Genomic DNA, 142,908 nt, shown 5'->3' on the forward strand with positions numbered 1-142,908 from the left:
TTTACCGCGCGAAAAATTCGCGAAAATTCGCGAAAAATTTTTTACGTATGCATCGGTAACGCGCGTCGACCTCGGTGGAGGATAACTTACCGACCAACACCGGCAGTGGTCGGTAACGCTAGGGGGGTATAAGCTGCCGAGTTAAAAATGAAACCCGAATTTCGGCGCTTCCACGGTTCAGGGATGAAAAGGGCCCGAAAGAAAATAACTGATTCAAACGTTCGAATTTAACGCCAACTTCTCGATGCTGACTTCGCATCGGTGGCGAGTGCCGCTACAGTCGCCGCATTTACTCTCCCCTGATAGTTGAGCGAATCGACTTGTAACTTCGAGGTTACGAATCTGATTCTACGTTTAGGTTAACACTTTCCATTAATTTTAAAGGGAGGGGGGTGGGGGGTGGTTGGCGATGACAGACCAATCGCACGCCTCTCCGCCACCATCGTCGCTACAGACAACCTCGACCTCGAGCCGAGCCGAGCCCAGCCGGGCCGGGCCGAAGGCCCGACGGGCTCCCGGATAATTCGGAAAGGCGATATACCTTTAGTTCCCAGTTGGCCGTAACTTTTTCGGTGACGTCAAATTAGTGAAATTTTGCGATTTCTTTGTCGCCGTATAGCTCTAGAACGGGTCGACGGGTGCGGGCGAGAGTAAGCTCGTCGGACGGAGGACGCGGAGACGAAAGTTTACCGCGCGAAAAATTCGCGAAAATTCGCGAGAAATTTTTTACGTGTGCATCGGTAACGCGCGTCGACCTCGGTGGAGGATAACTTACCGACCACCACCGGCAGTGGTCGGTAACGCTAGGGGGGTATAAGCTGCCGCGTTAAAAATGAAACCCGAATTTCGGCGCTTCCACGGTTCAGGGATGAAAAGGGCCCGAAAGAAAATAACTGATTCAAACGTTCGAATTTAACGCCAACTTCGTGATGCTGACTTCGCATCGGTGGCGAGTGCCGCTACAGTCGCCGCATTTACTCTCCCCTGATAGTTGAGCGAATCGACTTGTAACTTCGCGGTTACGAATCCGATTCTACGTTTAGGTTTACACTTTCCATTAATTTTAAAGGGAGGGGGGTGGGGGGGTGGTTGGCGATGTCAGACCAATCGCGCGCCTCTCTTCGCCACCATCGTCGCTACAGACGACCTCGACCTCGAGCCGAGCCGAGCCCAGCCGGGCGGGGCCGAAGGCCCGATGGGCTCCCGGAAAATTCGGGAAGGCGATATACCTTTAATTCCCAGTTGGCCGTAACTTTTTCGGTGACGTTAAATTAGTGAAATTTTGCGATTTCTTTGTCGCCGTATAGCTCGAGAACGGGTCGACGGCTGCGGGCGAGAGTAGGCTCGTCGGACGGAGGACGCGGAGACGAAGGTTTACCGCGCGAAAAATTCGCGAAAAATTTTTTACGTGTGCATCGGTGACGCATCGACCTCGGCGGAGGATAAGTTACCGTCCACCATCGGCAGTGGTCGGTAACGCTCGGGGGGTATAAGCTGCCGCGTTAAAAATGAAATCCGAATCTCGGCGCTTCCACGGTTCAGGGCTGAAAAGGGCCCGATAGAAAATAACTGATTCAAACGTTCGAATTTAACGCCAATTTCGCGACGCTGACTTCGCATCGGTGGTGAGTGCCGCTACAGTCGCCGCATTCACTCTCCCCTGATAGTTGAGCGAATCGACTTGTAACTTCGAGGTTACGAATCCGATTCTACGTTTAGGCTTTCATGTTCCATTCATTTTAAAGGGAAGGGGGTTGGGGGGGGGGAGGATGACGATGACAGACCAATCGCGCGCCTCCCCGCCACAATCGTCGCTACCGACGACTTCGACCTCGAGCCGAGCCGAGCGGGGCCGAAGGCCCGATGGCCTCCCGGAATATTCGGGAAGGCGATATACCTTTAATTCCCAGTTGGCCGTAACTTTTTCGATGACGTCAAATTAGTGCAAAATCAAAGTTTCTTTGTCGCCGTATAGCTTGTAACCGTACCAATTACATATCGAGTGAGAGCGAGAGGGATTATCGCGAATCCCCGCCACAGCGTGTCGCGAGAAGATCTGCGATCCTTGTCAAAATAAAGGACCGCAGATCAGCACCGCTAATTAGGATGCGCGCGCACCGATCCCCACTCGATACAGATCGAAGGAGGTCGATGCGCGAAGTAAATTGATCACTCTACGTCTGGAAGCGGGTCTAATAACACGCGACTCTATTAGATCCGGCGAAAACCGGTACTCGTTCGAGAAGTCAAACCGACTTCGCATTTCTAGTCAAACCGCCTAGATTGCCTTCGTCTTGTACGCGCCTCAAACCGAGGAGTCACAAGTACAAACCGTACTGTGGCACAGCCGAGATTAATAACTATTATCATGTGTAACGATCGTGTCGGCGTAGAGTCAAGCGTAAAGGTAACGTACGAGAAGACGGCAATCTAATAGGAACTGTCGATAGATAGAGTCGTGTGATTATCATTAAAATCATAATTGAACGACAGCAGGATTTAGTACGACTCTTATTTGCGATTCTAGAACCGGAGTGGGATCAGGCTCGCTTAATAGCGCAGACGAATTCACTCTTTCGGTGAAGCCTAGTAAAAGGAGTTTTGTACGTGTCGGCATATATGTACTTCTCCGAGAAATCGGCAGAGTACGTATGTGATACGACGATCGTCATCTGTCGGAGTTTTACGTTCAAAGGACAAAAGTGATTATGTACTGTGTTGATTTACTATTCCAGAACCGGAGTGGAATCAGGCTCGCTTAATAGCGCAGAAGGATTCACTCTTTTGGTGTTGCATAGTAAAGAGGCGCTTTGTACGAGTTGGCATACAGCATACTTCTCCGAGCAATCGGCAGAGTATCTATGTGTTTCGGCGGTCATTTGTTGTCCGGATTATAAGCTGTAGAATTGATTAGCACAATACGAGTGACTAGACACTGAACCGGAATACAAACGGGCTCACCGCTTGGTGCAGAAAGGGTGTATTCTTTTGGTGAGGCAAAGGTGACGAGTACTGTGCGTGTGAGCAGGGGCGGTACCTCTCCGAGGAGTCGGCAGGGTACGCTCGTGTTATAACGATCGAGTCTAGCAGTCCGTGTACGTTTAACATCTAAATCCAGATCAATAACGATTGTTGAAACAATTCCAGACGTAGCGTCTCGTGGGTGTACTGGGAGCGTGGCTATAATTTGAAGTATCGCGTTTGGCGACCGCATTTGTAGTGGGAGTTTTCGGTAAAGAATATATTATCTTGCCCGCGTGCAAGTTTCTTTGATAGTCGCATTTAGCGAACGTCTTTTCAAGGTTTACAGTAATAAACTTTGACTGGGTTGGAAACCCAAATTGGAAGTATCGCGTTTGGCGACCGTATTTGTAGTGGGAGTTTTCGGTAAAGAATATAGTATCTTGCCTGCGTGCAAGTTTCTTTGATAATCGCATTTAGCGAACGTCTCTTCAAGGTTTACAGTAATAAACTTTGACTGGGTTGGAAACCCTAATTTGAAGTATCGCGTTTGGCGACCGTATTTGTAGTAGGAGTTTTCGGTTAAAAATATATTATCTTGCCCGTATGCAAGTTTCTTTGATTCGCGAGCGAAACCGTATCCGTCACGGTTTATACATTTTCATTATATGTTCCATAGAATGGTTCCTCGGAAAACCTTTGTATTTCGGAGAAGTAGGGTTACCTCACGGTATTGATTTACAATACTGAGTATATTAATTGTCGGCGAACAAATGTGCGACATACCAGCGTGTTGACGCCGAGAGTCTATAATCCTGACGGAAGATCTCTATATAGAAAAACCTGTATACAAAGCTTGGTACAATATACCCTACTTTTACCTCCTAACTGGTTCTCAACTTATTTATCAGATAATCCAAACCTCTCCGCTTCCAGTGCCTGGAGGCACGAACTAAATATCTTTTATCTCAGTCAATTATTATGTTTAATTATTGATAAAGTAAATTCTATTAAATTCAATCAATAGTAATTCAGGAAGTAACATTAATACGGTTACAAATTGGCGCCCAACGTGGGGCGGTGAGGTTGTGATTAGATAAACGGGTGAGATCAGATAAAAGGGTACAATGTCGACCGACAATCGTGTCAAGACTCGAAGAAATCAGAATAATCCTCCGGTAGTAGACAACCCAGTAATACCGGATATTCCTCCGTTTCGCCCAGGACCAAATTCGACGCCGGATAATCCGACGGTATCTAATACAGGAATATCACCAGATTTAGATCCGGATATCGCTGCAAACAATACAGAATTGCTCAACAAAATCAAAGCGCTAGAAGCCAAGATTACGTCACAGGAGGAGAAGATCCTTCAGTTGGAAATCAAACTGGCCGCATGTATGGGAATGCAGATCGATAATAATGAAGCTCAGAAGAACTTTTCCAAATTGCAACAAGATCTAGCTGCACGTCTAGATGTAGAGAGCCAAAGGTGTAAGGAAAGTCAGAAAAACCTTCGTGACGAGATCGAGAGCCAGCTGCCAATACAATCAGATGACAGCATTACCAACGAGGAATTATATGAAAGAATAACTGATCACAAACGTGAAATGAGAGATTGGAGACGCGAATTTGAATCACGTCTTGAGCGCCTTCTGCAAATGACTGCAGATAGGGGAATGCCTGAAGAGGTAAATCCAGTCGGTCCACTTGCGAACACGATCCGACATACAAGTGCTAATGAAACAGCAGGCGTCAGGCCACGCTCGAGAGATCAACGTATCGAGCCGAACGAAAATCGTACTCGGATCACGCAGAGATTGTCCATCAACCCTCGATGGCAGGACAACGAATCAACGAGACTCGATTCCTCAATGGCAATTATGACAAGACCATTCGCAGTAAAACCAAAACTCCCTATATTCGAGGGAAAGGTAACAGAAAAACCACCAAAGTTCATACGCGAAATGCGACAGTTCATTCAGGCTGCACGAGTTCCTGAGGATGAGGTAAAATTCATAATCACACAAGCTCTCAAAGGGGTAGCAAGCGAATGGTGGGACATAATATCTGACCAAGTGGAAAACTGGAACCAATTCTCACGAGCATTTCTGGACAGATTCTGGAGCTCAGCTATACATCGCAAAATAAGGGAAAACCTCGATACAGGAGTACACCGATCTGAATCAGGACAGACGCGTGTGGCATACGCAATGCGCTTGATTGGGAATGCGCGCGATTTAGTACCACGTCCATCTGACGAAGAAATCGTACTAATCCTCGCTCGACACTTTACACAAGCAGTCGACGACTGTGTACTTGGGCAAAACATAACGGAGATCAACGCCTTCCTAGCTCTGCTGGAGCGATTCGATAATGGCGGTACAGTCAATCGACAACGGACCAACGAAGCTCCCACGTACAACAAGGCATGGGTAAATCGGTCGAACCATGAACAAACATCAAGGGGCAACCCATATGCGGGAGGTACCGCTCGGGTGCAACCGAATGAGCAACAAGTTCGACAGCGGGAATACCAACGTCCTACAGCAGAATACCCGCGCGAATACTCACGGGAATATCCGAGGAAGGTACAGGACACACCGCGAAGGGACATATATCCAAACCAGGCGTACCAACACCCAGAACGTAGACAAGATAAAGGAGAAAAAGGCGACAAACGATGGTCGCCCCGCCCAAGTCACATAAGAACGACTCAGATACAGAAAGAGTTACCTGCAGAGGATGAGGAGGAGGAGGAGATATGCCCAGATGAAGCCATGTCGGAAAACGAATAAGGAGGAGCTCTGAAGAACGGCTGAGCTACTTCCCTGCTCAGGTGAGAGTCGCCTCCAGGCATAATCAAAAAGGGGAGGAAATCAGTCTGATGGTTGGAACAATTTTTGAAAATCCGCGACAGGACCTAATGGAGGAAGAAACCACAGTTCCCCGAATGAGCAATGATGCTAACCGCTGCCCAGAAATCCTCATAAAGGTTGAGGGAATTCCTGTAAGAGCACTGCTCGACACAGGTAGTGCGATAACAGCAGTCTCGGAAAATTGGTATCAACAATACCAGGACAAGCTATTAAAAAACCCCATGTTACCCGCTGTAGGGGCGTTCGTGATCGGAGCCACGGGACACAAATCAGCCCGAATAAAGAAGCAAATTTGGGTGACAATTGACCATGATGAATCTACGGTGGAGGCACCGGTGGTGATTGTTCCTGGCCTGATATGCGATTTTATTCTGGGTATCGACACGTTAAGACGTACGAAAGCAATCATCGATCTCGAAAAAGACATCCTTCAAATATCTACGGAACGCGGAAATACCTCCATCAACATGGTTCAAGAAGAATCGACAAAAGGTAAGATGAGAACAATCAAGAATACACGTCCTCGACGGTGTACAAAACAGGAAATGACCACCGAAATTCCACCAACATTGTTCCAATCAGACCATATAACGGACATACAAGAGAAACAACTACGAAAAGTAATTCTGGCATATCCCCGACTATGGAGAAAGAACGTCGGACGCCTAACATGTTACGAACACCATTTACATGTAAAGGCGGATACCCCGTACTTTCGACGAACCTATCCTACTCCACTTAAGTATCTGGATGCAGCTGATGCGGAAATAGAACGAATGTTAACGAATGACATCATACGACCAAGTAAAAGCCCATACATCAACCCGGTGGTACCGGTACTCAAAAAGAATGGATCACTTCGACTATGTTTGGATGCAAGAATGCTCAACCAAGCTCTCGTAGATGACCATGAAATGTCCGAGACGCCTGATGCGATTTTCCAACGCTTTAAAAAAGTAGAATTTCTCTCAAGCCTCGACTTAACAAGTAGCTTCTGGCAGGTTCCATTAACCAAAGAATCAAGAAAATACACTGCTTTCTCATACCGCGGTAAATGTTATGAATACGTGGTAACTCCATTCGGTCTCAAAACAAGTAGTGCAAGTCTGGTTAGAGCTCTGCGACAAGTGTTACACGGCATGGAAGGATTCGTTACCAACTTTATCGATGATATCCTATGCTTTTCAAACACGTTCGAAGAACACATACAACACTTACACGCATTGCTAGAAAGATTACAACAGCACAACTTAACGATCAATTTAGAAAAATGTCGTTTCATGAGGCGTTTCAATTGAAGTTCCTGGGACACGTGCTATCCACGGAAGGATTGAAACAAGATCCGGAAAAACTAACAGCAATCCGAGAGTTCCCTGCCCCACGCAACCTGAAGCAGCTGCGGGGATTCCTAGGCCTGATCAATTACTATAGTAAATTCACGGATAAACACGCCGAAGTAACAACACCTTTACTAACTCTGATGAAAAAGGGAACGCGCTGGACATGGAACGAAAAGCTACAAACAGCATTTGAGAATACAAAACAAACATTTTGTAAAGAAGTCGTGCTGCAATACCCAGACGCAACCAAGGAATTTTTCTTGGCCACCGATGCAAGCTTCGCGGCCATCGGAGCAGTAATCGAGCAAAAAGATGCGCAAGGAAAACTGCGTCCAATTGCATTCGCAAGTAGAACACTGAAGGGTCCAGAGCTGACGTACTTTACAACAGAGAAAGAGTTGTTAGCAGTCGTATGGGCACTAGGGAAATTTAGAACTTATCTATACGGAACAAGAACGATCCTGTTAACAGATCACAAGGCTATAACCTTCCTCGTGAATAGTAAATTGCTAAATCAGCGGTTGACTCGATGGATTCTGTCAATTCAAGATTATCGCGTTGAGATCCAATACCGACCGGGAAAGGAAAACATACCGGCGGATGTAATGAGCCGATCGTTCCACGAAGTGGGCAAAGATACCACGAACCGTGAAACACGGATTCCCATCCTCACAGCGATAGCGCGCACGATGTCAACAACGCTATTGAAAGCTCTAAAAAATTTGTCTGGATGGCAGCAAAAAGACGAGAAGACACGTACTGTGATCGAAAAATGTCAACGACAAGACGAAAAGACCAAGGGTAAATACTGCATTCAAGAAAACATACTATACAAAATAGATCAAAAGGGTAAAATAAGAGCGGTGATTCCCCCGCAATTACACGAGGAAATGATCAAAGAAGTACACGAGATGTACGCGCATCTTGGCAGCGATAAAACAAGTGCTCTGATCGCAGAAAGCTTCTATATCACGAAGCTGAACCGACATGCCCGTAAAATGATAGCCGCCTGCGATACGTGCCAGAGAGTCAAAGTGTCAACTCACGCACTCCACTTTGACCTGCAAACAATCTTACCAAAAGGCCCATTGGAAATTGTATCAATTGACTACTATGGCCCACTACCAACCTCAAGGGGGGGCGTGAAGCACATCCTGGTAATGGAAGATCTATTCACAAAATTCGTAAAATTATACCCGGTAAAGAATGTAACTACAGCGATAACCATAGGCCGAATATTCAAGAGCTATATCCCAGCATATGGAAAGCCCAGAAAATTGCTAACAGACCATGGGACACAATTCACATCAAAAAAATGGACACAAAAACTACAAGAGGAGGATATCCAGCACATCCTATCATCAGTCAGACACCCTCAGAGCAACCCAGTCGAGCGAGTGAATCGCGAAATCGGGAGAATATTCCGCACACTTGCAGCAAGTGCACATACATCATGGGCTACATGGATAGGAGTAGTAGAGACATGTTGTAACGAGGTGATGCATGAAAGCACGGGATTCACACCTATGGAACTGTTTCTTAAAAAGGCTCCGACACGACCGTGGACGAAGTGGCTCGACAAAAATATAAGGGACCAATCAGCAAGTAACCTTGACGACAGCGACAAGTTACAACTGGCTTTCCGCAACATGACACGCAAATCACAGAAAAGATGCGAAAGAGCTAATGCAGGAAAAACACACACACACTATAACATTGGTGAGAGGGTGTTACTTAGAACAAATCCCGTGTCAAATGCGGCAGAGCGAGAAATCGCCAAATTTTTCCATTTATACGAAGGTCCATACGAACTAATAGACAAAAAGGTCCAGCAACGTACGTATTACGAAGACCTCAGTCGAACGAAATCCGAGGTACATTTCACGCAACAAGCCTACGTCGCTACCATCAACAACAAGAGAACACCATGAAACGTAAATAAGACGCAGAAATGTAAGAAAATACGTAGTAGGACACTACAAAGAGGGGAAATTCGTAGAATACCCCACTTATCCCTGACGGCATAAGTACAAGGTACCTCGGACGAAATTCACAGTTTATCATGGAAAGCGAACTCAAAACCATGTCAACGAGACAGAATACGTGCGACAGGGCTACGCAAGCCTACGCGGCCTGGGCGATGATGTCGAAGGCAACGCAGACAGGAATGGACCTGCGGTACCATGAAATTCCAAACTATCTAGATAGGAAAAGAGGTTAAAGCGCTTACTTAACAATTTTGAATCAAACCACAGGTATCATCACTCCCCAGTCAAAGAGTTGCCAACAAGAACAGCGCGGCCATGGAGCTGCAACAGGTATCGGCGATTCCGGGCTGGCGTGGCAACACAAGCCACTTCAAAAAAGAGGAGCCAACACACACAAACTCCACAGAAGGGTCCAGCAGAAGATGGCGGCAAGAAGAGAAACAAGAGCACATACATCTCCGCGGGAGCGAAGCCACCCACAGCAGAGGAAGCGGACTTATCATGGGAAGTAATCCCAGAATTCATCGAGGCCGCGGACAGGAGGACGCGCGAGGACACGCCACCGCTCCTCCACAGACCATCGAAGGACGAGATGGAATGCTCATGGGAAGTCATACCCACAGAGCGCGATCCCCCCGTAGACGTTCCCTGCCTCAACCCGAGAGATCCGTTGGGCCTACTATTACTGACGGAAGAACTAATCAGTAATATACTGGAGGCGCCAGAACATCCACGGAATGGCGACGGAATACAATGAAGGACAACTGGAAGTGATACTCGCGCGTGAACAGCTAATTTCATAAATATATATTCGTTCTCGAGGCATAGGGATAAGCAAAGACAAGGTGAAATATTTTGTTGTGTTGTGTTATTAGAGCCGAGAGCAAGAATTCAGTTTATTGTATTTTGTGTTATCCGTTGCAACGCCAAATAGGTAGCACGGACAGTTCGAAACTCAAACGTTGATTTCTAATTTCTGGGAGAAGCCGTTATTTTCTTCTGAGCACAGGATCTTAAGTCACAATATATCTTCTTTCCGTTCGCTTCTCTCATTTCTTTTTTTTGCTCATTCTTAATAGTCACATGTATGAAGCCGAATAGTGGGCGTGTGTGTGCTAGACAGGCGCGTGTGTGTGATCTGTGCATTGCGTGTGTGTGTTTTCGTAATGCTAATACAGCGCAAGTTTACTGCGTACTTGCATCTCCATTAGCAATTCACAGTGGGGGGCATATGTAACCGTACCAATTACATATCGAGTGAGAGCGAGAGGGATTATCGCGAATCCCCGCCACAGCGTGTCGCGAGAAGATCTGCGATCCTTGTCAAAATAAAGGACCGCAGATCAGCACCGCTAATTAGGATGCGCGCGCACCGATCCCCACTCGATACAGATCGAAGGAGGTCGATGCGCGAAGCAAATTGATCACTCTACGTCTGGAAGCGGGTCTAATAACACGCGACTCTATTAGATCCGGCGAAAACCGGTACTCGTTCGAGAAGTCAAACCGACTTCGCATTTCTAGTCAAACCGCCTAGATTGCCTTCGTCTTGTACGCGCCTCAAACCGAGGAGTCACAAGTACAAACCGTACTGTGGCACAGCCGAGATTAATAACTATTATCATGTGTAACGATCGTGTCGGCGTAGAGTCAAGCGTAAAGGTAACGTACGAGAAGACGGCAATCTAATAGGAACTGTCGATAGATAGAGTCGTGTGATTATCATTAAAATCATAATTGAACGACAGCAGGATTTAGTACGACTCTTATTTGCGATTCTAGAACCGGAGTGGGATCAGGCTCGCTTAATAGCGCAGACGAATTCACTCTTTCGGTGAAGCCTAGTAAAAGGAGTTTTGTACGTGTCGGCATATATGTACTTCTCCGAGAAATCGGCAGAGTACGTATGTGATACGACGATCGTCATCTGTCGGAGTTTTACGTTCAAAGGACAAAAGTGATTATGTACTGTGTTGATTTACTATTCCAGAACCGGAGTGGAATCAGGCTCGCTTAATAGCGCAGAAGGATTCACTCTTTTGGTGTTGCATAGTAAAGAGGCGCTTTGTACGAGTTGGCATACAGCATACTTCTCCGAGCAATCGGCAGAGTATCTATGTGTTTCGGCGGTCATTTGTTGTCCGAATTATAAGCTGTAGAATTGATTAGCACAATACGAGTGACTAGACACTGAACCGGAATACAAACGGGCTCACCGCTTGGTGCAGAAAGGGTGTATTCTTTTGGTGAGGCAAAGGTGACGAGTACTGTGCGTGTGAGCAGGGGCGGCACCTCTCCGAGGAGTCGGCAGGGTACGCTCGTGTTATAACGATCGAGTCTAGCAGTCCGTGTACGTTTAACATCTAAATCCAGATCAATAACGATTGTTGAAACAATTCCAGACGTAGCGTCTCGTGGGTGTACTGGGAGCGTGGCTATAATTTGAAGTATCGCGTTTGGCGACCGTATTTGTAGTGGGAGTTTTCGGTAAAGAATATATTATCTTGCCCGCGTGCAAGTTTCTTTGATAGTCGCATTTAGCGAACGTCTTTTCAAGGTTTACAGTAATAAACTTTGACTGGGTTGGAAACCCAAATTGGAAGTATCGCGTTTGGCGACCGTATTTGTAGTAGGAGTTTTCGGTTAAAAATATATTATCTTGCCCGTATGCAAGTTTCTTTGATTCGCGAGCGAAACCGTATCCGTCACGGTTTATACATTTTCATTATATGTTCCATAGAATGGTTCCTCGGAAAACCTTTGTATTTCGGAGAAGTAGGGTTACCTCACGGTATTGATTTACAATACTGAGTATATTAATTGTCGGTGAACAAATGTGCGACATACCAGCGTGTTGACGCCGAGAGTCTATAATCCTGACGGAAGATCTCTATATAGAAAAACCTGTATACAAAGCTTGGTACAATATACCCTACTTTTACCTCCTAACTGGTTCTCAACTTATTTATCAGATAATCCAAACCTCTCCGCTTCCAGTGCCTGGAGGCACGAACTAAATATCTTTTATCTCAGTCAATTATTATGTTTAATTATTGATAAAGTAAATTCTATTAAATTCAATCAATAGTGATTCAGGAAGTAACATTAATACGGTTACAAGCTCGAGAACGGGTCGACGGGTGCGGGCGAGAGTAGGCTCGTCGGACGGAGGACGCGGAGACGAAGGTTTACCGCGCGAAAAATTCGCGAAAAATTTTTTACGTGTGCATCGGTGACGCGTCGACCTCGGCTGAGGATAAGTTACCGACCACCACCGGCAGTGGTCGGTAACGCTCGGGGGGTATAAGCTGCCGCGTTAAAAATGAAACCCGAATCTCGGCGCTTCCACGGTTCAGGGCTGAAAAGGGCCCGAAAGAAAATAACTGATTCAAACGTTCGAATTTAACGCCAATTTCGCAACGCTGACTTCGCATCGGTGGTGAGTGCCGCTACAGTCGCCGCATTCATTTTGAAGGGACGGGGGTTGGGGGGGAGGATGGCGATGACAGACCAATCGCGCGCCTCTCCGCCACCATCGTCACTACAGACGACCACGACCTCGAGCCGAGCCGAGCCCAGCCGGGCGGGGCCGAAGGCCCGACAGGCTCCCGGAAAATTCGGAAAGGCGATATACCTTTAGTTCCCAGTTGGCCGTAACTTTTTCGGTGACGTCAAATTAGTGAAATTTTGCGATTTCTTTGTCGCCGTATAGCTCTAGAACGGGTCGTCGGGTGCGGGCGAGAGTAAGCTCGTCGGACGGAGGACGCGGAGACGAAAGTTTGCCGCGCGAAAAATTCGCGACAATTCGCGAAAAATTTTTTACGTGTGCATCGGTGACGCGTCGACCTCGGCGGAAGATAAGTTACCGACCACCACCGGCAGTGGTCGGTAACGCTCGGGGGGTATAAGCTGCCGCGTTAAAAATGAAACCCGAATTTCGGCGCTTCCACGGTTCTGGGCTGAAAAGGGCCCGAAAGAAAATAACTGATTCAAACGTTCGAATTTAACGCCAACTTCGCGACGCCGATTCGCATCGGTGGCGAGTGCCGCCACAGTCGCCGCGTTTACTCTACCTTGATAGTTGAGCGAATCGACTTGTAACTTCGAGCTTACGAATCCGATTCTACGTTTAGGTTTACATGTTTCATTCATTTTAAAGGGAGGGGGGTTGTGGGGGGGAGGATGACGATGACAGACCAATCGCGCGCCTCCCCGCCACCATCGTCGCTACCGACGACCTCGACCTCGAGCCGAGCCGAGCCGAGCCGAGCGGGGCCGAAGGCCCGATGGGCTCCCGGAAAATTCGGAAAGGCGATATACCTTTAGTTCCCAGGTGGCCGTAACTTTTTCGGTGACGTCAAATCAGTTAAATTTTGCGATTTCTTTGTCGCCGTATAGCTCGAGAACGGGTTGACGGGTGCGGGCGAGAGTAGGCTCGTCGGACGGAGGACGCGGAGACGAAAGTTTACCGCGCGATAAAATTCGCGAAAATTCGCGAAAAATTTTTTACGTATGCATCGGTAACGCGCGTCGACCTCGGCGGAGGATAACTTACCGACCACCACCGGCAGTGGTCGGTAACGCTCGGGAGGTATAAGCTGCCGCGTTAAAAATGAAACCCGAATTTCGGCGCTTCCACGGTTCAGGGCTGAAAAGGGCCCGAAAGAATATAACTGATTCAAACATTCGAATTTAACGCCAACTGCGCGACGCTGACTTCGCATCGGTGGTGAGTGCCGCCACAGTCGCCGCGTTTACTCTACCTTGATAGTTGAGCGAATCGACTTGTAACTTCGAGCTTACGAATCCGATTCTACGTTTAGGCTTACATGTTCCATTCATTTTAAAGGGAGGGGGGTTGGGGGGGAGGATGACGATGACAGACCAATCGCGCGCCTCCCCGCCACCATCGTCGCTACCGACGACCTCGACCTCGAGCCGAGCCGAGCCGAGCCGAGCGGGGCCGAAGGCCCGATGGGCTCCCGGAAAATTCGGAAAGGCGATATACCTTTAGTTCCCAGGTGGCCGTAACTTTTTCGGTGACGTCAAATTAGTTAAATTTTGCGATTTCTTTGTCGCCGTATAGCTCGAGAACGGGTCGACGGGTGCCGGCGAGAGTAGGCTCGTCGGACGGAGAACGCGGAGACGAAGGTTTACCGCGCGAAAAATTCGCGAAAAATTTTTTACGTGTGCATCGGTGACGCGTCGACCTCGGCGGAGGATAAGTTACCGACCACCACCGGCAGTGGTCGGTAACGTTCGGGGGGTATAAGCTGCCGCGTTAAAAATGAAACCCGAATTTCGGCGCTTCCACGGTTGAGGGCTGAAAAGGGCCCGAAAGAAAATAACTGATTCAAACGTTCGAATTTAACGCCAATTTCGCGACGCTGACTTCGCATCGGTGGTGAGTGCCGCTACAGTCGCCGCATTTACTCTCCCCTGATAGTTGAGCGAATCGACTTGTAACTTCGAGGTTACGAATCCGATTCTACGTTTAGGTTTACATTTTCCATTCATTTTAAAGGGAGGGGGGTTGGGGGGGAGGATGGCGATGACAGACCAATCGCGCGCCTCTCCGCCACCATCGTCACTACAGACGACATCGACCTCGAGCCGAGCCGAGCCCAGCCGGGCGGGGCCGAAGGCCCGACAGGCTCCCGGAAAATTCGGAAAGGCGATATACCTTTAGTTCCCAGGTGGCCGTAACTTTTTCGGTGACGTCAAATTAGTTAAATTTTGCGATTTCTTTGTCGCCGTATAGCTCGAGAACGGGTCGACGGGTGCGGGCGAGAGTAGGCTCGTCGGACGGAGGACGCGGAGACGAAAGTTTACCTCGCGAAAAATTCGCGAAAATTCGCGAAAAATTTTTTACGTATGCATCGGTAACGCGCGTCGACCTCGGTGGAGGATAACTTACCGACCACCACCGGCAGTGGTCGGTAACGCTAGGGGGGTATAAGCTGCCGCGTTAAAAATGAAACCCGAATTTCGGCGCTTCCACGGTTCAGGGATGAAAAGGGCCCGAAAGAAAATAACTGATTCAAACGTTCGAATTTAACGCCAACTTCGCGATGCTGACTTCGCATCGGTGGCGAGTGCCGCTACAGTCGCCGCATTTACTCTCCCCTGATAGTTGAGCGAATCGACTTGTAACTTCGAGCTTACGAATCCGATTCTACGTTTAGGCTTACATGTTCCATTCATTTTAAAGGGAGGGGGGTGGGGGGGGAGGATGACGATGACAGACCAATCGCGCGCCTCCCCGCCACCATCGTCGCTACCGACGACCTCGACCTCGAGCCGAGCCGAGCGGGGCCGAAGGCCCGATGGCCTGAGAGGCCTTCAGTTGCGCACAATACGATTGCCCACATGCACATTGCGCACATATCTTTTGGACACAGCATGATTGGGCACAAGTACAATCAGACACATCTCGATTGCGCACAAGGAGCATCGGACACATCTCGATTGCGCACAAGAAGAATCGGGCACATCTCGATTGCGCACAAATAGAATTGGATTCATCTTTATTGGGCACAGATAAAATTGCACACACGCGAATCGTGCACAAATAGAATTGCTTACTGGTTAATGGTTAATGGTTTATTCTTTTCCCCGTGTAGGATACAGAGATGGCGTTGGAGAGCCGCAGCTCTATTTGCCCAAAGCAAGCTTGTCAATACATTTAATTCTTACAAAACGTTTTTCTTACTTCCTATGATTTACATGTTTTTAATATTTAACATGGTTCTTTTGATTATCTTAATTAAATCACATTACTTATGTTTACATTACATTGGTTTACAGCTTATTATTAGGGATACTATTGAGGCATAGTTATATTGCTTTATCTAATTGGATCAGGAAAATAGCTATTGATCTTAATATCGAATCATCTTTTTTACATAGTAGCTTTAGAACTTCCTCATTCTGGATAATATCTTTCCTGGCGAAAAATCTAAGAAGCTTCCCTCTTTTCTCCTCGTATAGCGGGCAGTTCCATATGATGTGATCTATATCCTCGTTCTCATGTCCACAATCGCATTGTGAGTAAGTGACGTAATTTTTCCTATAGAGAGAGGCTGCTAAATTGTAGTGATTGGCTCTAATTCTACTCAGTATGTTGATGGAGTGCCTTTCTATATTTTTTATCGATTCAAACCAAGGTCTTCTATTGCCAATGTTGTTGTCCAACGTTTCAAAATATTTTTTTCCCTTGTGAGTACCTTCCCTTACGTGTTTAAGGTCTGACTTTTGCCATTTTTTATCCTTGATATGATTAATTATGTCACTAATTGGGATTTTGATATCCTCGTCATGTTCGTACTCCGTTCTTTCCTTTGCTATCTGGTCCGCTCTTTCATTACCTTCAATTCCCATATGTGCAGGTATCCATGCAAATAAGACTCTTTTGAGACCATTCATGTTAAATTTGTTAGCTTGTTTGGCAATCTTTTTAATCCATGGGTTGATAGCCTTACCTGAAGAAATGTTTAATAGACCCGACAGGGCACTCTCTGAGTCTGTTAGTATAATTATTTTCTCATCGTCCTTTAGATATTTTTCCTCTGCTATTTTAATAGCTTCGCTAATTGCAATGCACTCGGTGGTATAGATAGTGGCAATTTTGTTAATGCTAAGTCCCTCCTCATCCCATAGGTTGTCCTTTTTTGTAACGATACCTGCTCCGTTTGATGAGCTATTATTTTTTTTTGAGCCATCCGTATACATAAGAATCGGATTATATTCGCCGATCCCAAGGTGTTCTTTAATCATATTTATGAGAACTGTGTCACTGATGTGGTGGTGTTTCCTTACATAGCCAGACTGCAGGTCGATCAGGTCTTTCCAGTTAATTTCTTTAAGAGCATTTAGTTCTTTTTCATCTACCAATGTGTCAGATTTCCATATGATATCTTCTATCAATTTTGATTCCAACCATGCTTTATTTAGGACAATGCCTTCCTCATGAGGTATGCCCGTTCCTTCATAATTGATTATTTGGTTATTAATATGGTCCATAACCTTGCTGGTGCTCTTCGCTCTCTGTTTTATCATATACTTCTCTGCTAGTAGGTTGACTCTTTCCTCAAAATTCATTAATCCGGCTTCAACTGCCATGACGTTGGTTGGGGTTGAGTTTCTGTAGCCCATAGCTATTCTGATTCCCTCATTCTGAATTTTCTGGAATCTTTCTACCGATTTGTTCGTTGGGCTGTAGTAGGTTATTACAGCATATTCTAAGACGGATCTTACAAGACTCTTATATAACTGTATCATAATACTTGGGGTAACTCCTTTTTTTATATGAGCTATGTATCTTAGCATGTTAAGTCTTTTCTTTGCCTTATTCTCTATCTCTTTGACTTGTAGGTTGAATTTTAGTTTATTATCTATAATTACGCCTAAAAATCTGGCATTGTCGGTTTCTTCGATGGTACTATTTCCCAGTTTCAACGAAAGCTTCTTATTTCGATTTGAGTGTTTACTAAAGTATAAAATTTGGGTCTTTTCTCTGGAGATCCCCAGATGTATCTCCTTCAATTTATCTGAAAGAGTGTGTATTACTTTCAAGGTTTTGTGTTCGGCTTCATATATATTGTTGCATGTGATTATCATGGCAATATCGTCTGCATATTGCAGAATTTCACACTCCTCTTCTTCTATATTCCGGCCTAGTTCACTTGTATAAATGTTATATAAAATGGGGCTAAGAATAGAGCCCTGTGGGAGACCAATCAGGCATTCCTTAACCACGTCAGGCTCGTATTCCCTATTGAATATGTTTATTCTGTTCTTTAGCCATTTCCTAATATAATTATATATTTTTATTGGGCAGTCTATCCTTTTTAGTATACTTAGGAGTGTTTTATGGTCAACATTGTCGTAAGCTGCTTTTACATCTATCAGAATCACCGCTGTTTCCTTATTTTCTCCCTTATTCCGCCTTATAATTGACATGATGGAAGCCAGGTTGTCCACCGTGCCTCTGCCTTTCCTGAAGCCGTTTTGAGACTCGTGTATCAGTTTTTGATTCTCTACCCAGTCAGTGAGCCTATTTGTCACAATTCTTTCACATATCTTCCCCACACAGCTGGTCATAGCTATTGGTCTAACTGAGTTTTTGCCTGTTTTATCTATAAACACGACTTTAGCCGTTTTCCACTGTTGGGGGATATCTTCATTGCTGGACCATATCTTATGAAAGATGTTTAGTAATTCCTGTTTGGCTTCAGCAGGTAGATTTTTGATTATATTATAATCCAGGTTGTCTATGCCAGGTGCCGACTTGCTATTAGATCCTAGAATACTATGCATCATCTCATTCTGTGTGATGTCACTATTCCATGTGTCAGGAACAACTCTGGTAGAGGGTTCGTGCAGTCTTGACGTTGTTTCGTTTTGCATACCGGGTACCTCGACATCATTGTCTGGACAACATTGCAGTTCTATGTTATCTGGCTTTTTAGAGAGCTCATTTATTGCTTTTTCTTCAAGCTGGTTTCTGATTTCCGGCGATTGTCTATTACCTTTCTGTTTAACGAAACCGTGTTGCAATCTTTTAATTTTACTCCATAGTTCACCTGTGGAAGATCTGTTATTTATTGATTCAGTAAATTCTATCCATTTATCGTATTTCTTGGCCTTGATTAGTATTTTTAGGTCAGTTTCCTCCTTTTTCAAAGTGTTCCAGTTGTCTAGAGATGGGTTTTTACAAAATTTATTAGCAGCCTTTCTCAAATTTTTCCTTTTTTCCCAGCAGGTCTTGTCCCACCAAGGAGGGCTCCTCTTGCTGTTGTTCACATAATTTGGGGGATTCCTTTTTGGGACCCGTTCGTTTAGGTTCTCTCTAGTACTCATGCGGAAATTGACACTGGATTTCTCGGTGTTGGGGTTATTCGTACTACTACTTTTGTCTTGAGCAATCATAATAGATTCCTTAACTATGGTTTCAAATCTGTTATATCTTTCCTGGATTGGGAGGAGGGCAATTTCCTCCTTGTTTTCAGTTTCATTGGTAAGGGAAGATCTCAATCTTGACTCCGTAATTCTCCTAAATTTTTCCCAGTCCATTGTTGTTTTATTATAAAGTTTTCTACCGGTTTTCTTTTTGTTACAGAGACTAATGTTTTCATACAGTGTCAGTTCCATGATGAAATGGTCAGAGCCCCATTGTTCGCCTGTATTTTTGTACTGACTTTTTGCTATTAAATTCATGGTTGCTATGAACAAGTCGATATTGGACGGGTTTGTCTTTTCGTCTCCGAGTCTGGATATAGTATCCACGTTGGCAATAAATAAGTCGGAGTCCATTAAGGCTTCCTGTAGAATCCGACCTTCCTTGTTTGTGTTATAGCAGTTCCACAGTGTGTTCTTAGCATTGTAGTCACCTAAGAATAAAGTGTCAGTATTCCTTCTTTTGCAGTTAAAAAAATTAGTCCAGTTTTGCTTGGTCCAACTAAGTCCTGGTTTTCTGTAGGATACAATGATGTCTATTTCCTTCTCGGAGCTGTGTATAGTGATGAAGATAGATTCTGTTTCCTTCAATTCCTGAGTTGATATGGTATTTAGCGAATGTTTAATATTATTCTTGATTATTACGCATACACCTCCTCCTTGGTGGTTATTCTCTCTGTCATTTCGAAAGATATTATATCCTTTAATCTTAAAGGAGTTAAATTTGTGTGTTAACCATGTTTCGGTTATGCACAGGATATCAAATTCCTCTGCAAGAATTTTGATGTCGTTGAATTTGTTTCTTATGCTTCTTGCATTCCATAAGCCTATTCTGATAGAGTTGATAGTCATTTGTGTCAAATGAATAGTATGTTAATTGTAAGTATATTAGAAACTTGATGTCAGTGCTGCAAGACCTGTTTAGGGTCTCGGTTTCTATTTCTTAAGTGGATACTATATCAAAGGACTTTATTTCAGGTTCTTTGTTTTGATTCCTTGTTATCCCTTTCTGGGAAGGACTGTCGTCTAGTATCATTGCATCATCTTCTTCTCCGGTAAAACTACTGTAGAAGTTTTGAATAGATGATGACGTGGAGGGCTGGTCCTCGCATCCTTCACCGTGGATATGCCTTTTTGCTTCTTCCAGTTTGTAGTTGTCTCTTACTCTTTTCCTAATCAGTTCTATTTCTCCCTCTTTGGAGATCTTCCTCTTAATTTTTTCAGGAACCACTGGGGTGCGGTCCTGACATTGTTTCCTGTTAGAGAACATTTCATTGGTTTCATACTTTCGTTGATACTTTGTTTGCTTCATCTTCTTTTCTAATTTCTCTTCAAGGTTTTGTTGTTGAATTATAAGTAGCAGTTGTTCTAAGAGTTCTTCCTCAGACATTGTTTTTATTAAATCTGATTCTACTCTAAGCTGATTCCTAGACCTAAATGTGCTTTGTGAGGGTTCTACATTGAAATGGTTGCTGCCTTTGCGGCTGTTACTGTGGTGATTCGCTGTTATGTTATTGGGGGTGGGATTCTTTCTTGAGAATGTCTGTTCCATATCGCCTAGACGGTGTTTTGTTTCATCAAACTTGTCATGGAGTATTTCAAAGCGGTTGCTACAACTATTCGACCATCGTTGGCCGTCGGTTTTTCCTCTATTAGAGTGGTTTCTTGCATTGTCATTGTCAGTGCTCCTAATGTTGCCAACCTGGGTGACTTTGTTTGGGCATAGTTTAGAGGCCACTGCAGCCCAGCTGTGTTTGTTTGGCCTCTGATTATCTCTTCTAAAATTGCTGATCTCTTTTTCTATTGGTCCCGTGACGGATTCCCAATAGTCCACTCTATTTTGGTGTATAAGAGTTGGAAGTTTAGGGTACCGGTGGGTTCGGTGGTTGGAAGGCCGTAGATCATGGGCGTAAAATTCCTCATCTCGTGCTCCATAGTTGTCATCACGTTGTTGTTGTTGTTGTGAAATACTGTCCTCCGAGTAGAGTGAATCATCTTGCCAGTAGGCAGAGGCCTTTTCTCTGGCTACTTTATAGGAAATGTTCTTATATGCCATGATTTTTTTAATAAATCTTTCTTTCTGTTTTATCTTACAGTCTTTGGATGTACTGATATGATCCTCACCGCAGTTCAGACATTTGGGATTTTTTACGCAGCTCCCGTGGGACTCTTCTGTGCAGATAAAGCACCTTCTTTTCTGGCTCTTGCATTTTGTTTGGGTATGACCAAACCTCAAGCATTTATAGCATTGCTTAACTGATTCTACGAAAGGTTCAATCCTAATCCAGACATGGCCGTAGCCTATCAGTAATTTAGTCGGTAACGAGTCGCCTTGGAATTTTATAAGTATCGACTTACTTTCTTCCCAAGTGGTTTCATTGTTTGTAGTCTTCCTTTTTTTCAATCTTTCTAAGGTGAATTTCCCCTGATTGGGGGCTAACTGTGTTAGTAGCTCATCAATTGACTCCTCCCACTCAGTGATGACTCCCTTTCTGTATCTAAGCCTATATGGGATTGAAGTATACATATTGCTTTCTTCTAGTAAACCCTTCCTTAGCATCTTGTTGGCGTCGTTTTTATTTCTTGTTGACATTTCCGCCCTGGAGAAGCCGGTCATCTTTATAGATTCCGGGTTTACTCCTTCGCTAGTTATATATCTATAAATTTTTATGAGATTGTATTTCTTAGTTTTGGTTATGGCATGGTTTTTTAATGAGATAGAGACAATGTAATTGCCACTGTTAGTATCATCATATAAATCTATCTTGTCTCTGTTATCGGCTATGTTGTTTACAACGTTGCCTGGAGTGTTTTTTGGATTATTAACTATAATAGAGTTATGTTTTACATCTAAATTTGTTTGATTAGGCGTATCACAGTTTACCTTTGTACTATCGTCAGTTTCCTTACTTGCTAAAGTTATATTGGCATCATTTTTCACCAATATATTATTAATTATTGCACATTTCTGTGTTGACTTGACCAATTCTGATACTTGCACTGTCTCCATTGCCTGAACTTCCATTGAACAATTTTGTACTTTGATAATTTGGTTGGTCTCTTTCCCAGGTGGATCCATCTTGAACGTTGCTATTGGGTCCTATGTATCTAGTTATTTTATATATCTATGAGTGTGAGTGCGCCCCGCCAGGTGGCGGGACGGTTTACCGCCTTTTTCGTGGATCAGGAGTATAGGTTATATCTTTTACTGACAATGAGAGATATCTCCTTACCTCCTACTGCTATCTTCGCACTTTATTGATTGGAAACACTGTCTCAATCCACCCCTCAGTGTGATATAAACAGTTCTTCGCAAATATCTTTCTCCACTTTGTGATAACTCCTAATATACCTACACACCGCACCCCACCACTGACGGTCATCCATCCAGCAGCAGCACTCAATTGCTTACTGTAATTTTGAACGCAGATGGAAATGCGGCCGATGGCAGATGGAAATGATGGAAGTGCAAATCTAGGTTTATGTATTCTTGTGAAGGATCTGCCAGATACACCTAGACGAATTAATTTTTGAAGTGTAGAAATTAATGGTTTTTGGTGTGTGCAATAAATTTTAGGTTATAATGTTTTTACTCGAAATATGGTTTCAATAGTGTCTGTATTAAGAGATAAAATTTGTGCAGTTAGTAGTAGATTATTCGATTTTTAATATTAATGTGATTGTGAATTAAAATATTGACAACGAAGAGCGAAGGACTGAAAAATTACACGAATGTATAGAATTGATTTCACAGCTCCCGAATAATTCTGTGTGAAAAAGATAATTTAGATAAGTATTTTTTGCCTATAAAATATTATCATTTTTCTGAGTAATGAATACGATACTTTGTGATTTTTTATATTTTTCTTTTACATGTGGTGTACGAAGCATATCTACTAGCTGAACTATTTTAATTGAAACGCATGGTCAGATCCTGATTATTGCAAGGATAATGTTCTCACGGTGAGTAATATGTAACTTGTGATCTTGAAAACCATTATATTCTTAGATAGAAAGCATTAATAATTGAAGTTTATACGCGACATATATGATCGTGCTTTATATAATCTGTTTTAAACCAGTTAATCAGCGTGTAAGGTCACAGCAGCGTTTAGAATGATAATTGTAAATGTATACTGAATTTCCCCAATCAGATGTACCTTCTTTGATATAGATACATAATCCCTTTTACTTGTCATTTTAACTACATAATATAATGTGAGAAGTAAACCTTGCGGTTGAGTTTTAATTCTTGTATTTTAAATTATCATAACCGCTCCGTAATTTGTGCGTGCCAATGTATGAAATAAGTAAAGGAAAGTAAGTAGATATAGAAAGTAAGAAAGCATGTATGTAATAATTAAAGGAAAGATTAAATAAGCAGTGCTGGGTAGAATTCAAATATATTTGTAGAATTATAATATGTAGATACGTACATAAGTTTCTATAACAATAAAAAATGGGAATATTGAAAACTCGACTCTTAACAGTTCTGTTTTTTTTTTCATTTATAAATACTTGTTTATAAAGTAAACAATCTGGTTCGTGGATTTCGAATGTGGTGTAAGCATTGGTCTTTGTAAGTTTGACATACGTGGAATTGCAACCAAGTTGTCATAATGTCGTGTTATCTGTGTTTGATCTGAAGTGCCAAATGTATATGTTTAGGAATTCTTGTGATGGGTCTGTCGCATGTACCGGGACCAATTAATGTTTGAAGTGTAGAAATGAATGGTTTTTGGAGTGTGCAATAAATTTTAGGTTATAATGTTTTTACTCGATATATGGTTTCGATAGTAAATTTGTGCAGGAAGAGTACATTAATTATATGTAGATATAACACGTGCCACGGAAAAATGAGTAGATTGTTCGATTTTTAATATTAATGTGATTGTGAATTAAAATATTGACAACGAAGAGCGAAGGACTGAAAAATTACACGAATGTATAGAATTGATTTCACAGCTCCCGAATAATTCTGTGTGAAAAAGATAATTTAGATAAGTATTTTTTGCCTATAAAATATTATCATTTTTCTGAGTAATGAATACGATACTTTGTGATTTTTTATATTTTTCTTTTACATGTGGTGTACGAAGCATATCTACTAGCTGAACTATTTTAATTGGAACGCACGGTCATATCCTGATTATTGCAAGGATAATGTTCTCACGGTGAGTAATATGTAGCTTGTGATCTTGAAAACCATTATATTCTTAGATAGAAAGCATTAATAATTGAAGTTTATACGCGACATATATGATCGTGCTTTATACAATCTTTTTTAAACCAGTTAATCAGCGTGTAATGTCACAGCAGCGTTTAGAATGATAACTGTAAATGTATACTGAATTTCCCCAATCAGATGTACCTTCTTTGATATAGATATATAATCCCTTTTACTTGTCATTTTAACTACATAATATAATGTGAGAAGTAAACCTTGCGGTTGAGTTTTAATTCTTGTATTTTAAATTATCATAAACGCTCCGTAATTTGTGCGTGCCAATGTATGAAATAAGTAAAGGAAAGTAAGTAGATATAGAAAGTAAGAAAGCATGTATGTAATAATTAAAGGAAAGATTAAATAAGCAGTGCTGGGTAGAATTCAAATGTATTTGTAGAATTATAATATGTAGATACGTACATAAGTTTCTATAACAATAAAAAATGGGAATATAGTAATCTCAACTCTAAACAGTTCTGTTAAAATATATAAGTTTATGAAAGAAGAGTACATCAATTAAATGTAAATATAAGACATGCAACGGAATTCGTAGATTATTAAATTTTTGAAATTAATGTGATTGCGAATTAAAATAGTGACAACGAAGAGCGAAGGACTGAAAAATTACACGAATATGTAGAATTGCTTTCACAGCTCCTGAATAATTCTGTGTGAAAAAGATAATTTAGATAAGTATTTTTTGCCTATAAAATATAATAATTTTTCTGAGTAATGAATACGATACTTTGTGATTTTTTATATTTTTCTTTTACATGTGGTGTACGAAACAGAATTACTAGCTGAACTATTTTAATTGGAACACACGGTCAGATCCTGATTATTGCAATGACAATGTTCTAACGGTAAAAAGCATTGATAATTTAACTTTCTATTCTTTGTATGATTTGAAATATTCATAATATGGAGAATAAATAATAATTATCAGTAGATAAGAAACATTTTTTAATAAATTTTAGTGCAAATTTCATCCCGATATCTCTGATGGTTCAAGAGTTATAGTAAAATGTCAGGATCCAACCTGCTGTGTTCGGTCGTCGTATGCTGTGTATCGCGCGGTGCAGCATTCAAACAAATTTTTAACAACATTCCTTGTTAGAACTAATTTTACGGAAAGTTTCTATCTATGTCAGCGATAATATCATCGACCATATTTTCATTTTTATGTTCTTCAGAATCATTTGTTTAGTCAGCGACCACCATTTGTTATTTCATCTGACGCACGCAACGCGTAGCTAACGAATATTACAATACAATATTGTTAGAATCAATTATATTCAAGGTAATGATCGTATTTTCATATTCATTCTATAAAATGTGTAATCGTAATTTTACCGTGTCGTCAATGTTTTACCAATTTTTTTACATATGTTGAATTATGGCTGTTTAAAATTCATTGTATTGCCGATAATATTTTGTTTCTCTCAAAGTAATCATACTGTTAATAGATGGAAAAAATCGCAGGTAAAGTGAAAGGTTCTTTTTTCTTTGTACACAATGATTACGTGTACAATAAAGATCATCGCAGTGAAAATATTTATCGTTGCAACACACGACGCACCACACGATGTTGTGGGGCTGTGATGGTTCTCAGCGATGGGACTATTACGCTATTAAAATCCCACAATCATTCTAAATTGTTTCATACAATCCAGCGGGAGAAAATGAAAAGTGATATGCTTCAACTATGTCGGGAGACATTGATCCCATTAAAAAAAATCTTCGATGACATCTGTAGACAGTAATTATTGTACCATATTTTTGAAAGAAACTTTGAACAATATGAAATAGATTTAAAAATTATCAGAAAACTAAATAAAATTCTTTTTTTGTGTAGGTATCCTATTGCTGCAAGCACATTATCATATAACAGTATAAAAGCTGTACTTTTCCGAGAAAGACAAAAAAGCTATCCACAAGTTGCGCCTAATTTAATCGCCATAAATGACTGCATTGAGACTCATTCTATCATGGATAACATTACTAAAATAGTAATAAAGGATGAAGAGGGTAAGAGAGTCTGAAAGACTCCTGGTGTTTGCCGAATTTGTTGAGAAGCTTATTGTAGTCTGAAGCTTGCGTGAATTCTTGCTTATGAGATATACCGGTTTACTGTGCAGTTTATGGACAGAGAGAGTTTGCTCTTTTTACAAAATCCGTTATATCTCGTAAACAAAGATAGATCAAGCATATGTTTATATGAATTTTTTTCATTGTTTTAGACGTACAATCAGTTTCTGAAGTGGGTCTCACATATTCTGTTACACCTTGTATAATATATGTGTATGTATAGACACATAAGACAAACACACAACATTATGTCAGTGTTTAAAGTGTGTATAGTGTATATTATTATTAATATATAAGGTATTTCTAGGATTTTGTCTACTCTAATATTGCTGTTGTTTTTGCAAATCCAAATGTTTATTACACTGAGAAGTAACTTGTAAAAGAATTAGCAAATTGTGCGATTCGTGTTTTTTCAACTTTTTGAAGTAATCGACGATTTTTCACTAATAAATGAGTATAAATGTGTTGATATTGGAATGCCTCTGTGCCGAAAATTCATGATAATTTGAATGAGGCTATCAAGAAATACACTTGATATGACCTCTATTACTCTCAAGACAAAGAAAATATTTCTATAGAGATTTACTTTATTAATTATGTTCCAAGTCAAATATTTTTCGAGCGACTGCTGACCAGATGTAGCATCCTTACTTCCAGCACGGTATTTCATTACCCTGAACTTACGCTACTTGGACAGGCAACGACCGCTTCTTGTAAGATAACAAAGATATTGGTCAGACAAGAAAATATTAAATTTATTAGTCCTTCAAATTATTATGAATTGTCTGGTCATTTCAAGATCAACATACGTGTTTAAAATCCATTTTTTTAAATCAGCTACACTAGTAAAAATGTGTCGCTGTTACAAAAAAAATCGTCGATAAACTTTAAAACTTGAAAAAAATTTTCTTGACGGAAAAAAACATGAAAATGAAAACAACTATTGTTTTGTATATTTTGTTATTTGTAAAAGTAATGAAGACATTAAAATGGATGAGATAAACGAAATACCTGGTATTCATATAATATGTAGTATAGACATAATACTGAATGTATATATGTATTATGTATCAACGAATTATATAATAGTTGGACTGTTTTTAATTTCTTAGAAGGAACAGAAAATGTTAAAAAATGTTCTTCCGAAAGTTGTTTCATATGAAGGGGGACATAATGTGATACAAATATTCTTTTAATACGAAATAATGGAAAAGATGTATATACATATATTATATTTTATTTCTATTCAATTCTATACAATTTGCATTTTATTTCTATTCAAGGTTTTACCTCCTAAACCACCAATTGCACAACTTTATATTATTCACATTGTATACATGGATACCGTAAGTATAATATACATTACCAAAGTATGTTATTTTAGTTTGTTATACTATAATTATATGATGTGTATAGGCAATGTTGGGCAAATTTTATTTTGATTATCGTACAAAGAATAATGTAAGAATTTATTCCTGAATCACGAGTAACGATATTATTTGGAGAAAAATTATTTATTAGTAACGAATAAATCTGTATCGTAATAAATAAATACCCCAGACAACCAGGGCTGCACCGGGCAGCAATGTCGCGTTTTGGATCCCTGCTGCCGCGAGGCTGCACGGAAAACGGTGGGGGATTTTGCCTCACCGTAAGAGGGCAACACAGTCGCGCCAAAGTTTCGAATGCCGTACGCAGCGCCATACAGGCACGTACAGGCCTTGTACTAGGGAGCAGGGGGTCTCTCGCCCCGGTAAGGTGATACAGACTTACAGAGCTGGTCGCGCTGATGTGGATCTTCCACATTAAGATGTCGGTAAAGTAAATGTCTATTGTACAAATGTGTAGCAGCAGCAGCAGCAGTCTTTCTTTTTACTGACAAAAATTAATATTTTTATTTAAATTACATACTACATACTATCAGGTCGTTCGGAAAGTAATTTTGTTTATCGTGTAGGGATGGCAATGCTTCCGTTTGTCATTACTAGACTGCGGATCTTTCTGCAAAATAAAAAATGTCAGCGTCGATTACAGGAAATAGAAACTAAATTGAATTGAATTATTTCTTCAGCAAAGGAGAAAACGAAATGACTTTCCGAACGACCTAATACATTAACATATTACAATAGGAGAGCTGCATAAAGTCTAAATAAAATCAATCTCATCATTTTCATACAAAGAAACATTTACCAGTTACTTTTAAGGTTCGGTAGGTGTAGAGGGTTGAAACGTCTTCGTGCAAAAAAAAATGTGTCGTAGAAGGGAAAAGAAACTTAATTTATAATTTTCGGCTCGAGCGCGTTTCCAGCTACCCGAGTGCATCGGGCTGCCCGGGAGTGTCTCGATCTCGTCGGGCGGGTTCGGAAAGAATCGGACAAGTTCGGGCGAGCGAGTTTCCGCGCTACTCGAGATTCAATTCTGCGTTCGCACCAGTTCGCACGAACTTGTCCGCTTCTGTCTGACGTCTGAACGCGCTCGACGAAGTCGAGCCACTCTCGGGCCACCAGGCCACCCGATGGTGTGTCACGGATAGTCTGCGGATCTTTCTGCAAAATAAAAATTTACTATATCGATTGCAAGAAATAGAAATCAAATTGAATTGAATTGTTTCTTCAGCAAAGGAGAAAACGAAATGACTTTCCGAACGAGCCAATACATTATAACATATTACAAGGAGAGCTGCATAAAGTCTAAATAAAATCAATCTCATCACTTTCATACAAAGAAACATTTACCAGTTACTTTTAAGGTTCGGTAGGTGTAGAGTGTTGAAATTTATAATTTTCGGCTCGAGCGCGTTTCAAGCTACCCGAGTGCATCGGTCTGCCAAGGGGTTTCGAGCTGCCCGGGAGTGTCTCGATCTCGTCGGGCGGGTTCGGAAAGAATCGGACAAGTTCGGGCGAGCGAGTTTTCGCGCTACTCGAGATTCAATTCTGCGTTCGCACGAACTTGTCCGCTTCTGTCTGACGTCTGAACGCGCTCGACGAAGTCGAGCCACTCTCGGGCCACCGGGCCACCCGATGGTGTGTCACGGATAGACTGCGGATCTTTCTGCAAAATAAAAATTTACTATATCGATTGCAAGAAATAGAAATCAAATTGAATTGAATTGTTTCTTCAACAAAGGAGAAAACGAAATGACTTTCCGAACGAGCTAATACATTAACATATTACAAGGAGAGCTGCATAAAGTCTAAATAAAATCAATCTCATCACTTTCATACAAAGAAACATTTACCAGTTACTTTTAAGGTTCGGTAGGTGTAGAGTGTTGAAATTTATAATTTTCGGCTCGAGCGCGTTTCAAGCTACCCGAGTGCATCGGTCTGCCAAGGGGTTTCGAGCTGCCCGGGAGTGTCTCGATCTCGTCGGGCGGGTTCGGAAAGAATCGGACAAGTTCGGGCGAGCGAGTTTTCGCGCTACTCGAGATTCAATTCTGCGTTCGCACGAACTTGTCCGCTTCTGTCTGACGTCTGAACGCGCTCGACGAAGTCGAGCCACTCTCGGGCCACCGGGCCACCCGATGGTGTGTCACGGATAGACTGCGGATCTTTCTGCAAAATAAAAATTTACTATATCGATTGCAAGAAATAGAAATCAAATTGAATTGAATTGTTTCTTCAACAAAGGAGAAAACGAAATGACTTTCCGAACGAGCTAATACATTAACATATTACAAGGAGAGCTGCATAAAGTCTAAATAAAATCAATCTCATCACTTTCATACAAAGAAACATTTACCAGTTACTTTTAAGGTTCGGTAGGTGTAGAGTGTTGACATTTATAATTTTCGGCTCGAGCGCGTTTCAAGCTACCCGAGTGCATCGGGCTGCCAAGGGGTTTCGAGCTGCCCGGGAGTGTCTCGATCTCGTCGGGCGGGTTCGGAAAGAATCGGACAAGTTCGGGCGAGCGAGTTTTCGCGCTACTCGAGATTCAATTCTGCGTTCGCACGAACTTGTCCGCTTCTGTCTGACGTCTGAACGCGCTCGACGAAGTCGAGCCACTCTCGGGCCACCGGGCCACCCGATGGTGTGTCACGGATAGACTGCGGATCTTTCTGCAAAATAAAAATTTACTATATCGATTGCAAGAAATAGAAATCAAATTGAATTGAATTGTTTCTTCAACAAAGGAGAAAACGAAATGACTTTCCGAACGAGCTAATACATTAACATATTACAAGGAGAGCTGCATAAAGTCTAAATAAAATCAATTTCATCACTTTCATACAAAGAAACATTTACCAGTTACTTTTAAGGTTCGGTAGGTGTAGAGTGTTGAAATTTATAATTTTCGGCTCGAGCGCGTTTCAAGCTACCCGAGTGCATCGGTCTGCCAAGGGGTTCCGAGCTGCCCGGGAGTGTCTCGATCTCGTCGGGCGGGTTCGGAAAGAATCGGACAAGTTCGGGCGAGCGAGTTTTCGCGCTACTCGAGATTCAATTCTGCGTTCGCACGAACTTGTCCGCTTCTGTCTGACGTCTGAACGCGCTCGACGAAGTCGAGCCACTCTCGGGCCACCGGGCCACCCGATGGTGTGTCACGGATAGACTGCGGATCTTTCTGCAAAATAAAAATTTACTATATCGATTGCAAGAAATAGAAATCAAATTGAATTGAATTGTTTCTTCAACAAAGGAGAAAACGAAATGACTTTCCGAACGAGCTAATACATTAACATATTACAAGGAGAGCTGCATAAAGTCTAAATAAAATCAATCTCATCACTTTCATACAAAGAAACATTTACCAGTTACTTTTAAGGTTCGGTAGGTGTAGAGTGTTGAAATTTATAATTTTCGGCTCGAGCGCGTTTCAAGCTACCCGAGTGCATCGGTCTGCCAAGGGGTTTCGAGCTGCCCGGGAGTGTCTCGATCTCGTCGGGCGGGTTCGGAAAGAATCGGACAAGTTCGGGCGAGCGAGTTTTCGCGGTACTCGAGATTCAATTCTGCGTTCGCACGAACTTGTCCGCTTCTGTCTGACGTCTGAACGCGCTCGACGAAGTCGAGCCACTCTCGGGCCACCGGGCCACCCGATGGTGTGTCACGGATAGACTGCGGATCTTTCTGCAAAATAAAAATTTACTATATCGATTGCAAGAAATAGAAATCAAATTGAATTGAATTGTTTCTTCAACAAAGGAGAAAACGAAATGACTTTCCGAACGAGCTAATACATTAACATATTACAAGGAGAGCTGCATAAAGTCTAAATAAAATCAATCTCATCACTTTCATACAAAGAAACATTTACCAGTTACTTTTAAGGTTCGGTAGGTGTAGAGTGTTGAAATTTATAATTTTCGGCTCGAGCGCGTTTCAAGCTACCCGAGTGCATCGGTCTGCCAAGGGGTTTCGAGCTGCCCGGGAGTGTCTCGATCTCGTCGGGCGGGTTCGGAAAGAATCGGACAAGTTCGGGCGAGCGAGTTTTCGCGCTACTCGAGATTCAATTCTGCGTTCGCACGAACTTGTCCGCTTCTGTCTGACGTCTGAACGCGCTCGACGAAGTCGAGCCACTCTCGGGCCACCGGGCCACCCGATGGTGTGTCACGGATAGACTGCGGATCTTTCTGCAAAATAAAAATTTACTATATCGATTGCAAGAAATAGAAATCAAATTGAATTGAATTGTTTCTTCAACAAAGGAGAAAACGAAATGACTTTCCGAACGAGCTAATACATTAACATATTACAAGGAGAGCTGCATAAAGTCTAAATAAAATCAATCTCATCACTTTCATACAAAGAAACATTTACCAGTTACTTTTAAGGTTCGGTAGGTGTAGAGTGTTGAAATTTATAATTTTCGGCTCGAGCGCGTTTCAAGCTACCCGAGTGCATCGGTCTGCCAAGGGGTTCCGAGCTGCCCGGGAGTGTCTCGATCTCGTCGGGCGGGTTCGGAAAGAATCGGACAAGTTCGGGCGAGCGAGTTTTCGCGCTACTCGAGATTCAATTCTGCGTTCGCACGAACTTGTCCGCTTCTGTCTGACGTCTGAACGCGCTCGACGAAGTCGAGCCACTCTCGGGCCACCGGGCCACCCGATGGTGTGTCACGGATAGACTGCGGATCTTTCTGCAAAATAAAAATTTACTATATCGATTGCAAGAAATAGAAATCAAATTGAATTGAATTGTTTCTTCAACAAAGGAGAAAACGAAATGACTTTCCGAACGAGCTAATACATTAACATATTACAAGGAGAGCTGCATAAAGTCTAAATAAAATCAATCTCATCACTTTCATACAAAGAAACATTTACCAGTTACTTTTAAGGTTCGGTAGGTGTAGAGTGTTGAAATTTATAATTTTCGGCTCGAGCGCGTTTCAAGCTACCCGAGTGCATCGGTCTGCCAAGGGGTTTCGAGCTGCCCGGGAGTGTCTCGATCTCGTCGGGCGGGTTCGGAAAGAATCGGACAAGTTCGGGCGAGCGAGTTTTCGCGCTACTCGAGATTCAATTCTGCGTTCGCACGAACTTGTCCGCTTCTGTCTGACGTCTGAACGCGCTCGACGAAGTCGAGCCACTCTCGGGCCACCGGGCCACCCGATGGTGTGTCACGGATAGACTGCGGATCTTTCTGCAAAATAAAAATTTACTATATCGATTGCAAGAAATAGAAATCAAATTGAATTGAATTGTTTCTTCAACAAAGGAGAAAACGAAATGACTTTCCGAACGAGCTAATACATTAACATATTACAAGGAGAGCTGCATAAAGTCTAAATAAAATCAATCTCATCACTTTCATACAAAGAAACATTTACCAGTTACTTTTAAGGTTCGGTAGGTGTAGAGTGTTGAAATTTATAATTTTCGGCTCGAGCGTGTTTCAAGCTACCCGAGTGCATCGGGCTGCCAAGGGGTTTCGAGCTGCCCGGGAGTGTCTCGATCTCGTCGGGCGGGTTCGGAAAGAATCGGACAAGTTCGGGCGAGCGAGTTTTCGCGCTACTCGAGATTCAATTCTGCGTTCGCACGAACTTGTCCGCTTCTGTCTGACGTCTGAACGCGCTCGACGAAGTCGAGCCACTCTCGGGCCACCGGGCCACCCGATGGTGTGTCACGGATAGACTGCGGATCTTTCTGCAAAATAAAAATTTACTATATCGATTGCAAGAAATAGAAATCAAATTGAATTGAATTGTTTCTTCAACAAAGGAGAAAACGAAATGACTTTCCGAACGAGCTAATACATTAACATATTACAAGGAGAGCTGCATAAAGTCTAAATAAAATCAATCTCATCACTTTCATACAAAGAAACATTTACCCGTTACTTTTAAGGTTCGGTAGGTGTAGAGTGTTGAAATTTATAATTTTCGGCTCGAGCGCGTTTCAAGCTACCCGAGTGCATCGGTCTGCCAAGGGGTTTCGAGCTGCCCGGGAGTGTCTCGATCTCGTCGGGCGGGTTCGGAAAGAATCGGACAAGTTCGGGCGAGCGAGTTTTCGCGGTACTCGAGATTCAATTCTGCGTTCGCACGAACTTGTCCGCTTCTGTCTGACGTCTGAACGCGCTCGACGAAGTCGAGCCACTCTCGGGCCACCGGGCCACCCGATGGTGTGTCACGGATAGACTGCGGATCTTTCTGCAAAATAAAAATTTACTATATCGATTGCAAGAAATAGAAATCAAATTGAATTGAATTGTTTCTTCAACAAAGGAGAAAACGAAATGACTTTCCGAACGAGCTAATACATTAACATATTACAAGGAGAGCTGCATAAAGTCTAAATAAAATCAATCTCATTACTTTCATACAAAGAAACATTTACCAGTTACTTTTAAGGTTCGGTAGGTGTAGAGTGTTGAAATTTATAATTTTCGGCTCGAGCGCGTTTCAAGCTACCCGAGTGCATCGGTCTGCCAAGGGGTTTCGAGCTGCCCGGGAGTGTCTCGATCTCGTCGGGCGGGTTCGGAAAGAATCGGACAAGTTCGGGCGAGCGAGTTTTCGCGCTACTCGAGATTCAATTCTGCGTTCGCACGAACTTGTCCGCTTCTGTCTGACGTCTGAACGCGCTCGACGAAGTCGAGCCACTCTCGGGCCACCGGGCCACCCGATGGTGTGTCACGGATAGACTGCGGATCTTTCTGCAAAATAAAAATTTACTATATCGATTGCAAGAAATAGAAATCAAATTGAATTGAATTGTTTCTTCAACAAAGGAGAAAACGAAATGACTTTCCGAACGAGCTAATACATTAACATATTACAAGGAGAGCTGCATAAAGTCTAAATAAAATCAATCTCATCACTTTCATACAAAGAAACATTTACCAGTTACTTTTAAGGTTCGGTAGGTGTAGAGTGTTGAAATTTATAATTTTCGGCTCGAGCGTGTTTCAAGCTACCCGAGTGCATCGGGCTGCCAAGGGGTTTCGAGCTGCCCGGGAGTGTCTCGATCTCGTCGGGCGGGTTCGGAAAGAATCGGACAAGTTCGGGCGAGCGAGTTTTCGCGCTACTCGAGATTCAATTCTGCGTTCGCACGAACTTGTCCGCTTCTGTCTGACGTCTGAACGCGCTCGACGAAGTCGAGCCACTCTCGGGCCACCGGGCCACCCGATGGTGTGTCACGGATAGACTGCGGATCTTTCTGCAAAATAAAAATTTACTATATCGATTGCAAGAAATAGAAATCAAATTGAATTGAATTGTTTCTTCAACAAAGGAGAAAACGAAATGACTTTCCGAACGAGGTAATACATTAACATATTACAAGGAGAGCTGCATAAAGTCTAAATAAAATCAATCTCATCACTTTCATACAAAGAAACATTTACCCGTTACTTTTAAGGTTCGGTAGGTGTAGAGTGTTGAAATTTATAATTTTCGGCTCGAGCGCGTTTCAAGCTACCCGAGTGCATCGGTCTGCCAAGGGGTTTCGAGCTGCCCGGGAGTGTCTCGATCTCGTCGGGCGGGTTCGGAAAGAATCGGATAAGTTCGGGCGAGCGAGTTTTCGCGCTACTCGAGATTCAATTCTGCGTTCGCACGAACTTGTCCGCTTCTGTCTGACGTCTGAACGCGCTCGACGAAGTCGAGCCACTCTCGGGCCACCGGGCCACCCGATGGTGTGTCACGGATAGACTGCGGATCTTTCTGCAAAATAAAAATTTACTATGTCGATTGCAAGAAATAGAAATCAAATTGAATTGAATTGTTTCTTCAACAAAGGAGAAAACGAAATGACTTTCCGAACGAGCTAATACATTAACATATTACAAGGAGAGCTGCATAAAGTCTAAATAAAATCAATCTCATCACTTTCATACAAAGAAACATTTACCAGTTACTTTTAAGGTTCGGTAGGTGTAGAGTGTTGAAATTTATAATTTTCGGCTCGAGCGCGTTTCAAGCTACCCGAGTGCATCGGTCTGCCAAGGGGTTTCGAGCTGCCCGGGAGTGTCTCGATCTCGTCGGGCGGGTTCGGAAAGAATCGGATAAGTTCGGGCGAGCGAGTTTTCGCGCTACTCGAGATTCAATTCTGCGTTCGCACGAACTTGTCCGCTTCTGTCTGACGTCTGAACGCGCTCGACGAAGTCGAGCCACTCTCGGGCCACCGGGCCACCCGATGGTGTGTCACGGATAGACTGCGGATCTTTCTGCAAAATAAAAATTTACTATATCGATTGCAAGAAATAGAAATCAAATTGAATTGAATTGTTTCTTCAACAAAGGAGAAAACGAAATGACTTTCCGAACGAGCTAATACATTAACATATTACAAGGAGAGCTGCATAAAGTCTAAATAAAATCAATCTCATCACTTTCATACAAAGAAACATTTACCAGTTACTTTTAAGGTTCGGTAGGTGTAGAGTGTTGAAATTTATAATTTTCGGCTCGAGCGCGTTTCAAGCTACCCGAGTGCATCGGTCTGCCAAGGGGTTTCGAGCTGCCCGGGAGTGTCTCGATCTCGTCGGGCGGGTTCGGAAAGAATCGGACAAGTTCGGGCGAGCGAGTTTTCGCGGTACTCGAGATTCAATTCTGCGTTCGCACGAACTTGTCCGCTTCTGTCTGACGTCTGAACGCGCTCGACGAAGTCGAGCCACTCTCGGGCCACCGGGCCACCCGATGGTGTGTCACGGATAGACTGCGGATCTTTCTGCAAAATAAAAATTTACTATATCGATTGCAAGAAATAGAAATCAAATTGAATTGAATTGTTTCTTCAACAAAGGAGAAAACGAAATGACTTTCCGAACGAGCTAATACATTAACATATTACAAGGAGAGCTGCATAAAGTCTAAATAAAATCAATCTCATCACTTTCATACAAAGAAACATTTACCAGTTACTTTTAAGGTTCGGTAGGTGTAGAGTGTTGAAATTTATAATTTTCGGCTCGAGCGCGTTTCAAGCTACCCGAGTGCATCGGTCTGCCAAGGGGTTCCGAGCTGCCCGGGAGTGTCTCGATCTCGTCGGGCGGGTTCGGAAAGAATCGGACAAGTTCGGGCGAGCGAGTTTTCGCGCTACTCGAGATTCAATTCTGCGTTCGCACGAACTTGTCCGCTTCTGTCTGACGTCTGAACGCGCTCGACGAAGTCGAGCCACTCTCGGGCCACCGGGCCACCCGATGGTGTGTCACGGATAGACTGCGGATCTTTCTGCAAAATAAAAATTTACTATATCGATTGCAAGAAATAGAAATCAAATTGAATTGAATTGTTTCTTCAACAAAGGAGAAAACGAAATGACTTTCCGAACGAGCTAATACATTAACATATTACAAGGAGAGCTGCATAAAGTCTAAATAAAATCAATCTCATCACTTTCATACAAAGAAACATTTACCAGTTACTTTTAAGGTTCGGTAGGTGTAGAGTGTTGAAATTTATAATTTTCGGCTCGAGCGCGTTTCAAGCTACCCGAGTGCATCGGGCTGCCAAGGGGTTTCGAGCTGCCCGGGAGTGTCTCGATCTCGTCGGGCGGGTTCGGAAAGAATCGGACAAGTTCGGGCGAGCGAGTTTTCGCGCTACTCGAGATTCAATTCTGCGTTCGCACGAACTTGTCCGCTTCTGTCTGACGTCTGAACGCGCTCGACGAAGTCGAGCCACTCTCGGGCCACCGGGCCACCCGATGGTGTGTCACGGATAGACTGCGGATCTTTCTGCAAAATAAAAATTTACTATATCGATTGCAAGAAATAGAAATCAAATTGAATTGAATTGTTTCTTCAACAAAGGAGAAAAAGAAATGACTTTCCGAACGAGCTAATACATTAACATATTACAAGGAGAGCTGCATAAAGTCTAAATAAAATCAATCTCATCACTTTCATACAAAGAAACATTTACCAGTTACTTTTAAGGTTCGGTAGGTGTAGAGTGTTGAAATTTATAATTTTCGGCTCGAGCGCGTTTCAAGCTACCCGAGTGCATCGGTCTGCCAAGGGGTTCCGAGCTGCCCGGGAGTGTCTCGATCTCGTCGGGCGGGTTCGGAAAGAATCGGACAAGTTCGGGCGAGCGAGTTTTCGCGCTACTCGAGATTCAATTCTGCGTTCGCACGAACTTGTCCGCTTCTGTCTGACGTCTGAACGCGCTCGACGAAGTCGAGCCACTCTCGGGCCACCGGGCCACCCGATGGTGTGTCACGGATAGACTACGGATCTTTCTGCAAAATAAAAATTTACTATGTCGATTGCAAGAAATAGAAATCAAATTGAATTGAATTGTTTCTTCAACAAAGGAGAAAACGAAATGACTTTCCGAACGAGCTAATACATTAACATATTACAAGGAGAGCTGCATAAAGTCTAAATAAAATCAATCTCATCACTTTCATACAAAGAAACATTTACCAGTTACTTTTAAGGTTCGGTAGGTGTAGAGTGTTGAAATTTATAATTTTCGGCTCGAGCGTGTTTCAAGCTACCCGAGTGCATCGGGCTGCCAAGGGGTTTCGAGCTGCCCGGGAGTGTCTCGATCTCGTCGGGCGGGTTCGGAAAGAATCGGATAAGTTCGGGCGAGCGAGTTTTCGCGCTACTCGAGATTCAATTCTGCGTTCGCACGAACTTGTCCGCTTCTGTCTGACGTCTGAACGCGCTCGACGAAGTCGAGCCTCTCTCGGGCCACCGGGCCACCCGATGGTGTGTCACGGATAGACTGCGGATCTTTCTGCAAAATAAAAATTTACTATATCGATTGCAAGAAATAGAAATCAAATTGAATTGAATTGTTTCTTCAACAAAGGAGAAAACGAAATGACTTTCCGAACGAGCTAATACATTAACATATTACAAGGAGAGCTGCATAAAGTCTAAATAAAATCAATCTCATCACTTTCATACAAAGAAACATTTACCAGTTACTTTTAAGGTTCGGTAGGTGTAGAGTGTTGAAATTTATAATTTTCGGCTCGAGCGCGTTTCAAGCTACCCGAGTGCATCGGTCTGCCAAGGGGTTTCGAGCTGCCCGGGAGTGTCTCGATCTCGTCGGGCGGGTTCGGAAAGAATCGGACAAGTTCGGGCGAGCGAGTTTTCGCGCTACTCGAGATTCAATTCTGCGTTCGCACGAACTTGTCCGCTTCTGTCTGACGTCTGAACGCGCTCGACGAAGTCGAGCCACTCTCGGGCCACCGGGCCACCCGATGGTGTGTCACGGATAGACTGCGGATCTTTCTGCAAAATAAAAATTTACTATATCGATTGCAAGAAATAGAAATCAAATTGAATTGAATTGTTTCTTCAACAAAGGAGAAAACGAAATGACTTTCCGAACGAGCTAATACATTAACATATTACAAGGAGAGCTGCATAAAGTCTAAATAAAATCAATCTCATCACTTTCATACAAAGAAACATTTATCAGTTACTTTTAAGGTTCGGTAGGTGTAGAGTGTTGAAATTTATAATTTTCGGCTCGAGCGCGTTTCAAGCTACCCGAGTGCATCGGGCTGCCAAGGGGTTTCGAGCTGCCCGGGAGTGTCTCGATCTCGTCGGGCGGGTTCGGAAAGAATCGGACAAGTTCGGGCGAGCGAGTTTTCGCGCTACTCGAGATTCAATTCTGCGTTCGCACGAACTTGTCCGCTTCTGTCTGACGTCTGAACGCGCTCGACGAAGTCGAGCCTCTCTCGGGCCACCGGGCCACCCGATGGTGTGTCACGGATAGACTGCGGATCTTTCTGCAAAATAAAAATTTACTATATCGATTGCAAGAAATAGAAATCAAATTGAATTGAATTGTTTCTTCAACAAAGGAGAAAACGAAATGACTTTCCGAACGAGCTAATACATTAACATATTACAAGGAGAGCAGCATAAAGTCTAAATAAAATCAATCTCATCACTTTCATACAAAGAAACATTTACCAGTTACTTTTAAGGTTCGGTAGGTGTAGAGTGTTGAAATTTATAATTTTCGGCTCGAGCGCGTTTCAAGCTACCCGAGTGCATCGGTCTGCCAAGGGGTTTCGAGCTGCCCGGGAGTGTCTCGATCTCGTCGGGCGGGTTCGGAAAGAATCGGACAAGTTCGGGCGAGCGAGTTTTCGCGCTACTCGAGATTCAATTCTGCGTTCGCACGAACTTGTCCGCTTCTGTCTGACGTCTGAACGCGCTCGACGAAGTCGAGCCACTCTCGGGCCACCGGGCCACCCGATGGTGTGTCACGGATAGACTGCGGATCTTTCTGCAAAATAAAAATTTACTATATCGATTGCAAGAAATAGAAATCAAATTGAATTGAATTGTTTCTTCAACAAAGGAGAAAACGAAATGACTTTCCGAACGAGCTAATACATTAACATATTACAAGGAGAGCTGCATAAAGTCTAAATAAAATCAATCTCATCACTTTCATACAAAGAAACATTTACCAGTTACTTTTAAGGTTCGGTAGGTGTAGAGTGTTGACATTTATAATTTTCGGCTCGAGCGCGTTTCAAGCTACCCGAGTGCATCGGGCTGCCAAGGGGTTTCGAGCTGCCCGGGAGTGTCTCGATCTCGTCGGGCGGGTTCGGAAAGAATCGGACAAGTTCGGGCGAGCGAGTTTTCGCGCTACTCGAGATTCAATTCTGCGTTCGCACGAACTTGTCCGCTTCTGTCTGACGTCTGAACGCGCTCGACGAAGTCGAGCCACTCTCGGGCCACCGGGCCACCCGATGGTGTGTCACGGATAGACTGCGGATCTTTCTGCAAAATAAAAATTTACTATATCGATTGCAAGAAATAGAAATCAAATTGAATTGAATTGTTTCTTCAACAAAGGAGAAAACGAAATGACTTTCCGAACGAGCTAATACATTAACATATTACAAGGAGAGCTGCATAAAGTCTAAATAAAATCAATCTCATCACTTTCATACAAAGAAACATTTACCAGTTACTTTTAATGTTCGGTAGGTGTAGAGTGTTGAAATTTATAATTTTCGGCTCGAGCGCGTTTCAAGCTACCCGAGTGCATCGGTCTGCCAAGGGGTTTCGAGCTGCCCGGGAGTGTCTCGATCTCGTCGGGCGGGTTCGGAAAGAATCGGACAAGTTCGGGCGAGCGAGTTTTCGCGGTACTCGAGATTCAATTCTGCGTTCGCACGAACTTGTCCGCTTCTGTCTGACGTCTGAACGCGCTCGACGAAGTCGAGCCACTCTCGGGCCACCGGGCCACCCGATGGTGTGTCACGGATAGACTGCGGATCTTTCTGCAAAATAAAAATTTACTATATCGATTGCAAGAAATAGAAATCAAATTGAATTGAATTGTTTCTTCAACAAAGGAGAAAACGAAATGACTTTCCGAACGAGCTAATACATTAACATATTACAAGGAGAGCTGCATAAAGTCTAAATAAAATCAATCTCATCACTTTCATACAAAGAAACATTTACCAGTTACTTTTAAGGTTCGGTAGGTGTAGAGTGTTGAAATTTATAATTTTCGGCTCGAGCGCGTTTCAAGCTACCCGAGTGCATCGGTCTGCCAAGGGGTTTCGAGCTGCCCGGGAGTGTCTCGATCTCGTCGGGCGGGTTCGGAAAGAATCGGACAAGTTCGGACGAGCGAGTTTTCGCGCTACTCGAGATTCAATTCTGCGTTCGCACGAACTTGTCCGCTTCTGTCTGACGTCTGAACGCGCTCGACGAAGTCGAGCCACTCTCGGGCCACCGGGCCACCCGATGGTGTGTCACGGATAGACTGCGGATCTTTCTGCAAAATAAAAATTTACTATATCGATTGCAAGAAATAGAAATCAAATTGAATTGAATTGTTTCTTCAACAAAGGAGAAAACGAAATGACTTTCCGAACGAGCTAATACATTAACATATTACAAGGAGAGCTGCATAAAGTCTAAATAAAATCAATCTCATCACTTTCATACAAAGAAACATTTACCAGTTACTTTTAAGGTTCGGTAGGTGTAGAGTGTTGACATTTATAATTTTCGGCTCGAGCGCGTTTCAAGCTACCCGAGTGCATCGGGCTGCCAAGGGGTTTCGAGCTGCCCGGGAGTGTCTCGATCTCGTCGGGCGGGTTCGGAAAGAATCGGACAAGTTCGGGCGAGCGAGTTTTCGCGCTACTCGAGATTCAATTCTGCGTTCGCACGAACTTGTCCGCTTCTGTCTGACGTCTGAACGCGCTCGACGAAGTCGAGCCACTCTCGGGCCACCGGGCCACCCGATGGTGTGTCACGGATAGACTGCGGATCTTTCTGCAAAATAAAAATTTACTATATCGATTGCAAGAAATAGAAATCAAATTGAATTGAATTGTTTCTTCAACAAAGGAGAAAACGAAATGACTTTCCGAACGAGCTAATACATTAACATATTACAAGGAGAGCTGCATAAAGTCTAAATAAAATCAATCTCATCACTTTCATACAAAGAAACATTTACCAGTTACTTTTAATGTTCGGTAGGTGTAGAGTGTTGAAATTTATAATTTTCGGCTCGAGCGCGTTTCAAGCTACCCGAGTGCATCGGTCTGCCAAGGGGTTTCGAGCTGCCCGGGAGTGTCTCGATCTCGTCGGGCGGGTTCGGAAAGAATCGGACAAGTTCGGGCGAGCGAGTTTTCGCGCTACTCGAGATTCAATTCTGCGTTCGCACGAACTTGTCCGCTTCTGTCTGACGTCTGAACGCGCTCGACGAAGTCGAGCCACTCTCGGGCCACCGGGCCACCCGATGGTGTGTCACGGATAGACTACGGATCTTTCTGCAAAATAAAAATTTACTATGTCGATTGCAAGAAATAGAAATCAAATTGAATTGAATTGTTTCTTCAACAAAGGAGAAAACGAAATGACTTTCCGAACGAGCTAATACATTAACATATTACAAGGAGAGCTGCATAAAGTCTAAATAAAATCAATCTCATCACTTTCATACAAAGAAACATTTATCAGTTACTTTTAAGGTTCGGTAGGTGTAGAGTGTTGAAATTTATAATTTTCGGCTCGAGCGCGTTTCAAGCTACCCGAGTGCATCGGGCTGCCAAGGGGTTTCGAGCTGCCCGGGAGTGTCTCGATCTCGTCGGGCGGGTTCGGAAAGAATCGGACAAGTTCGGGCGAGCGAGTTTTCGCGCTACTCGAGATTCAATTCTGCGTTCGCACGAACTTGTCCGCTTCTGTCTGACGTCTGAACGCGCTCGACGAAGTCGAGCCACTCTCGGGCCACCGGGCCACCCGATGGTGTGTCACGGATAGACTGCGGATCTTTCTGCAAAATAAAAATTTACTATATCGATTGCAAGAAATAGAAATCAAATTGAATTGAATTGTTTCTTCAACAAAGGAGAAAACGAAATGACTTTCCGAACGAGCTAATACATTAACATATTACAAGGAGAGCTGCATAAAGTCTAAATAAAATCAATCTCATTACTTTCATACAAAGAAACATTTACCAGTTACTTTTAAGGTTCGGTAGGTGTAGAGTGTTGAAATTTATAATTTTCGGCTCGAGCGCGTTTCAAGCTACCCGAGTGCATCGGTCTGCCAAGGGGTTTCGAGCTGCCCGGGAGTGTCTCGATCTCGTCGGGCGGGTTCGGAAAGAATCGGACAAGTTCGGGCGAGCGAGTTTTCGCGCTACTCGAGATTCAATTCTGCGTTCGCACGAACTTGTCCGCTTCTGTCTGACGTCTGAACGCGCTCGACGAAGTCGAGCCACTCTCGGGCCACCGGGCCACCCGATGGTGTGTCACGGATAGACTGCGGATCTTTCTGCAAAATAAAAATTTACTATATCGATTGCAAGAAATAGAAATCAAATTGAATTGAATTGTTTCTTCAACAAAGGAGAAAACGAAATGACTTTCCGAACGAGCTAATACATTAACATATTACAAGGAGAGCTGCATAAAGTCTAAATAAAATCAATCTCATCACTTTCATACAAAGAAACATTTACCAGTTACTTTTAAGGTTCGGTAGGTGTAGAGTGTTGAAATTTATAATTTTCGGCTCGAGCGTGTTTCAAGCTACCCGAGTGCATCGGGCTGCCAAGGGGTTTCGAGCTGCCCGGGAGTGTCTCGATCTCGTCGGGCGGGTTCGGAAAGAATCGGACAAGTTCGGGCGAGCGAGTTTTCGCGCTACTCGAGATTCAATTCTGCGTTCGCACGAACTTGTCCGCTTCTGTCTGACGTCTGAACGCGCTCGACGAAGTCGAGCCACTCTCGGGCCACCGGGCCACCCGATGGTGTGTCACGGATAGACTGCGGATCTTTCTGCAAAATAAAAATTTACTATATCGATTGCAAGAAATAGAAATCAAATTGAATTGAATTGTTTCTTCAACAAAGGAGAAAACGAAATGACTTTCCGAACGAGGTAATACATTAACATATTACAAGGAGAGCTGCATAAAGTCTAAATAAAATCAATCTCATCACTTTCATACAAAGAAACATTTACCCGTTACTTTTAAGGTTCGGTAGGTGTAGAGTGTTGAAATTTATAATTTTCGGCTCGAGCGCGTTTCAAGCTACCCGAGTGCATCGGTCTGCCAAGGGGTTTCGAGCTGCCCGGGAGTGTCTCGATCTCGTCGGGCGGGTTCGGAAAGAATCGGATAAGTTCGGGCGAGCGAGTTTTCGCGCTACTCGAGATTCAATTCTGCGTTCGCACGAACTTGTCCGCTTCTGTCTGACGTCTGAACGCGCTCGACGAAGTCGAGCCACTCTCGGGCCACCGGGCCACCCGATGGTGTGTCACGGATAGACTGCGGATCTTTCTGCAAAATAAAAATTTACTATGTCGATTGCAAGAAATAGAAATCAAATTGAATTGAATTGTTTCTTCAACAAAGGAGAAAACGAAATGACTTTCCGAACGAGCTAATACATTAACATATTACAAGGAGAGCTGCATAAAGTCTAAATAAAATCAATCTCATCACTTTCATACAAAGAAACATTTACCAGTTACTTTTAAGGTTCGGTAGGTGTAGAGTGTTGAAATTTATAATTTTCGGCTCGAGCGCGTTTCAAGCTACCCGAGTGCATCGGTCTGCCAAGGGGTTTCGAGCTGCCCGGGAGTGTCTCGATCTCGTCGGGCGGGTTCGGAAAGAATCGGATAAGTTCGGGCGAGCGAGTTTTCGCGCTACTCGAGATTCAATTCTGCGTTCGCACGAACTTGTCCGCTTCTGTCTGACGTCTGAACGCGCTCGACGAAGTCGAGCCACTCTCGGGCCACCGGGCCACCCGATGGTGTGTCACGGATAGACTGCGGATCTTTCTGCAAAATAAAAATTTACTATATCGATTGCAAGAAATAGAAATCAAATTGAATTGAATTGTTTCTTCAACAAAGGAGAAAACGAAATGACTTTCCGAACGAGCTAATACATTAACATATTACAAGGAGAGCTGCATAAAGTCTAAATAAAATCAATCTCATCACTTTCATACAAAGAAACATTTACCAGTTACTTTTAAGGTTCGGTAGGTGTAGAGTGTTGAAATTTATAATTTTCGGCTCGAGCGCGTTTCAAGCTACCCGAGTGCATCGGTCTGCCAAGGGGTTTCGAGCTGCCCGGGAGTGTCTCGATCTCGTCGGGCGGGTTCGGAAAGAATCGGACAAGTTCGGGCGAGCGAGTTTTCGCGGTACTCGAGATTCAATTCTGCGTTCGCACGAACTTGTCCGCTTCTGTCTGACGTCTGAACGCGCTCGACGAAGTCGAGCCACTCTCGGGCCACCGGGCCACCCGATGGTGTGTCACGGATAGACTGCGGATCTTTCTGCAAAATAAAAATTTACTATATCGATTGCAAGAAATAGAAATCAAATTGAATTGAATTGTTTCTTCAACAAAGGAGAAAACGAAATGACTTTCCGAACGAGCTAATACATTAACATATTACAAGGAGAGCTGCATAAAGTCTAAATAAAATCAATCTCATCACTTTCATACAAAGAAACATTTACCAGTTACTTTTAAGGTTCGGTAGGTGTAGAGTGTTGAAATTTATAATTTTCGGCTCGAGCGCGTTTCAAGCTACCCGAGTGCATCGGTCTGCCAAGGGGTTCCGAGCTGCCCGGGAGTGTCTCGATCTCGTCGGGCGGGTTCGGAAAGAATCGGACAAGTTCGGGCGAGCGAGTTTTCGCGCTACTCGAGATTCAATTCTGCGTTCGCACGAACTTGTCCGCTTCTGTCTGACGTCTGAACGCGCTCGACGAAGTCGAGCCACTCTCGGGCCACCGGGCCACCCGATGGTGTGTCACGGATAGACTGCGGATCTTTCTGCAAAATAAAAATTTACTATATCGATTGCAAGAAATAGAAATCAAATTGAATTGAATTGTTTCTTCAACAAAGGAGAAAACGAAATGACTTTCCGAACGAGCTAATACATTAACATATTACAAGGAGAGCTGCATAAAGTCTAAATAAAATCAATCTCATCACTTTCATACAAAGAAACATTTACCAGTTACTTTTAAGGTTCGGTAGGTGTAGAGTGTTGAAATTTATAATTTTCGGCTCGAGCGCGTTTCAAGCTACCCGAGTGCATCGGGCTGCCAAGGGGTTTCGAGCTGCCCGGGAGTGTCTCGATCTCGTCGGGCGGGTTCGGAAAGAATCGGACAAGTTCGGGCGAGCGAGTTTTCGCGCTACTCGAGATTCAATTCTGCGTTCGCACGAACTTGTCCGCTTCTGTCTGACGTCTGAACGCGCTCGACGAAGTCGAGCCACTCTCGGGCCACCGGGCCACCCGATGGTGTGTCACGGATAGACTGCGGATCTTTCTGCAAAATAAAAATTTACTATATCGATTGCAAGAAATAGAAATCAAATTGAATTGAATTGTTTCTTCAACAAAGGAGAAAAAGAAATGACTTTCCGAACGAGCTAATACATTAACATATTACAAGGAGAGCTGCATAAAGTCTAAATAAAATCAATCTCATCACTTTCATACAAAGAAACATTTACCAGTTACTTTTAAGGTTCGGTAGGTGTAGAGTGTTGAAATTTATAATTTTCGGCTCGAGCGCGTTTCAAGCTACCCGAGTGCATCGGTCTGCCAAGGGGTTCCGAGCTGCCCGGGAGTGTCTCGATCTCGTCGGGCGGGTTCGGAAAGAATCGGACAAGTTCGGGCGAGCGAGTTTTCGCGCTACTCGAGATTCAATTCTGCGTTCGCACGAACTTGTCCGCTTCTGTCTGACGTCTGAACGCGCTCGACGAAGTCGAGCCACTCTCGGGCCACCGGGCCACCCGATGGTGTGTCACGGATAGACTACGGATCTTTCTGCAAAATAAAAATTTACTATGTCGATTGCAAGAAATAGAAATCAAATTGAATTGAATTGTTTCTTCAACAAAGGAGAAAACGAAATGACTTTCCGAACGAGCTAATACATTAACATATTACAAGGAGAGCTGCATAAAGTCTAAATAAAATCAATCTCATCACTTTCATACAAAGAAACATTTACCAGTTACTTTTAAGGTTCGGTAGGTGTAGAGTGTTGAAATTTATAATTTTCGGCTCGAGCGTGTTTCAAGCTACCCGAGTGCATCGGGCTGCCAAGGGGTTTCGAGCTGCCCGGGAGTGTCTCGATCTCGTCGGGCGGGTTCGGAAAGAATCGGATAAGTTCGGGCGAGCGAGTTTTCGCGCTACTCGAGATTCAATTCTGCGTTCGCACGAACTTGTCCGCTTCTGTCTGACGTCTGAACGCGCTCGACGAAGTCGAGCCTCTCTCGGGCCACCGGGCCACCCGATGGTGTGTCACGGATAGACTGCGGATCTTTCTGCAAAATAAAAATTTACTATATCGATTGCAAGAAATAGAAATCAAATTGAATTGAATTGTTTCTTCAACAAAGGAGAAAACGAAATGACTTTCCGAACGAGCTAATACATTAACATATTACAAGGAGAGCTGCATAAAGTCTAAATAAAATCAATCTCATCACTTTCATACAAAGAAACATTTACCAGTTACTTTTAAGGTTCGGTAGGTGTAGAGTGTTGAAATTTATAATTTTCGGCTCGAGCGCGTTTCAAGCTACCCGAGTGCATCGGTCTGCCAAGGGGTTTCGAGCTGCCCGGGAGTGTCTCGATCTCGTCGGGCGGGTTCGGAAAGAATCGGACAAGTTCGGGCGAGCGAGTTTTCGCGCTACTCGAGATTCAATTCTGCGTTCGCACGAACTTGTCCGCTTCTGTCTGACGTCTGAACGCGCTCGACGAAGTCGAGCCACTCTCGGGCCACCGGGCCACCCGATGGTGTGTCACGGATAGACTGCGGATCTTTCTGCAAAATAAAAATTTACTATATCGATTGCAAGAAATAGAAATCAAATTGAATTGAATTGTTTCTTCAACAAAGGAGAAAACGAAATGACTTTCCGAACGAGCTAATACATTAACATATTACAAGGAGAGCTGCATAAAGTCTAAATAAAATCAATCTCATCACTTTCATACAAAGAAACATTTATCAGTTACTTTTAAGGTTCGGTAGGTGTAGAGTGTTGAAATTTATAATTTTCGGCTCGAGCGCGTTTCAAGCTACCCGAGTGCATCGGGCTGCCAAGGGGTTTCGAGCTGCCCGGGAGTGTCTCGATCTCGTCGGGCGGGTTCGGAAAGAATCGGACAAGTTCGGGCGAGCGAGTTTTCGCGCTACTCGAGATTCAATTCTGCGTTCGCACGAACTTGTCCGCTTCTGTCTGACGTCTGAACGCGCTCGACGAAGTCGAGCCTCTCTCGGGCCACCGGGCCACCCGATGGTGTGTCACGGATAGACTGCGGATCTTTCTGCAAAATAAAAATTTACTATATCGATTGCAAGAAATAGAAATCAAATTGAATTGAATTGTTTCTTCAACAAAGGAGAAAACGAAATGACTTTCCGAACGAGCTAATACATTAACATATTACAAGGAGAGCAGCATAAAGTCTAAATAAAATCAATCTCATCACTTTCATACAAAGAAACATTTACCAGTTACTTTTAAGGTTCGGTAGGTGTAGAGTGTTGAAATTTATAATTTTCGGCTCGAGCGCGTTTCAAGCTACCCGAGTGCATCGGTCTGCCAAGGGGTTTCGAGCTGCCCGGGAGTGTCTCGATCTCGTCGGGCGGGTTCGGAAAGAATCGGACAAGTTCGGGCGAGCGAGTTTTCGCGCTACTCGAGATTCAATTCTGCGTTCGCACGAACTTGTCCGCTTCTGTCTGACGTCTGAACGCGCTCGACGAAGTCGAGCCACTCTCGGGCCACCGGGCCACCCGATGGTGTGTCACGGATAGACTGCGGATCTTTCTGCAAAATAAAAATTTACTATATCGATTGCAAGAAATAGAAATCAAATTGAATTGAATTGTTTCTTCAACAAAGGAGAAAACGAAATGACTTTCCGAACGAGCTAATACATTAACATATTACAAGGAGAGCTGCATAAAGTCTAAATAAAATCAATCTCATCACTTTCATACAAAGAAACATTTACCAGTTACTTTTAAGGTTCGGTAGGTGTAGAGTGTTGACATTTATAATTTTCGGCTCGAGCGCGTTTCAAGCTACCCGAGTGCATCGGGCTGCCAAGGGGTTTCGAGCTGCCCGGGAGTGTCTCGATCTCGTCGGGCGGGTTCGGAAAGAATCGGACAAGTTCGGGCGAGCGAGTTTTCGCGCTACTCGAGATTCAATTCTGCGTTCGCACGAACTTGTCCGCTTCTGTCTGACGTCTGAACGCGCTCGACGAAGTCGAGCCACTCTCGGGCCACCGGGCCACCCGATGGTGTGTCACGGATAGACTGCGGATCTTTCTGCAAAATAAAAATTTACTATATCGATTGCAAGAAATAGAAATCAAATTGAATTGAATTGTTTCTTCAACAAAGGAGAAAACGAAATGACTTTCCGAACGAGCTAATACATTAACATATTACAAGGAGAGCTGCATAAAGTCTAAATAAAATCAATCTCATCACTTTCATACAAAGAAACATTTACCAGTTACTTTTAATGTTCGGTAGGTGTAGAGTGTTGAAATTTATAATTTTCGGCTCGAGCGCGTTTCAAGCTACCCGAGTGCATCGGTCTGCCAAGGGGTTTCGAGCTGCCCGGGAGTGTCTCGATCTCGTCGGGCGGGTTCGGAAAGAATCGGACAAGTTCGGGCGAGCGAGTTTTCGCGGTACTCGAGATTCAATTCTGCGTTCGCACGAACTTGTCCGCTTCTGTCTGACGTCTGAACGCGCTCGACGAAGTCGAGCCACTCTCGGGCCACCGGGCCACCCGATGGTGTGTCACGGATAGACTGCGGATCTTTCTGCAAAATAAAAATTTACTATATCGATTGCAAGAAATAGAAATCAAATTGAATTGAATTGTTTCTTCAACAAAGGAGAAAACGAAATGACTTTCCGAACGAGCTAATACATTAACATATTACAAGGAGAGCTGCATAAAGTCTAAATAAAATCAATCTCATCACTTTCATACAAAGAAACATTTACCAGTTACTTTTAAGGTTCGGTAGGTGTAGAGTGTTGAAATTTATAATTTTCGGCTCGAGCGCGTTTCAAGCTACCCGAGTGCATCGGTCTGCCAAGGGGTTTCGAGCTGCCCGGGAGTGTCTCGATCTCGTCGGGCGGGTTCGGAAAGAATCGGACAAGTTCGGACGAGCGAGTTTTCGCGCTACTCGAGATTCAATTCTGCGTTCGCACGAACTTGTCCGCTTCTGTCTGACGTCTGAACGCGCTCGACGAAGTCGAGCCACTCTCGGGCCACCGGGCCACCCGATGGTGTGTCACGGATAGACTGCGGATCTTTCTGCAAAATAAAAATTTACTATATCGATTGCAAGAAATAGAAATCAAATTGAATTGAATTGTTTCTTCAACAAAGGAGAAAACGAAATGACTTTCCGAACGAGCTAATACATTAACATATTACAAGGAGAGCTGCATAAAGTCTAAATAAAATCAATCTCATCACTTTCATACAAAGAAACATTTACCAGTTACTTTTAAGGTTCGGTAGGTGTAGAGTGTTGACATTTATAATTTTCGGCTCGAGCGCGTTTCAAGCTACCCGAGTGCATCGGGCTGCCAAGGGGTTTCGAGCTGCCCGGGAGTGTCTCGATCTCGTCGGGCGGGTTCGGAAAGAATCGGACAAGTTCGGGCGAGCGAGTTTTCGCGCTACTCGAGATTCAATTCTGCGTTCGCACGAACTTGTCCGCTTCTGTCTGACGTCTGAACGCGCTCGACGAAGTCGAGCCACTCTCGGGCCACCGGGCCACCCGATGGTGTGTCACGGATAGACTGCGGATCTTTCTGCAAAATAAAAATTTACTATATCGATTGCAAGAAATAGAAATCAAATTGAATTGAATTGTTTCTTCAACAAAGGAGAAAACGAAATGACTTTCCGAACGAGCTAATACATTAACATATTACAAGGAGAGCTGCATAAAGTCTAAATAAAATCAATCTCATCACTTTCATACAAAGAAACATTTACCAGTTACTTTTAATGTTCGGTAGGTGTAGAGTGTTGAAATTTATAATTTTCGGCTCGAGCGCGTTTCAAGCTACCCGAGTGCATCGGTCTGCCAAGGGGTTTCGAGCTGCCCGGGAGTGTCTCGATCTCGTCGGGCGGGTTCGGAAAGAATCGGACAAGTTCGGGCGAGCGAGTTTTCGCGCTACTCGAGATTCAATTCTGCGTTCGCACGAACTTGTCCGCTTCTGTCTGACGTCTGAACGCGCTCGACGAAGTCGAGCCACTCTCGGGCCACCGGGCCACCCGATGGTGTGTCACGGATAGACTACGGATCTTTCTGCAAAATAAAAATTTACTATGTCGATTGCAAGAAATAGAAATCAAATTGAATTGAATTGTTTCTTCAACAAAGGAGAAAACGAAATGACTTTCCGAACGAGCTAATACATTAACATATTACAAGGAGAGCTGCATAAAGTCTAAATAAAATCAATCTCATCACTTTCATACAAAGAAACATTTATCAGTTACTTTTAAGGTTCGGTAGGTGTAGAGTGTTGAAATTTATAATTTTCGGCTCGAGCGCGTTTCAAGCTACCCGAGTGCATCGGGCTGCCAAGGGGTTTCGAGCTGCCCGGGAGTGTCTCGATCTCGTCGGGCGGGTTCGGAAAGAATCGGACAAGTTCGGGCGAGCGAGTTTTCGCGCTACTCGAGATTCAATTCTGCGTTCGCACGAACTTGTCCGCTTCTGTCTGACGTCTGAACGCGCTCGACGAAGTCGAGCCACTCTCGGGCCACCGGGCCACCCGATGGTGTGTCACGGATAGACTGCGGATCTTTCTGCAAAATAAAAATTTACTATATCGATTGCAAGAAATAGAAATCAAATTGAATTGAATTGTTTCTTCAACAAAGGAGAAAACGAAATGACTTTCCGAACGAGCTAATACATTAACATATTACAAGGAGAGCTGCATAAAGTCTAAATAAAATCAATCTCATCACTTTCATACAAAGAAACATTTACCAGTTACTTTTAAGGTTCGGTAGGTGTAGAGTGTTGAAATTTATAATTTTCGGCTCGAGCGCGTTTCAAGCTACCCGAGTGCATCGGTCTGCCAAGGGGTTTCGAGCTGCCCGGGAGTGTCTCGATCTCGTCGGGCGGGTTCGGAAAGAATCGGACAAGTTCGGGCGAGCGAGTTTTCGCGCTACTCGAGATTCAATTCTGCGTTCGCACGAACTTGTCCGCTTCTGTCTGACGTCTGAACGCGCTCGACGAAGTCGAGCCACTCTCGGGCCACCGGGCCACCCGATGGTGTGTCACGGATAGACTGCGGATCTTTCTGCAAAATAAAAATTTACTATATCGATTGCAAGAAATAGAAATCAAATTGAATTGAATTGTTTCTTCAACAAAGGAGAAAACGAAATGACTTTCCGAACGAGCTAATACATTAACATATTACAAGGAGAGCTGCATAAAGTCTAAATAAAATCAATCTCATCACTTTCATACAAAGAAACATTTATCAGTTACTTTTAAGGTTCGGTAGGTGTAGAGTGTTGAAATTTATAATTTTCGGCTCGAGCGCGTTTCAAGCTACCCGAGTGCATCGGGCTGCCAAGGGGTTTCGAGCTGCCCGGGAGTGTCTCGATCTCGTCGGGCGGGTTCGGAAAGAATCGGACAAGTTCGGGCGAGCGAGTTTTCGCGCTACTCGAGATTCAATTCTGCGTTCGCACGAACTTGTCCGCTTCTGTCTGACGTCTGAACGCGCTCGACGAAGTCGAGCCACTCTCGGGCCACCGGGCCACCTGATAGTGTGTCACGGATAGACTGCGGATCTTTATGCAAAATAAAAAATGTCAGCGTCGATTACAGGAAATAGAAACTAAACTGAATGTCATCTCTTCCCTTAATGATTTTAATAGAGGAGAAATCATATATTGACATCTTCAATTTAAAAAATTTTCCAACAACTATCAATTTCATCTACTCAAGTTTGCTATAAATGCATAAAGATCCGCAGTCTATTCGTGACATATCAAGCGGCCCGAGAGTGGCTCGACTTCGTCGAGTGATTTGAAAATTACAGTCAAAACGTGTTGGTCGAGGAAGTGTCGACTTCCAGCTCAATAGTAATGACCTGTCATAAATCTCCCTGTAGAGAACAGCCCCGGGAACGGCACTGAAAGAAATCGAGTCTACCGGGTTGGGTCTGCCTGGGTCTGCCTAGCCCGACCCCAGCCGCGCGCCCGTAGTCTCAATGTGTTGACTTCGATGGCGCACGCTGCGTAGTATGTGTGACCGCTGTAATAAGTATTTCAATACAGCCGAAAATGCGTGTGAAACGAGTCCTGCCTCCTCCACTCTGATCCAATCGTCCGCGCATTCGCACCTAGACACGTCACCGTAATCCTGCCTGGGAACCTTCTTCTCAGGCTTACACCAAGTACAATGTCACCAGTTCGAATCCATGCGTGTTGGCGTCTTGCCGCCATCCCCTACAATTGCGTAGTATGTAGTGGGCGGTAACGGTATCGTATCCTAACCCACTGCTGTTCCGCTATCGCTCGTACTTACGAGGCAGTGTATTGGATCACTTGTTGGACATAGACAAATCTAAAATGTTTTTTCACTACGTGAATGAAATATGTAATTTCAGGACCGACGCTGTCGATCCTTACGTCAGAAAATGTCTGTTCCAGGGTTGTTACCTTTCACTTAAAAAGGCATCGTTGGTCAAGACTGGTTGCTAATATTATTCTCGAGGTGTAAATGGGGTTATTTAGTCGTATACAGCGTCCGTTGCCAGCTCCTTGTGACGCCAATTTTTATATCTCCATTTCTTTTGAAGGGCTCATTTTACAGTGGAAACTCCAAGGAATATAAACATATTTTGTTCAAAATTTAAATCACTGTCGCACAGTGGTCTGGATTGGAAAATCGTGTGCCATTTTGTTATAACTTTTGAACCAGTAGAGATACTGCAATGAAATTTTCACTAAAAATATTTAAAAAATAGTCATTTTTAACTATAGGTAATTAAATATTTTTTGCATTTGTTAAACAATAATTTTTTATAAATTTTCATTGATATTTTTGATTTAAAAAAAAATTTTTGGAATATAATCGTACATACTATTTTTTACTTTCTAAATATGTATTTTTTAACTTCCCGATTTTATAGGGAAGTTATTGTAATGACCCCGAAAATCGAAAATCGATTTTTTAGCAGATCTTCACGTTTCATGGTCATTGCAGTCATTCTAGACTATTTTAAGCAAAATGTTCGTATGTGTGTGTGTGTGTGTGTGTGTGTGTGCGTATGTCTGTTTCTATGGTATCAAATTTTTCGTTAACGTTTTCTGAAAAAGTAACAACGCGATCAGAATGATGAATGATGCAATCGATGTGCCCCGTCGTAACTTAGAGCTGATTAGATTTTGGTCCATATTGGTCAAGTAGTTTTTTAGATTTTTAGTTTTTTTCGAACGGAGTTGATTCTACAATGCAATTTATACGAGAGAATGGAAAGTTTCCACCGAAGAAACAAACGTAATTACACAAAAAAATTTTTTTTTCATTTTTCTTAAATTAAAAAAAATTTTTTTAATTTAAAAAAAAATTTTTTTTTTGTACCTTACGCTAATGTTTCCGCTTACAATAATCGAAAATTATCCCAATGCAAGATTGAGTTAATCATCTCTACTCCCGAGAATACATTTTCAAAGAATATCGATGAAAGTACAAAAAAAATTTATATTACAATCTTTAAAAAAACAATCAGTTCAAAACGAATTATTAACTGAGATTAAATTGAAAATTAATATAAACAATATGATAATTATTAATAACATTAATGTTGAAAACGGATTGGTTAATGGAGCACACATGCGGAATATTAAAATTTATTACTTTTCAAGAAAATACTAAAATTCCGTCTATATTGTGGTTAGATTTTCAATTGGCCAGAGTAGGAGTGAAAGTAAGAACTCGTTATCGTGATTATATGAAAAATGCAAATATTCATCAAAATTTGCCACCAATAATAAAAATATCGAATCAAGTAAATATGTCGAGTGAGGAAAAATATCAAATCACACGTAGTCAATTTCCAGTGGTTCCTGCTGAAGCGATTACGATTCATAAAAGTCAGGGACAAACATACGAGAAAAGTATGTTTGAATTTTAAAACATCAGAAAAACGAACTTTACACATGTTGTATGTAGCACTGAGCAGAGTTTCAAAATTGAGCGGTTTATATATTTTGGGACAATTTAAATTAACAGTATCGAAGAAAACCAAGGTCAATACTGCTAACCCGGATAATGAGGAGTCGTATCGTTTGCGAAAAACTATAATAATTAAGACAATTTATTTTGCAACATCAGTACGCTATAACAAGGAACCAAGCGAGCAACGAGTCTACGATGTTCGTTTAAGGCGACGCCATATAGCAAACATCTTGATAAGTAGAAAACTATTGAATTTCCCTGAAAACGTATAATCTTCTTAAAACGTACTAAAAATAATGATAATAATATACTGCAACTAACGAATCGGGAAGTTCTTTGTGTGGCTCGTGGAGAGTCACACACCAAATCAAAAAAACATTAATAGCTATAGGTACTACTAGCCATGCGTACCACTAACCCTTTCGCAAGAGCAGTCCTATCCGCGAGCTCGCGAAGCGAGCGAGCAAAAATAACCCTACTCGCGAGCGAGCGAAGCGAGCGAGCAACAATAACCCTCTAGTTATATTTATGTTTCACACATGTGTAACGTTTTATGGAATACGTAAAATATAAATTTGAGAAGTCTTGTTGCAATCAACATACACAAAAAAAATTACCGTAAACGTAAAAACGCATTACAAGCGTGTCAAAGATATTTTTTATAATAATTTATAATGATTAAAAAACGAAACGAGCCTACTACCTTATATCTTTATTTTACTAGAGGTGAGCGAAATATCAGAACGAAACAGAATTGAAAAACTTCTATTATATTTTAATACTAAAGAATTACCTCGGATGCAATATTTAACACTAAAATCTTACATTTTTCGCTATGTGAAGTCATCTGATAATAATTTGTACCAACAATATACCTCGCAAACATTCTATTACCAACTTTAATGGCTTTAAACAATAATAATTTGAGCGGGCGGAGAGGGGCGGAATTAATTTTTTCATGATTATTTAGAAGGAAGGTGTACTAAAAATATTCCAATTAATAAGAAAGCTAAACTCGGCTAAACTTTAAATCTTAAAACTTTCCATCTTAAATGGAAAGGACTTCACAAATTTTTCTTACGGCATTGAGCATTATTATATAAATAGAGTATTTACGTTAATAAATAATAGAAAGATATGATTTTTATCACAAAAGTCTGCTCTTCAATATAAAAAAAAAGCGAGAGATAATATTAAATAGGAACGTCAGGGCACCGCATCACAGAGAAGCAATTTTTCTCGTGAAAAATCCTCCTCTTAAAATGTCCTATTTTCAATGTTTATTGCAACTATTATATTTATTAAATTGTACTATTTTCTTCATTTCCGAGGTCTGTGAACATTTGGGAAGCAATGTTTATAGATATCGATACGAGAAAGTTCGTTTTTGGGCAGAAAGGCACACGATTTTCCAATCCAGACCACTGTGTGACGGCTCATCGAAAAAGACGTAAAAAACGAATTAGTTTAAATTTTTCGACTCCATACAGTTGATGGTCGAGGTTAAAAAAATAATTTTGCAATAGCCCAATCCTTTCCTAATAAAACCACCAAAAAAAAAAGTGTAGCTCAATCGGATTTCAACGAAAATATGATTTCATGATGTTTCGTTGACAAAAAATTCGATTTTTTGGAAAATCCTGAGGTGGTAGACAAATTCTGAGACCAGATTTGAAATAAGCGTGGAAGAATGTACGGGAAATGATGTACAGCATGTTGCAAAAAAGTTTTATTGAAATTGTGCAGGTTTAACGAATTTTGTCAAGGTTAAAAAACGTTCGTACCATCATTTCCCTACTTTCCGCATATTCTGCAAAGTTAGAGCTTTAATTAAAAAAAAAATTCATCGTTCTATCTCTTTTCTATCGAAAGTTATTCGACTTTAACACAGAAACTTGCGGCGACCCGTGCAGCGACCCTTGCAGCGACCCTTGCAGCGACCCAATAGCTGCACGGGTCGCTGCAAGGGTCGCCGCCTGGATCGCGACGGAATGGCCAAAAAAGGTGTGTCACAGCTCTGACCGACCAGTCCTGAACCGCTAGAGGACTCATCAGTAAGGCGGGCCCTGCCCGAGACGCTGCGATATCGGAAGGTGGTTTAAGACTGTATATATAGAGATCGGTGACGGATCAGGTAGCAGCGAGAAAGGTCTTTCTTTGACTATCTGTCCATCTTGTGGCAAATGTAGGAAATTAGCTGCCACAAAAGAGAGCGAGTTATTATTGTCCGCTTCTGTCCGAACGCGCCCGACGAGGTCGACCACGTTCGGGCCACCCGCCCGATGTGTTACGGATAGACAGCGGGTCTTTATGCAAAATAAAAAACGTCAGCGTTGATTACAAGAAATAGAAACTCAAAAGAATGTCATCCCTTTCCTTAATGATTTTAATAAAGGAGAAATCATATATTGACATTTTCAATTTTAAAAATTTTCCAACAACTATCAATTTCATCTGCTCAATTTTGCTATAAATGCATACAGATCCCAAGTCTATCCGTTACACATCGGGCGGCTCGAGAGCGGCTCGACATCGGCGAGTGATTTGAGGAGTTGGTGACAGATGGATAGACCGTATGGCGATTAACTTCATCAATCGATTGAATCAATTCGATCAAATTTGTTGCCGGTCAAATCTGGAGTCGGTGAAATGTCGGCGAAAACCGTGTGCGCCGTCCGGCGCAATGTTCGTCGAAATGTCATAACATCTCCAAAAATTCAAGTCTTTTAGTCTCGAATCTAATGTCGTTAATGCTTCGTACAGAGCTGAACATTTCGCTTTGAAACTTTAATTCACTGTGTGAAATCAGGTACTTAATCTCGGTAAAATATATATACATACCGAACAATACCGGTAACGGTACTATGCCAAGTGGCTGAAATAACACCGAAACCGTTAATATACTTTTTCGAGCAAAAGCTCCTGAAAAACGAAGTTTGGGCTTTTGTTGTGCCATGGCCGAACTGCAATGTGCCACCAGCCGTACCCTTAGGAGTTAATAGCCGTAATAACCATAAACACATTAAAGACCAAATCGGTCTAACCAGATTCCTTGGGGTTACCGTGCGCTCGCTACCCCCGCCATATAAAAGATTCTGTAGACTTTTTCAAATACAGTGATATCTAATATTAATACAGTATGATTGTTTAAACATGTTTAAACAACGGTTTTGGAAACAGCGGGACAAACGATTTTTTCGAATCCATATTTATTAAGCTTAAGATTTTTAAAACTAAGAAAATGAAAAAACACTATCCGATTACCCGAAATGTCATCGAAAACGGTCAACACATAAACCAGATATACATAGTAGGCATTGAAAGATGTAAAGAAAAGAATCTTTGAATTTTTCTGCTCACGATTGATCTAAATCGCAGTTTCTTATAATTTTTAATTTTTAATTGTTTTTGAGTATCCATATTTCCATGCGAAATAGAACTACTGTTTCGGATTTTGTTCAAATTTGGATATGTTGCAGTCTTTAGTGAAATATGAGAAAACGTATCTCAAACAATTCCTTGAAGTCTTGAAAATTGTTGGTTTTACGGACGTGTAATATGAGGTGTCACAAGTTTTTCCTTAAATTATAACGGCCAAACTAACTGTTTACCACGACACGAGCACTTCGTTTAAAATCAGGTATGAAGGGTCGGATCAGTCCGGTAGTGGAGAAAGTGTAAGTGGGTGAATTAAAACCACTGGTTTAAACAGGGAAGCCGGGTTTCTGCGACTTCAAGATCACTTTTAATAATAATTTTAAACACGCGGTACAAATAACTGACAATTGAGATGTCGTTTCGGAGGAACGACTCACGGTTCTCGTTTCGGAGGAACAGAGATCTCTCTCAGTCATCAATCTCGACTGTTGCGGATCGGGGTCCTCGCGTAATACGCGGGCATCCCCACCATACTCTCATACTGGGGAGCTCGTTAGAAATCGTTCAAATTGAACGCGAACGGTAAAGACAATAACACGGGACGAGACGGTAGCACAATGCTTTGAACGTATTTACAATCGCGTGTCAAACACTAACAAAACGATGAAAATTAGTTTTTGGTGCTCATATACAGGGTGCTCGACATAATAAAAAGAGACACCTAGCACATATTTTTAAATTTCTTATATTTAAAGGTGGAAAGTGTACACTCCGTTATGAATAAAACCACTAGAAACGGTCCTAATTCCGTCGAGTTTAGGCTTTTCTTAATCGGCAGAACGCCACGAATTGGCTCGTGTGACTTTCGTGAGGGCAGCACGGAAAATAATTAAGTTCAGCATTCGCTCCTTAGCGGTTTCATGCCGAGCTACCTGGCTGGCCGGGGGATTGTCGGGCCGTGTTTATTGCACTACTATTGTGTTCTGGGCTCAGGCCTCAGGGCTCGACCCTCGGGCGTCGGTCGTGTTCATTGTAGCCTCGAGTTGGCCGAAAGTATTCATGGATTTATTCATTTTCGAGAAAATAGAATAAAAATAAAATCACTAACCAGTGTTGGGAAAAAATTCAATCGACGATTGACGACTAAATTTCTACTTCAATCGTTAATCGCGATTAACAATTAATATCCTCGTTTAGTCGTTAATTGTGGTTAACGAATAAATACCGATTGATCGTTATATTTGCGGATAAGATTAAATACTTATTAATCGTTAATTGCGGATAACGATTAAATTTCTACTTTAGTCGTTAATCGCGACTAACGATTATCAATCGTCAATCGGATGACCGATTAAATGCCCAACTCATCTGTCACCAACTCCTCAAATCACTCGCCGATGTCGAGCCGCTCTCGAGCCGCCCGATGTGTAACGGATAGACTTGGGATCTGTATGCATTTATAGCAAAATTGAGCAGATGAAATTGATAGTTGTTGGAAAATTTTTAAAATTGAAAATGTCAATATATGATTTCTCCTTTATTAAAATCATTAAGGAAAGGGATGACATTCTTTTGAGTTTCTATTTCTTGTAATCAACGCTGACGTTTTTTATTTTGCATAAAGACCCGCTGTCTATCCGTAACACATCGGGCGGGTGGCCCGAACGTGGTCGACCTCGTCGGGCGCGTTCGGACAGAAGCGGACAATAATAACTCGCTCTCTTTTGTGGCAGCTAATTTCCTACATTTGCCACAAGATGGACAGATAGTCAAAGAAAGACCTTTCTCGCTGCTACCTGATCAGTCACCGATCTCTATATATACAGTCCTAAACCACCTTCCGATATCGCAGCGTCTCGGGCAGGGCCCGCCTTACTGATGAGTCCTCTAGCGGTTCAGGACTGGTCGGTCAGAGCTGTGACACACCTTTTTTGGCCATTCCGTCGCGATCCAGGCGGCGACCCTTGCAGCGACCCGTGCAGCTATTGGGTCGCTGCAAGGGTCGCTGCAAGGGTCGCTGCAAGGGTCGCTGCACGGGTCGCCGCAAGTTTCTGTGTTAAAGTCGAATAACTTTCAATAGAAAAGAGATAGAACGATGATTTTTTTTTTAAATTAAAGCTCTAACTTTGCAGAATATGCGGAAAGTAGGGAAATGATGGTACGAACGTTTTTTAACCTTGACAAAATTCGTTAAACCTGCACAATTTCAATAAAACTTTTTTGCAACATGCTGTACATCATTTCCCGTACATTCTTCCACGCTTATTTCAAATCTGGTCTCAGAATTTGTCTACCACCTCAGGATTTTCCAAAAAATCGAATTTTTTGTCAACGAAACATCATGAAATCATATTTTCGTTGAAATCCGATTGAGCTACACTTTTTTTTTTGGTGGTTTTATTAGGAAAGGATTGGGCTATTGCAAAATTATTTTTTTAACCTCGACCATCAACTGTATGGAGTCGAAAAATTTAAACTAATTCGTTTTTTACGTCTTTTTCGATGAGCCGTCACACAGTGGTCTGGATTGGAAAATCGTGTGCCTTTCTGCCCAAAAACGAACTTTCTCGTATCGATATCTATAAACATTGCTTCCCAAATGTTCACAGACCTCGGAAATGAAGAAAATAGTACAATTTAATAAATATAATAGTTGCAATAAACATTGAAAATAGGACATTTTAAGAGGAGGATTTTTCACGAGAAAAATTGCTTCTCTGTGATGCGGTGCCCTGACGTTCCTATTTAATATTATCTCTCGCTTTTTTTTTATATTGAAGAGCAGACTTTTGTGATAAAAATCATATCTTTCTATTATTTATTAACGTAAATACTCTATTTATATAATAATGCTCAATGCCGTAAGAAAAATTTGTGAAGTCCTTTCCATTTAATATGGAAAGTTTTAAGATTTAAAGTTTAGCCGAGTTTAGCTTTCTTATTAATTGGAATATTTTTAGTACACCTTCCTTCTAAATAATCATGAAAAAATTAATTCCGCCCCTCTCCGCCCGCTCAAATTATTATTGTTTAAAGCCATTAAAGTTGGTAATAGAATGTTTGCGAGGTATATTGTTGGTACAAATTATTATCAGATGACTTCACATAGCGAAAAATGTAAGATTTTAGTGTTAAATATTGCATCCGAGGTAATTCTTTAGTATTAAAATATAATAGAAGTTTTTCAATTCTGTTTCGTTCTGATATTTCGCTCACCTCTAGTAAAATAAAGATATAAAGTAGTAGGCTCGTTTCGTTTTTTAATCATTATAAATTATTATAAAAAATATCTTTGACACGCTTGTAATGCGTTTTTACGTTTACGGTAATTTTTTTTGTGTATGTTGATTGCAACAAGACTTCTCAAATTTATATTTTACGTATTCCATAAAACGTTACACATGTGTGAAACATAAATATAAAAAATACATATTTAGAAAGTAAAAAATAGTATGTACGATTATATTCCAAAAATTTTTTTTTAAATCAAAAATATCAATGAAAATTTATAAAAAATTATTGTTTAACAAATGCAAAAAATATTTAATTACCTATAGTTAAAAATGACTATTTTTTAAATATTTTTAGTGAAAATTTCATTGCAGTATCTCTACTGGTTCAAAAGTTATAACAAAATGGCACACGATTTTCCAATCCAGACCACTGTGCGACAGTGATTTAAATTTTGAACAAAATATGTTTATATTCCTTGGAGTTTCCACTGTAAAATGAGCCCTTCAAAAGAAATGGAGATATAAAAATTGGCGTCACAAGGAGCTGGCAACGGACGCTGTATACGACTAAATAACCCCATTTACACCTCGAGAATAATATTAGCAACCAGTCTTGACCAACGATGCCTTTTTAAGTGAAAGGTAACAACCCTGGAACAGACATTTTCTGACGTAAGGATCGACAGCGTCGGTCCTGAAATTACATATTTCATTCACGTAGTGAAAAAACATTTTAGATTTGTCTATGTCCAACAAGTGATCCAATACACTGCCTCGTAAGTACGAGCGATAGCGGAACAGCAGTGGGTTAGGATACGATACCGTTACCGCCCACTACATACTACGCAATTGTAGGGGATGGCGGCAAGACGCCAACACGCATGGATTCGAACTGGTGACATTGTACTTGGTGTAAGCCTGAGAAGAAGGTTCCCAGGCAGGATTACGGTGACGTGTCTAGGTGCGAATGCGCGGACGATTGGATCAGAGTGGAGGAGGCAGGACTCGTTTCACACGCATTTTCGGCTGTATTGAAATACTTATTACAGCGGTCACACATACTACGCAGCGTGCGCCATCGAAGTCAACACATTGAGACTACGGGCGCGCGGCTGGGGTCGGGCTAGGCAGACCCAGGCAGACCCAACCCGGTAGACTCGATTTCTTTCAGTGCCGTTCCCGGGGCTGTTCTCTACAGGGAGATTTATGACAGGTCATTACTATTGAGCTGGAAGTCGACACTTCCTCGACCAACACGTTTTGACTGTAATTTTCAAATCACTCGACGAAGTCGAGCCACTCTCGGGCCGCTTGATATGTCACGAATAGACTGCGGATCTTTATGCATTTATAGCAAACTTGAGTAGATGAAATTGATAGTTGTTGGAAAATTTTTTAAATTGAAGATGTCAATATATGATTTCTCCTCTATTAAAATCATTAAGGGAAGAGATGACATTCAGTTTAGTTTCTATTTCCTGTAATCGACGCTGACATTTTTTATTTTGCATAAAGATCCGCAGTCTATCCGTGACACACTATCAGGTGGCCCGAGAGTGGCTCGACTTCGTCGAGCGCGTTCAGACGTCAGACAGAAGCGGACAAGTTCGTGCGAACGCAGAATTGAATCTCGAGTAGCGCGAAAACTCGCACGCCCGAACTTGTCCGATTCTTTCCGAACCCGCCCGACGAGATCGAGACACTCCCGGGCAGCTCGAAACCCCTTGGCAGCCCGATGCACTCGGGTAGCTTGAAACGCGCTCGAGCCGAAAATTATAAATTTCAACACTCTACACCTACCGAACCTTAAAAGTAACTGGTAAATGTTTCTTTGTATGAAAGTGATGAGATTGATTTTATTTAGACTTTGTGCAGCTCTCCTTGTAATATGTTATAATGTATTGGCTCGTTCGGAAAGTCATTTCGTTTTCTCCTTTGTTGAAGAAACAATTCAATTCAATTTGATTTCTATTTCTTGCAATCGATATAGTAAATTTTTATTTTGCAGAAAGATCCGCAGTCTATCCGTGACACACCATCGGGTGGCCCGGTGGCCCGAGAGTGGCTCGACTTCGTCGAGCGCGTTCAGACGTCAGACAGAAGTGGACAAGTTCGTGCGAACGCAGAATTGAATCTCGAGTAGCGCGAAAACTCGCTCGCCCGAACTTGTCCGATTCTTTCCGAACCCGCCCGACGAGATCGAGACACTCCCGGGCAGCTCGAAACCCCTTGGCAGCCCGATGCACTCGGGTAGCTTGAAACGCGCTCGAGCCGAAAATTATAAATTTCAACACTCTACACCTACCGAACCTTAAAAGTAACTGGTAAATGTTTCTTTGTATGAAAGTGATGAGATTGATTTTATTTAGACTTTATGCAGCTCTCCTTGTAATATGTTATAATGTATTGGCTCGTTCGGAAAGTCATTTCGTTTTCTCCTTTGCTGAAGAAACAATTCAATTCAATTTGATTTCTATTTCTTGCAATCGATATAGTACATTTTTATTTTGCAGAAAGATCCGCAGACTGTCCGTGACACACCATCGGGTGGCCTGGCGGCCCGAGAGTGGCTCGACTTCGTCGAGCGCGTTCAGACGTCAGACAGAAGCGGACAAGTTCGTGCGAACTGGTGCGAACGCAGAATTGAATCTCGAGTAGCGCGAAAACTCGCTCGCCCGAACTTGTCCGATTCTTTCCGAACCCGCCCGAACTTGTCCGATTCTTTCCGAACGCGCCCGACGAGATCGAGACACTCCCGGGCAGCTCGAAACCCCTTGGCAGCCTGATGCACTCGGGTAGCTTGAAACGCGCTCGAGCCGAAAATTATAAATTTCAACACTCTACACCTACCGAACCTTAAAAGTAACTGGTAAATGTTTCTTTGTATGAAAGTGATGAGATTGATTTTATTTAGACTTTATGCAGCTCTTCTTGTAATATGTTAATGTATTAGCTCGTTCGGAAAGTCATTTCGTTTTCTCCTTTGCTGAAGAAACAATTCAATTCAATTTGATTTCTATTTCTTGCAATCGATATAGTAAATTTTTATTTTGCAGAAAGATCCGCAGTCTATCCGTGACACACCATCGGGTGGCCCGGTGGCCCGAGAGTGGCTCGCCTTCGTCGAGCGCGTTCAGACGTCAGACAGAAGCGGACAAGTTCGTGCGAACGCAGAATTGAATCTCGAGTAGCGCGAAAACTCGCTCGCCCGAACTTGTCCGATTCTTTCCGAACCCGCCCGACGAGATCGAGACACTCCCGGGCAGCCCGATGCACTCGGGTAGCTGGAAACGCGCTCGAGCCGAAAATTATAAATTAAGTTTCTTTTCCCTTCTACGACACATTTTTTTTACACGAAGACGTTTCAACCCTCTACACCTACCGAACCTTAAAAGTAACTGGTAAATGTTTCTTTGTATGAAAATGATGAGATTGATTTTATTTAGACTTTATGCAGCTCTCCTATTGTAATATGTTAATGTATTAGCTCGTTCGGAAAGTCATTTCGTTTTCTCCTTTGCTGAAGAAATAACATTCAATTTGATTTCTATTTCTTGCAATCGATGTAGTCAATTTCTACTTTGCAGAAAGATTCGCAGTCTAGTAATGACAAACGGAAGCATTGCCATCCCTACACGATAAACGAAATTACTTTCCGAACGACCTGATAGTATGTAGTATGTAATTTAAATAAAAATATTAATTTTGTCAGTAAAAAGAAAGACTGCTGCTGCTACACATTTGTATAATAGACATTTACTTTAGCGACATCTACCACATAGCACGTCCTACATTAATGCGACCTGGCGCGACCGTGTTGCCCTCTTACGGCGAGGCAAAATCGAGCCCCGTTCTCCGTGCAGTGGCGCGGCAGCAGGGATCCAAAACGCGACATAGCTGCGGCGCAGTACAGCTGCAGAACGGAGCAGTTGGTTGTCTGGGACTATGTTTTGTTATTCGAAATTAGTTCACGACAAATAGATTTGAAGATCAAAATGCACTCAACACTGACAGATGTTAATAGCACTTTAGGTGAAATATTTTTCGAGTTAACGTTTGATAATTGACGAAGTACCCTAAATTGAGAGAGCATTTACAGGTTATCGTAATGTTTTGTTATGTAATATAGAAATTAGCATTTAGACGTTTGTTTTAAATATCCCATTGTAACATTATTTATTTTGTAATTTTACTACAAGCATAAAAGTGCATATAATTTTTATTCTTTCCCTTTAATACATGGTAACTGCTGCCCTATGACCAGGGTAAGAATTCACATCGTATTGATAGTGGTACCAAATTTAACAGCTTATATTATACTTATGAAAGTTTTGCTTTGAAAGGGAGTGGGTACAATATTTATATTGTGCGAAACATTAACAAAAGCTATGTATATAGCAATATGGAGCAAGATAAAAGAATTAGCTCCAACGCTTCATGAGATTTTGAAGTTTACAATGACTGATTATGAAAGTGCAGCAATGATTGCATTGGAGCAGCAGTTTCCATTGAGCAGTGTAAAAGGCTGCTGGTTCCACTATAATCAGGTTAATATAATTTTATAGGGAATAAATTTACTGCCCATAAAAAGATATAATTTTAAACCAAGTGTACGTTTTACAGGCTTTATTACGAAAATGGCGCCATTTAGGTCTCGCAGATGCACCAACTAAAGTATTGTCAATGGCAATGACATTAGCTTTAGCTCCTGCAGACCTCTTTAAAAAAGGGTTTGCTGAAATTGAAAGAGAATCAGCTTCTTTTACCGCTGAGCATCCTCCAATCAAAATTTTTATCGAATACATACGATCCACGTGGTTGCCAAAAGCAGAAAAAGTTTCAGTATATGATTGTCCCATGAGAACAAACAATACCACCGAGTCTTACAATAATGTTGTTTCATTGAAGTTAGGAAGAGGGAAAAAAAACATATGGATATTTTTGGGTAATTCTTTCATTAATTTTATTTCATTTATACATTTTTATTTGTGTATAAAACAAAATTTAAAAGAACGATTTCTCATCCAAGCCAAGTTAACTGTGTAAACTTTACAGAAACTATAAAGCAACTAATAATGGATGAAGAAATTAAATTAAAAAGACTCAATGATGGACAATGTGTACGTCGTAAAAGCAACAAGAAAAGTGTAATAAGAGATAATAAGATTGGATTACTACAGAAACATCTTGCTAGTGGAAGGTTTGATTTTGTCCTAAATGTTAAAAAATATAATTATACATAAAAGATATTTACTTATTGGTTTTTAGATTAACTTTGAAAGAGTTTTTATTATCGTTTCATAAAGGTCATAAGATATTAATGTATGGAGATCATGAAGGTAAAGTATGAAAATTGGTGTTAATGTAAACAAAAATAGGGATTGTTCTAATCGCGCATTGTTTTCATTGCACATAAGTTTTTCCCAGAACCGTAATGACCTCAATCAAAATAAACTACCATCCATTTTTACTTCGAACTGTTAACACATTCACGACCGGCGGTTATTAAGTGAGACTTATAGCTATGTACCGCCTATAGCTGAATACCGTAAGGTCACAAACATAGGTCTACGACTACGCTATCGGTATACAGCTACAGAATTTGAAATGTCGTAGGACTAGGTTACCTGTCTTGAATCTATTAATAATTTAAACACGCGGGACTGGTTAAAACAGTGTGTAATGAGGATTCTCATAAAAAAAGTCTTTTAATACTCTTGTCATGATTTACCGAGGTTGCAAAATTTTCAACATTTTACTTATAATAGATAATCTAATTAATATTAAATTAATAATCACTTTAATAAAATATATAAAATATTTTCCTTATTTATAGCGGTACATGTTTGCACTACTCCAGAACCGATTTGTGTTATAAAAAATGAAATTACTGATCAAAATCGAAGTAAGTTAATACTTAAGTGTGGATTTATAGTGGAGCTGCGAGCATCGATGATAGCGGCGCGGTGAAAACAAACCAACATGCGTGACAACATTTCGACACATACTAATGAAAAAGTACATATGTATTTTCATTGTTTTTCTTTTTTTTTCACCGCACAGCTCACCTCGCTGCTCCACTATAAATCCACCCTAAGGCGGTAGACTTGTTTCCAGAATTGCAAGGATGCGGGATGCGCGTTCTCATTTCTCGATAATACAAAGATGGGATTTTAAGTAGTGAAAAGCGCTAGATAAAAGATTAATCTGGGCTGCGATCGCCCTCTATAGTCCTATTTTTACGTTTATGAGGCGTAATTTGCATTATTCGACAAGCATGTAGCTATGAAAATAGCTATGAAATCAGCTACATACGTTAGTTGTATGCTTCCGAATAATGCAAATTACGCCCGCAAATAAAAAAATAGAACTCTTGAGGGCGAGAGCGGCCTAGATCGAGCTATCTAGCGATTTTGTCTACTGAAAACCCCCATTTTTGTATTATCGAGAAATGCAACCCTCGCAATCCAGGAAAAACGAATTTACTCGTTTAAAGACATCTTTAAGACGTCTCATTGTCAGTGCTATCTGGATATAGTTGAGAAACAGAATTTAGTGAAAATTTTATGACAACCGGTAAATCTACAATCTTAATAATTATTTCTTAATAATTATTTTAACAATTCCAGGTGCATATAAAAAATGTACGAAGAAAAGAGTCAACCAAGAATTGGAGGACAAAGGTACAATTTATATGGACTAAACTTAGTATTGCTAGAGAAGAACTCATTTCTCTCTTACTAAATTGTTTTTTTACAGATAATCTGAACGTACGTGGACATGCAGAATTGCTGGGCAAAAAGGCTAAATTCACAAACTTAAAAATGCCACTTGTAATATTGGAAAAACTCAATATTTGAGTTTTTAACACAATTTTTGTCGTTTGGCCATTTTGGATGTACGTTACAAAGAGATCTTCAATATTTACAAAGAGATTCCAATTGACCTTCACAGATGGGTCATTCCACGCGAAAACGGACACATTTTGGAGTAAAATTTCAGATTTTGTTCAAATTTAAATATGGTGATTTTTGATATCTTAACAAAACGTGTTAACCTTTTTTCATTGAGTCATAAGTTTAGAATTATCAAAGCGATGAAAATGGGTTTTTGGGAACTTGTAGTGAAATCATAAGAGTATCTACTAAAAATGTTTTTTTCACCATTTCTTTTGCTATCATTTTAAACATATTCCGAATTTTCAATAGACCCGTGTCCCCTTTACGGACCTCTATTAAAAAAGATATACTGCCTCAGACAGCCAAACACAGTGGGCTGGATCGTGACATTTTACTATAACTGCTGAACCATAAAAGATATCGAGATAAAATTTGCACTAAAATTCATTATAAAATGATTTTTATGCGTTGATAATTCTTGTAATAAATATATACTTTTTGTAATCATTTTTAATTAATTGTTCAAATTTTGTTGTCTTAAAATGGAATTTAAAATTGTTAATTTGTTACTTATTCAGTATTTTTTCAGATAATTTAAATCAGCCAATGTCTTTGGTTATAAACTCTGTATTTCTTGAAGTATTCATAATATGAAAAATAAATGTCAAGAAATAGAGAGAAATTTATAACCAAAGATATCAATGTATCTGGTTAATTTATAACCAAAGAGTAACAAATGTACAATTTTTAATTTTATTTTAAAACAACAAATTTGGTCTGCTATGAAAACACATTATTTGTTTAAAACAATTGCAAAAGAAATGGTGAAAAAACATTTTTAGTAGATACTCTTGTGTTTTCACTACAATGAATACTGGGATAGTTTTATACTTATGACTCAATGACAAAAAGATAACACGTTTGTTTACACGTGTGTAAAATCAACAATTTTTAAGACATCGAAAAATCCTTTGAGATTCGTTCATAGATCACTAAAGACTACACATATTTAAAGAACAAAATCCGAAATTTTACTCCAAAATGTATTCGTTTTCGCGTGGAATGTGTGACCCAGATATGTTATAACCGTATTTCTATTATTCTAAGATATATAGTGTTGATGTTTTCTGAGCATACTTATATTTCTGGTTCACGAAGTGTCACGTACATCGTAAAGCTGACATTGCATACAGGGCATCGTTTGCAATCACATTGGCTGATACAAGTTATACAACAAGCAAGATGACCGCAAGGCACACAAACTTCTGTTGCTTTGTTAATAAAACAGATTATGCAAAATCCTGATTTGTGGTTATTACTATCTTCTTGATCATTAGTATCTCCTTTTTCACATTCCCAAAAACTATCATTAAGTATTTCAACAATATAATCGCCTAAAAAATATATGTTCAATTAATTATCCGTACTGCTTGGTTATATGAAAAATTTGATTTTTCGATACACCTCGGTCACAATTGGTGATAATTGACACCACTTATTATATTAATAATAACGATTTAGAAAAGTTGAGATTAATATGTGGATTGGAGATAACCTGCTGACACTGTCCCGTCCTGTATTGTCGAGGAATTCGATGATGCTGACCCAGACAACCAACTGCTCCGTTCTGCAGCTGTACTGCGCCGCAGCTATGTCGCGTTTTGGATCCCTGCTGCCGCGCCACTGCACGGAGAACGGGGCTCGATTTTGCCTCGCCGTAAGAGGGCAACACGGTCGCGCCAGGTCGCATTAATGTAGGACGTGCTATGTGGTAGATGTCGCTAACGTAAATGTCTATTATACAAATGTGTAGCAGCAGCAGTCTTTCTTTTTAATGACAAAATTAATATTTTTATTTAAATTACATACTACATACTATCAGGTCGTTCGGAAAGTAATTTCGTTTATCGTGTAGGGATGGCAATGCTTCCGTTTGTCATTACTAGACTGCGAATCTTTCTGCAAAGTAGAAATTGACTACATCGATTGCAAGAAATAGAAATCAAATTGAATGTTATTTCTTCAGCAAAGGAGAAAACGAAATGACTTTCCGAACGAGCTAATACATTAACATATTACAATAGGAGAGCTGCATAAAGTCTAAATAAAATCAATCTCATCATTTTCATACAAAGAAACATTTACCAGTTACTTTTAAGGTTCGGTAGGTGTAGAGGGTTGAAACGTCTTCGTGCAAAAAAAATGTGTCGTAGAAGGGAAAAGAAACTTAATTTATAATTTTCGGCTCGAGCGCGTTTCCAGCTACCCGAGTGCATCGGGCTGCCCGGGAGTGTCTCGATCTCGTCGGGCGGGTTCGGAAAGAATCGGACAAGTTCGGGCGAGCGAGTTTTCGCGCTACTCGAGATTCAATTCTGCGTTCGCACGAACTTGTCCGCTTCTGTCTGACGTCTGAACGCGCTCGACGAAGGCGAGCCACTCTCGGGCCACCGGGCCACCCGATGGTGTGTCACGGATAGACTGCGGATCTTTCTGCAAAATAAAAATTTACTATATCGATTGCAAGAAATAGAAATCAAATTGAATTGAATTGTTTCTTCAGCAAAGGAGAAAACGAAATGACTTTCCGAACGAGCTAATACATTAACATATTACAAGGAAAGCTGCATAAAGTCTAAATAAAATCAATCTCATCACTTTCATACAAAGAAACATTTACCAGTTACTTTTAATGTTCGGTAGGTGTAGAGTGTTGAAATTTATAATTTTCGGCTCGAGCGCGTTTTAAGCTACCCGAGTGCATCGGGCTGCCAAGGGGTTTCGAGCTGCCCGGGAGTGTCTCGATCTCGTCGGGCGGGTTCGGAAAGAATCGGACAAGTTCGGGCGAACGAGTTTTCGCGCTACTCGAGATTCAATTCTGCGTTCGCACGAACTTGTCCGCTTCTGTCTGACGTCTGAAAGCGCTCGACGAAGTCGAGCCACTCTCGGGCCACCGGGCCACCCGATGGTGTGTCACGGATAGACTGCGGATCTTTCTGCAAAATAAAAATTTACTATATCGATTGCAAGAAATAGAAATCAAATTGAATTGAATTGTTTCTTCAGCAAAGGAGAAAACGAAATGACTTTCCGAACGAGCCAATACATTATAACATATTACAAGGAAAGCTGCATAAAGTCTAAATAAAATCAATCTCATCACTTTCATACAAAGAAACATTTACCAGTTACTTTTAAGGTTCGGTAGGTGTAGAGTGTTGAAATTTATAATTTTCGGCTCGAGCGCGTTTCAAGCTACCCGAGTGCATCGGGCTGCCAAGGGGTTTCGAGCTGCCCGGGAGTGTCTCGATCTCGTCGGGCGGGTTCGGAAAGTATCGGACAAGTTCGGGCGAGCGAGTTTTCGCGCTACTCGAGATTCAATTCTGCGTTCGCACGAACTTGTCCGCTTCTGTCTGACGTCTGAACGCGCTCGACGAAGTCGAGCCACTCCGGCCACCGGGCCACCTGATAGTGTGTCATGGATAGACTGCGGATCTTTATGCAAAATAAAAAATGTCAGTGTCGATTACAGGAAATAGAAACTAAATTGAATGTCATCTCTTCCTTTAATGATTTTAATAGAGGAGAAATCATATATTGACATCTACAATTTAAAAAATTTTCCAACAACTATCAATTTCATCTACTCAAGTTTGCTATAAATGCATAAAGATCCGCAGTCTATTCGTGACATATCAAGCGGCTCGAGAGTGGCTCGACATCGTCGAGTGATTTGAAAATTACAGTCAAAACGTGTTGGTCGAGGAAGTGTCGACTTCCAGCTCAATAGTAAGGACCTGTCATAAATCTCCCTGTAGAGAACAGCCCCGGGAACGGCACTGAAAGAAATCGAGTCTACCGGGTTGGGTCTGCCTGGGTCTGCCTAGCCCGACCCCAGCCGCGCGCCCGTGGTCTGCCTAGCCCGACCCCAGCCGCGCGCCCGTAGTCTCAATGTGTTGACTTCGATGGCGCACGCTGCGTAGTATGTGTGACCGCTGTAATAAGTATTTCAATACAGCCGAAAATGCATGTGAAACGAGTCCTGCCTCCTCCACTCTGATCCAATCGTCCGCGCATTCGCACCTAGACACGTCACCGTAATCCTGCCTGGGAACCTTCTTCTCAGGCTTACACCAAGTACAATGTCACCAGTTCGAATCCATGCGTGTTGGCGTCTTGCCGCCATCCCCTACAATTGCGTAGTATGTAGTGGGCGGTAACGGTATCGTATCCTAACCCACTGCTGTTCCGCTATCGCTCGTACTTACGAGGCAGTGTATTGGATCACTTGTTGGACATAGACAAATCTAAAATGTTTTTTCACTACGTGAATGAAATATGTAATTTCAGGACCGACGCTGTCGATCCTTACGTCAGAAAATGTCTGTTCCAGGGTTGTTACCTTTCACTTAAAAAGGCATCGTTGGTCAAGACTGGTTGCTAATATTATTCTCGAGGTGTAAATGGGGTTATTTAGTCGTATACAGCGTCCGTTGCCAGCTCCTTGTGACGCCAATGTTTATATCTCCATTTCTTTTGAAGGGCTCATTTTACAGTGGAAACTCCAAGGAATATAAACATATTTTGTTCAAAATTTAAATCACTGACGCACAGTGGTCTGGATTGGAAAATCGTGTGCCATTTTGTTATAACTTTTGAACCAGTAGAGATACTGCAATGAAATTTTCACTAAAAATATTTAAAAAATAGTCATTTTTAACTATAGGTAATTAAATATTTTTTGCATTTGTTAAACAATAATTTTTTATAAATTTTCATTGATATTTTTGATTTAAAAAAAAATTTTTGGAATATAATCGTACATACTATTTTTTACTTTCTAAATATGTATTTTTTATATTTATGTTTCACACATGTGTAACGTTTTATGGAATACGTAAAATATAAATTTGAGAAGTCTTGTTGCAATCAACATACACAAAAAAAATTACCGTAAAGGTAAAAACGCATTACAAGCGTGTCAAAGATATTTTTTATAATAATTTATAATGATTAAAAAACGAAACGAGCCTACTACCTTATATCTTTATTTTACTAGAGGTGAGCGAAATATCAGAACGAAACAGAATTGAAAAACTTCTATTATATTTTAATACTAAAGAATTACCTCGGATGCAATATTTAACACTAAAATCTTACATTTTTCGCTATGTGAAGTCATCTGATAATAATTTGTACCAACAATATTCCTCGCAAACATTCTATTACCAACTTTAATGGCTTTAAACAATAATAATTTGAGCGGGCGGAGAGGGGCGGAATTAATTTTTTCATGATTATTTAGAAGGAAAGTGTACTAAAAATATTCCAATTAATTAGAAAGCTAAACTCGGCTAAACTTTAAAGATATACCATCTTAAATGGAAAGGACTTCACAAATTTTTCTTACGGTATTGAGCATTATTATATAAATAGAGTATTTACGTTAATAAATAATAGAAAGATATGATTTTTATCACAAAAGTCTGCTCTTCAATATAAAAAAAAAGCGAGAGATAATATTAAATAGGAACGTCAGGGCACCGCATCACAGAGAAGCAATTTTTCTCGTAAAAAATCCTCCTCTTAAAATGTCCTATTTTCCATGTTTATTGCAACTATTATATTTATTAAATTGTACTATTTTCTTCATTTCCGAGGTCTGTGAACATTTGGGAAGCAATGTTTATAGATATCGATACGAGAAAGTTCGTTTTTGGGCAGAAAGGCACACGATTTTCCAATCCAGACCACTGTGTGACGGCTCATCGAAAAAGACGTAAAAAACGAATTAGTTTAAATTTTTCGACTCCATACAGTTGATGGTCGAGGTTAAAAAAATAATTTTGCAATAGCCCAATCCTTTCCTAATAAAACCACCAAAAAAAAAAGTGTAGCTCAATCGGATTTCAACGAAAATATGATTTCATGATGTTTCGTTGACAAAAAATTCGATTTTTTGGAAAATCCTGAGGTGGTAGACAAATTCTGAGACCAGATTTGAAATAAGCGTGGAAGAATGTACGGGAAATGATGTACAGCATGTTGCAAAAAAGTTTTATTGAAATTGTGCAGGTTTAACGAATTTTGTCAAGGTTAAAAAACGTTCGTACCATCATTTCCCTACTTTCCGCATATTCTGCAAAGTTAGAGCTTTAATTTAAAAAAAAAATCATCGTTCTATCTCTTTTCTATTGAAAGTTATTCGACTTTAACACAGAAACTTGCGGCGACCCGTGCAGCGACCCTTGCAGCGACCCTTGCAGCGACCCTTGCAGCGACCCAATAGCTGCACGGGTCGCTGCAAGGGTCGCCGCCTGGATCGCGACGGAATGGCCAAAAAAGGTGTGTCACAGCTCTGACCGACCAGTCCTGAACCGCTAGAGGACTCATCAGTAAGGCGGGCCCTGCCCGAGACGCTGCGATATCGGAAGGTGGTTTAAGACTGTATATATAGAGATCGGTGACTGATCAGGTAGCAGCGAGAAAGGTCTTTCTTTGACTATCTGTCCATCTTGTGGCAAATGTAGGAAATTAGCTGCCACAAAAGAGAGCGAGTTATTATTGTCCGCTTCTGTCCGAACGCGCCCGACGAGGTCGACCACGTTCGGGCCACCCGCCCGATGTGTTACGGATAGACAGCGGGTCTTTATGCAAAATAAAAAACGTCAGCGTTGATTACAAGAAATAGAAACTCAAAAGAATGTCATCCCTTTCCTTAATGATTTTAATAAAGGAGAAATCATATATTGACATTTTCAATTTTAAAAATTTTCCAACAACTACCAATTTCATCTGCTCAATTTTGCTATAAATGCATACAGATCCCAAGTCTATCCGTTACACATCGGGCGGCTCGAGAACGGCTCGACATCGGCGAGTGATTTGAGGAGTTGGTGACAGATGGATAGACCGTATGGCGATTAACTTCATCAATCGATTGAATCAATTCGATCAAATTTGTTGCCGGTCAAATCTGGAGTCGGTGAAATGTCGGTGAAAACCGGGTGCGCCGTCCGGCGCAATGTTCGTCGAAATGTCATAACATCTCCAAAAATTCAAGTCTTTTAGTCTCGAATCTAATGTCGTTAATGCTTCGTACAGCGCTGAACATTTCGCTTTGAAATTTTAATTCACTGTGTGAAATTAGGGACTTAATCCCGGTAAAATATTTATACATACCGGACAATACCGGTAACGGTACTATGCCAAGCGGCTGAAATAACACCGATTGATCTAAATCGCAGTTTCTTATAATTGTTTTAATTTTTAATTGTTTTCGAGTATCCATATTTCCATGCGAAATAGAACTACTGTTTCGGATTTTGTTCAAATTTGGATATGTTGCAGTCTTTAGTGAAATATGAGAAAACGTATCTCAAACAATTCCTTGAAGTCTTGAAAATTGTTGGTTTTACGGACGTGTAATATGAGGTGTCACAAGTTTTTCCTTAAATTATAACGGCCAAACTAACTGTTTACCCCGACACGAGCACTTCGTTTAAAATCAGGTATGAAGGGTTGGATCAGTCCGGTAGTGGAGAAAGTGTAAGTGGGTGAATTAAAGCCACTGGTTTAAACAGGGAAGCCGGGTTTCTGCGACTTCAAGATCACTTTTAATAATAATTTTAAACACGCGGTACAAATAACTGACAATTGAGATGTCGTCTCGGAGGAACGACTCACGGTTCTCGTTTCGGAGGAACAGAGATCTCTCTCAGTCATCAATCTCGACTGTTGCGGATCGGGGTCCTCGCGTAATACGCGGGCATCCCCACCATACTCTCATACTGGGGAGCTCGTTAGAAATCGTTCAAATTGAACGCGAACGGTAAAGACAATAACACGGGACGAGACGGTAGCACAATGCTTTGAACGTATTTACAATCGCGTGTCAAACACTAACAAAACGATGAAAATTAGTTTTTGGTGCTCATATACAGAGTGCTCGACATAATAAAAAGAGACACCTAGCACATATTTTTAAATTTCTTATATTTAAAGGTGGAAAGTGTACACTCCATTATATCCTGAATACTATATATGTAGGAACAAGATTTTGGAGAATTAAATATCTGTCCTTTATATTAGAACAACACGACAGAAATAACAAAGATAGAGACAGTACAATTATAACACAAAACGTATCCGCATCCGCAGATTTCTAATCGTAAGCCGTAAATCGTAATCGTTGACCGTGTGTCGTAGCCGTAAGTCGTGATCGCGTCCGTATATCGTATCGTGGTTCATATCGCTGCGTTTTCGGACAAAAGACGTTCCGCGTCCTCTGCGGCCTGGCTTTATCGTCGTACACACAGGTGCGTCTCGGCACACCTACATGTGTTTTTCGTGACCTAGCCAGGGTACGCGCGATGACACTGGGCTAGGTTTACTTGACAGTTCATTGCCCCGGTCCTCGACTGTTTACAGTGGCTAACGTGTGTCGTTTAATGTTTTTCGTACGAGGGCAACGACTCGGTCTTTGATGGCCTTGCCGCTGTAATCATTCCCACATATACTATCGCCAATGTAAACACGTAAAATCTTAGGATTGTACCGCATATACCATAGCAAAATTAGAGAAAGATATGTGAACACGGACTGACATTGCTTCGACAAAAATATAAGACATTTGCCTTTTTTTCCAATCATGTGACTTCTACCATTAAGTGTTCTACTGCGAATGTATTTAGACGTTGAACCTCAGGTAGGGTGATTAAGACATCTGCTAAGGTTGACGGTATTTTTTTTTATTAACGGCAGTCTCAATAGCCTTGCAAAGAGTCATAAAACTCCGAATTCGTACAAGGCCCAAGTTTATGGTACCCGGGGAATCCCGCAAGGGCCACCGAATAGAAGAATATAGGGTCATCCGCTTTTAAACGGCCAAACGCTAACCAGCTGTAGAGGACCCCAAATAGGACAACTTTTACCCCCATAATTTTTTTTGTTTCGGCCTTGCTTTCCAGATAATTGCAAAAAACCATCATTTTTTCAGTTTATATAAAATTAAATATCTCAGGACGCCAATTATGAATCTTGATGGTTTTTCCTTTGTTTAGTTTAAAATAAGTAGGGGCATCTTTTTTATTAAATAAACTTTTTTGTATGGCCTTCGGATCATGGTTATTTTGGCGTAGGGCACACCGTGGAGCCTGAAATAAATAAATTGGAATGAAAATATGTGAAACTAAATGATAAAATTATGAATTATAAAAAAAAAGTTTTAATCACTAAAATCGCGAAATAAATCACAGAAAAAGAGGTTAAACCTCGACGGTTACACCTCGCATCCCCGAAAAACGCGCCTAGAACGCAAGGAATGGTGGAGGTGTACTGCCTAAAGAAAGCAGCCGACGACGTTGTCCAATCAGCGCCTTTCTCAGTACAGGCCCCTCCTCCCGCGCAGCTTTCCCAGCATAGCAAAACGTAAAAAGTCAGGTCAGAAGTGACTACAGAAGCTCTTCAGACGCGACCCTCTCGACTTTTACTCGAGTGTCACCACGAGTAACGCGCGGCGGTTTTGTAGTGACCAGTGACATAGCGACATCATGAATAACGTAAGTTTGAAATTTCTACAATTTCTAGTAGCCAAAGTTCGTGAAAAACGTCCGCCCCATAATCTCCCTATTTGTCATTAACCGCTTCGTTCTCATGGACGTGTTATACCGCAACGTCGAAACTATGGTCACGCGACGCAATACCGTTAGCGCGGTGCTACTGACGACATATCTCGCGTGCTTCATTATTACATGAGCTTTTGCGAAAAGATGTTACCCTGAAAGCAATTTTATTCTTTTCCTGTCCATTTCCAGCCGGAAACGTTGCTTTCCATTTGCTTTCCATCATTTTATCATTGCCCGTAACATTTCTTCGAAAAAGCCCATGTAAGCACGCGAGATATGTCGTCTGTAGCACCGCACGAACGGTATTGCGTCGCGGGATAACATGTCCGTGGCCTCGGCACAAGCGACATTGCGTCGCGTGATAACACGTCTCTGATCTGCACAGAGAGTATCGGCGCACAGTGGTCCAAATCGAGAAATTTAGTGACTTTTTGTTATAACTTTTGAACTATAGACAAATGATTATTTTTTTCGTTTGTTAAACAATAATTTTAAATTAATTTTCATTCATATTTTTAACTAAAAAAAAATTGTTTAAATACAATCTTCCAAACCCTTTTTTCTTCCTAAGTGTGTATTTTATATTTATGTTTCACACATACAATGTTTCATGGAATGGGTAAAATGTAAATTTGAGGAATCTGTTCTTAATCAACGTATACAAAAAGTACCAAGAAGCCAAAAACGCCTCATAACTGTGTCAAAAGATATTTTTTATATATAATTTTTATATATAAGATATTTTTTAATATATAATGATTTAGTAACATTTTTGTAGATCTTTTGTTATAAAAATGTGATAACAATAACGGTTTTATAATATAACAATAGTAACATACAACGAATAACATGAAATATAAAAAAAAAACAATATTTGTAACAAAAAAAAACAATTACAAATATCAATTTTATTTAACTGCATATCTTTTGAAGCTATTTAATAATTAATTTTATAGCTTCCGCATCTATTATGTTCTTTCTTCAAGTTTATTCGTGCAGTGGATACATACGGATCAGATGTAAACAGAAGTCTATAAAATAAATCTTGATTCGTAATCAATCTGGAAAATTTTCTTGTATTTTTCAATCTAAATTTTTTAAAATCTTTGTGTCTGCTTTCTAAAGCTTCTTCCGTAAAAAAAGAATCTAAACAAATCTTTCCAATGTCTTACATTAGTTCGTTGCGGAGTTTCGGCGCTGGATCCAAACGTATACGCATAAGATGACATGCCGCGGATCGATTAAACTATAATAACTTTAACGCTGGGATAGCACGGGAAATGATATTGACACGATCTTATAGGGGAACAGATTAAATAGATTTTTGTTTTATAGCAGTTTTTTTAGCTAAGTATAATACAATTCAATATCTTTTATAATAATATCACAATATTTGTTTAAAATAGAAAAATACGTTTCATACATTTCAGAAGGAACGCCCGAAAAGAAATGCGCCGAAACCGGAGAGGTACAAAAATGCCATATTCTCCGACAACGACCGTCCCGTCAAAAAGAGGCAGCGCCTTGTTTCGCTTCCGGAACAAAATGAGAGCGACTACGACGCCATGCGCAGGAGGTTGGAAGCCCAACATAACGAGCCTCCTCTCAACGAAGCAAGAAGCGCTGAACAGTGTCAAAAGTAAGTTGTATACATATTTTTAAATGCAGCAATAATTATAATTGAATTTTGTAGTATACGGTGTAATGTTTGCATTTGTTTTAGCGGCCAATTGGTTTTGGTACTGCACAATCAGGGCTTCATAATGCAAGGCGTGGACAAATTGGTGGACCACACGGCCAAATTGAAGGAGCAGATGGACGACCTTAAGAATCGTAATGCAGAGGACAAACAGGTCCAGGCCCAACTGCTGCGCAACCAGGCCACATTGAGCGACGATCTGGAGTGAGTCATCCTCAGAATTAGTTGAAATTATATGTTTGTCGAAAAGATGTTTCATTTACTAATCCTTCTTTGCTGTTACAATCAACAGGGGGCAACTTCGAGGGCCCATGGCTGTTGAACGGGGGGTGCAGGTGGAGCGGCCGCAGTTTCTACCTCTACGCTCCGTAGAAGAGGTAGAGCGCTTTGCGGTAGGTCCTGCAGAGGACTTTAACAGTGTAGTAAGTATATTGGAACAGAGAAATAATAAAAGTACGTATATCAAATTTATCAATATATAAACTAATATTTATTTTTTATTCAGGTTCGGTACTTCGCCAGATGGGGAGGATCGACGTTAAGGGAGGCTGTCAGTACCTGCTTTAAGCAGGCCCTGACCGACTCCACCGCAGCCTCGTACGCGTGGCTGGGCGCTTATGAAACGCGACCGCTGCACAACACGCGGATCATGCGAGCCATCTACGGTAAGCATTGCACATCATCGACATAGTTTAATTTCATTCTCAATTCATTGTTTATCTTGCTTTGAATAAATGTTACAGACGCAACGGCGCGGAGCCGTTCATTCCCCCCGCCAACAGAGAAGGAGTTCGCGACGACGGCGCAACTCGCGCTGAAAGCGGCGAAGCAGCGGAACCGGAAGGCGTCCAGGGCGTCCTTCGCCGCCGCTACCACCATCGCCGCTACCACCACCGTGGGCCCGCCACCGTGAAATGGAGGGGACGTCAGCAGTGTCGTAAGTATATTATAAGAAAAATGTAATAAAAATGAGTATATATAATCCATTAATATGTGAACTAATGATTTTTTTCTCAGGATCGCATATTCCTGAAGGGCAATGAAGCCGGACTATTGCAAAGTGGAATAGGCCTACCGGGGATACCACTAAAAAAAAAACGCATTAACAATAGTACCTCCGTGGTAATGTGGAAATCTATTGAAAGCCGAGGAAAAATGCAATGCTGTCCAGGAAAGGAGAAGGAAGCAACTGGGGAAGAGGAAGATGTCATTGTACACATGTACAAACATATATCGTATATCAATGATTTTTCCTGTATTTTTTATGTATCCTGGTATTCAGGACACACCGTATGTCACCGACCACACGTGTTCGATGCCTTCGGAAACAAAGCCGCGAGATTCCAGCGACCGGCTCAGCGAAAATGAGTACCGCCGTGTACGCTGTTTCGGTATAGCACGTACACAGAATATTCGAGAACAAACAACCGTTCAGGACACTTTTTCTGATCGTCCCCACCACGAGCATCGACTCTCGATGTTCCGCTCGACGTCGATCGCTCTCTTGCCTTCCGGACGTGCTACAGAAAGCAACCTCTTGTATCAGTGCGAACAAACAGTGATCTTGTCGGCTTTCCATTCGTTTTGCGTAACGTTGTTAACATAAATCGTGCCCGCGATTCATATAGTCGTTCCGCGAGTGTCTTGGACTCATATCAGGCCTCGCGAGAAACCAATAAACCAAACGTGGTGAAACAATCATAGTGAACTTTTCTTCACCACACGTGGCATCCATCTCGCAGTCTCCTCGTCCGAATGCAACCAGTCTCCATCCGAAACATTGTGGTCCTTCGAGCCGGATAGTTGAGGAGAATCCGTCCACGTCGTGAAGATTCAGTTCGAGCCCTTGGAAAGACCAGACCACACCACGTCGCACGTGGAATCTCCGCCGGAAAAGAGCACGCCATTTTCTGTTACGTCATCAGAACACGCAGTCGTTCGATACGCAATGGATACCATCGACGCATTAATTTCGCAACAGATGCAACTCATCAGTTCAATCCAACGAGCTCTTCGAAACTTTAAGAAGCTCGGTCAAGCCAAAATGACCGCATCGGTAACACGCCAGCGGCTCGCAAACCTGAAGGAGAACTTCGCCAAGTCCCAGGAATTGGACGGAGCCATTGTCGCTTATGCAAGCTAGTCCACCAAAGCAGCTCATCCGTATTTCACGCAGGACCAGTTCTGCGTTGGTGAAGACGCCTTCAACGAAGCTGCAGATTTCATGGCAGAGGTACTCGGATCCACCACCGGTGAGTCATCTGCCTCCAGTAAATCGGTTGCCGATCTTCCTTACCGACCGGTGTCGCGCCTTCCGAAATTGCAGTTGCCTACGTTCGACGGACGTTTATCCCAATGGGAACAATTTCGCGATAATTTCAAATCGATGGTGTTTAACGACAGTACTCTTAGCGACGTAGATCGAATGCAGTATTTAATAACCTGTCTCAAAGGCGATGCAAGCAACGCGATCAGCCGTCTCGCAATTACTGAGAAGAACTTCCGCGTCGCGTGGGAGATACTCGTGAAACGATGCGAACACAAAAGTCGCCTCGTTTCAGTGCACCTTCAAACCCTGTTTGATCTACCAAAAGTCACAGTAGACAATTTCATAAATCTTGGCCGCCTTCGAGACACCGCGAACATAGCAATCGAGTCTCTTCGAAACCTCGGTCGTCCAGTCGAACACTGGGACGACATCTTTGTATTTTGCGTCACCACTAAATTGTCCGAATCGTTGCGAAAAGAATGGAGACTCACGCTCGGCGAGAGTCGTGAGTGCCCGTCGTATGCCAAGCTAGACCAGTTTCTCGGTCAACAAATTAACGCGCTCGACGATTCGAAGCCCGGTGCTGTTGATGTAAACAAACAGGTGTCGCGACCATCCGTTAACCGCCTAAATTCGAAGTCGACTACCTCGCACACCGTCACGCCAAGTAACACGACATGTCCGGCATGCCGGTCCAATCATTTGTTGTACCAATGCGATCAATTTCGTAATCAAACTCCATCGGAGCGATACAAGCTCGTTCGAGCAACCAACCGGTGCATTAATTGTTTTAGCGCGAGTCACGCGGTGAAAGACTGTAAAAGCACGCGCGCTTGCAAGCAATGTCACAAAAGGCATCATACGATGCTGCACTTCCAAACCAGCGACGCACCCGCGCCGCCCTCGGTCTCTCTATTGACAGCGACCGACAATCCTGTCGAACAGCCAATCGAGGCAGAAACACCGTCTCACTGCTTGACAAGCGCGATAGCCCGACCCACGACCGTCATTCTTGCCACCGCGTATGTACGAGTCTACTCGAAATCGGGCAATTTTGTGCAGGCTCGAGCGCTCCTGGATCAGGGCTCGGCCATATCAGTTATTTCAGAAAACCTTGTCCAGCTGTTACGCTTATCGAAATTACGAAGATCGATTCGCATACAGGGCATCGGAAACGCCCATACCTATTGTCGTCACGCTGTCTCGCTAACAATCACTCCCCACTCCAGCAGCGCTCCTGCCTTCCCCACTACTGCGCTCGTGCTCCCATCGTTGACGCAGTATAAACCGAATCGAGTCAATTCGCCGTGTCACTATACACACCTTTCGGGACTCAATTTAGCCGACAAGGACCCCATGAGTTCAGACCCAATCGAACTATTGATCGGTGCCGATCTATACGGATCAATCATTCGCGACGGTATTCGAAAAGGCGCCGGTAATGAACCTGTTGCCCAAAACACAGCATTGGGTTGGATAATATCCGGTCCGGTTGCAACTCATGCGTCCTCCACCTTCACATCCATCCATATTTCCCACGGAACTGTACACGAAACGTTCGAGTCCGAACTAAGCAGATTCTGGGAAATCGAGGAGATCCCTCGCACCTCGCTCCCAAGTCCCGAAGACATCCAGTGCGAAAACCATTTCGCATCCACGCATTTTCGCACGCCGGAGGGCAGATACGTCGTCCGTCTTCCCTTCAAGGACAAGTCGTCCACATCGCTCGGAACATCCCGATCCTCCGCGCTGTCGCACCTGTTATTCTCTGAACGCCGTCTAAAGCGGAACCCAACCCAGGCGGCGGAATATACACGCTTTCTCCAAGAATACGAATCCCTTGGTCATATGGAGAAGGTGACACAAACCGACGAGCAATCGTCTCCACCATACTACATTCCGCATCACGGAGTGTCCCGAACGGACAGCGCCACAACCCGTCTCCGGGTGGTGTTTAATGCGTCATGTCGCACGTCGACGGGTATATCGCTAAACGATTTATTGTTAATAGGACCGAAGCTGCAAACTGACTTAACGTCAGTCATCTCATTATGGCGGCAAAGTCAATTCGTCTTCACAGCCGACATCGAAAAGATGTATCGGCAAATATTGATTGACCCACGAGATCGCGAGTATCAACGCATTTTGTGGCGTACCAATTCGTCTAATCAAGTACAAGAATACCGCCTTAGTACTGTCACCTATGGCACCGCGTCAGCCCCATTCCAAGCCCAACGGGTCCTCCAACAGCTGGTTGAGGACGAAGGCTCTTCGTTCCCTCTAGCCGTCCCCGTGCTACGACACCAAATTTACGTCGATGACTGCATTTTTGGTGCCGACAATATTCAACTGGCCCGGCAAACGCGTGATCAGCTCATCACTCTCTTACAAAAGGGAGGGTTTCGTCTACGCAAGTGGGCAAGCAATCGGTCGACTCTCCTTGCAGACTTGGATCCGTCCGACCATGGACTCGCGTGCGCCAAAGAACTCCGGAGCGACGAATATTTAAAAATATTGGGTATTACGTGGTGCCCGGAAAGTGACCAATTCAAGTTTCGACTTTCCATTCCAAGCCACTCCAAATCCACAAAACGTGGGCTCTTGTCGCTCATAGCAAAACTGTTCGACCCGCTAGGGTGGGCAGTACCAGTAGTCATTACCGCCAAAATCCTCATTCAACAGCTTTGGAAGTTGAAATGCGATTGGGACGATCCCCTTCCAGTCGAATTTCAAACTCAGTGGGAACGATATCGCTCCCTCCTCCACCACTTAGAGTCAGCTCACATTCCGCGATGGACTGGACAAACAGCCGATACAGTTGACGTCCAGCTTCATGGCTTCTCCGACGCGTCCTCGGTCGCTTATGCTGCGGTAGTATACCTTCGCGTCGTTTCCTCCGACGGCAGTATCACCGTCTCCCTGTTGATGGCGAAGTCAAAGGTAGCTCCTGTGAAAACAATCAGCATTCCTCGTCTCGAGTTAACAGCCGCCCACCTGCTTGCACGATTACTGGATTGCATTCAGCAAGCCCAACACAAGCGTAGCCTACCATGCGTTTGCTGGACAGACTCGACCATCACGCGAGCGTGGCTCAGCAAACCGCCGGCGACGTGGAAAACATTCGTTGCAAATCGCGTGTCAGAAATCCACTCACTGGTTCCAACTGGCCAATGGCTCCATGTCCCGTCAGAGGACAACCCTGCTGACTGCGCCTCACGTGGCGTCTCAGCGCCAGAGTTGGTTTCCCATCCTTTATGGTGGAACGGTCCGCTGTGGCTGCGACTTGTTCCTGAATTTTGGCCATCTCAACCTGCCATAGCAGAGACACACATTCTTGAAGAAAAGAGGACTCCAGTTCCAATTCTTGCATCAACCACGGTCGAGCCATGGGACCTCCAGACTCGATACTCATCGTGGACCAAACTCCTTCGGGTGACCGCATATGTCATCCGGTTCGTTGAGGCAATTCGCCATAAACCTCTCACCTCATCGCTCACGGGAAATTGCCCGAAGAGTCCAAGCGCAGACCACTCGTTGCATCCAGACGAGATTCAAATCGCCAAGTACTATTGGTACAAGACCATTCAAAGGGCATGCTTTCCCGACGAGTGGACCAAACTCGTCGCGAAAACGCCAGTACCGAGCTCCAGCCCGCTGTCAAAATTAAACCCTTACCTCGACTCAAGCGAGTTGATCCGAATAAAGGGCAGGTTGCAACACTCCAACCTTCCAGAACCAAGGAAACACCCTATAGTCCTCCGTTCTCACCAACTCCTAAACCTCATCATCTCGCACCATCACCTGAAGACCATGCATGGGGGACCTTCACTCACACTCGCCTCTCTCAGAGAAGAGTTGTGGATCCTGAGAGCCCGAACGACAGTACGGTCGATCTTGTATCGGTGCGTCCCATGCACACGCGAAGCAGCTAAGGTTCCGACAGAACTCATGGGGGACTTGCCGAGCATGCGAGTCAACCCTCAGTCGCGAGCGTTCACCCACACCGGCGTCGATTATGCCGGACCCATACTTGTGAGACTATCGTCTGGCCGCGGTCACAAAACGCATAAAGCGTACATCTCCATATTTATCTGCATGACCACGAAAGCGGTCCACCTAGAACTAGTCTCAGACTACAGCTCACAAGCGTTTATAAGCGCCTTCCACCGTTTCATCGCGCGTCGAGGTTTACCTCATAGCATGTATTCCGATAATGGAACCACATTCCAAGGCGCAGATCGCGAATTGACCAGAGCACATCGCGATGCCATCCGAAAATCAAACTTCCTAAACGAAGTAGCCGCCAACCGAGTAGCATGGCATTTCTTACCCCCCGCAGCGCCCCATTTCGGTGGCTTGTGGGAGGCCGCAGTGCGCAGCACTAAACACCACCTAAAAAGGTGTATCGGCGCGCATACTCTCACGTCCGAGGAAATGGCCACGCTGCTCTGTCGGATCGAGGCATGCTTGAACTCGCGACCATTAGGTGCCATCTCCGATGTCCTTGACGATTACGGAGTGTTAACACCTGGACACTTCTTAATCGGAGCTCCTATCATCAGCCATCCTGAACCGAGCGTACTCGATTTACGAGAAAACAGACTGTCGCTTTGGCAACTTGTACAGCGTCTGTCCGAAGGATTTTGGAAATCCTGGTCGCGCGATTACTTGCATACGCTGCAACAATGCCCGAAATGGCGCGTCGTGCAACAGTTGGCCAAGCGAGGTCAAATTGTATTACTGCGTAATCCTAACGCGCCTCCGGCCCACTGGGCCCTCGGTCGGATCAGTGAATGTCATCCGGGCAAGGACGGACTCACCCGAGTCGTAACTATCAAAACTCAGATGTCCGAATTCAAAAGACCACTTGAGAAACTGTGAAACGACCACAATGTTTCGGATGGAGACTGGTTGCATACGGACGAGGAGACTGCGAGATGGATGCCACGTGTGGTGAAGAAAAGTTCACTATGATTGTTTCACCACGTTTGGTTTATTGGTTTCTCGCGAGGCCTGATATGAGTCCAAGACACTCGAGGAACGACTATATGAATCGCGGGCACGATTTATGTTAACAACGTTACGCAAAACGAATGGAAAGCCGACAAGATCACTGTTTGTTCGCACTGATACAAGAGGTTGCTTTCTGTAGCACGTCCGGAAGGCAAGAGAGCGATCGACGTCGAGCGGAACATCGAGAGTCGATGCTCGTGGTGGGGACGATCAGAAAAAGTGTCCTGGACGGTTGTTTGTTCTCGAATATTCTGTGTACGTGCTATACCGAAACAGCGTACACGATGGTACTCATTTTCGCTGAGCCGGTCGCTGGAATCTCGCGGTTTTGTTTCCGAAGGCATCGAACATACCGCCCGCCTCGAATGAGTACATTCGACAAGGATGCAGGCGCTGTCGTTGAACGCACCGTGTCGGACTAGACGTTGATCGAATACGCGGTGAAGTGGGTTACAGTATAAACAATCGAAAAAAAACGAATATACAATTTCAATATTAAGACGCACCGGAAGGGGAGTCGTCCGGGCAAGTGGGCGTTCCGCCCGCCATGACCGCTTGCGATTCCGTGTTAATCTCGATTGGGAGAAAACACAGTTTCTCAAGTGGTCTTTTGAATTCGGACATCTGAGTTTTGATAGTTACGACTCGGGTGAGTCCGTCCTTGCCCGGATGACATTCACTGATCCGACCGAGGGCCCAGTGGGCCGGAGGCGCGTTAGGATTACGCAATAATACAATTTGACCTCGCTTGGCCAACTGTTGCACGACGCGCCATTTCGGGCGTTGTTGCAGCGTATGCAAGTAATCGCGCGACCAGGATTTCCAAAATCCTTCGGACAGACGCTGTACAAGTTGCCAACGCGACAGTCTGTTTTCTCGTAAATCGAGTACGCTCGGTTCAGGATGGCTGATGATAGGAGCTCCGATTAAGAAGTGTCCAGGTGTTAACACTCCGTAATCGTCAAGGACATCGGAGATGGCACCTAATGGTCGCGAGTTCAAGCATGCCTCGATCCGACAGAGCAGAGTGGCCATTTCCTCGGACGTGAGAGTATGCGCGCCGATACACCTTTTTAGGTGGTGTTTAGTGCTGCGCACTGCGGCCTCCCACAAGCCACCGAAATGGGGCGCTGCGGGGGGTAAGAAATGCCATGCTACTCGGTTGGCGGCTACTTCGTTTAGGAAGTTTGATTTTCGGATGGCATCGCGATGTGCTCTGGTCAATTCGCGATCTGCGCCTTGGAATGTGGTTCCATTATCGGAATACATGCTATGAGGTAAACCTCGACGCGCGATGAAACGGTGGAAGGCGCTTATAAACGCTTGTGAGCTGTAGTCTGAGACTAGTTCTAGGTGGACCGCTTTCGTGGTCATGCAGATAAATATGGAGATGTACGCTTTATGCGTTTTGTGACCGCGGCCAGACGATAGTCTCACAAGTATGGGTCCGGCATAATCGACGCCGGTGTGGGTGAACGCTCGCGACTGAGGGTTGACTCGCATGCTCGGCAAGTCCCCCATGAGTTCTGTCGGAACCTTAGCTGCTTCGCGTGTGCATGGGACGCACCGATACAAGATCGACCGTACTGTCGTTCGGGCTCTCAGGATCCACAACTCTTCTCTGAGAGAGGCGAGTGTGAGTGAAGGTCCCCCATGCATGGTCTTCAGGTGATGGTGCGAGATGATGAGGTTTAGGAGTTGGTGAGAACGGAGGACTATAGGGTGTTTCCTTGGTTCTGGAAGGTTGGAGTGTTGCAACCTGCCCTTTATTCGGATCAACTCGCTTGAGTCGAGGTAAGGGTTTAATTTTGACAGCGGGCTGGAGCTCGGTACTGGCGTTTTCGCGACGAGTTTGGTCCACTCGTCGGGAAAGCATGCCCTTTGAATGGTCTTGTACCAATAGTACTTGGCGATTTGAATCTCGTCTGGATGCAACGAGTGGTCTGCGCTTGGACTCTTCGGGCAATTTCCCGTGAGCGATGAAGTGAGAGGTTTATGGCGAATTGCCTCAACGAACCGGATGACATATGCGGTCACCCGAAGGAGTTTGGTCCACGATGAGTATCGAGTCTGGAGGTCCCATGGCTCGACCGTGGTTGATGCAAGAATTGGAACTGGAGTCCTCTTCTCTTCAAGAATGTGTGTCTCTGCTATGGCAGGTTGAGATGGCCAAAATTCAGGAACAAGTCGCAGCCACAGCGGACCGTTCCACCATAAAGGATGGGAAACCAACTCTGGCGCTGAGACGCCACGTGAGGCGCAGTCAGCAGGGTTGTCCTCTGACGGGACATGGAGCCATTGGCCAGTTGGAACCAGTGAGTGGATTTCTGACACGCGATTTGCAACGAATGTTTTCCACGTCGCCGGCGGTTTGCTGAGCCACGCTCGCGTGATGGTCGAGTCTGTCCAGCAAACGCATGGTAGGCTACGCTTGTGTTGGGCTTGCTGAATGCAATCCAGTAATCGTGCAAGCAGGTGGGCGGCTGTTAACTCGAGACGAGGAATGCTGATTGTTTTCACAGGAGCTACCTTTGACTTAGCCATCAACAGGGAGACGGTGATACTGCCGTCGGAGGAAACGACGCGAAGGGATAATACCGCAGCATAAGCGACCGAGGACGCGTCGGAGAAGCCATGAAGCTGGACGTCAACTGTATCGGCTGTTTGTCCAGTCCATCGCGGAATGTGAGCTGACTCTAAGTGGTGGAGGAGGGAGCGATATCGTTCCCACTGAGTTTGAAATTCGACTGGAAGGGGATCGTCCCAATCGCATTTCAACTTCCAAAGCTGTTGAATGAGGATTTTGGCGGTAATGACTACTGGTACTGCCCACCCTAGCGGGTCGAACAGTTTTGCTATGAGCGACAAGAGCCCACGTTTTGTGGATTTGGAGTGGCTTGGAATGGAAAGTCGGAACTTGAATTGGTCACTTTCCGGGCACCACGTAATACCCAATATTTTTAAATATTCGTCGCTCCGGAGTTCTTTGGCGCACGCGAGTCCATGGTCGGACGGATCCAAGTCTGCAAGGAGAGTCGACCGATTGCTTGCCCACTTGCGTAGACGAAACCCTCCCTTTTGTAAGAGAGTGATGAGCTGATCACGCGTTTGCCGGGCCAGTTGAATATTGTCGGCACCAAAAATGCAGTCATCGACGTAAGTTTGGTGTCGTAGCACGGGGACGGCTAGAGGGAACGAAGAGCCTTCGTCCTCAACCAGCTGTTGGAGGACCCGTTGGGCTTGGAATGGGGCTGACGCGGTGCCATAGGTGACAGTACTAAGGCGGTATTCTTGTACTTGATTAGACGAATTGGTACGCCACAAAATGCGTTGATAATCGCGATCTCGTGGGTCAATCAATATTTGCCGATACATCTTTTCGATGTCGGCTGTGAAGACGAATTGACTTTGCCGCCATAATGAGATAACTGACGTTAAGTCAGTTTGCAGCTTCGGTCCTATTAACAATAAATCGTTTAGCGATATACCCGTCGACGTGCGACATGACGCATTAAACACCACCCGGAGACGGGTTGTGGCGCTGTCCGTTCGGGACACTCCGTGATGCGGAATGTAGTATGGTGGAGACGATTGCTCGTCGGTTTGTGTCACCTTCTCCATATGACCAAGGGATTCGTATTCTTGGAGAAAGCGTGTATATTCCGCCGCCTGGGTTGGGTTCCGCTTGAGACGGCGTTCAGAGAATAACAGGTGCGACAGCGCGGAGGATCGGGATGTTCCGAGCGATGTGGGCGACTTGTCCTTGAAGGGAAGACGGACGACGTATCTGCCCTCCGGCGTGCGAAAATGTGTGGATGCGAAATGGTTTTCGCACTGGATGTCTTCGGGACTTGGGAGCGAGGTGCGAGGGATCTCCTCGATTTCCCAGAATCTGCTTAGTTCGGACTCGAACGTTTCGTGTACAGTTCCGTGGGAAATATGGATGGATGTGAAGGTGGAGGACGCATGAGTTGCAACCGGACCGGATATTATCCAACCCAATGCTGTGTTTTGGGCAACAGGTTCATTACCGGCGCCTTTTCGAATACCGTCGCGAATGATTGATCCGTATAGATCGGCACCGATCAATAGTTCGATTGGGTCTGAACTCATGGGGTCCTTGTCGGCTAAATTGAGTCCCGAAAGGTGTGTATAGTGACACGGCGAATTGACTCGATTCGGTTTATACTGCGTCAACGATGGGAGCACGAGCGCAGTAGTGGGGAAGGCAGGAGCGCTGCTGGAGTGGGGAGTGATTGTTAGTGAGACAGCGTGACGACAATAGGTATGGGCGTTTCCGATGCCCTGTATGCGAATCGATCTTCGTAATTTCGATAAGCGTAACAGCTGGACAAGGTTTTCTGAAATAACTGATATGGCCGAGCCCTGATCCAGGAGCGCTCGAGCCTGCACAAAATTGCCCGATTTCGAGTAGACTCGTACATACGCGGTGGCAAGAATGACGGTCGTGGGTCGGGCTATCGCGCTTGTCAAGCAGTGAGACGGTGTTTCTGCCTCGATTGGCTGTTCGACAGGATTGTCGGTCGCTGTCAATAGAGAGACCGAGGGCGGCGCGGGTGCGTCGCTGGTTTGGAAGTGCAGCATCGTATGATGCCTTTTGTGACATTGCTTGCAAGCGCGCGTGCTTTTACAGTCTTTCACCGCGTGACTCGCGCTAAAACAATTAATGCACCGGTTGGTTGCTCGAACGAGCTTGTATCGCTCCGATGGAGTTTGATTACGAAATTGATCGCATTGGTACAACAAATGATTGGACCGACATGCCGGACATGTCGTGTTACTTGGCGTGACGGTGTGCGAGGTAGTCGACTTCGAATTTAGGCGGTTAACGGATGGTCGCGACACCTGTTTGTTTACATCAACAGCACCGGGCTTCGAATCGTCGAGCGCGTTAATTTGTTGACCGAGAAACTGGTCTAGCTTGGCATACGACGGGCACTCACGACTCTCGCCGAGCGTGAGTCTCCATTCTTTTCGCAACGATTCGGACAATTTAGTGGTGACGCAAAATACAAAGATGTCGTCCCAGTGTTCGACTGGACGACCGAGGTTTCGAAGAGACTCGATTGCTATGTTCGCGGTGTCTCGAAGGCGGCCAAGATTTATGAAATTGTCTACTGTGACTTTTGGTAGATCAAACAGGGTTTGAAGGTGCACTGAAACGAGGCGACTTTTGTGTTCGCATCGTTTCACGAGTATCTCCCACGCGACGCGGAAGTTTTTCTCAGTAATTGCGAGACGGCTGATCGCGTTGCTTGCATCGCCTTTGAGACAGGTTATTAAATACTGCATTCGATCTACGTCGCTAAGAGTACTGTCGTTAAACACCATCGATTTGAAATTATCGCGAAATTGTTCCCATTGGGATAAACGTCCGTCGAACGTAGGCAACTGCAATTTCGGAAGGCGCGACACCGGTCGGTAAGGAAGATCGGCAACCGATTTACTGGAGGCAGATGACTCACCGGTGGTGGATCCGAGTACCTCTGCCATGAAATCTGCAGCTTCGTTGAAGGCGTCTTCACCAACGCAGAACTGGTCCTGCGTGAAATACGGATGAGCTGCTTTGGTGGACTCGCTTGCATAAGCGACAATGGCTCCGTCCAATTCCTGGGACTTGGCGAAGTTCTCCTTCAGGTTTGCGAGCCGCTGGCGTGTTACCGATGCGGTCATTTTGGCTTGACCGAGCTTCTTAAAATTTCGAAGAGCTCGTTGGATTGAACTGATGAGTTGCATCTGTTGCGAAATTAATGCGTCGATGGTATCCATTGCGTATCGAACGACTGCGTGTTCTGATGACGTAACAGAAAATGGCGTGCTCTTTTCCGGCGGAGATTCCACGTGCGACGTGGTGTGGTCTGGTCTTTCCAAGGGCTCGAACTGAATCTTCACGACGTGGACGGATTCTCCTCAACTATCCGGCTCGAAGGACCACAATCGGACAGCGCCACAACCCGTCTCCGGGTGGTGTTTAATGCGTCATGTCGCACGTCTCCGGGTGGTGTTTAATGCGTCATGTCGCACGTCGACGGGTATATCGCTAAACGATTTATTGTTAATAGGACCGAAGCTGCAAACTGACTTAACGTCAGTCATCTCATTATGGCGGCAAAGTCAATTCGTCTTCACAGCCGACATCGAAAAGATGTATCGGCAAATATTGATTGACCCACGAGATCGCGATTATCAACGCATTTTGTGGCGTACCAATTCGTCTAATCAAGTACAAGAATACCGCCTTAGTACTGTCACCTATGGCACCGCGTCAGCCCCATTCCAAGCCCAACGGGTCCTCCAACAGCTGGTTGAGGACGAAGGCTCTTCGTTCCCTCTAGCCGTCCCCGTCCTACGACACCAAATTTACGTCGATGACTGCATTTTTGGTGCCGACAATATTCAACTGGCCCGGCAAACGCGTGATCAGCTCATCACTCTCTTACAAAAGGGAGGGTTTCGTCTACGCAAGTGGGCAAGCAATCGGTCGACTCTCCTTGCAGACTTGGATCCGTCCGACCATGGACTCGCGTGCGCCAAAGAACTCCGGAGCGACGAATATTTAAAAATATTGGGTATTACGTGGTGCCCGGAAAGTGACCAATTCAAGTTTCGACTTTCCATTCCAAGCCACTCCAAATCCACAAAACGTGGGCTCTTGTCGCTCATAGCAAAACTGTTCGACCCGCTAGGGTGGGCAGTACCAGTAGTCATTACCGCCAAAATCCTCATTCAACAGCTTTGGAAGTTGAAATGCGATTGGGACGATCCCCTTCCAGTCGAATTTCAAACTCAGTGGGAACGATATCGCTCCCTCCTCCACCACTTAGAGTCAGCTCACATTCCGCGATGGACTGGACAAACAGCCGATACAGTTGACGTCCAGCTTCATGGCTTCTCCGACGCGTCCTCGGTCGCTTATGCTGCGGTAGTATACCTTCGCGTCGTTTCCTCCGACGGCAGTATCACCGTCTCCCTGTTGATGGCGAAGTCAAAGGTAGCTCCTGTGAAAACAATCAGCATTCCTCGCCTCGAGTTAACAGCCGCCCACCTGCTTGCACGATTACTGGATTGCATTCAGCAAGCCCAACACAAGCGTAGCCTACCATGCGTTTGCTGGACAGACTCGACCATCACGCGAGCGTGGCTCAGCAAACAGCCGGCGACGTGGAAAACATTCGTTGCAAATCGCGTGTCAGAAATCCACTCACTGGTTCCAACTGGCCAATGGCTCCATGTCCCGTCAGAGGACAACCCTGCTGACTGCGCCTCACGTGGCGTCTCAGCGCCAGAGTTGGTTTCCCATCCTTTATGGTGGAACGGTCCGCTGTGGCTGCGACTTGTTCCTGAATTTTGGCCATCTCAACCTGCAATAGCAGAGACACACATTCTTGAAGAGAAGAGGACTCCAGTTCCAATTCTTGCATCAACCACGGTCGAGCCATGGGACCTCCAGACTCGATACTCATCGTGGACCAAACTCCTTCGGGTGACCGCATATGTCATCCGGTTCGTTGAGGCAATTCGCCATAAACCTCTCACCTCATCGCTCACGGGAAATTGCCCGAAGAGTCCAAGCGCAGACCACTCGTTGCATCCAGACGAGATTCAAATCGCCAAGTACTATTGGTACAAGACCATTCAAAGGGCATGCTTTCCCGACGAGTGGACCAAACTCGTCGCGAAAACGCCAGTACCGAGCTCCAGCCCGCTGTCAAAATTAAACCCTTACCTCGACTCAAGCGAGTTGATCCGAATAAAGGGCAGGTTGCAACACTCCAACCTTCCAGAACCAAGGAAACACCCTATAGTCCTCCGTTCTCACCAACTCCTAAACCTCTTCATCTCGCACCATCACCTGAAGACCATGCATGGGGGACCTTCACTCACACTCGCCTCTCTCAGAGAAGAGTTGTGGATCCTGAGAGCCCGAACGACAGTACGGTCGATCTTGTATCGGTGCGTCCCATGCACACGCGAAGCAGCTAAGGTTCCGACAGAACTCATGGGGGACTTGCCGAGCATGCGAGTCAACCCTCAGTCGCGAGCGTTCACCCACACCGGCGTCGATTGTGCCGGACCCATACTTGTGAGACTATCGTCTGGCCGCGGTCACAAAACGCATAAAGCGTACATCTCCATATTTATCTGCATGACCACGAAAGCGGTCCACCTAGAACTAGTCTCAGACTACAGCTCACAAGCGTTTATAAGCGCCTTCCACCGTTTCATCGCGCGTCGAGGTTTACCTCATAGCATGTATTCCGATAATGGAACCACATTCCAAGGCGCAGATCGCGAATTGACCAGAGCACATCGCGATGCCATCCGAAAATCAAACTTCCAAAAACGCCCCATTTCGGTGGCTTGTGGGAGGCCGCAGTGCGCAGCACTAAACACCACCTAAAAAGGTGTATCGGCGCGCATACTCTCACGTCCGAGGAAATGGCCACGCTGCTCTGTCGGATCGAGGCATGCTTGAACTCGCGACCATTAGGTGCATCTCCGATGTCCTTGACGATTACGGAGTGTTAACACCTGGACACTTCTTAATCGGAGCTCCTATCATCAGCCATCCTGAACCGAGCGTACTCGATTTACGAGAAAACAGACTGTCGCGTTGGCAACTTGTACAGCGTCTGTCCGAAGGATTTTGGAAATCCTGGTCGCGCGATTACTTGCATACGCTGCAACAACGCCCGAAATGGCGCGTCGTGCAACAGTTGGCCAAGCGAGGTCAAATTGTATTACTGCGTAATCCTAACGCGCCTCCGGCCCACTGGGCCCTCGGTCGGATCAGTGAATGTCATCCGGGCAAGGACGGACTCACCCGAGTCGTAACTATCAAAACTCAGATGTCCGAATTCAAAAGACCACTTGAGAAACTGTGTTTTCTCCCAATCGAGATTAACACGGAGTCGCAAGCGGTCATGGCGGGCGGAACGCCCACTTGCCCGGACGACTCCCCTTCCGGTGCGTCTTAATATTAAAATTGTATATTCGTTTTTTTCGATTGTTTGTCCTGTAACCCACTTCACCGCGTATTCGATCAACGTCTAGTCCGACACGATGCGTTCAACGACAGCGCCTGCATCCTTGTCGAATGTACTCATTCGAGGCGGGCGGTATGTTCGATGCCTTCGGAAACAAAGCCGCGAGATTCCAGCGACCGGCTCAGCGAAAATGAGTACCGCCGTGTACGCTGTTTCGGTATAGCACGTACACAGAATATTCGAGAACAAACAACCGTCCAGGACACTTTTTCTGATCGTCCCCACCACGAGCATCGACTCTCGATGTTCCGCTCGACGTCGATCGCTCTCTTGCCTTCCGGACGTGCTACAGAAAGCAACCTCTTGTATCAGTGCGAACAAACAGTGATCTTGTCGGCTTTCCATTCGTTTTGCGTAACGTTGTTAACATAAATCGTGCCCGCGATTCATATAGTCGTTCCGCGAGTGTCTTGGACTCATATCAGGCCTCGCGAGAAACCAATAAACCAAACGTGGTGAAACAATCATAGTGAACTTTTCTTCACCACACGTGGCATCCATCTCGCAGTCTCCTCGTCCGAATGCAACCAGTCTCCATCCGAAACATTGTTTCCACAATGTTTCGGGAAGAAGACGAAATTGCAAGATAAATTAGGGTATAGATTCCTACATAGGAAAGATTTTCACTTTCTGTTTGAATAATAAACAATCATGAATAAAAGATGCATAAAAACTCATAATATTCATTACTACTTGCGCAATTCGTCCATCATCCTTTCACCAACTCTCCTTGCGGCGTAGCAAAATTAATTTAATTAATTCAGAATTGTTACTTTTAACCATAGCTTAACAAATATAAATGTTACGCGTTCCTCCTTATAGATTAAATAAAATTTGATTCGTTTGTCATCAATATTTAAGTTTTTTAAAATAAATGTAGATATTAGGGATGTGCGGGCCGCCCGAATCGTCAGGTAGATCGGGTCGAGGGAAGTCGAGCGCGCTCGATTCGGCTTATGTGTTGACCGTTTTCGATGACATTTCGGGTATTCGGATAGTGTTTTTTCATTTTCTTAGTTTTAAAAATCTTAAGCTTAATAAATATGGATTCGAAAAAATCGTTTGTCCCGCTGTTTCCAAAACCATTGTTTAAACATGTTTAAACAATCATACTGTATTAATATTGGATATCACTGTATTTGAAAAAGTCTACAGAATCTTTTATATGGCGGGGGTAGCGAGCGCACGGTAACCCCAAGGAATCTGGTCAGACCGATTTGATCTTTAATGTCTTTATGGTTATTACGGCTATTAACTCCTAAGGGTACGGCTGGTGGCACATTGCAGTTCGGCCATGGCACAACAAAAGCCCAAACTTCGTTTTTCAGGAGCTTTTGCTCGAAAAAGTATATTAACGGTTTCGGTGTTATTTCAGCCACTTGGCATAGTACCGTTACCGGTATTGTTCGGTATGTATATATATTTTACCGAGATTAAGTCCCTGATTTCACACAGTGAATTAAAGTTTCAAAGCGAAATGTTCAGCTCTGTACGAAGCATTAACGACATTAGATTCGAGACTAAAAGACTTGAATTTTTGGAGATGTTATGACATTTCGACGAACATTGCGCCGGACGGCGCACACGGTTTTCGCCGACATTTCACCGACTCCAGATTTGACCGGCAACAAATTTGATCGAATTGATTCAATCGATTGATGAAGTTAATCGCCATACGGTCTATCCATCTGTCACCAACTCCTCAAATCACTCGCCGATGTCGAGCCGTTCTCGAGCCGCCCGATGTGTAACGGATAGACTTGGGATCTGTATGCATTTATAGCAAAATTGAGCAGATGAAATTGGTAGTTGTTGGAAAATTTTTAAAATTGAAAATGTCAATATATGATTTCTCCTTTATTAAAATCATTAAGGAAAGGGATGACATTCTTTTGAGTTTTTATTTCTTGTAATCAACGCTGACGTTTTTTATTTTGCATAAAGACCCGCTGTCTATCCGTAACACATCGGGCGGGTGGCCCGAACGTGGTCGACCTCGTCGGGCGCGTTCGGACAGAAGCGGACAATAATAACTCGCTCTCTTTTGTGGCAGCTAATTTCCTACATTTGCCACAAGATGGACAGATAGTCAAAGAAAGACCTTTCTCGCTGCTACCTGATCCGTCACCGATCTCTATATATACAGTCTTAAACCACCTTCCGATATCGCAGCGTCTCGGGCAGGGCCCGCCTTACTGATGAGTCCTCTAGCGGTTCAGGACTGGTCGGTCAGAGCTGTGACACACCTTTTTTGGCCATTCCGTCGCGATCCAGGCGGCGACCCTTGCAGCGACCCGTGCAGCTATTGGGTCGCTGCAAGGGTCGCTGCACGGGTCGCCGCAAGTTTCTGTGTTAAAGTCGAATAACTTTCGATAGAAAAGAGATAGAACGATGATTTTTTTTTAAATTAAAGCTCTAACTTTGCAGAATATGCGGAAAGTAGGGAAATGATGGTACGAACGTTTTTTAACCTTGACAAAATTCGTTAAACCTGCACAATTTCAATAAAACTTTTTTGCAACATGCTGTACATCATTTCCCGTACATTCTTCCACGCTTATTTCAAATCTGGTCTCAGAATTTGTCTACCACCTCAGGATTTTCCAAAAAATCGAATTTTTTGTCAACGAAACATCATGAAATCATATTTTCGTTGAAATCCGATTGAGCTACACTTTTTTTTTGGTGGTTTTATTAGGAAAGGATTGGGCTATTGCAAAATTATTTTTTTAACCTCGACCATCAACTGTATGGAGTCGAAAAATTTAAACTAATTCGTTTTTTACGTCTTTTTCGATGAGCCGTCACACAGTGGTCTGGATTGGAAAATCGTGTGCCTTTCTGCCCAAAAACGAACTTTCTCGTATCGATATCTATAAACATTGCTTCCCAAATGTTCACAGACCTCGGAAATGAAGAAAATAGTACAATTTAATAAATATAATAGTTGCAATAAACATGGAAAATAGGACATTTTAAGAGGAGGATTTTTCACGAGAAAAATTGCTTCTCTGTGATGCGGTGCCCTGACGTTCCTATTTAATATTATCTCTCGCTTTTTTTTTATATTGAAGAGCAGACTTTTGTGATAAAAATCATATCTTTCTAATATTTATTAACGTAAATACTCTATTTATATAATAATGCTCAATACCGTAAGAAAAATTTGTGAAGTCCTTTCCATTTAAGATGGTATATCTTTAAAGTTTAGCCGAGTTTAGCTTTCTAATTAATTGGAATATTTTTAGTACACTTTCCTTCTAAATAATCATGAAAAAATTAATTCCGCCCCTCTCCGCCCGCTCAAATTATTATTGTTTAAAGCCATTAAAGTTGGTAATAGAAGGTTTGCGAGGAATATTGTTGGTACAAATTATTATCAGATGACTTCACATAGCGAAAAATGTAAGATTTTAGTGTTAAATATTGCATCCGAGGTAATTCTTTAGTATTAAAATATAATAGAAGTTTTTCAATTCTGTTTCGTTCTGATATTTCGCTCACCTCTAGTAAAATAAAGATATAAGGTAGTAGGCTCGTTTCGTTTTTTAATCATTATAAATTATTATAAAAAATATCTTTGACACGCTTGTAATGCGTTTTTACCTTTACGGTAATTTTTTTTGTGTATGTTGATTGCAACAAGACTTCTCAAATTTATATTTTACGTATTACATAAAACGTTACACATGTGTGAAACATAAATATAAAAAATACATATTTAGAAAGTAAAAATAGTATGTACGATTATATTCCAAAAATTTTTTTTTAAATCAAAAATATCAATGAAAATTTATAAAAAATTATTGTTTAACAAATGCAAAAAATATTTAATTACCTATAGTTAAAAATGACTATTTTTTAAATATTTTTAGTGAAAATTTCATTGCAGTATCTCTACTGGTTCAAAAGTTATAACAAAATGGCACACGATTTTCCAATCCAGACCACTGTGCGTCAGTGATTTAAATTTTGAACAAAATATGTTTATATTCTTTGGAGTTTCCACTGTAAAATGAGCCCTTCAAAAGAAATGGAGATATAAAAATTGGCGTCACAAGGAGCTGGCAACGGACGCTGTATACGACTAAATAACCCCATTTACACCTCGAGAATAATATTAGCAACCAGTCTTGACCAACGATGCCTTTTTAAGTGAAAGGTAACAACCCTGGAACAGACATTTTCTGACGTAAGGATCGACAGCGTCGGTCCTGAAATTACATATTTCATTCACGTAGTGAAAAAACATTTTAGATTTGTCTATGTCCAACAAGTGATCCAATACACTGCCTCGTAAGTACGAGCGATAGCGGAACAGCAGTGGGTTAGGATACGATACCGTTACCGCCCACTACATACTACGCAATTGTAGGGGATGGCGGCAAGACGCCAACACGCATGGATTCGAACTGGTGACATTGTACTTGGTGTAAGCCTGAGAAGAAGGTTCCCAGGCAGGATTACGGTGACGTGTCTAGGTGCGAATGCGCGGACGATTGGATCAGAGTGGAGGAGGCAGGACTCGTTTCACATGCATTTTCGGCTGTATTGAAATACTTATTACAGCGGTCACACATACTACGCACCGTGCGCCATCGAAGTCAACACATTGAGACTACGGGCGCGCGGCTGGGGTCGGGCTAGGCAGACCCAGGCAGACCCAACCAGGTAGACTCGATTTCTTTCAGTGCCGTTCCCGGGGCTGTTCTCTACAGGGAGATTTATGACAGGTCATTACTATTGAGCTGGAAGTCGACACTTCCTCGACCAACACGTTTTGACTGTAATTTTCAAATCACTCGACGAAGTCGAGCCACTCTCGGGCCGCTTGATATGTCACGAATAGACTGCGGATCTTTATGCATTTATAGCAAACTTGAGTAGATGAAATTGATAGTTGTTGGAAAATTTTTTAAATTGAAGATGTCAATATATGATTTCTCCTCTATTAAAATCATTAAGGGAAGAGATGACATTCAATTTAGTTTCTATTTCCTGTAATCGACGCTGACATTTTTTATTTTGCATAAAGATCCGCAGTCTATCCGTGACACACTATCAGGTGGCCCGGTGGCCCGAGAGTGGCTCGACTTCGTCGAGCGCGTTCAGACGTCAGACAGAAGCGGACAAGTTCGTGCGAACGCAGAATTGAATCTCGAGTAGCGCGAAAACTCGCTCGCCCGAACTTGTCCGATTCTTTCCGATCCCGCCCGACGAGATCGAGAGACTCCCGGGCAGCTCGAAACCCCTTGGCAGCCCGATGCACTCGGTTAGCTTGAAACGCGCTCGAGCCGAAAATTATAAATTTCAACACTCTACACCTACCGAACCTTAAAAGTAACTGGTAAATGTTTCTTTGTATGAAAGTGATGAGATTGATTTTATTTAGACTTTATGCAGCTCTCCTTGTAATATGTTATAATGTATTGGCTCGTTCGGAAAGTCATTTCGTTTTCTCCTTTGCTGAAGAAACAATTCAATTCAATTTGATTTCTATTTCTTGCAATCGATATAGTAAATTTTTATTTTGCAGAAAGATCCGCAGTCTATCTGTGACACACCATCGGGTGGCCTGGTGGCCCGAGAGTGGCTCGACTTCGTCGAGCGCGTTCAGACGTCAGACAGAAGCGGACAAGTTCGTGCGAACGCAGAATCGAATCTCGAGTAGCGCGAAAACTCGCTCGCCCGAACTTGTCCGATTCTTTCCGAACCCGCCCGACGAGATCGAGACACTCCCGGGCAGCCCGATGCACTCGGGTAGCTGGAAACGCGCTCGAGCCGAAAATTATAAATTAAGTTTCTTTTCCCTTCTACGACACATTTTTTTTGCACGAAGACGTTTCAACCCTCTACACCTACCGAACCTTAAAAGTAACTGGTAAATGTTTCTTTGTATGAAAATGATGAGATTGATTTTATTTAGACTTTATGCAGCTCTCCTATTGTATATGTTAATGTATTAGCTCGTTCGGAAAGTCATTTCGTTTTCTCCTTTGCTGAAGAAATAATTCAATTCAATTTAGTTTCTATTTCCTGTAATCGACGCTGACATTTTTTATTTTGCAGAAAGATCCGCAGTCTAGTAATGACAAACGGAAGCATTGCCATCCCTACACGATAAACAAAATTACTTTCCGAACGACCTGATAGTATGTAGTATGTAATTTAAATAAAAATATTAATTTTTGTCAGTAAAAAGAAAGACTGCTGCTGCTGCTGCTACACATTTGTACAATAGACATTTACTTTACCGACATCTTAATGTGGAAGATCCACATCAGCGCGACCAGCTCTGTATCACCTTACCGGGGCGAGAGACCCCCTGCTCCCTAGTACAAGGCCTGTACGTGCCTGTATGGCGCTGCGTACGGCATTCGAAACATTGGCGCGACTGTGTTGCCCTCTTACGGTGAGGCAAAATCCCCCACCGTTTTCCGTGCAGCCTCGCGGCAGCAGGGATCCAAAACGCGACATTGCTGCCCGGTGCAGCCCTGGTTGTCTGGGTGAAGTCGTACCTGGTAACGTTTTTGCATGCATCCATTCTAGTTTATCTTTAACAACAAATTATATACGGAGAGAACATTATAATATATATAATATCTACAATCGATAATACGTACTACATAATATAAAATTAATTTATTTACCGGTTTCTGTAGGATTATAAGTTGTTTTGGCAAAAGAGTTAGCATCAGCAATTTCGTCATTAATATCTTCATCTGTACAAAAAGTATTTTAATTCTATGAGGTAGCTTTAAAATTATCAATATATATTTACCTGCCAATGCACTGATTTGATTGATTTTAAAAATTGTGTCTTTATGATGAAATATATTTAAAAACTCCTCTAGAGATAATCTACAAAATCATATAAATTTATAAACATATATGTAGGATTTCCCTATTTTATATTATTTCGGTGGCGATCGAGTTAGCTAATCGATCTACGCGGGCGGGGAAGCAATAAAAGGATCGACTCTTACGATAACTGTTTAATAATATAATGAAGAAATAAAAAAGGTAGAACAAAGATTCAATGACAACTTTACAAGGCGACGACCGGCGAGAGACTGCCGTTCTCGCTTCTTCCACGCCTTTTTCAACCGTCTTCGCCTATCGTTTGTTTCGATAAACGGCAGGCGAATTCATCTGTTAAACTTTTTCGTGGAACGCGCGTTCCGCTTGCTTTCGGCGGGACGCGCGTTTCGCTTGTTTCTCGCGAGAATTTACACCTCCCACATATATACAATAAAAATAATTATAAATAGAAAGAATGTTAACCTTCCAGTATCAAATTCAGCTTGAGCTTTAGCAATTTTTTTCCTTCGACTAATATTTTCACGAGTACGTGGTTTTCGAGACGCTACACCATTTTGTAGCCGATTCAAATCTAATTCTTGATCCATAAGCAAATCTCTTATTTTTTCTAAAATTTAATAACATTTAACTACATACTGCCGCATATTTAGAGTAACATGACAATGATGTAAGTATATAGTTATTAAATTATAAATAAATTGATTGCAAAAAATTAAATAATACTATACCTAGAAATGCCCAAACGTTTATGTTCTGTTTTCCTAATTTTTGACCAGCAACATTATGGAAAGACTCTGCAATATTGTTAGTGCGCACCGGACAATTGTATACGCTTACTTGCGATGCCATTTTTAACCAATTAATTCGCATGTAAGTCATAAATAAAAGAACATTGGGGAAATTACTTGCTATGTTGTCTGCCTCTTTTTGTATAATTAATAAGGCTTCTTGAAATTTTGTTTCAGGTACTAAAGCCAAAGACATTGACATACGCAGAACAGTATTAGGTACATTAGTCAAACCAAGTTTGCGCCACTTTCGCAGAATAGCCTGCGATATATCGTACATATATGTATGACAAAAAATGTAGCTTTCTATGGTATGGTATGGACATGATATTTGGTCCCCTCAGGGTTTCAAATTCATTTACCAATCCTCTCCTTTTTCCACTCTCACCATCGCCTTTTCAGCGGGACCTACTGTTTATGGTGGGTTCCGAACCACCTTTTGCCAACAACACGTGAAAAACACCCTGGGTGGGTCACTTTCCGGTTTTTGACCAGACGGTCACCCATCCTAGTGCCGGTCACGTTCCACGTTGTTTAACTTCGGTGATCTAACGAGAACCGGTGCTTTCAACGGGACTACGGTTGTTGGCAAAATGTAGCTTTCTATACATAGACAAAATTGTAATTTATATGATAATATATAACTTCAAACAGTATCACCAACCTGACAATAGTGAAACCAGCAACCATGTATATGCGCATTAGGGAATAACTCATTTAGAGTTGTAACAGCAGCTGCTTCATAATCACTCATTATGAATCTTATATTATTTGGTAATTCGGGTATTAAAGTAAATATTTGTTTCCATATGGCAGTATACATCGCAGCCGTCCGTGTTTCGCACAGTACAAGTATAGTTGCAATACCCTGCAGAGAAGCAATTCTTTATGTTTGTGAAGGAGCATTGGATACAATTTAAGAAGTAAATCCAATATAAATTATGTTTTACATTATCCATGTAGCGTATATGGATGGTGTAGAGCTGTCCCATGTGTGGCTTCTTGGGTAAAACCTAAAATTACAGACGACTATTATTATCTACTATTATTATTATTAACTATTATTATCATATATACACAGTAAGTTTACTTTGAAAAGTCTGATATTCTTGATATAAACATTTAAGTTAAATAGCTTCTGTAATATATAGAGTTTAAGTTAATTAAATTGTTAAACAAAAACATTATATCTAAGAGTTTTATGCTACTTACTGCAAATGTTCCATCAACGAATATTTCTTTTGAATTCTTTAATCCTTCTAGCAAGCCGTCAGTTGTAATTATAACAGCAAATTCGTCTTTTAATGACTTCACAACAGATATTTTTAGTTTTTCCAATGGTTGATAAGTTTTCATCTGATCATACAAAATTTCTAAGGATTGCGGAATTGTGGGTTTGAAATTAGCTCTCTGTCTGTGCAACGTTGGTCTTAATTTTGAAAATGAACAGTAAGCTGCAGTATCTGGATGTCTTTAAATAAATATTTGTATAACATTTCAGTGAATTTATATATATGTGACACTGTCAACAATTAATTTCAGTGATTTCTTAATATGTTTTAAAAACCCCCACACACTCTAAAAATTTAACACAAACTAACTCCATATGGTTGTTCTTTCCTGTGTACATCTGCTATTCCAAATCAATTCTACAACATATTAAAAAATCTTTGAAATCTGTAAGAGTGTCACATATCGATAGATAGATAAATATTTGTTCAAAATATTTGGAGAAAATATAAAAAAAAGTTGATAAAAGAAACACATAAGAAAAGTAAGCATAAACATACTTTCTACAAACATCATCAAATATTTGTTTAAATGGGATCAATGTCTCCCGACTCAGCTTCATCATTTCCTCTATCATAAAATGCTGCGTAGCAATATATTCTTGCCCAGGGTGGTTATGGGGTTTTAATAGCGTAATAGTCCCATCGCTGAGAACCATCACAGCCCCACAACATCGTGTGGTGCGTCGTGTGTTGCAACGATAAATATTTTCACTGCGATGATCTTTATTGTACACGTAATCGTTGTGTACAAAGACAAAAGAACCTTTCACTTTACCTGCGATTTTTTCCATCTATTAACAGTATGATTACTTTGAGAGAAACAAAATATTATCGGCAATACAATGAATTTTAAACAGCCATAATTCAACATATGTAAAAAAATTGGTAAAACATTGACGACACGGTAAAATTACGATTACACATTTTATAGAATGAATATGAAAATACGATCATTACCTAGAATATAATTGATTCTAACAATATTGTATTGTAATATTCGTTAGCTACGCGTTGCGTGCGTCAGATGAAATAACAAATGGTGGTCGCTGACTAAACAAATGATTCTGAAGAACATAAAAATGAAAATATGGTCGATGATATTATCGCTGACAAAGATAGAAACTTTCCGTAAAATTAGTTCTAACAAAGAATGTTGTTAAAAATTTGTTTGAATGCTGCACCGCGCGATACACAGCATACGACGACCGAACACAGCAGGTTGGATCCTGACATTTTACTATAACTCTTGAACCATCAGAGATATCGGGATGAAATTTGCACTAAAATTTATTAAAAAATGTTTCTTATCTACTGATAATTATTATTTATTCTTCATATTATGAATATTTCAAGACATACAAAGAATAGAAAGTTAAATTATCAATGCTTTTTACCGTTAGAACATTGTCATTGCAATAATCAGGATCTGACCGTGTGTTCCAATTAAAATAGTTCAGCTAGTAATTCTGCTTCGTACACCACATGTAAAAGAAAAATATAAAAAATCACAAAGTATTGTATTCATTACTCAGAAAAATGATTATATTTTATAGGCAAAAAATACTTATCTAAATTATCTTTTTCACACAGAATTATTCCGGAGCTGTGAAAGCAATTCTACATATTCGTGTAATTTTTCAGTCCTTCGCTCTTCGTTGTCACTATTTTAATTCGCAATCACATTAATTTCAAAAATTTAATAATCCACGAATTCCGTTGCATGTCTTATATTTACATTTAATTGATGTACTCTTCTTTCATAAACTTATATATTTTAACAGAACTGTTTAGAGTTGAGATTACTATATTCCCATTTTTTATTGTTATAGAAACTTATGTACGTATCTACATATTATAATTCTACAAATACATTTGAATTCTACCCAGCACTGCTTATTTAATCTTTCCTTTAATTATTACATACAAGCTTTCTTACTTTCTATATCTACTTACTTTCCTTTACTTATTTCATACATTGGCACGCACAAATTACGGAGCGGTTATGATAATTTAAAATACAAGAATTAAAACTCAACCGCAAGGTTTACTTCTCACATTATATTATGTAGTTAAAATGACAAGTAAAAGGGATTATGTATCTATATCAAAGAAGGTACATCTGATTGGGGAAATTCAGTATACATTTACAGTTATCATTCTAAACGCTGCTGTGACATTACACGCTGATTAACTGGTTTAAAAAAGATTGTATAAAGCACGATCATATATGTCGCGTATAAACTTCAATTATTAATGCTTTCTATCTAAGAATATAATGGTTTTCAAGATCACAAGTTACATATTACTCACCGTGAGAACATTTTTCTTGCAATAATCAGGATCTGACCGCGCGTTCCAATTAAAATAGTTCAGCTAGTAGATCTGCTTTGTACACCACATGTAAAAGAAAAATATAAAAAATCACAAAGTATCGTATTCATTACTCAGAAAAATGATAATATTTTATAGGCAAAAAATACTTATCTAAATTATCTTTTTCACACAGAATTATTCGGGAGCTGTGAAATCAATTCTATACATTCGTGTAATTTTGTAGTCCTTCGCTCTTCGTTGTCAATATTTTAATTCACAATCACATTAATATTAAAAATCGAACAATCTACTCATTTTTCCGTGGCACGTGTTATATCTACATATAATTAATGTACTCTTCCTGCACAAATTTACTATCGAAACCATATATCGAGTAAAAACATTATAACCTAAAATTTATTGCACACTCCAAAAACCATTCATTTCTACACTTCAAACATTAATTGGTCCCGGTACATGCGACAGACCCATCACAAGAATTCCTAACAAACATTTGGCACTTCAGATCAAGCACAGATAACACGACATTATGACAACGTGGTTGCAATTCCACGTATGTCAAACTTACAAAGTCCAATGCTTACACCACATTCGAAATCCACGAACCAGATTGTTTACTTTATAAACAAGTATTTATAAATGAAAAAAAAACAGAACTGTTAAGAGTCGAGTTTACAATATTCCCATTTTTTATTGTTATAGAAACTTATGTACGTATCTACATATTATAATTCTACAAATATATTTGAATTCTACCCAGCACTGCTTATTTAATCTTTCCTTTAATTATTACATACATGCTTTCTTACTTTCTATATCTACTTACTTTCCTTTACTTATTTCATACATTGGCACGCACAAATTACGGAGCGGTTATGATAATTTAAAATACAAGAATTAAAACTCAACCGCAAGGTTTACTTCTCACATTATATTATGTAGTTAAAATGACAAGTAAAAGGGATTATGTATCTATATCAAAGAAGGTACATCTGATTGGGGAAATTCAGTATACATTTACAGTTATCATTCTAAACGCTGCTGTGACATTACACGCTGATTAACTGGTTTAAAAAAGATTGTATAAAGCACGATCATATATGTCGTGTATAAACTTCAATTATTAATGCTTTCTATCTAAGAATATGATGGTGTTCAAGATCACAAGTTACATATTACTCACCGTGAGAACATTTTCCTTGCAATAATCAGGATCTGACCGTGCGTTCCAATTAAAATAGTTCAGCTAGTAGATCTGCTTCGTACACCACATGTAAAAGAAAAATATAAAAAATCACAAAGTATCGTATTCATAACTCAGAAAAATGATAATATTTTATAGGCAAAAAATACTTATCTAAATTATCTTTTTCACACAGAATTATTCGGGAGCTGTGAAATCAATTCTATACATTCGTGTAATTTTTCAGTCCTTCGCTCTTCGTTGTCAATATTTTAATTCACAATCACATTAATATTAAAAATCGAACAATCTACTCATTTTTCCGTGGCACGTGTCATATCTACATATAATTAATGTACTCTTCCTGCACAAATTTTATCTCTTAATGAGTAAAAACATTATAACCTAAAATTTATTGCACACACCAAAAACCATTCATTTCTACACTTCAAAAATTAATTCGTCAAGGTGTATTTGGCAGATCCTTCACAAGAATTCATAAACCTACCCAGCCAACCAAAAATCTAAATTTGGTCGACCTCCTGTGCGCGCATATGCCGAGCTAGTGTCATCCGTAGGACTAGGGTTTGGACATGGGCATGAGGTCGGCATCAGGTCGGCACGAATCGGCCGAATGTGCCTTTGTGGCAGCACTGTCGCACCGATGTAGCGCATGCCGAATATCGTTTTACAGGGCAGCACCGTCAGCGAGCGTAGCTCGCACTAATGTGGCAGATGGCGGCGAAGTAAATCTCTATCGTACCAAATATACAGCACTTGTTCCTTTTATTCACATTCATTCTCGACAATTCGAAATATGTATACCCATACCAGAGAGTATAATACAAATTTTATTTATTTCTCACATTTGTTATTTTTCCTAGACTGCGGATCTTTATGCGAAATAAAAATTGTCTGCATCGATTGCAAGAGACACAATCTAAAATTTGCATTGCCGTACAATTTTCTTTACACTTCAATTTCAACTAATTTACATTTAAATTCATATTAAATACACTTATATTTTAATGTTAAAATATTAAGAATTTTCAATTTAGATTACTAGATATCGCAGGAAGTTGGTGGGTGAAGGGATTCTAAACGAACACAAAGCAGGTAATAATTAATAAATATTATATTTTTTAATTTATTTTCATTTTAGTTTTCTTTATTATTACTCGACTTAGATTTTTACATATCAGGGATTCGCTGTACATACACAGGCACACCTGGGCCATGGAAATTTCATTTCTCTAAAAGCATATCTTCTGGTTGAGATTTCTGGTCGAGTCTAGACCGTGACCCATATTTTCCTGATTCTGCGCCTCTTCTCCGGAACGACGTGCTCCTTCAGGATAACTCAAACATCCATGTGTGGTTAAATAATCTGGAAAAATATTAATACATTTATATTAATTAATTATAATTATTACATGCTAACGATGTCATATATAGCCTCGTGTTACTTACTCCTTTTCCTTTTGCACGCGTAGCCAATAGATTTCCGCATTACCCTGGAGGTACTATTGACAATGCGTTTTTTTTTCAGTGGTATCCCCAGTAGGCCTACTCCACTATTTATAAAAGGTCGTCAGTTATCGTCAACGTCACGTGTCGTTGTACTCCGGTTCGAGGTACTCTAAGTCGGTGCCGTCACCGTGTTCGGCACGGAGGTACTCGTAGACGGCACCATCGTCATTATCGTCAAAGACGTAGTTAATAACGTCGCCGTTTCCGTGACAGTGGTCGTCGTCGTCGTCCTTGTTGTCGTCTTCGTCCTTGTCGTCGTCGTCGTCGTCGTCGTCGTCGTCGTCGCAGCCTGTCCAGCAAGCGCGGGCGTCGGCTACGGCGAGGGCGTCGGCGGAGGGTTCACGTGCCGATGGCCGTGCCGCCCGTTGCTTTGCGGCTTTGAGCGCCGCCTTCCCGGCCTCCGCGAAATCAGCCTCCGTAGCCTTTGGATACGCGGCTGACCGGAACGTAGCTTCTGTAACATTCATTTAAATAAATATATTAATCGATAAATTAATAATTACATTCTACTGAATAAGAGATGTACAATCTACTTACCGTAGATGGCCCTCACTATCCGCGTTTTATACAGCGGACGGGTTCCACGGATGCCCGTCCATGTATGCGACAATGCCACTGTGTCAGAGAGGGCATCGTCGAAACAAGCCCTGACCGCTTCTCGCAACGAGTGCCCTCCTAATTGGTGCAAATACCCAACCTGAAAAAAAATAAACATTACTTTCTATATTCATAAACTAATCCTTTATTGCAATATATATACTTACGACACTGTGGAAGTCGCTATCGGGACAATTCTCAAATTTCTGCACATCCTCTGCAGACTGTAAGGGTAGCCAGTGCGGTCGTTGCCCCAGATACTCGACCTTCAGCATCCCAGTTATCTTCCTGATGGTTGTAGAGAAATTCGTACATTAATATTAATTAATTACAATCATTATATATAAAACCACGTGTTACTTACGCCACCTTCTTTTCCAATTGCTTCATACTCATTCTAAAAAATAAAGGTTGTTAAATTATTACATTTATATTAATTAATTACAATTATTATATATATAACCACGTGTTACTTACTCCACCTTTTCCTCTAATTGCTGCAGTCCCATACTGAAACAAAGGTTGAGAAATTGATAAATTAATAAATTAATATTAATTAATTACAATTATTATATATATTACCACGTGTTACTTACTCCACCTTTTCCTCTAATTGCTGCAGTCCCATACTGAAACAAAGGTTGAGAAATTGATAAATTAATAAATTAATATTAATTAATTACAATTATTATATATATAACCACGTGTTACTTACTCCACCTTCTGTCCCAATTGCTGCAGTCCCATACTAAAACAAAGGTTGACAAATTGATAAATTAATAAATTAATAAATTAATATTAATTAATTACAATTATTACATGCTAGCGAATACATATAACCACGTGTCACTTACTCCACCTTCTGCTCCACTTGCTGCAGTCCCATACTGAAAGAAAAGGTTCATAAATTAATATTAATTAATTACAATCAATTAATTGTAATTGTTATTGTATTACTTACTCAATCCTTTGCCCCAACTGCTGAACAAGGTGCAGCAGTATCGCGATACTAAAACAAATACAAACGTGATACCATTTGCTATACAATTTAATTACAATTATTACTAAATTTAAAAACAAATGTGCAACTCGTGCTTCTCACCTGTCTTGCTGCGGAGGAGGCATCTGGAGTGTCGGAGTCGGGATGGGGATGGAAAGTGGTGTAGAAGCGGCGGAGGAAGGTTTGGGATTGTTGGACGTTGGTGAACGATTCTGGAGCAAAGGATTCGGTGGGAATTCGACGTTCACCTGCGGATCCGACGACTCCATACTGGCCTGCAGTAGTAGCAACATATCCTCGCGTGAGGGGGGGTTTTGCTGCTCCTTCGCAACGGGCTGCTTCTTGCGTATTTTGTTGGATGGCCCTGCCTTCCCCGAATCTTCTTTATATTTTGCTGGCAACTGTGGTTGCCTTTTTGGACGTTGTTGATTCTGAAATGTATGAACATTGAAAGAGAATATTAATATCATTAATCAAAGAATGGAAAGAAAAAACCAGACGATTGTCGCTGACATTCGTAGGCTGTGCGAGACACTGTAACGATACGATCAAACATTTCGTCAACTAGAAACTAAAAATTCAAGCTTACTTTATCCATGATGCTTGAAGTTTGGAGAAGTTTGAAGAAGTTTGAAGTCGCAAGTGGACGGGAGCGCTTCTCACGAACTATTGCCGGCAGTGATAGTGATGCTAGAAAAGATGTTGCTTTCACCATCAATCTGGCCACACTGCCCTCCGCTGGCTCGGCCCCCCACATTGACGTACTTGTCTTTTGTCTCGATGTTATTCGTCTGTTTTTTCGCAGAACGCGCGTTTCGCCTATTCTTCGCGGGAGGCGCGTTTCGCTTGTTTTCGCTGGACGCGCGCTTCACCTGTTTTCGCTGGACGCGCGTTTCGCCTATTCTTCGCGGGAGGCGCGTTTCGCCTGTTTTCGCGGGAGGCGCGCTTTGCCTATTCACCGCTTCTCGTTCAGTCCTCCTTCGCTTAGCTCGGTTGCAACGTCGTCGTGCCATCCAGTGCCATCACTGTGTGGTAACAGTAGGTGACACTCGTGAGTGCGATTTGACCAGCACGTAAGAGGAAGGTACTTATATATATTTTTTTTTTATATCGGTTATTCGATTTCATTTTGCCAATGCCTAGCAGAAGCTTACGAACATCGTTACCGCGGAAACCATTTCGGGAATTGAGTTCCAGTCAAAAACGGCGCGTTTTGAATGTAGTAAGAACCAAGTTGAGGTCGCGTAAAAAAGCAGCACGCCCCGCTAATGTTAGTGTACCGGATGTTCCTTCCACCAGCTTATCTTCGTTCGCGCATTCTGATGTCGAGTCTTCGCGTCAATCTATTATCGACATAGATATTGATCACGACATGCCCGGCACTTCGAGTTCTTTTCCTTCGTCAATTCCGTCGCGAAATGATACAGCCCGGCCATCTGCTGTTGCTGTGTCAGAACCCTCGTTTCGCGATAGTTTAGCCACTTGTTTCGTGGACAATAACATATCGCACACCCAGGCGAATAACATATTACGCGTTTTGCACAAATATTCGTGTTTTCGGAAGTTGCCAATAGATGCAAGAATAATAAAGAAGAATCGCGGCACTGTCGTGACGTTGCGCACATGGTCGGATATCCGTGGGACCCGCCCACTGTACTACACGCGGATAATAAGGGCCATCCACGGTAAGCATTGTACATCTTTTATTCAGTTGAATCTAATTATTAACTCTTCGATTAATATATTTATTTATCAAATGAATGTTACAGAAACTACGATCCGGCCAACCTGGTACGCGAAACCACGGACGACGGATTTCGCAGCGGCGGGGAAGGCAACCCTTGAAGCGGCAAAGCAGCGAGCACGCGGGCACTTCAATCGTCGCGAACCCTCCGCCGACGCCCTCGCCGTCACCGATGCCCGCGGATGTTGGACAGGCCGCGCCGTCCTCAACTACCAACCTGACAGAGGTGGGCATTACCTGGCGAAACAAATATTTCAAATACTATTTAAAATTCTCGACTTTATTTTAAATAAGTATTTTAAATAAGATATACAATTTCGAAAATAAAATATTTAACTGGGATGCATAAAGGTCGAGTATCTGGGGCAACGACCGCACTGGCTACCCTTACAGTCTGCAGAGGATGTGCAGAAATTTGAGAATTGTCCCAATAGCGACTTCCACAGTGTCGTAAGTATATATATTGCAATAAAGGATTAGTTTATGAATATAGAAAGTAATGTTTATTTTTTTTCAGGTTGGGTATTTGCACCAATTACGAGGGCACTCGTTGCGAGAAGCGGTCAGGGCTTGTTTCGACGATGCCCTCTCTGACACAGTGGCATTGTCGCATACATGGACGGGCATCCGTGGAACCCGTCCACTGTATAAAACGCGGATAGTGAGGGCCATCTACGGTAAGTAGATTGTACATCTCTTATTCAGTAGAATGTAATTATTAATTTATCGATTAATATATTTATTTAAATGAATGTTACAGAAGCTACGTTCCGGTCAGCCGCGTATCCAAAGGCTACGAAGGCTGATTTCGCGGAGGCCGGGAAGGCGGCGCTCAAAGCCGCAAAGCAACGGGCGGCACGGCCATCGGCACGTGAACCCTCCGCCGACGCCCTCGCCGTAGCCGACGCCCGCGCTTGCTGGACAGGCTGCGACGACGACGACGACGACGACGACAAGGACGACGACAACAAGGACGAAGACGACAACAAGGACGACGACGACGACCACTGTCACGGAAACGGCGACGTTATTAACTACGTCTTTGACGATAATGACGATGGTGCCGTCTACCAGTACCTCCGTACCGAACACGGTGACGGCACCGACTTAGAGTACCTCGAACCGGAGTACAACGACACGTGACGTTGACGATAACTGACGACCTTTTATAAATAGTGGAGTAGGCCTACTGGGGATACCACTGAAAAAAAAACGCATTGTCAATAGTACCTCCAGGGTAATGCGGAAATCTATTGGCTACGCGTGCAAAAGGAAAAGGAGTAAGTAACACGAGGCTATATATGACATCGTTAGCATGTAATAATTATAATTAATTAATATAAATGTATTAATATTTTTCCAGATTATTTAACCACACATGGATGTTTGAGTTATCCTGAAGAAGCACGTCGTTCCGGAGAAGAGGCGCAGAATCAGGAAAATATGGGTCACGGTCTAGACTCGACCAGAAATCTCAACCAGAAGATATGCTTTTAGAGAAATGAAATTTCCATGGCCCAGGTGTGCCTGTGTATGTACAGCGAATCCCTGATATGTAAAAATCTAAGTCGAGTAATAATAAAGAAAACTAAAATGAAAATAAATTAAAAAATATAATATTTATTAATTATTACCTGCTTTGTGTTCGTTTAGAATCCCTTCACCCACCAACTTCCTGCGATATCTAGTAATCTAAATTGAAAATTCTTAATATTTTAACATTAAAATATAAGTGTATTTAATATGAATTTAAATGTAAATTAGTTGAAATTGAAGTGTAAAGAAAATTGTACGGCAATGCAAATTTTAGATTGTGTCTCTTGCAATCGATGCAGACAATTTTTATTTCGCATAAAGATCCGCAGTCTAGGAAAAATAACAAATGTGAGAAATAAATAAAATTTGTATTATACTCTCTGGTATGGGTATACATATTTCGAATTGTCGAGAATGAATGTGAATAAAAGGAACAAGTGCTGTATATTTGGTACGATAGAGATTTACTTCGCCGCCATCTGCCACATTAGTGCGAGCTACGCTCGCTGACGGTGCTGCCCTGTAAAACGATATTCGGCATGCGCTACATCGGTGCGACAGTGCTGCCACAAAGGCACATTCGGCCGATTCGTGCCGACCTGATGCCGACCTCATGCCCATGTCCAAACCCTAGTCCTACGGATGACACTAGCTCGGCATATGCGCGCACAGGAGGTCGTCCAAAATTAAGCCAATCGGGACTTGAGCACCTCCGAGCGTAGATTGGACAATGATTTGCCGATCTGTGCCCTAGGCACGGTTTGCCCAAGGCACGCCTGGTTAGCTGGGTAGATATGCACTTCCATCATTTCCATCTGCCATCGGCCGCATTTCCATCTGCGTTCAAAATTACTGTAAGCAATTCTATTTGTGCACGATTCGCGTGTGTGCAATTTTACATTTTATGTGTGCCCAATAAAGATGAATCCAATTCTATTTGTGCGCAATCGAGATGTGTCCGATTCTTCTTGTGCGCAATCGAGATGTGTCCGATTCTTCTTGTGCGCAATCGAGATGTGTCCGATTGTACTTGTGCCCAATCATGCTGTGTCCAAAAGATATGTGCGCAATGTGCATGTGGGCAATCGTATTGTGGGCAACTGAGCGCCTCCCCGATGGCCTCCCGGAAAATTCGGGAAGGCGATATACCTTTAATTCCCAGTTGGCCGTAACTTTTTGGATGACGTCAAATTAGTGAAAAATCAAAGTTTCTTTGTCGCCGTATAGCTCGAGAACGGGTCGACGGGTGCCGGCGAGAGTAGGCTCGTCGGACGGAGAACGCGGAGACGAAGGTTTACCGCGCGAAAAATTCGCGAAAAATTTTTTACGTGTGCATCGGTACCGCGCGTCTACCTCGGCGGAGGATAACTTACCGACCACCACCGGCAGTGGTCGGTAACGCTCGGGGGGTATAAGCTGCCGCGTTAAAAATGAAACCCGAATTTCGGCGCTTCCACGGTTCAGGGCTGAAAAGGGCCCGAAAGAATATAACTGATTCAAACATTCGAATTTAACGCCAACTGCGCGACGCTGACTTCGCATCGGTGGTGAGTGCCGCCACAGTCGCCGCGTTTACTCTACCTTAATAGTTGAGCGAATCGACTTGTAACTTCGAGCTTACGAATCCGATTCTACGTTTAGGCTTACATGTTCCATTCATTTTAAAGGGAGGGGGGTTGGGGGGGGAGGATGTCGATGACAGACCAATCGCGCGCCTCCCCGCCACCATCGTCGCTACCGACGACCTCGAACAAGAGCCGAGGCGAGCGGGGCCGAAGGCCCGATGGCCTCCCGGAAAATTCGGGAAGGCGTGTTACGTCCGATGACGTAGTGCGTAGTTATAAGACTATATAATCATGTATTATCATATATATATATATATTGCTAGCAATAAGTACACACCCATTGTAACACGAACATAATAGTTATAAGTGCATGTTACCGTCGTGCGTAAGCGATCCACGCACCGCCTATTCTCCGCTCTATCTTTCATTTTCCTTTCCCATTCCACTCATAAATCTTATTCCAAACCCAATCCCGTCAACTGTCCCTGTTGCCACGCGACGCTCGGTAGTACGTCATCGCGCCAGCGATCCCTACTCCTCGCGTTAGCGCTCCCTGACCTGCCAACCATTCCCACTCCTAATTACCCACTCCATTGACACCTCCCAAATCTAAGGAGCTCAATGGAGCATCCCATTCTTTTTAGCAGTTCCATTCCGGACTCCACCTGGAGTCATCCCCTCTCTTCTCAATCTCGCGTTCTAGTTCTTGCGTTATTAACATTAAGTATTCTGTGTAGCCGTCAACGGCATATTTCTTCAGTTCCTTTTTATTAAAGTTCACATTTGCATTTAAATCGACCTCTAATCATTCCGACTCCCTAACACTCGTCGTATGTGGTATCGAATCCTTCGTTGCATTCTTCACACAGATTCTTTATATATTGTGTGACAGAGCCCATCAGGTAGCTCGGTACAATCTACGGATTCTGTGTGAAGCCAGCTATTGTTTCCACTAACGTAAATTCATGCTTGTTACCCGCACGATACCACATGCCTCGTCGCGCCGGGCGTAAGTACCAATTGAAGAAGCTCCTCCGCGACTACTTCCGCGAAGAGGCCGTCAAAGACGAATTCACTAGAGTCATCGGTGTGCGCGGAGTTCCGATAATCATTCGCGATACGACATTCACAGGGAAAGTTCGCATCGTTCCGATCCAGAAGGAGCAGATTCCCTGGAGGGCACCTGTTCGACTTTCGCTGCAGCCTATCGATCTCGTCAGAGATCGATCCTCCTATCAGTCAGCTGAGCACGCTGCCTACCCGGCTCCCCAAGACTAACGAAGGCTGGGGGATTCATATTACGAGAACGGCGACCAGTATCGCTGTTGACTAGGTCAGGGTCCGGCCCTCGACCTCGCTCGAGACCGATCTTCTTATCTGCCGGCCGAGCGCGTGGCACGCCCGACTCACCCAAGGCGAACGGAGCCCGGAACGATCATCTTACGAGAGCGGCGGCTAGTATCGTTATTGTCTAGGTCAAGCTCCGGTGAGTGCTATCTGTAAACTGTAGGGAACCCGTAGCGTCGTGACCCGAGTTAGACACGGTTAGACTCGCCGTGTGGACTCAAAAGCTGAGTTAATTATTAGCGTCTTGATCCGCGAGCTCCTTTGTTGCTTTAAGCAACAAATTTAGATCGCGGGACGTAACAGGCGATATACCTTTAATTCCCAGTTGGCCGTAACTTTTTGGATGACGTCAAATTAGTGAAAAATCAAAGTTTCTTTGTCGCCGTATAGCTCGAGAACGGGTCGACGGGTGCGGGCGAGAGTAGGCTCGTCGGACGGAGGACGCGGAGACGAAGGTTTACCGCGCGAAAAATTCGCGAAAAATTTTTTACGTGTGCATCGGTAACGCGCGTCGACCTCGGCGGAGGATAACTTACCGACCACCACCGGCAGTGGTCGGTAACGCTCGGGGGGTATAAGCTGCCGCGTTAAAAATGAAACCCGAATTTCGGCGCTTCCACGGTTCAGGGCTGAAAAGGGCCCGAAAGAATATAACTGATTCAAACATTCGAATTTAACGCCAACTGCGCGACGCTGACTTCGCATCGGTGGTGAGTGGCGCCACAGTCGCCGCGTTTACTCTACCTTGATAGTTGAGCGAATCGACTTGTAACTTCGAGCTTACGAGTCCGATTCTACGTTTAGGCTTACATGTTCCATTCATTTTAAAGGGAGAGGGGGTTGGGGGGGAGGATGACGATGACAGACCAATCGCGCGCCTCCCCGCCACCATCGTCGCTACCGACGACCTCGACCTCGAGCCGAGCCGAGCGGGGCCGAAGGCCCCATGGCCTCCCGGAAAATTCGGGAAGGCGATATACCTTTAATTCCCAGTTGGCCGTAACTTTTTGGATGACGTCAAATTAGTGAAAAATCAAAGTTTCTTTGTCGCCGTATAGCTCGAGAACGGGTCGACGGGTGCGGGCGAGAGTAGGCTCGTCGGACGGAGGACGCGGAGACGAAGGTTTACCGCGCGAAAAATTCGCGAAAAATTTTTTACGTGTGCATCGGTAACGCGCGTCGACCTCGGCGGAGGATAACTTACCGACCACCACCGGCAGTGGTCGGTAACGCTCGGGGGGTATAAGCTGCCGCGTTAAAAATGAAACCCGAATTTCGGCGCTTCCACGGTTCAGGGCTGAAAAGGGCCCGAAAGAATATAACTGATTCAAACATTCGAATTTAACGCCAACTGCGCGACGCTGACTTCGCATCGGTGGTGAGTGCCGCCACAGTCGCCGCGTTTACTCTACCTTGATAGTTGAGCGAATCGACTTGTAACTTCGAGCTTACGAGTCCGATTCTACGTTTAGGCTTACATGTTCCATTCATTTTAAAGGGAGAGGGGGTTGGGGGGGAGGATGACGATGACAGACCAATCGCGCGCCTCCCCGCCACCATCGTCGCTACCGACGACCTCGACCTCGAGCCGAGCCGAGCGGGGCCGAAGGCCCCATGGCCTCCCGGAAAATTCGGGAAGGCGATATACCTTTAATTCCCAGTTGGCCGTAACTTTTTGGATGACGTCAAATTAGTGAAAAATCAAAGTTTCTTTGTCGCCGTATAGCTCGAGAACGGGTCGACGGGTGCCGGCGAGAGTAGGCTCGTCGGACGGAGAACGCGGAGACGAAGGTTTACCGCGCGAAAAATTCGCGAAAAATTTTGTACGTGTGCATCGGTGACGCGCGTCGACCTCGGCGGAGGATAACTTACCGACCACCACCGGCAGTGGTCGGTAACGCTCGGGGGGTATAAGCTGCCGCGTTAAAAATGAAACCCGAATTTCGGCGCTTCCACGGTTCAGGGCTGAAAAGGGCCCGAAAGAATATAACTGACTCAAACATTCGAATTTAACGCCAACTGCGTGACGCTGACTTCGCATCGGTGGCGAGTGCCGCCACAGTCGCCGCGTTTACTCTACCTTGATAGTTGAGCGAATCGACTTGTAACTTCGAGCTTACGAATCCGATTCTACGTTTAGGCTTACATGTTCCATTCATTTTAAAGGGAGAGGGGGTTGGGGGGGAGGATGACGATGACAGACCAATCGCGCGCCTCCCCGCCACCATCGTCGCTACCGACGACCTCGACCTCGAGCCGAGCCGAGCGGGGCCGAAGGCCCCATGGCCTCCCGGAAAATTCGGGAAGGCGATATACCTTTAATTCCCAGTTGGCCGTAACTTTTTGGATGACGTCAAATTAGTGAAAAATCAAAGTTTCTTTGTCGCCGTATAGCTCGAGAACGGGTCGACGGGTGCGGGCGAGAGTAGGCTCGTCGGACGGAGGACGCGGAGACGAAGGTTTACCGCGCGAAAAATTCGCGAAAAATTTTTTACGTGTGCATCGGTAACGCGCGTCGACCTCGGCGGAGGATAACTTACCGACCACCACCGGCAGTGGTCGGTAACGCTCGGGGGGTATAAGCTGCCGCGTTAAAAATGAAACCCGAATTTCGGCGCTTCCACGGTTCAGGGCTGAAAAGGGCCCGAAAGAATATAACTGATTCAAACATTCGAATTTAACGCCAACTGCGCGACGCTGACTTCGCATCGGTGGTGAGTGCCGCCACAGTCGCCGCGTTTACTCTACCTTGATAGTTGAGCGAATCGACTTGTAACTTCGAGCTTACGAGTCCGATTCTACGTTTAGGCTTACATGTTCCATTCATTTTAAAGGGAGAGGGGGTTGGGGGCGAGGATGACGATGACAGACCAATCGCGCGCCTCCCCGCCACCATCGTCGCTACCGACGACCTCGACCTCGAGCCGAGCCGAGCGGGGCCGAAGGCCCCATGGCCTCCCGGAAAATTCGGGAAGGCGATATACCTTTAATTCCCAGTTGGCCGTAACTTTTTGGATGACGTCAAATTAGTGAAAAATCAAAGTTTCTTTGTCGCCGTATAGCTCGAGAACGGGTCGACGGGTGCCGGCGAGAGTAGGCTCGTCGGACGGAGAACGCGGAGACGAAGGTTTACCGCGCGAAAAATTCGCAAAAAATTTTTTACGTGTGCATCGGTGACGCGCGTCGACCTCGGCGGAGGATAACTTACCGACCACCACCGGCAGTGGTCGGTAACGCTCGGGGGGTATAAGTTGCCGCGTTAAAAATGAAACCCGAATATCGGCGCTTCCACGGTTCAGGGCTGAAAAGGGCCCGAAAGAATATAACTGATTCAAACATTCGAATTTAACGCCAACTGCGCGACGCTGACTTCGCAACCGTGGTGAGTGGCGCCACAGTCGCCGCGTTTACTCTACCTTGATAGTTGAGCGAATCGACTTGTAACTTCGAGCTTACGAGTCCGATTCTACGTTTAGGCTTACATGTTCCATTCATTTTAAAGGGAGAGGGGGTTGGGGGGGAGGATGACGATGACAGACCAATCGCGCGCCTCCCCGCCACCATCGTCGCTACCGACGACCTCGACCTCGAGCCGAGCCGAGCGGGGCCGAAGGCCCCATGGCCTCCCGGAAAATTCGGGAAGGCGATATACCTTTAATTCCCAGTTGGCCGTAACTTTTTGGATGACGTCAAATTAGTGAAAAATCAAAGTTTCTTTGTCGCCGTATAGCTCGAGAACGGGTCGACGGGTGCGGGCGAGAGTAGGCTCGTCGGACGGAGGACGCGGAGACGAAGGTTTACCGCGCGAAAAATTCGCGAAAAATTTTTTACGTGTGCATCGGTAACGCGCGTCGACCTCGGCGGAGGATAACTTACCGACCACCACCGGCAGTGGTCGGTAACGCTCGGGGGGTATAAGCTGCCGCGTTAAAAATGAAACCCGAATTTCGGCGCTTCCACGGTTCAGGGCTGAAAAGGGCCCGAAAGAATATAACTGATTCAAACATTCGAATTTAACGCCAACTGCGCGACGCTGACTTCGCATCGGTGGTGAGTGCCGCCACAGTCGCCGCGTTTACTCTACCTTGATAGTTGAGCGAATCGACTTGTAACTTCGAGCTTACGAGTCCGATTCTACGTTTAGGCTTACATGTTCCATTCATTTTAAAGGGAGAGGGGGTTGGGGGGGAGGATGACGATGACAGACCAATCGCGCGCCTCCCCGCCACCTTCGTCGCTACCGACGACCTCGACCTCGAGCCGAGCCGAGCGGGGCCGAAGGCCCCATGGCCTCCCGGAAAATTCGGGAAGGCGATATACCTTTAATTCCCAGTTGGCCGTAACTTTTTGGATGACGTCAAATTAGTGAAAAATCAAAGTTTCTTTGTCGCCGTATAGCTCGAGAACGGGTCGACGGGTGCCGGCGAGAGTAGGCTCGTCGGACGGAGAACGCGGAGACGAAGGTTTACCGCGCGAAAAATTCGCGAAAAATTTTTTACGTGTGCATCGGTGACGCGCGTCGACCTCGGCGGAGGATAACTTACCGACCACCACCGGCAGTGGTCGGTAACGCTCGGGGGGTATAAGCTGCCGCGTTAAAAATGAAACCCGAATTTCGGCGCTTCCACGGTTCAGGGCTGAAAAGGGCCCGAAAGAATATAACTGACTCAAACATTCGAATTTAACGCCAACTGCGTGACGCTGACTTCGCATCGGTGGCGAGTGCCGCCACAGTCGCCGCGTTTACTCTACCTTGATAGTTGAGCGAATCGACTTGTAACTTCGAGCTTACGAATCCGATTCTACGTTTAGGCTTACATGTTCCATTCATTTTAAAGGGAGGGGGGTTGGGGGGGGGAGGATGACGATGATAGACCAATCGCGCGCCTCCCCGCCACCATCGTCGCTACCGACGACCTTGACCTCGAGCCGAGCCGAGCGGGGCCGAAGGCCCGATGGCCTCCCGGAAAATTCGGGAAGGCGATATTCTTTTAATTCCCAGTTGGCCGTAACTTTTTGGATGACGTCAAATTAGTGAAAAATCAAAGTTTCTTTGTCGCCGTATAGCTCGAGAACGGGTCGACGGGTGCCGGCGAGAGTAGGCTCGTCGGACGGAGAACGCGGAGACGAAGGTTTACCGCGCGAAAAATTCGCGAAAAATTTTTTACGTGTGCATCGGTGACGCGTCGACCTCGGCGGAGGATAAGTTACCGACCACCACCGGCAGTGGTCGGTAACGTTCGGGGGGTATAAGCTGCCGCGTTAAAAATGAAACCCGAATCTCGGCGCTTCCACGGTTCAGGGCTGAAAAGGGCCCGAAAGAAAATAACTGATTCAAACGTTCGAATTTAACGCCAACTTCGCGACGCTGACTTCGCATCGGTGGCGAGTGCCGCCACAGTCGCCGCGTTTACTCTACCTTGATAGTTGAGCGAATCGACTTATAACTTCGAGCTTACGAATCCGATTCTACGTTTAGGCTTACATGTTCCATTCATTTTAAAGGGGGGGGGTTGGGGGGGGAGGATGACGATGACAGACCAATCGCGCGCCTCCCCGCCACCATCGTCGCCACCGACGACCTCGAACAAGAGCCGAGGCGAGCGGGGCCGAAGGCCCGATGGCCTCCCGGAAAATTCGGGAAGGCGATATACCTTTAATTCCCAGTTGGCCGTAACTTTTTGGATGACGTCAAATTAGTGAGAAATCAAAGTTTCTTTGTCGCCGTATAGCTCGAGAACGGGTCGACGGGTGCGGGCGAGAGTAGGCTCGTCGGACGGAGGACGCGGAGACGAAGGTTTACCGCCCGAAAAATTCGCGACAATTCGCGAAAAATTTTTTACGTGTGCATCGGTGACGCGTCGACCTCGGCGAAAGATAAGTTACCGACCACCACCGGCAGTGGTCGGTAACGCTCGGGGGGTATAAGCTGCCGCGTTAAAAATGAAACCCGAATTTCGGCGCTTCCACGGTTCAGGGCTGAAAAGGGCCCGAAAGAATATAACTGATTCAAACATTTGAATTTAACGCCAACTGCGCGACGCTGACTTCGCATCGGTGGTGAGTGCCGCCACAGTCGCCGCGTTTACTCTCCCCTGATACTTGAGCGAATCGACTTGTAACTTCGAGGTTACGAATCCGATTCTACGTTTAGGTTTACATGTTCTATTCATTTTAAAGGGAGGGGGGTTGGGGGGGGGGGAGGATGTCGATGACAGACCAATCGCGCGCCTCCCCGCCACCATCGTCGCTACCGACGACCTCGACCTCGAGCCGAGCCGAGCCGAGCCGAGCCGAACGGGGCCGAAGGCCCGATGAGCTCCCGGAAAATTTGGGAAGGCGATATACCTTTAATTCCCAGTTGGCCGTAACTTTTTCGATGACGTCAAATTAGTGCAAAATCAAAGTTTCTTTGTCGCCGTATAGCTCGAAAACGGGTCGACGGGTGCGGGCGAGAGTAGGCTCGTCGGACGGAGGACGCGGAGACGAAGGTTTACCGCGCGAAAAATTCGCGAAAAATTTTTTACGTGTGCATCGGTAACGCGCGTCGACCTCGGCGGAGGATAACTTACCGACCACCACCGGCAGTGGTCGGTAACGCTCGGGGGGTATAAGCTGCCGCGTTAAAAATGAAACCCGAATTTCGGCGCTTCCACGGTTCAGGGCTGAAAAGGGCCCGAAAGAATATAACTGATTCAAACATTCGAATTTAACGCCAACTGCACGACGCTGACTTCGCATCGGTGGTGAGTGCCGCCACAGTCGCCGCGTTTACTCTCCCCTGATACTTGAGCGAATCGACTTGTAACTTCGAGGTTACGAATCCGATTCTACGTTTAGGTTTACATGTTCCATTCATTTTAAAGGGAGGGGGGTTGGGGGGGGGGGAGGATGTCGATGACAGACCAATCGCGCGCCTCCCCGCCACCATCGTCGCTACCGACGACCTCGACCTCGAGCCGAGCCGAGCCGAGCCGATCGGGGCCGAAGGCCCGATGAGCTCCCGGAAAATTTGGGAAGGCGATATACCTTTAATTCCCAGTTGGCCGTAACTTTTTGGATGACGTCAAATTAGTGAGAAATCAAAGTTTCTTTGTCGCCGTATAGCTCGAGAACGGGTCGACGGGTGCGGGCGAGAGTAGGCTCGTCGGACGGAGGACGCGGAGACGAAGGTTTACCGCCCGAAAAATTCGCGACAATTCGCGAAAAATTTTTTACGTGTGCATCGGTGACCCGTCGACCTCGGCGAAAGATAAGTTACCGACCACCACCGGCAGTGGTCGGTAACGCTCGGGGGGTATAAGCTGCCGCGTTAAAAATGAAACCCGAATTTCGGCGCTTCCACGGTTCAGGGCTGAAAAGGGCCCGAAAGAATATAACTGATTCAAACATTCGAATTTAACGCCAACTGCGCGACGCTGACTTCGCATCGGTGGTGAGTGCCGCCACAGTCGCCGCGTTTACTCTACCTTGATAGTTGAGCGAATCGACTTGTAACTTCGAGCTTACGAGTCCGATTCTACGTTTAGGCTTACATGTTCCATTCATTTTAAAGGGAGAGGGGGTTGGGGGGGAGGATGACGATGACAGACCAATCGCGCGCCTCCCCGCCACCATCGTCGCTACCGACGACCTCGACCTCGAGCCGAGCCGAGCGGGGCCGAAGGCCCCATGGCCTCCCGGAAAATTCGGGAAGGCGATATACCTTTAATTCCCAGTTGGCCGTAACTTTTTGGATGACGTCAAATTAGTGAAAAATCAAAGTTTCTTTGTCGCCGTATAGCTCGAGAACGGGTCGACGGGTGCGGGCGAGAGTAGGCTCGTCGGACGGAGGACGCGGAGACGAAGGTTTACCGCGCGAAAAATTCGCGAAAAATTTTTTACGTGTGCATCGGTAACGCGCGTCGACCTCGGCGGAGGATAACTTACCGACCACCACCGGCAGTGGTCGGTAACGCTCGGGGGGTATAAGCTGCCGCGTTAAAAATGAAACCCGAATTTCGGCGCTTCCACGGTTCAGGGCTGAAAAGGGCCCGAAAGAATATAACTGATTCAAACATTCGAATTTAACGCCAACTGCGCGACGCTGACTTCGCATCGGTGGTGAGTGCCGCCACAGTCGCCGCGTTTACTCTACCTTGATAGTTGAGCGAATCGACTTGTAACTTCGAGCTTACGAGTCCGATTCTACGTTTAGGCTTACATGTTCCATTCATTTTAAAGGGAGAGGGGGTTGGGGGGGAGGATGACGATGACAGACCAATCGCGCGCCTCCCCGCCACCATCGTCGCTACCGACGACCTCGACCTCGAGCCGAGCCGAGCGGGGCCGAAGGCCCCATGGCCTCCCGGAAAATTCGGGAAGGCGATATACCTTTAATTCCCAGTTGGCCGTAACTTTTTGGATGACGTCAAATTAGTGAAAAATCAAAGTTTCTTTGTCGCCGTATAGCTCGAGAACGGGTCGACGGGTGCCGGCGAGAGTAGGCTCGTCGGACGGAGAACGCGGAGACGAAGGTTTACCGCGCGAAAAATTCGCGAAAAATTTTTTACGTGTGCATCGGTGACGCGCGTCGACCTCGGCGGAGGATAACTTACCGACCACCACCGGCAGTGGTCGGTAACGCTCGGGGGGTATAAGCTGCCGCGTTAAAAATGAAACCCGAATTTCGGCGCTTCCACGGTTCAGGGCTGAAAAGGGCCCGAAAGAATATAACTGATTCAAACATTCGAATTTAACGCCAACTGCGCGACGCTGACTTCGCATCGGTGGTGAGTGGCGCCACAGTCGCCGCGTTTACTCTACCTTGATAGTTGAGCGAATCGACTTGTAACTTCGAGCTTACGAGTCCGATTCTACGTTTAGGCTTACATGTTCCATTCATTTTAAAGGGAGAGGGGCTTGGGGGGGGAGGATGACGATGACAGACCAATCGCGCGCCTCCCCGCCACCATCGTCGCTACCGACGACCTCGACCTCGAGCCGAGCCGAGCGGGGCCGAAGGCCCCATGGCCTCCCGGAAAATTCGGGAAGGCGATATACCTTTAATTCCCAGTTGGCCGTAACTTTTTGGATGACGTCAAATTAGTGAAAAATCAAAGTTTCTTTGTCGCCGTATAGCTCGAGAACGGGTCGACGGGTGCGGGCGAGAGTAGGCTCGTCGGACGGAGGACGCGGAGACGAAGGTTTACCGCGCGAAAAATTCGCGAAAAATTTTTTACGTGTGCATCGGTAACGCGCGTCGACCTCGGCGGAGGATAACTTACCGACCACCACCGGCAGTGGTCGGTAACGCTCGGGGGGTATAAGCTGCCGCGTTAAAAATGAAACCCGAATTTCGGCGCTTCCACGGTTCAGGGCTGAAAAGGGCCCGAAAGAATATAACTGATTCAAACATTCGAATTTAACGCCAACTGCGCGACGCTGACTTCGCATCGGTGGTGAGTGCCGCCACAGTCGCCGCGTTTACTCTACCTTGATAGTTGAGCGAATCGACTTGTAACTTCGAGCTTACGAGTCCGATTCTACGTTTAGGCTTACATGTTCCATTCATTTTAAAGGGAGAGGGGGTTGGGGGGGAGGATGACGATGACAGACCAATCGCGCGCCTCCCCGCCACCATCGTCGCTACCGACGACCTCGACCTCGAGCCGAGCCGAGCGGGGCCGAAGGCCCCATGGCCTCCCGGAAAATTCGGGAAGGCGATATACCTTTAATTCCCAGTTGGCCGTAACTTTTTGGATGACGTCAAATTAGTGAAAAATCAAAGTTTCTTTGTCGCCGTATAGCTCGAGAACGGGTCGACGGGTGCCGGCGAGAGTAGGCTCGTCGGACGGAGAACGCGGAGACGAAGGTTTACCGCGCGAAAAATTCGCGAAAAATTTTTTACGTGTGCATCGGTGACGCGCGTCGACCTCGGCGGAGGATAACTTACCGACCACCACCGGCAGTGGTCGGTAACGCTCGGGGGGTATAAGCTGCCGCGTTAAAAATGAAACCCGAATTTCGGCGCTTCCACGGTTCAGGGCTGAAAAGGGCCCGAAAGAATATAACTGACTCAAACATTCGAATTTAACGCCAACTGCGTGACGCTGACTTCGCATCGGTGGCGAGTGCCGCCACAGTCGCCGCGTTTACTCTACCTTGATAGTTGAGCGAATCGACTTGTAACTTCGAGCTTACGAATCCGATTCTACGTTTAGGCTTACATGTTCCATTCATTTTAAAGGGAGGGGGGTTGGGGGGGGGAGGATGACGATGACAGACCAATCGCGCGCCTCCCCGCCACCATCGTCGCTACCGACGACCTTGACCTCGAGCCGAGCCGAGCGGGGCCGAAGGCCCGATGGCCTCCCGGAAAATTCGGGAAGGCGATATTCTTTTAATTCCCAGTTGGCCGTAACTTTTTGGATGACGTCAAATTAGTGAAAAATCAAAGTTTCTTTGTCGCCGTATAGCTCGAGAACGGGTCGACGGGTGCCGGCGAGAGTAGGCTCGTCGGACGGAGAACGCGGAGACGAAGGTTTACCGCGCGAAAAATTCGCGAAAAATTTTTTACGTGTGCATCGGTGACGCGTCGACCTCGGCGGAGGATAAGTTACCGACCACCACCGGCAGTGGTCGGTAACGTTCGGGGGGTATAAGCTGCCGCGTTAAAAATGAAACCCGAATCTCGGCGCTTCCACGGTTCAGGGCTGAAAAGGGCCCGAAAGAAAATAACTGATTCAAACGTTCGAATTTAACGCCAACTTCGCGACGCTGACTTCGCATCGGTGGCGAGTGCCGCCACAGTCGCCGCGTTTACTCTACCTTGATAGTTGAGCGAATCGACTTATAACTTCGAGCTTACGAATCCGATTCTACGTTTAGGCTTACATGTTCCATTCATTTTAAAGGGGGGGGGTTGGGGGGGGAGGATGACGATGACAGACCAATCGCGCGCCTCCCCGCCACCATCGTCGCCACCGACGACCTCGAACAAGAGCCGAGGCGAGCGGGGCCGAAGGCCCGATGGCCTCCCGGAAAATTCGGGAAGGCGATATACCTTTAATTCCCAGATGGCCGTAACTTTTTGGATGACGTCAAATTAGTGAGAAATCAAAGTTTCTTTGTCGCCGTATAGCTCGAGAACGGGTCGACGGGTGCGGGCGAGAGTAGGCTCGTCGGATGGAGGACGCGGAGACGAAGGTTTACCGCCCGAAAAATTCGCGACAATTCGCGAAAAATTTTTTACGTGTGCATCGGTGACGCGTCGACCTCGGCGAAAGATAAGTTACCGACCACCACCGGCAGTGGTCGGTAACGCTCGGGGGGTATAAGCTGCCGCGTTAAAAATGAAACCCGAATTTCGGCGCTTCCACGGTTCAGGGCTGAAAAGGGCCCGAAAGAATATAACTGATTCAAACATTCGAATTTAACGCCAACTGCGCGACGCTGACTTCGCATCGGTGGTGAGTGCCGCCACAGTCGCCGCGTTTACTCTCCCCTGATACTTGAGCGAATCGACTTGTAACTTCGAGGTTACGAATCCGATTCTACGTTTAGGTTTACATGTTCTATTCATTTTAAAGGGAGGGGGGTTGGGGGGGGGGGAGGATGTCGATGACAGACCAATCGCGCGCCTCCCCGCCACCATCGTCGCTACCGACGACCTCGACCTCGAGCCGAGCCGAGCCGAGCCGAGCCGAACGGGGCCGAAGGCCCGATGAGCTCCCGGAAAATTTGGGAAGGCGATATACCTTTAATTCCCAGTTGGCCGTAACTTTTTCGATGACGTCAAATTAGTGAGAAATCAAAGTTTCTTTGTCGCCGTATAGCTCGAGAACGGGTCGACGGGTGCGGGCGAGAGTAGGCTCGTCGGACGGAGGACGCGGAGACGAAGGTTTACCGCCCGAAAAATTCGCGACAATTCGCGAAAAATTTTTTACGTGTGCATCGGTGACGCGTCGACCTCGGCGAAAGATAAGTTACCGACCACCACCGGCAGTGGTCGGTAACGCTCGGGGGGTATAAGCTGCCGCGTTAAAAATGAAACCCGAATTTCGGCGCTTCCACGGTTCAGGGCTGAAAAGGGCCCGAAAGAATATAACTGATTCAAACATTCGAATTTAACGCCAACTTCGCGACGCTGACTTCGCATCGGTGGCGAGTGCCGCCACAGTCGCCGCGTTTACTCTACCTTGATAGTTGAGCGAATCGACTTGTAACTTCGAGCTTACGAATCCGATTCTACGTTTAGGCTTACATGTTCCATTCATTTTAAAGGGAGGGGGGTTGGGGGGGGAGGATGACGATGACAGACCAATCGCGCGCCTCCCCGCCACCATCGTCGCTACCGACGACCTCGACCAAGAGCCGAGGCGAGCGGGGCCGAAGGCCCGTTGGCCTCCCGGAAAATTCGGGAAGGCGATATACCTTTAATTCCCAGTTGGCCGTAACTTTTTGGATGACGTCAAATTAGTGAAAAATCAAAGTTTCTTTGTCGCCGTATAGCTCGAGAACGGGTCGACGGGTGCGGGCGAGAGTAGGCTCGTCGGACGGAGGACGCGGAGACGAAGGTTTACCGCGCGAAAAATTCGCGACAATTCGCGAAAAATTTTTTACGTGTGCATCGGTAACGCGCGTCGACCTCGGCGGAGGATAACTTACCGACCACCACCGGCAGTGGTCGGTAACGCTCGGGGGGTATAAGCTGCCGCGTTAAAAATGAAACCCGAATTTCGGCGCTTCCACGGTTCAGGGCTGAAAAGGGCCCGAAAGAATATAACTGATTCAAACATTCGAATTTAACGCCAACTGCGCGACGCTGACTTCGCATCGGTGGTGAGTGCCGCCACAGTCGTCGCGTTTACTCTACCTTGATAGTTGAGCGAATCGACTTGTAACTTCGAGCTTACGAATCCGATTCTACGTTTAGGCTTACATGTTCCATTCATTTTAAAGGGAGGGGGGTTGGGGGGGGAGGATGACGATGACAGACCAATCGCGCGCCTCCCCGCCACCATCGTCGCTACCGACGACCTCGACCTCGAGCCGAGCCGAGCGGGGCCGAAGGCCCGATGGCCTCCCGGAAAATTCGGGAAGGCGATATACCTTTAATTCCCAGTTGGCCGTAACTTTTTGGATGACGTCAAATTAGTGAAAAATCAAAGTTTCTTTGTCGCCGTATAGCTCGAGAACGGGTCGACGGGTGCCGGCGAGAGTAGGCTCGTCGGACGGAGAACGCGGAGACGAAGGTTTACCGCGCGAAAAATTCGCGAAAAATTTTTTACGTGTGCATCGGTAACGCGCGTCGACCTCGGCGGAGGATAACTTACCGACCACCACCGGCAGTGGTCGGTAACGCTCGGGGGGTATAAGCTGCCGCGTTAAAAATGAAACCCGAATTTCGGCGCTTCCACGGTTCAGGGCTGAAAAGGGCCCGAAAGAATATAACTGATTCAAACATTCGAATTTAACGCCAACTGCGCGACGCTGACTTCGCATCGGTGGTGAGTGCCGCCACAGTCGCCGCGTTTACTCTACCTTGATAGTTGAGCGAATCGACTTGTAACTTCGAGCTTACGAATCCGATTCTACGTTTAGGCTTACATGTTCCATTCATTTTAAAGGGAGGGGGGTTGGGGGGGGGAGGATGACGATGACAGACCAATCGCGCGCCTCCCCGCCACCATCGTCGCTACCGACGACCTTGACCTCGAGCCGAGCCGAGCGGGGCCGAAGGCCCGATGGCCTCCCGGAAAATTCGGGAAGGCGATATACGTTTAATTCCCAGTTGGCCGTAACTTTTTGGATGACGTCAAATTAGTGAAAAATCAAAGTTTCTTTGTCGCCGTATAGCTCGAGAACGGGTCGACGGGTGCCGGCGAGAGTAGGCTCGTCGGACGGAGAACGCGGAGACGAAGGTTTACCGCGCGAGAAATTCGCGAAAAATTTTTTACGTGTGCATCGGTGACGCGTTGACCTCGGCGGAGGATAAGTTACCGACCACCACCGGCAGTGGTCGGTAATGTTCGGGGGGTATAAGCTGCCGCGTTAAAAATGAAACCCGAATCTCGGCGCTTCCACGGTTCAGGGCTGAAAAGGGCCCGAAAGAAAATAACTGATTCAAACGTTCGAATTTAACGCCAACTTCGCGACGCTGACTTCGCATCGGTGGCGAGTGCCGCCACAGTCGCCGCGTTTACTCTACCTTGATAGTTGAGCGAATCGACTTGTAACTTCGAGCTTACGAATCCGATTCTACGTTTAGGCTTACATGTTCCATTCATTTTAAAGGGAGGGGGGTTGGGGGGGAGGATGACGATGACAGACCAATCGCGCGCCTCCCCGCCACCATCGTCGCTACCGACGACCTCGACCTCGAGCCGAGCCGAGCCGAGCCGATCGGGGCCGAAGGCCCGATGAGCTCCCGGAAAATTTGGGAAGGCGATATACCTTTAATTCCCAGTTGGCCGTAACTTTTTGGATGACGTCAAATTAGTGAGAAATCAAAGTTTCTTTGTCGCCGTATAGCTCGAGAACGGGTCGACGGGTGCGGGCGAGAGTAGGCTCGTCGGACGGAGGACGCGGAGACGAAGGTTTACCGCCCGAAAAATTCGCGACAATTCGCGAAAAATTTTTTACGTGTGCATCGGTGACCCGTCGACCTCGGCGAAAGATAAGTTACCGACCACCACCGGCAGTGGTCGGTAACGCTCGGGGGGTATAAGCTGCCGCGTTAAAAATGAAACCCGAATTTCGGCGCTTCCACGGTTCAGGGCTGAAAAGGGCCCGAAAGAATATAACTGATTCAAACATTCGAATTTAACGCCAACTGCGCGACGCTGACTTCGCATCGGTGGTGAGTGCCGCCACAGTCGTCGCGTTTACTCTACCTTGATAGTTGAGCGAATCGACTTGTAACTTCGAGCTTACGAATCCGATTCTACGTTTAGGCTTACATGTTCCATTCATTTTAAAGGGAGGGGGGTTGGGGGGGGAGGATGACGATGACAGACCAATCGCGCGCCTCCCCGCCACCATCGTCGCTACCGACGACCTCGACCTCGAGCCGAGCCGAGCGGGGCCGAAGGCCCGATGGCCTCCCGGAAAATTCGGGAAGGCGATATACCTTTAATTCCCAGTTGGCCGTAACTTTTTGGATGACGTCAAATTAGTGAAAAATCAAAGTTTCTTTGTCGCCGTATAGCTCGAGAACGGGTCGACGGGTGCCGGCGAGAGTAGGCTCGTCGGACGGAGAACGCGGAGACGAAGGTTTACCGCGCGAAAAATTCGCGAAAAATTTTTTACGTGTGCATCGGTAACGCGCGTCGACCTCGGCGGAGGATAACTTACCGACCACCACCGGCAGTGGTCGGTAACGCTCGGGGGGTATAAGCTGCCGCGTTAAAAATGAAACCCGAATTTCGGCGCTTCCACGGTTCAGGGCTGAAAAGGGCCCGAAAGAATATAACTGATTCAAACATTCGAATTTAACGCCAACTTCGCGACGCTGACTTCGCATCGGTGGCGAGTGCCGCCACAGTCGCCGCGTTTACTCTACCTTGATAGTTGAGCGAATCGACTTGTAACTTCGAGCTTACGAATCCGATTCTACGTTTAGGCTTACATGTTCCATTCATTTTAAAGGGAGGGGGGTTGGGGGGGGGAGGATGACGATGACAGACCAATCGCGCGCCTCCCCGCCACCATCGTCGCTACCGACGACCTCGACCAAGAGCCGAGGCGAGCGGGGCCGAAGGCCCGTTGGCCTCCCGGAAAATTCGGGAAGGCGATATACCTTTAATTCCCAGTTGGCCGTAACTTTTTGGATGACGTCAAATTAGTGAAAAATCAAAGTTTCTTTGTCGCCGTATAGCTCGAGAACGGGTCGACGGGTGCGGCGAGAGTAGGCTCGTCGGACGGAGGACGCGGAGACGAAGGTTTACCGCGCGAAAAATTCGCGACAATTCGCGAAAAATTTTTTACGTGTGCATCGGTAACGCGCGTCGACCTCGGCGGAGGATAACTTACCGACCACCACCGGCAGTGGTCGGTAACGCTCGGGGGGTATAAGCTGCCGCGTTAAAAATGAAACCCGAATTTCGGCGCTTCCACGGTTCAGGGCTGAAAAGGGCCCGAAAGAATATAACTGATTCAAACATTCGAATTTAACGCCAACTGCGCGACGCTGACTTCGCATCGGTGGTGAGTGCCGCCACAGTCGTCGCGTTTACTCTACCTTGATAGTTGAGCGAATCGACTTGTAACTTCGAGCTTACGAATCCGATTCTACGTTTAGGCTTACATGTTCCATTCATTTTAAAGGGAGGGGGGTTGGGGGGGGAGGATGACGATGACAGACCAATCGCGCGCCTCCCCGCCACCATCGTCGCTACCGACGACCTCGACCTCGAGCCGAGCCGAGCGGGGCCGAAGGCCCGATGGCCTCCCGGAAAATTCGGGAAGGCGATATACCTTTAATTCCCAGTTGGCCGTAACTTTTTGGATGACGTCAAATTAGTGAAAAATCAAAGTTTCTTTGTCGCCGTATAGCTCGAGAACGGGTCGACGGGTGCCGGCGAGAGTAGGCTCGTCGGACGGAGAACGCGGAGACGAAGGTTTACCGCGCGAAAAATTCGCGAAAAATTTTTTACGTGTGCATCGGTAACGCGCGTCGACCTCGGCGGAGGATAACTTACCGACCACCACCGGCAGTGGTCGGTAACGCTCGGGGGGTATAAGCTGCCGCGTTAAAAATGAAACCCCGAATTTCGGCGCTTCCACGGTTCAGGGCTGAAAAGGGCCCGAAAGAATATAACTGATTCAAACATTCGAATTTAACGCCAACTGCGCGACGCTGACTTCGCATCGGTGGTGAGTGCCGTCACAGTCGCCGCGTTTACTCTACCTTGATAGTTGAGCGAATCGACTTGTAACTTCGAGCTTACGAATCCGATTCTACGTTTAGGCTTACATGTTCCATTCATTTTAAAGGGAGGGGGGTTGGGGGGGGGAGGATGACGATGACAGACCAATCGCGCGCCTCCCCGCCACCGTCGTCGCTACCGACGACCTTGACCTCGAGCCGAGCCGAGCGGGGCCGAAGGCCCGATGGCCTCCCGGAAAATTCGGGAAGGCGATATACGTTTAATTCCCAGTTGGCCGTAACTTTTTGGATGACGTCAAATTAGTGAAAAATCAAAGTTTCTTTGTCGCCGTATAGCTCGAGAACGGGTCGACGGGTGCCGGCGAGAGTAGGCTCGTCGGACGGAGATCGCGGAGACGAAGGTTTACCGCGCGAGAAATTCGCGAAAAATTTTTTACGTGTGCATCGGTGACGCGTTGACCTCGGCGGAGGATAAGTTACCGACCACCACCGGCAGTGGTCGGTAATGTTCGGGGGGTATAAGCTGCCGCGTTAAAAATGAAACCCGAATCTCGGCGCTTCCACGGTTCAGGGCTGAAAAGGGCCCGAAAGAAAATAACTGATTCAAACGTTCGAATTTAACGCCAACTTCGCGACGCTGACTTCGCATCGGTGGCGAGTGCCGCCACAGTCGCCGCGTTTACTCTACCTTGATAGTTGAGCGAATCGACTTGTAACTTCGAGCTTACGAATCCGATTCTACGTTTAGGCTTACATGTTCCATTCATTTTAAAGGGAGGGGGGTTGGGGGGGAGGATGACGATGACAGACCAATCGCGCGCCTCCCCGCCACCATCGTCGCTACCGACGACCTCGACCAAGAGCCGAGGCGAGCGGGGCCGAAGGCCCGATGGCCTCCCGGAAAATTCGGGAAGGCGATATACCTTTAATTCCCAGTTGGCCGTAACTTTTTGGATGACGTGAAATTAGTGAAAAATTAAAGTTTCTTTGTCGCCGTATAGCTCGAGAACGGGTCGACGGGTGCGGGCGAGAGTAGGCTCGTCGGACGGAGGACGCGGAGACGAAGGTTTACCGCGCGAAAAATTCGCGACAATTCGCGAAAAATTTTTTACGTGTGCATCGGTAACGCGCGTCGACCTCGGCGGAGGATAACTTACCGACCACCACCGGCAGTGGTCGGTAACGCTCGGGGGGTATAAGCTGCCGCGTTAAAAATGAAACCCGAATTTCGGCGCTTCCACGGTTCAGGGCTGAAAAGGGCCCGAAAGAATATAACTGATTCAAACATTCGAATTTAACGCCAACTGCGCGACGCTGACTTCGCATCGGTGGTGAGTGCCGCCACAGTCGCCGCGTTTACTCTCCCCTGATACTTGAGCGAATCGACTTGTAACTTCGAGGTTACGAATCCGATTCTACGTTTAGGTTTACATGTTCCATTCATTTTAAAGGGAGGGGGGTTGGGGGGGGAGGATGTCGATGACAGACCAATCGCGCGCCTCCCCGCCACCATCGTCGCTACCGACGACCTCGACCTCGAGCCGAGCCGAGCCGAGCCGATCGGGGCCGAAGGCCCGATGAGCTCCCGGAAAATTTGGGAAGGCGATATACCTTTAATTCCCAGTTGGCCGTAACTTTTTCGATGACGTCAAATTAGTGCAAAATCAAAGTTTCTTTGTCGCCGTATAGCTCGAAAACGGGTCGACGGGTGCGGGCGAGAGTAGGCTCGTCGGACGGAGGACGCGGAGACGAAGGTTTACCGCGCGAAAAATTCGCGACAATTCGCGAAAAATTTTTTACGTGTGCATCGGTAACGCGCGTCGACCTCGGCGGAGGATAACTTACCGACCACCACCGGCAGTGGTCGGTAACGCTCGGGGGGTATAAGCTGCCGCGTTAAAAATGAAACCCGAATTTCGGCGCTTCCACGGTTCAGGGCTGAAAAGGGCCCGAAAGAATATAACTGATTCAAACATTCGAATTTAACGCCAACTGCGCGACGCTGACTTCGCATCGGTGGTGAGTGCCGCCACAGTCGTCGCGTTTACTCTACCTTGATAGTTGAGCGAATCGACTTGTAACTTCGAGCTTACGAATCCGATTCTACGTTTAGGCTTACATGTTCCATTCATTTTAAAGGGAGGGGGGTTGGGGGGGGAGGATGACGATGACAGACCAATCGCGCGCCTCCCCGCCACCATCGTCGCTACCGACGACCTCGACCAAGAGCCGAGGCGAGCGGGGCCGAAGGCCCGTTGGCCTCCCGGAAAATTCGGGAAGGCGATATACCTTTAATTCCCAGTTGGCCGTAACTTTTTGGATGACGTCAAATTAGTGAAAAATCAAAGTTTCTTTGTCGCCGTATAGCTCGAGAACGGGTCGACGGGTGCGGGCGAGAGTAGGCTCGTCGGACGGAGGACGCGGAGACGAAGGTTTACCGCGCGAAAAATTCGCGACAATTCGCGAAAAATTTTTTACGTGTGCATCGGTAACGCGCGTCGACCTCGGCGGAGGATAACTTACCGACCACCACCGGCAGTGGTCGGTAACGCTCGGGGGGTATAAGCTGCCGCGTTAAAAATGAAACCCGAATTTCGGCGCTTCCACGGTTCAGGGCTGAAAAGGGCCCGAAAGAATATAACTGATTCAAACATTCGAATTTAACGCCAACTGCGCGACGCTGACTTCGCATCGGTGGTGAGTGCCGCCACAGTCGTCGCGTTTACTCTACCTTGATAGTTGAGCGAATCGACTTGTAACTTCGAGCTTACGAATCCGATTCTACGTTTAGGCTTACATGTTCCATTCATTTTAAAGGGAGGGGGGTTGGGGGGGGAGGATGACGATGACAGACCAATCGCGCGCCTCCCCGCCACCATCGTCGCTACCGACGACCTCGACCTCGAGCCGAGCCGAGCGGGGCCGAAGGCCCGATGGCCTCCCGGAAAATTCGGGAAGGCGATATACCTTTAATTCCCAGTTGGCCGTAACTTTTTGGATGACGTCAAATTAGTGAAAAATCAAAGTTTCTTTGTCGCCGTATAGCTCGAGAACGGGTCGACGGGTGCCGGCGAGAGTAGGCTCGTCGGACGGAGAACGCGGAGACGAAGGTTTACCGCGCGAGAAATTCGCGAAAAATTTTTTACGTGTGCATCGGTGACGCGTTGACCTCGGCGGAGGATAAGTTACCGACCACCACCGGCAGTGGTCGGTAATGTTCGGGGGGTATAAGCTGCCGCGTTAAAAATGAAACCCGAATCTCGGCGCTTCCACGGTTCAGGGCTGAAAAGGGCCCGAAAGAAAATAACTGATTCAAACGTTCGAATTTAACGCCAACTTCGCGACGCTGACTTCGCATCGGTGGCGAGTGCCGCCACAGTCGCCGCGTTTACTCTACCTTGATAGTTGAGCGAATCGACTTGTAACTTCGAGCTTACGAATCCGATTCTACGTTTAGGCTTACATGTTCCATTCATTTTAAAGGGAGGGGGGTTGGGGGGGAGGATGACGATGACAGACCAATCGCGCGCCTCCCCGCCACCATCGTCGCTACCGACGACCTCGACCTCGAGCCGAGCCGAGCCGAGCCGATCGGGGCCGAAGGCCCGATGAGCTCCCGGAAAATTTGGGAAGGCGATATACCTTTAATTCCCAGTTGGCCGTAACTTTTTGGATGACGTCAAATTAGTGAGAAATCAAAGTTTCTTTGTCGCCGTATAGCTCGAGAACGGGTCGACGGGTGCGGGCGAGAGTAGGCTCGTCGGACGGAGGACGCGGAGACGAAGGTTTACCGCCCGAAAAATTCGCGACAATTCGCGAAAAATTTTTTACGTGTGCATCGGTGACCCGTCGACCTCGGCGAAAGATAAGTTACCGACCACCACCGGCAGTGGTCGGTAACGCTCGGGGGGTATAAGCTGCCGCGTTAAAAATGAAACCCGAATTTCGGCGCTTCCACGGTTCAGGGCTGAAAAGGGCCCGAAAGAATATAACTGATTCAAACATTCGAATTTAACGCCAACTGCGCGACGCTGACTTCGCATCGGTGGTGAGTGCCGCCACAGTCGTCGCGTTTACTCTACCTTGATAGTTGAGCGAATCGACTTGTAACTTCGAGCTTACGAATCCGATTCTACGTTTAGGCTTACATGTTCCATTCATTTTAAAGGGAGGGGGGTTGGGGGGGGAGGATGACGATGACAGACCAATCGCGCGCCTCCCCGCCACCATCGTCGCTACCGACGACCTCGACCTCGAGCCGAGCCGAGCGGGGCCGAAGGCCCGATGGCCTCCCGGAAAATTCGGGAAGGCGATATACCTTTAATTCCCAGTTGGCCGTAACTTTTTGGATGACGTCAAATTAGTGAAAAATCAAAGTTTCTTTGTCGCCGTATAGCTCGAGAACGGGTCGACGGGTGCCGGCGAGAGTAGGCTCGTCGGACGGAGAACGCGGAGACGAAGGTTTACCGCGCGAAAAATTCGCGAAAAATTTTTTACGTGTGCATCGGTAACGCGCGTCGACCTCGGCGGAGGATAACTTACCGACCACCACCGGCAGTGGTCGGTAACGCTCGGGGGGTATAAGCTGCCGCGTTAAAAATGAAACCCGAATTTCGGCGCTTCCACGGTTCAGGGCTGAAAAGGGCCCGAAAGAATATAACTGATTCAAACATTCGAATTTAACGCCAACTTCGCGACGCTGACTTCGCATCGGTGGCGAGTGCCGCCACAGTCGCCGCGTTTACTCTACCTTGATAGTTGAGCGAATCGACTTGTAACTTCGAGCTTACGAATCCGATTCTACGTTTAGGCTTACATGTTCCATTCATTTTAAAGGGAGGGGGGTTGGGGGGGGAGGATGACGATGACAGACCAATCGCGCGCCTCCCCGCCACCATCGTCGCTACCGACGACCTCGACCAAGAGCCGAGGCGAGCGGGGCCGAAGGCCCGTTGGCCTCCCGGAAAATTCGGGAAGGCGATATACCTTTAATTCCCAGTTGGCCGTAACTTTTTGGATGACGTCAAATTAGTGAAAAATCAAAGTTTCTTTGTCGCCGTATAGCTCGAGAACGGGTCGACGGGTGCGGCGAGAGTAGGCTCGTCGGACGGAGGACGCGGAGACGAAGGTTTACCGCGCGAAAAATTCGCGACAATTCGCGAAAAATTTTTTACGTGTGCATCGGTAACGCGCGTCGACCTCGGCGGAGGATAACTTACCGACCACCACCGGCAGTGGTCGGTAACGCTCGGGGGGTATAAGCTGCCGCGTTAAAAATGAAACCCGAATTTCGGCGCTTCCACGGTTCAGGGCTGAAAAGGGCCCGAAAGAATATAACTGATTCAAACATTCGAATTTAACGCCAACTGCGCGACGCTGACTTCGCATCGGTGGTGAGTGCCGCCACAGTCGTCGCGTTTACTCTACCTTGATAGTTGAGCGAATCGACTTGTAACTTCGAGCTTACGAATCCGATTCTACGTTTAGGCTTACATGTTCCATTCATTTTAAAGGGAGGGGGGTTGGGGGGGGAGGATGACGATGACAGACCAATCGCGCGCCTCCCCGCCACCATCGTCGCTACCGACGACCTCGACCTCGAGCCGAGCCGAGCGGGGCCGAAGGCCCGATGGCCTCCCGGAAAATTCGGGAAGGCGATATACCTTTAATTCCCAGTTGGCCGTAACTTTTTGGATGACGTCAAATTAGTGAAAAATCAAAGTTTCTTTGTCGCCGTATAGCTCGAGAACGGGTCGACGGGTGCCGGCGAGAGTAGGCTCGTCGGACGGAGAACGCGGAGACGAAGGTTTACCGCGCGAAAAATTCGCGAAAAATTTTTTACGTGTGCATCGGTAACGCGCGTCGACCTCGGCGGAGGATAACTTACCGACCACCACCGGCAGTGGTCGGTAACGCTCGGGGGGTATAAGCTGCCGCGTTAAAAATGAAACCCGAATTTCGGCGCTTCCACGGTTCAGGGCTGAAAAGGGCCCGAAAGAATATAACTGATTCAAACATTCGAATTTAACGCCAACTGCGCGACGCTGACTTCGCATCGGTGGTGAGTGCCGCCACAGTCGCCGCGTTTACTCTACCTTGATAGTTGAGCGAATCGACTTGTAACTTCGAGCTTACGAGTCCGATTCTACGTTTAGGCTTACATGTTCCATTCATTTTAAAGGGAGAGGGGGTTGGGGGGGAGGATGACGATGACAGACCAATCGCGCGCCTCCCCGCCACCATCGTCGCTACCGACGACCTCGACCTCGAGCCGAGCCGAGCGGGGCCGAAGGCCCCATGGCCTCCCGGAAAATTCGGGAAGGCGATATACCTTTAATTCCCAGTTGGCCGTAACTTTTTGGATGACGTCAAATTAGTGAAAAATCAAAGTTTCTTTGTCGCCGTATAGCTCGAGAACGGGTCGACGGGTGCCGGCGAGAGTAGGCTCGTCGGACGGAGAACGCGGAGACGAAGGTTTACCGCGCGAAAAATTCGCGAAAAATTTTTTACGTGTGCATCGGTGACGCGCGTCGACCTCGGCGGAGGATAACTTACCGACCACCACCGGCAGTGGTCGGTAACGCTCGGGGGGTATAAGCTGCCGCGTTAAAAATGAAACCCGAATTTCGGCGCTTCCACGGTTCAGGGCTGAAAAGGGCCCGAAAGAATATAACTGACTCAAACATTCGAATTTAACGCCAACTGCGCGACGCTGACTTCGCATCGGTGGCGAGTGCCGCCACAGTCGCCGCGTTTACTCTACCTTGATAGTTGAGCGAATCGACTTGTAACTTCGAGCTTACGAATCCGATTCTACGTTTAGGCTTACATGTTCCATTCATTTTAAAGGGAGGGGGGTTGGGGGGGGGGAGGATGACGATGACAGACCAATCGCGCGCCTCCCCGCCACCATCGTCGCTACCGACGACCTTGACCTCGAGCCGAGCCGAGCGGGGCCGAAGGCCCGATGGCCTCCCGGAAAATTCGGGAAGGCGATATTCTTTTAATTCCCAGTTGGCCGTAACTTTTTGGATGACGTCAAATTAGTGAAAAATCAAAGTTTCTTTGTCGCCGTATAGCTCGAGAACGGGTCGACGGGTGCCGGCGAGAGTAGGCTCGTCGGACGGAGAACGCGGAGACGAAGGTTTACCGCGCGAAAAATTCGCGAAAAATTTTTTACGTGTGCATCGGTGACGCGTCGACCTCGGCGGAGGATAAGTTACCGACCACCACCGGCAGTGGTCGGTAACGTTCGGGGGGTATAAGCTGCCGCGTTAAAAATGAAACCCGAATCTCGGCGCTTCCACGGTTCAGGGCTGAAAAGGGCCCGAAAGAAAATAACTGATTCAAACGTTCGAATTTAACGCCAACTTCGCGACGCTGACTTCGCATCGGTGGCGAGTGCCGCCACAGTCGCCGCGTTTACTCTACCTTGATAGTTGAGCGAATCGACTTATAACTTCGAGCTTACGAATCCGATTCTACGTTTAGGCTTACATGTTCCATTCATTTTAAAGGGGGGGGGTTGGGGGGGGAGGATGACGATGACAGACCAATCGCGCGCCTCCCCGCCACCATCGTCGCCACCGACGACC

General features: G+C 44.6%; 10 protein-coding genes across 13 annotated transcripts; 5 read left to right on the forward strand and 5 right to left on the reverse strand.

Annotated features, from left to right (window-relative positions):
- Positions 1-20,068: 20,068 nt before the first annotated feature.
- On the reverse strand, positions 20,069-22,248 carry LOC143217564 (uncharacterized). Its single transcript, XM_076441974.1, has one exon. It carries the CDS (start codon positions 22,202-22,204, stop codon positions 20,069-20,071), a length of 2,136 nt encoding a protein of 711 aa, XP_076298089.1. The 5' UTR covers positions 22,205-22,248.
- A 1,800-nt stretch (positions 22,249-24,048) lies between these two features.
- Positions 24,049-29,089, forward strand: LOC143217565 (uncharacterized). The gene is made up of 4 exons (XM_076441975.1): positions 24,049-25,652; positions 25,819-26,111; positions 26,208-26,380; positions 26,593-29,089. The coding sequence occupies exons 2-4, from the start codon at positions 25,819-25,821 to the stop codon at positions 26,661-26,663; spliced, it is 537 nt and encodes a 178-aa protein (XP_076298090.1). The 5' UTR covers positions 24,049-25,652; the 3' UTR covers positions 26,664-29,089.
- Positions 29,090-65,509: 36,420 nt separating this feature from the next.
- On the forward strand, positions 65,510-70,360 carry LOC143217570 (uncharacterized). Of its 3 annotated transcripts, XM_076441981.1 has the most exons (8): positions 65,510-66,681; positions 66,758-67,079; positions 67,190-67,334; positions 67,403-67,473; positions 67,971-68,039; positions 68,764-68,817; positions 68,894-69,032; positions 70,192-70,360. In XM_076441981.1, the coding sequence occupies exons 1-7, from the start codon at positions 66,523-66,525 to the stop codon at positions 68,992-68,994; spliced, it is 921 nt and encodes a 306-aa protein (XP_076298096.1). In that variant the 5' UTR covers positions 65,510-66,522; the 3' UTR covers positions 68,995-69,032; positions 70,192-70,360. The 3 variants fall into 3 exon arrangements, with proteins under 3 accessions (XP_076298096.1, XP_076298095.1, XP_076298097.1); XM_076441980.1 differs by lacking the exon at positions 70,192-70,360 and having other exon boundaries at positions 65,511-66,681; positions 68,894-69,789; XM_076441982.1 differs by lacking the exons at positions 67,971-68,039; positions 70,192-70,360 and having other exon boundaries at positions 65,513-66,681; positions 68,894-69,785.
- On the reverse strand, positions 69,614-78,776 carry LOC143217661 (uncharacterized). The gene is made up of 3 exons (XM_076442199.1): positions 78,673-78,776; positions 70,589-70,671; positions 69,614-70,427 (listed from the first exon to the last, which is right to left on the reverse strand). Exons 1-3 carry the CDS (start codon positions 78,774-78,776, stop codon positions 70,171-70,173), a joined length of 444 nt encoding a protein of 147 aa, XP_076298314.1. The 3' UTR covers positions 69,614-70,170.
- A 3,527-nt stretch (positions 78,777-82,303) lies between these two features.
- Positions 82,304-87,505, forward strand: LOC143217662 (uncharacterized). The gene is made up of 2 exons (XM_076442201.1): positions 82,304-82,489; positions 82,532-87,505. Exons 1-2 carry the CDS (start codon positions 82,304-82,306, stop codon positions 87,503-87,505), a joined length of 5,160 nt encoding a protein of 1,719 aa, XP_076298316.1.
- Positions 87,506-88,132: 627 nt separating this feature from the next.
- LOC143217663 (uncharacterized) lies at positions 88,133-93,331 on the reverse strand. Its single transcript, XM_076442202.1, has one exon. It carries the CDS (start codon positions 93,329-93,331, stop codon positions 88,133-88,135), a length of 5,199 nt encoding a protein of 1,732 aa, XP_076298317.1.
- Positions 93,332-93,416: 85 nt separating this feature from the next.
- On the forward strand, positions 93,417-96,059 carry LOC143217664 (uncharacterized). Its single transcript, XM_076442203.1, has 2 exons — positions 93,417-93,519; positions 93,721-96,059. The coding sequence occupies exons 1-2, from the start codon at positions 93,417-93,419 to the stop codon at positions 96,057-96,059; spliced, it is 2,442 nt and encodes an 813-aa protein (XP_076298318.1).
- A 6,406-nt stretch (positions 96,060-102,465) lies between these two features.
- On the reverse strand, positions 102,466-109,633 carry LOC143217511 (uncharacterized). Its single transcript, XM_076441891.1, has 8 exons — positions 105,528-109,633; positions 105,266-105,328; positions 104,980-105,183; positions 104,256-104,577; positions 103,990-104,134; positions 103,487-103,566; positions 103,356-103,427; positions 102,466-103,259 (listed from the first exon to the last, which is right to left on the reverse strand). Exons 1-8 carry the CDS (start codon positions 105,669-105,671, stop codon positions 103,006-103,008), a joined length of 1,284 nt encoding a protein of 427 aa, XP_076298006.1. The 5' UTR covers positions 105,672-109,633; the 3' UTR covers positions 102,466-103,005.
- Positions 109,634-110,685: 1,052 nt separating this feature from the next.
- On the reverse strand, positions 110,686-114,393 carry LOC143217510 (uncharacterized). Of its 2 annotated transcripts, XM_076441889.1 has the most exons (12): positions 113,410-114,393; positions 113,017-113,276; positions 112,841-112,941; positions 112,354-112,682; positions 112,213-112,260; positions 112,106-112,138; positions 111,967-111,999; positions 111,848-111,880; positions 111,616-111,648; positions 111,419-111,539; positions 111,192-111,351; positions 110,686-111,108 (listed from the first exon to the last, which is right to left on the reverse strand). In XM_076441889.1, the coding sequence occupies exons 3-12, from the start codon at positions 112,847-112,849 to the stop codon at positions 110,732-110,734; spliced, it is 1,176 nt and encodes a 391-aa protein (XP_076298004.1). In that variant the 5' UTR covers positions 112,850-112,941; positions 113,017-113,276; positions 113,410-114,393; the 3' UTR covers positions 110,686-110,731. The 2 variants fall into 2 exon arrangements, with proteins under 2 accessions (XP_076298004.1, XP_076298003.1); XM_076441888.1 differs by having other exon boundaries at positions 112,841-113,276.
- On the forward strand, positions 113,326-115,688 carry LOC143217512 (uncharacterized). The gene is made up of 6 exons (XM_076441892.1): positions 113,326-113,936; positions 114,021-114,221; positions 114,347-114,445; positions 114,513-114,672; positions 114,756-115,275; positions 115,359-115,688. Exons 2-5 carry the CDS (start codon positions 114,168-114,170, stop codon positions 115,136-115,138), a joined length of 696 nt encoding a protein of 231 aa, XP_076298007.1. The 5' UTR covers positions 113,326-113,936; positions 114,021-114,167; the 3' UTR covers positions 115,139-115,275; positions 115,359-115,688.
- The last annotated feature ends 27,220 nt before the right edge of the window (positions 115,689-142,908 follow it).

The sequence above is a fragment of the Lasioglossum baleicum genome, chromosome 17 (genome assembly GCF_051020765.1).
Source record: "Lasioglossum baleicum chromosome 17, iyLasBale1, whole genome shotgun sequence".
In the NCBI taxonomy this organism is placed as follows: domain Eukaryota; kingdom Metazoa; phylum Arthropoda; class Insecta; order Hymenoptera; family Halictidae; genus Lasioglossum; species Lasioglossum baleicum.

What these genes read in the sequence shown, in the direction of transcription:
- LOC143217564 (XM_076441974.1), bottom strand. Translation starts at nt 22,204, where the DNA reads ATGGATCCACCTGGGAAAGAGACCAACCAAATTATCAAAGTACAAAAT.
- LOC143217565 (XM_076441975.1), top strand. Translation starts at nt 25,819, where the DNA reads ATGGAAAAAATCGCAGGTAAAGTGAAAGGTTCTTTTTTCTTTGTACAC. An exon ending in TTCGATGACATCTGTAGACA is followed by an intron (nt 26,112 to 26,207) that starts GTAATTATTGTA and finishes TTTTTTGTGTAG; the next exon opens with GTATCCTATTGCTGCAAGCA. An exon ending in AGTAATAAAGGATGAAGAGG is followed by an intron (nt 26,381 to 26,592) that starts GTAAGAGAGTCT and finishes TCATTGTTTTAG; the next exon opens with ACGTACAATCAGTTTCTGAA.
- LOC143217570 (XM_076441981.1), top strand. Translation starts at nt 66,523, where the DNA reads ATGTATATAGCAATATGGAGCAAGATAAAAGAATTAGCTCCAACGCTT. An exon ending in GCTGGTTCCACTATAATCAG is followed by an intron (nt 66,682 to 66,757) that starts GTTAATATAATT and finishes TACGTTTTACAG; the next exon opens with GCTTTATTACGAAAATGGCG. An exon ending in AATTACTGATCAAAATCGAA is followed by an intron (nt 68,040 to 68,763) that starts GTAAGTTAATAC and finishes TAACAATTCCAG; the next exon opens with GTGCATATAAAAAATGTACG.
- LOC143217661 (XM_076442199.1), bottom strand. Translation starts at nt 78,776, where the DNA reads ATGAAGCACGCGAGATATGTCGTCAGTAGCACCGCGCTAACGGTATTG. An exon ending in ACGTCCATGAGAACGAAGCG is followed by an intron (nt 70,672 to 78,672) that starts GTTAATGACAAA and finishes GCTGCGGCGCAG; the next exon opens with TACAGCTGCAGAACGGAGCA. An exon ending in GGACGGGACAGTGTCAGCAG is followed by an intron (nt 70,428 to 70,588) that starts GTTATCTCCAAT and finishes TATATTTTTTAG; the next exon opens with GCGATTATATTGTTGAAATA.
- LOC143217662 (XM_076442201.1), top strand. Translation starts at nt 82,304, where the DNA reads ATGGATACCATCGACGCATTAATTTCGCAACAGATGCAACTCATCAGT. An exon ending in ACGGAGCCATTGTCGCTTAT is followed by an intron (nt 82,490 to 82,531) that starts GCAAGCTAGTCC and finishes TATTTCACGCAG; the next exon opens with GACCAGTTCTGCGTTGGTGA.
- LOC143217663 (XM_076442202.1), bottom strand. Translation starts at nt 93,331, where the DNA reads ATGACCGCATCGGTAACACGCCAGCGGCTCGCAAACCTGAAGGAGAAC.
- LOC143217664 (XM_076442203.1), top strand. Translation starts at nt 93,417, where the DNA reads ATGGTATCCATTGCGTATCGAACGACTGCGTGTTCTGATGACGTAACA. An exon ending in GTGCGACGTGGTGTGGTCTG is followed by an intron (nt 93,520 to 93,720) that starts GTCTTTCCAAGG and finishes TATTGTTAATAG; the next exon opens with GACCGAAGCTGCAAACTGAC.
- LOC143217511 (XM_076441891.1), bottom strand. Translation starts at nt 105,671, where the DNA reads ATGAAAACTTATCAACCATTGGAAAAACTAAAAATATCTGTTGTGAAG. An exon ending in ATATACGCTACATGGATAAT is followed by an intron (nt 105,184 to 105,265) that starts GTAAAACATAAT and finishes GCTTCTCTGCAG; the next exon opens with GGTATTGCAACTATACTTGT. An exon ending in GCTGGTTTCACTATTGTCAG is followed by an intron (nt 104,578 to 104,979) that starts GTTGGTGATACT and finishes GATATATCGCAG; the next exon opens with GCTATTCTGCGAAAGTGGCG.
- LOC143217510 (XM_076441888.1), bottom strand. Translation starts at nt 113,008, where the DNA reads ATGTGGGGGGCCGAGCCAGCGGAGGGCAGTGTGGCCAGATTGATGGTG. An exon ending in CTTCAAGCATCATGGATAAA is followed by an intron (nt 112,683 to 112,840) that starts GTAAGCTTGAAT and finishes CATACATTTCAG; the next exon opens with AATCAACAACGTCCAAAAAG. An exon ending in CAATTAGAGGAAAAGGTGGA is followed by an intron (nt 111,649 to 111,847) that starts GTAAGTAACACG and finishes TTTATTTTTTAG; the next exon opens with AATGAGTATGAAGCAATTGG.
- LOC143217512 (XM_076441892.1), top strand. Translation starts at nt 114,168, where the DNA reads ATGCCCGCGGATGTTGGACAGGCCGCGCCGTCCTCAACTACCAACCTG. An exon ending in CAACTACCAACCTGACAGAG is followed by an intron (nt 114,222 to 114,346) that starts GTGGGCATTACC and finishes GGATGCATAAAG; the next exon opens with GTCGAGTATCTGGGGCAACG. An exon ending in GATAGTGAGGGCCATCTACG is followed by an intron (nt 114,673 to 114,755) that starts GTAAGTAGATTG and finishes TGAATGTTACAG; the next exon opens with AAGCTACGTTCCGGTCAGCC.